This window comes from Dermacentor albipictus, chromosome 1 (genome assembly GCF_038994185.2).
Source record: "Dermacentor albipictus isolate Rhodes 1998 colony chromosome 1, USDA_Dalb.pri_finalv2, whole genome shotgun sequence".
In the NCBI taxonomy this organism is placed as follows: domain Eukaryota; kingdom Metazoa; phylum Arthropoda; class Arachnida; order Ixodida; family Ixodidae; genus Dermacentor; species Dermacentor albipictus.
Genome location: NC_091821.1, coordinates 324056920 through 324201098, shown reverse-complemented (window position 1 = coordinate 324201098; position 144179 = coordinate 324056920). Strand labels below are relative to the sequence as shown.

General features: G+C 48.9%; 2 protein-coding genes and 1 pseudogene across 2 annotated transcripts in view; 1 reads left to right on the top strand and 2 right to left on the bottom strand.

Annotated features, from left to right (window-relative positions):
• Window positions 1-31530, bottom strand: part of Ndae1 (Na[+]-driven anion exchanger 1) — a 248863-nt gene extending 217333 nt beyond the window's left edge. The window contains exon 1 of the mRNA XM_065453181.1: window positions 30895-31530. The gene's annotated coding sequence lies outside the window, so the exon portion shown is untranslated. The remainder of the gene's footprint in view (window positions 1-30894) is intronic.
• Window positions 31531-50365: 18835 nt separating this feature from the next.
• Window positions 50366-51452, bottom strand: LOC135919430 (uncharacterized; annotated as a pseudogene).
• A 2043-nt stretch (window positions 51453-53495) lies between these two features.
• LOC135919408 (arrestin domain-containing protein 3-like) lies at window positions 53496-143709 on the top strand. The gene is made up of 8 exons (XM_065453228.2): window positions 53496-54397; window positions 133535-133607; window positions 134356-134503; window positions 135535-135637; window positions 137177-137433; window positions 140025-140214; window positions 140800-140945; window positions 142993-143709. The coding sequence occupies exons 1-8, from the start codon at window positions 54139-54141 to the stop codon at window positions 143044-143046; spliced, it is 1230 nt and encodes a 409-aa protein (XP_065309300.1). The 5' UTR covers window positions 53496-54138; the 3' UTR covers window positions 143047-143709.
• The last annotated feature ends 470 nt before the right edge of the window (window positions 143710-144179 follow it).

Below are 144179 nucleotides of genomic sequence, written 5' to 3'. Positions count from 1 at the left end.
AATAAAAAAAATAAAATAAAACGAACAGGCCACGAGCTCGAAGTGCAGTCAGCGCTACGCAGCAGGCAGATTAACATTCACACTAACACCGTAAACTACAGGTTGGATGCGGTGGATCCTTTCCCGCCTGCACACTTTCGCTGCAGCGTGTCGGACATTTCTTTAGTCATCGGGCGACAAGTCATAGACCCCACTTAAAGGAAGACATCGCATACGGATTCGTCACAGTGAACCACAGCATGTATCAGGTTCGGGCAAATGAAAAAAATTAGTACAAATGGTGCACACGGAAGTGACATACGAAACACAACAGAGCAATACGCGAACGCCCGACGTGTATGCGCTCACACGGCCAGTGACCTCGTAATGGCGTTCAGATCGGCGGCGCGGACAGCGCGACCTCGGAGACGTATGCCGGCCAATTGCGCTTATCACAAACCAGTCCCTCTGAATGGTGTGTGCAACGGGGAAAACGAGAGACTCCTCCAACTGGTACACGATCTGCATGCCGCCGCTGTGTGAGCTCTTGACGAATTCCACGAGTATAGCTGCACTGCGGTAAATCACCGCAACGTCCGCACGCGCATTTGCATATCTGCATCACACGGCAACGAGCCGCCCGGTGCTTTCTGGGTGGCATATACCTTGGGACCACCGCGGCACGAAAACAATGCACGATTCTGCAGCGGCGGTCACCTAGGGCCCGCAGCTGCTATACTATTTGATGCATCGTTATAACGTGCCGACTCGCGCGCTCTCTCGTGGAGCTCGCAAATTTTGCGCGCAGAGTTCGTTGATTGCGACGCACTGCGGCCGAGCTCACGTCGTGTTTCGCCTCATCACCCAAGCTTTTCTCGCGCACAGTTTTCTATTTTACACGGGCGGGGGAAGGCGTCTCGGCAACGAAAAGTAAGTAAGAAAGGAGAGGGACGGCACCGTTTGGGGTTCTGCAAAGCGCTAGCAGATGCGGCAACGCTTTCGCGTATAAGGCGAGCAGCCGTGCGCATGAAGCGGGCGCGTGTGACGACAGCAGCGAGACGGTGACGGCGGCGACGACGAAGCGAAGAACCGTTACACCCAGTTCCGTTAGCCGGACCGATCCTGAAGCCGGTACGATACCACAGAGTGTTTACATAGGCCACGTAAAGCGCTAGAGGTTATATAGGTGTATATTGCGCTATAGCGCCATAAAAAATACTCTAAAGAGCGCCACATGAGGGCAGAACATAAGTCATCGGTTTCATTCAGCTACGGTTAACCTCTTATTTTTTTAATCCTTGGTTCAAGTTACGTGAAACACCCCGTATGCATCTGCAGCTAACAGGAGAACAGAAATGAATGCGAATGCCAATAGATACTGAGAAGACCGAAACAAACCAGCGTGGGAAGGTCGACACGCTCACAACAAAACATGGCTTTAGAGTGACCACAGGAACCGCACACGATCCGGAAAAAAAAAAATGTTGGCTCTTGTTATGCTATTTCACGTGCGTATACATATTGGCCATGCACGTCTGGAAGAGGTCCGAGCGGGACAAGCTAAATGCCATGATAAGGAGGGGGATCAAGAGCGCGCTCGAACTACCAAACTACACACGCACCGGCCGACTCCCGCAGTTGGGTATTCATAATACCCTGGAAGAAATTGTAGAAGCACAAGAAAGGGCACATATTCTCAGACTCTCCGGCACCAGGGCGGGCAGATGACTCCTAACACAGATGGGCATACCTCCCCGGCCACTGTCGAAGACGCCTACCAGGGCCTCCCGAAAGAGCAGAGAGATAACATCATCATATCGCCCGCCCCGCGCAATATGCATCTCCAGCGCAACGCAGAAAGAAGGAAGGCCAGGGCGGTGGCGCTCCTACGCCGCGCGACAGAACTCCTTGGCGGCAGGTGCTTCTTTGACACGGCCCCGTATGGCAATATCAACAATTTCACGGTAGTGTCGATCAACCACAGGGGTTCGACCATTAACGCCGCTTCGGTACGAAGCACGTCGTCGCGTGCGGCCGAGCCAGTGGCCATTGCCTTGGCCCTCGTGGACGACAAACATGCCAATATCTTCAGCGACTCCAGGGCAGCCATCCGCGCCTTCAGCGTTGACGCCGTGTGTAAGGAAGCCTGCCGCATCCTCGACGGCAGAAGCATTGCCACACACACTCTCACGTGGTTCCCCGCTCACATAGGATCCATCATGGGAGGCCCCACAAACCTCAACGAGCTGGCCCACTCCAAGGCGCGAGGTCTCGCTTTCCGCGACCATGGAGAACTCCAACGCCGGCCAGCAGTGGTGGAGAACAGAGATCAACCGACCACATACAATGGAATTACGCAGCACTTTAGTTCTGCAGGAGAGACTTTTCCCTTCCACACAAGGAGTTAAATAGAGCGCCAGCATTGACCCTCAGATTATTGCAAACAGGCTCGTATCCCAGCCCGGCTTTATTACACAAGCTTTATCCCGACACCTATGCCACTAGTTCTTGCAGGCATTGCAATGACTTCGCTAGCCTAGACCATATGCTCTGGCGTCGCCCCTCGCTACGTGGCCCAGAACAAATCAATGAGGACAACTGACTCTCCGCTATCAAGAGCCCCGATGCCGGGACACAACTATGGGCTGTCCAGAGGGCCCACGATGCGGCGGTCGGGCATGGCCCGACTGTCCCAACGTGGGAGCGGCCCGCAGAGCGCTGAGTCGCGTACCTCAGGACCTTCATTAAAGTGTTCATTAAAAGCTGCGCGGGACAGCCTTTCCGCTGGTAAGCTGGAAATACAGCACTGATTGCTCTCCTGCGAAATGGCTTCACCGCGTCGCGCAGGTCCGGTCCTTACACGAAGTCATACAGCACGCGGCCGAACCACACGCGGTCGTCGTACCCGGAGGCTGACTGCGCGCGCGGAGTCGTCCTGCGGTCGTCCGCACGCACGCTTGGACGGCGGCCAGCCGACGGGCACCAACGAGCTGCTGTCAGTCGATTTGATTGGGCGGACGCGTGGCTCTCTCTCGATGCAGCCCCCGACTGGAATACAATAATAACAGTAATATCGACGGCGGCAGTCAACGAGCGCACCAATTGACCATCGCGACGTCGCCGCCCGCTCAATAGGCGACGTCAAGGCGTCCGTGTCCCGCACGTCAGGCGCCGCTTCGCGCGTCCTCCTCTCGCGCGACGCCGGCGCCCCATCGTCGGGGCGCGCGCGACGCGGCCGGACACTGCGAGCAATGGCGTCATGCAAATGAAGCAGCGGCCGCGTATACGCCACGCGCCACTCGGCTCCGAAGGAAGAACTGTCATTTTGTGGGCCAACGGCATTGAAACGACGCCGCGCGCTTCTGTACCCGTGCATTCTCTAAAGTGGCGGTTATTTCTGCTTTCTTTTCCCAGGCGCCCGTAAAACTTTTTTTTTTCGTATCATATAGTATGTAACTGTGTTAAGGACAATCAGTTAATGCGCGGACGTCTGAAATGGCCTCATGCTTTGTGACGTTTTATTGCTCGACATTTCTCGACACGTCGACATCCACTTACAACCTGTTCGGTATAAAGGCAGTCGTCCGCCAAGAGAAGCGAGCACGTTCCGTGAATCGATCGCCTTAAGCGCGTGACGTCTTCGGCAGCGCTGCAGATGATCATTTTGCGCAGGAGCTTCCCAGAGTTGACAGATAGCCCCAAAAATACACAGCTATGTAGCGAGCGGTGTAAGCGAAATGGCAGGAACGAGAAAGATCGACATTTGCCCTCACGCACAACTTCATAGCCCATGACGAGGAAAAGTCACCGAGATGTGAAAACGTCGCAGTATGCATGCTCATGAAGCATGCCTCCATCGTGACTCTTCCAGTTAGCCCATGGCCCGCAGGCCCTATAGCGGCTATACGGAGCAGCTGACCAAGGCGGCGGTTAGACCTGCAACGCGGCAGTGTGCCGAAAATCTCTCGATCCGGACAAGCCGCCACTGGAAGCTGAAACTGGCAACGTGCAACACCCGAATCCTCTCGAGTGAGGCTAGCTTAGCGGGACTCTTAGAGGAACTATCGGATATTGTTTGGGATATTATCGGCCTTAGTGAGGTTAGAAGAACTGGTGAGGCTTATGCAGTGCTGACTAACGGCGACGTCCTCTGCGACAGAGCTCTTCCAGATAAGAGAGAATACGGGGTGGGATTTCTAATCCCTAAGGAGATAGAGGGCTGCATTGATGAATGAAAGGGTAGCAGTCGTATATTATATATATATATATATATATATATATATATATATATATATATATATATATATATATATATATATATATATATATATATATATCAGAGGGAAACAGAAAGAAGACATAAGCCACGGCGACTACAAGGTCGGACAAAACGAACCGGAGACGAGTTGTCGAACGTTTATCCGCGGACACTGCGGCGCTCATATCAATGTGGGTATCGCACGGTCACCTACAGGCGCGCAGAGAAATAGGAACTGCAGCTGAACGGATGCTGATTGCTGATTTATACGTGATAAATGCCGCGAAGGAACAGACGCACTGTATTGAACTCGTACAGTATACACCTTAGCTGTTTGTGGCGAAAAGGAGAGAGGGGGGGAGAGGAAATGAGAGATAGAGGGAGTCGGTGAACCACCTTCACTCGCCGTGACCTTCCATGTTACTTTGAAATCTTCTTTTTCGCTGCCGCATTTCCCCCATTTTTTTCCGTCCTTTCTTTTTCTTTGTATTTTTTCCCACTGCCGCTTTTGGTGACCCGTCGAGGCGTCGCCATTCCCCCGCTGTCATCAAGAACGCCATCATCGCCCACAGGCGACCTCCCAATGCGCTCCAGCAAATGTATTATTTACAGAGCATTCACCGGCCGCGCGTCTAGTTGTATACACGTATAGCTTAATGCTGCGTCGATAAGGCTATTGCCCGTATTACGAAGTAAATGGAGTCCCTGCGCGAAGTAAAGCGACGGTGGCCACATAAAAAGGCTGGTGCAGATACACACCGTCGCAGACGAGCCAACGACCGTGCAACACCGTCCGGGCACACATGACGCCTTCGAGTCGAAAGCCTTTGCGCGCTGCTGCGAACGACAACGATCGCTGCAGGCGACCGCGTCGCAGAGGTGTACACACTTGGCGCGCAACGGCGTCTTTCGACACTACGCCGCTTTCGCAATGAAGCGAATCGCCCGACAAACGACCACGAGCGCGTTGTTGTGCCATTACCACAAGCCCGGATTCCGAATCTGCAAGATGCGGAATCTATCCTGCGAGCGCCATAATTCTCCCTTCACAAGACAAGATGCTGCGCCTTCGTCCGGGAGAAGCCTCGGCGAAGCAGCGTGTTTAAACGTGTCCGCGTGTGGCCGACAGCCCGGCGCCGCACCTCCCTTGCCTGGAGGTCACCGCGCGCGCGAACTTTGAACCGGGTGGCCAGCGCGGTCGCTGGTTGGACCCCTCGGACGACCGTCGTGTGCTGACTTTGTATTGGGCCGTTTGAGTGACAATGGGCCTCGGGGATTATAAAAGCAGTGACACGCCGCTCGAAAATAGGATCCGCCGACCCCACCTGGAGAGAGGGTCGCTCCCGACTGGGGTGAGATGTGTCACGCGTTTTCGCCGGACGCCGTCGTGCGAGAACAGTCGCGTTTGTGTGAGCTCTCGGCCCCAGTGCCGATCCGTTTATGTCCTGTATGATAACCTGTATATAATGTATAAAGTCCCTTTTGTTATTCTCATCGACGCCAGGCTCGGAGTCTTCGCTACCAACGCTCTGTCACGAAACGGGTGAAGAGCGCTACGGGACCACAAAGCCGTAATCGTGGTGCAGCGGTGCAAGTTCGTAACACTGGTGGCACCGGTTGGAGTTCATAACACTGGATGGCAGCTACGGGATTGACCGGCATCAGCTACCTCGGCGCGGTGAGTGCCTGAAGTTTACCTCAAACACCAGACTTTCTCTGACACAGGTTATAGTAGCTTAGGGAAGGATTTGGTGTTGCATTGTGACAACCTTGTGTGTTTCAAGCCTAGTAAGAGGGTTTTGAAAACCAGGGGATGCTGAGGGGGTAAACAGGGCAGTGTGTGATATACTTGCATAGGTGTTACTAGTAGTGTTATAGTAGCGTACGGCAGGTATTTTCAAAAAGGGCAAACAGCAGGAGGACAGTGTGAACGATGGAGAAGTACAAGGTGAAGGAACTTCTCGAAATTTGTGAGGAGTTGGGCATTGAGTTGGGCTCAACCAAAAGAAAGAATGCGATCCTTGAGGTCATGAGGACCGGGGACGTAACGGCTGAGGAAGCCGCTGAGGCCTGGGCGGGTATCAATGAACGTCGGGAAAGGGAGGAGAAGGAACGTTGCGAGCAGGAGAGGAAGGAAAATGAACGACGGGAAAAGGAGGAAAGGAGAGAACAGGAACGTCGCGAAGAGGAAAAGGAGGAAAGGAAAGAACAGCAACGTCGCGAGGAGGAAAAGGAGGAAAGGAGAGAGAGGGAGCGACGTGAGCACGAGCTTAAAATGAAAGAGTTGGAGATCCGAAATAACTCGCCGGCGCCTAGTCTCACTTCTAATGTTCCCAGAATACGCGATCAACTTCCACCCTTTGTCGTCGGAGAGGATATGGCCAAATACCTCGTGAAATTTGAGCACGTGTGCGAACGGAATAGCATTGAGCGATCCCTTTGGGCACAGAATCTGTTAGCCTTGCTTCCTGGGGAGGCATCAGACGTAATAACTTGCTTATCGAAAGAGGCGTTTGAGAGCTACAGTGATGTGAAGGAAGCGCTACTGCGGAAGTACAAATTGTCGCCCGAAGCTTTCCGGCAGAGGTTCCGGTATGCAAAAAAGGGTAAGGAGTCGAATGTTGACTTCGCGTTTCGTCTAAAAGCCGACTTGGTGGAATGGCTGAAGGGCGAAGAGGTTTACGACGACCGCGACAAAATTGTCGAATGCATCGCGTTGGAGCAGTTCTACCGTTGCATTGATGAGGATGTCCGGCTCTGGCTGCAAGATAGGCTAAAGGAGGTTAAGCTAAACAAGGCAGCAGAGTTAGCGGAAGAGTATTACACCCGCCGCAGCTTGCACAGCAAGGCAGTGCGTGTAGAAAAAGCAGATAGAAGAGATGTGTTTTACGGGAAGCCCGACGAACGGAAGGAAATCACGCGTCGCGAGTTTCAGGACGACGAGTCCCTTCCCAAAGAAACTGTAAGGGATGGACAGAATGCATCTCAGAATGATGACGATGGTCCGAAACAGCGAAACGAAATGACGCGTTCTTTTGAAAAACGGAGACCGTTAACCTGCTACAATTGCAAAAAGCAAGGGCACATCGCTGCAAGCTGCCCAGAGAGAATTGCTTTTGCAACGATACGGGAAACTCACAAGAACATACGTCTATTGGAGCCCTATGTGCAGGAAATTAAGGTAAACGGCAAGAAGTGCCGAGCACTGCGGGACTCTGCAGCAACTATGGACGTTGTTCACCCGTCTTTCGTCTCCTCGAGTGATTTTACGGGAGAGTGCGTTAGGATACGGCAAGTGGCCGAGAAGGAGAGTGTCTGTTTACCGATCGCAACGGTTAGCATTGAAGGAGAATTTGGGAAACTTAACACCGAAGCCGCTGTGTCAGCCGCCCTCCCGGAGCAATTTTCCTACCTCTTCTCAAATAGCTCGGAGCAGCTGCTGAGGGATCAGGGCAAATCATTCTTTGCCGACGTGGCGTACATGGCCCCCACGCGATCCAAAGCGCGCCCGCTGTCGAGGGAACTTGACTTAGCGTCGGGAAGCGAAAGGCGGTGCGGCACACGGACCGATCACGGTAACTTGAGTGGCGAGCAGTCACGGGAGAGGCAGAGCTCGGAGGCTGGCCTAGACGAGCGGGTCCTGGAAGTGAGTGGGAGTGACGCGTGCAGTGCTAGCCGCGATATAGACTCGACGCCGCAATTAGGCGACGCGGGCTCCGCACTCGCTCCGGTTTCCGCCAGCCGGCAGGAGCAGGCTGCAGTTGAAAGAAAAAGTCTGATTCGCGAGCAACAGGAAGATTGTTCATTAGCCGATCTGAGGAAGAGCGTCAAACGGGGAGTGGAAAAAAAGGGGGTTTCATTTGGCAAGGAACCTGGCTTATTGTACCGCCGCTACACGGATAAGCAGGGTCGCAAATATAAGCAGCTTCAGATTCCGCGAAAATATCGCCGGGAAAAATGAATGACCTCATTTGCTTCCTCAGAAGTATGTTTTCGGTCCAAAGCGATTTCAAGGGGACCATTCTATTTGTAATTATTATTGCTGATTAATAATTGTTTCTAGTTTGGTGTGTTGTTGATTTGAAAACTGATTGTTTGAGCCTTGTGTGCTAGATCGTACACCTGCCTCTTGTTGCAGCGGGAGCACAAGGGGATAGCGATTAATTAGGTTGATTTGAATTATGGCTTTGTCTGGTGTTTGACGGGAGACAGAGGGCACTTGTTTGTGTTGGGTGTTGCCTTTTGCCGGTCGATTTTGCAAGCTGCAGAACGACCAAGCGGGACCAGTGGCGAGAAGCAAGGTCTTAGGAACGACCCGAGCGGAGCTGGTCAAGGTGCCTTGGCGACGACGTGGTGAGCAGAGCTCCTGTCCTGGCGAGTCGGACCTGGGCACGTGATGTTACCTGGCGTCCCGACACTGGACGTGAACCTGGACGAGCCGGACGAACGTGCGCGCCTGGCATCCGAGCCACGTGGAGGCAGCTCGTCTTCCCGGCGCCTTATCTGAGGGCGGGGATGCTGTTGTGCCATTACCACAAGCCCGGATTCCGAATCTGCAAGATGCGGAATCTATCCTGCGAGCGCCATAATTCTCCCTTCACAAGACAAGATGCTGCGCCTTCGTCCGGGAGAAGCCTCGGCGAAGCAGCGTGTTTAAACGTGTCCGCGTGTGGCCGACAGCCCGGCGCCGCACCTCCCTTGCCTGGAGGTCACCGCGCGCGCGAACTTTGAACCGGGTGGCCAGCGCGGTCGCTGGTTGGACCCCTCGGACGACCGTCGTGTGCTGACTTTGTATTGGGCCGTTTGAGTGACAATGGGCCTCGGGGATTATAAAAGCAGTGACACGCCGCTCGAAAATAGGATCCGCCGACCCCACCTGGAGAGAGGGTCGCTCCCGACTGGGGTGAGATGTGTCACGCGTTTTCGCCGGACGCCGTCGTGCGAGAACAGTCGCGTTTGTGTGAGCTCTCGGCCCCAGTGCCGATCCGTTTATGTCCTGTATGATAACCTGTATATAATGTATAAAGTCCCTTTTGTTATTCTCATCGACGCCAGGCTCGGAGTCTTCGCTACCAACGCTCTGTCACGAAACGGGTGAAGAGCGCTACGGGACCACAAAGCCGTAATCGTGGTGCAGCGGTGCAAGTTCGTAACACTGGTGGCACCGGTTGGAGTTCATAACAGCGTATGGCAACAGCGGCAGCAGGTCAACGCGTGAGCTGATCGCGCTGACTGAGGACCGAACGTAAATTATGGCGTGGGAGGAGTCCGAGCACGAATGGCCGGCAGCAGCCACACGCGATGTCGAAAGAGCGTGTCCTTTAATTACAACGTTTACTTTTCTGCAACTTTGATTTCGCGCGGCGACGAAGTAGAATGCTCGCCAGAGCGTCGTAGTAGCGGTACGCCAGCTCAAGAAAACCGCGGCGCAAATAACGGTCTGCTAAATACATTGGGCTCAAATGTGGTGCGCAAGACGTCCGTTGCACTCTGTGGGAGCGTTCCACGCGTTTCGTCCGGTTTCAAGATCAAAATGAAACAATAACGCGATGCAAAGCTTGTTGAACAGCGTTGAGGGTTTTCAGGTTGAAAATCAAGACTGAAACGAGTCTCTAGACTTAATTCGTTAAAGGAAACGAATCACATGGCCAGAATCGTCTGTGCTTCTGCCATTGTGAGGAGGAGGAGGAGGAGGAGGAGGAAATAAACTTTATTGAAGATGATAGGAGGGGTAGCTGGAAGCCGATATTCAGCCGGACTGGGCTATAGGTGGCGTCCAGCTGGCCGCGACCTTCGCCCGCCAGTCCGCCAGCCCGGCTTAGGTTTGAGGGTTAGCAGATTTTAGTACGCACTCCCACGCCTCCTGTGATGGAGCTTGCCGCAGATTTCTTGGGGGAAGATTATTCCTGCAACCCCGTAGAATACGACGCTGATCAGCTGGATCTGTGTCGCAATATTTACATTTTGAATTCTTTGGATATATAAGATAGAATTTTGGGGGACATAACAGTTCCTGTTTGCGCCCGACAGAGGGCCGTGGCTTGTCTTCTACTAAGCTGGTGTATATGTCCGCCGGTCCTCCCTGTAGGCGGTGACGATTTCATTGTAGATGATGTTTGTTGTCGGCGTATGGTGGTGCCCCCCTCCTCACCCATACAAAGTCTTTCCTAACACCGATCTAGTTAAGGTGCCGTCACACTACAGCAGGATACGGCCTATTTGATGAGCCAAAATTTCATATGCGAGCTGTCTTCGCAAGAGTCACGCAGCCACGCAAGACAGCCGGCAGAACTATAATGCGGAGAATCGCTGGTTGGCAGAATGAATTTGTCCGCAAATCAGACTCGAAAGTTTATCCCTCTGCGAGGAGGAGATTACCATTATTATATATTGCTCGTCGTGTCGGACAAGTCAGTATAAGCCTGTCTGTCACCGCGGTCATCGTCAGGACCGTCTGCCCACTTAAACGACAGACTTCTGCACGACCACGACAATACACAGCGATCGCCACCGACGTCGCGTCTGCATCGGCGTCGTGTCTCGTGTGACGGTGCCCCTAGCTGCCCGTGTGTCCGCGCTGGCGGCGAGCCCGTGGAGTGGTTCAGACCTTTAATTGTATCATGACATCAGGCATCAGCGCGGAGATGCAGTATCCGCGACATGTTTAACTCCGCCTGGCCTCGAACCAATGACTTGAAAACTCGGCGCGTTCCTTTGTAGAGACAGCAGCAACTGAACACCGCGTAACTTTGGCATTCAGGAATCAGCACACGGCCGCAAACGTATGCTTTCTAGCAAGCACGAGTAGTTTGTACGTTGGATGGCAACAAGTAACAAAGAGAAGGACTGCTGCCAAAACTGCTTGTAGTAAGCCGCCTTCTCCTTTTGATTTCTTTTCCTCTTTCTTTCACCATGCACGCAGAGATAATTCTGTGACGTGTTTCGATTTACTCCTTCTTGATTTTTCTGGCCGTCTCTCTTCGTTTATTTTTCTTTCTAAACCGCTTTCTCTAATCTGGAAAAGACCCGCTACGAGAATTCGACAGACGCGGGGGCTCGGTCTGTGCACTTCGCAACAGTGCATACATCGCACGACAAAAGAGCGAGTCAACAGGCGAGCGCAGACCCATGTATATGACTCGTCCTTTTGTGCCCGCCCATATCTATCGCGCAGTTCCCGCATAGCGGAGGAATTCCGGCGGGCCGACGTAGGGACCCGCTATCCGCTGCACGAAATCGTCGCGCTTTTTCTTTCCTTTATTTGCTGATTTCCTTCTTTCCGCGCTCTGTTTTGCTTTCTGCTCGCGAGTTACTGTTTCTGTCCTCGTTGTACACCTGCTCCTTCTGTTTGCTACTTTCCTTTTTCCTGACAGGCTTGGGCGTTTTGACTCCTTTTGTTTTCTTGCTTTCACTGCCCCGGGGCGGCTTCTACGCGCCATGCACGGTGGTTATGAAAAAAAAAAAAGAAATTAAAGGTAGGGAGAAAGGAAAAGCGCTCTCGACCTTGAACGGGCAGGGAGGAGAAGCCCCGCCGGCCGTCGCCGACGTTGAGCCGCGCAGAAGAAAGAAGCGTACAACGTGCAACACTGCAGCGTTGGTGCCCCGGCCCCGCGCAGCAGTCTGGGCGCAGCGCAGTCGGGGCCCAAGGGCGCCTCGTTACCGGAACGTGCCCGTCTCCAGGTCACTGCGGCCATCCCCGGGGCCGTGCTCTCGTTGGGCCGAAGCGCGGAGACGCCCAATGTAAAGGACGTGTAGGCGGCGCACGCCAAACAGGTCGTTCGAACCGTGCTTTTTCTTTTTTTGTATATCTAATACCGCGCAGCATCGCAGGTGTAATAGCGGCAGCCACCAAATCAGGGGGCCGAACTGCTTCAGCGTTCGGCGGTGACTTGCTGACTATACAGTCGCAGCGGCTGGGGGCATTCAGCCGTATACTCAGATAGATACGTGCAGACTCGTGAATGCAGTCCCGGCGAAGTGTGAGCGCTTTTGCTCGGATGCGGTTGCGATCCCAGCGACTGTCGAAAAAGAGACGGCCCAACGCCGAGTACGACTGCGCATTTACGGACAACGCGCGAGCGGACGAGCTCAGGCGTAACTTCAGCGGTTCGGTTTACAAAAGCAATGTCGCTGCTTCGCGGAGCCAACCCGACGTCACTTCCCATCGGGCCTCTGTAGAAAACAGTCCGAAAACCTCCCAGACGGCCCAAGGGGCGTGTAATTGTTTTCCGTCGGAGACTGCGTTTGGCGAGGTGATGAAACCAGAGGCTCCTACGCAGCGAGAATTTATTATGATAGTCTCGGAATTGTGCAACTCAGGGTCGTCCCTTCGAAGCCCCGTTATTAATTAAATTAAATTATGGGGTTTTACGTGCCAAAACCACTTTCTGATTATGAGGCACGCCGTAGTGGAGGACTCCGGAAATTTCGACCACCTGGGGTTCTTTAACGTGCACCTAAATCTAAGTACACGGGTGTTTTCGCATTTCGCCCCCATCGAAATGCGGCCGCCGTGGCCGGGATTCGATCCCGCGACCTCGTGCTCAGCAGCCTAACACCATAGCCACTGAGCAACCACGGCGGGTGAAGCCCCGTTATGTATATACGCTGCTTGTGCAGCTTTGTGACCGGGCGACTGACGTAGAGAGATCCATATGACTGGGATCTCTCTAACGACCTACCATGGGATGGTAGATTCGGATTAGATACTAAAAAAAAAAAAGGAACACGATTGGATCTACACTGCTCGTAGACATCGGACATTTCTGTAAGAGGTTTTTCTTTCCATCGCTTGCAAATCAGTCTTCATATTAAGCAGGTGGTGGTGGAGACAACAGACAGGTGGTGGTGGAGACAACAGACGAGCGCTGTAGTCGCCCCTTCTTCTGTGTCTCCGCACTACAGCTTGTCACGATGTCGCACCGACAAGCCTAAGTATAGTTACAACTGCAAGAAAACAGAAAAAGCGTTTACTGTTTACGCAGTATCTTTAGTGAACTGCAAATCTTGAAGCGCGTCATTTCGAGCCGACATTTTCGAAGCTGCAGAGGTTTCGAAAACAGGCCCTATCGGTCAGCTCGCGTGGAACAAGGACAGCGGCGGCATATATAGTAGTGACAGCGAGCCATGCGGCAGCTTTCCGCAAACCGACCCACATGGCCGCGTGCGGCGCACGCGACTGTCATCCGGGCGCTTCGGTGCTGCGTCGCTCAACGTGCGTTGGCGTCGCTGGCGGACCGCGCATTCATGCACAGGCGAGAAGAGCGCGATTGTGGCGGCACTGGACAGCAGCCGCCCAGCCACGCGCGTTCTGCATGCGCAAGCGCGCGTGACTGCTGGCCGCGCCGACAAAAGCGTTACGGCGATCGGACTATAGGCCGGACACGGTCGCTGCTCCTCTGTGCGCTGCGTATATTAACAGACGGGTTCCAATCTCTTCCGAGCGAACCGTTTGTTGTCCAGATAAGCCGCACTTATGTACTGAGAACCGGGAGGGGATAAAAGGGACCTCCAAGTCGGCGACGAGATAAGCGACGTGAATGAGACGCTGTGAGTGGTGTGTACGCCAGCGCCGCCGCACGCTATCGCCGTTACAACTGGCCAAGGACGTAACGGTCTGTCAATATCACAAGGAGGAAGGGGGGGGGGGGGGTGCAAAGGTAATCAATGAATAACATTTCGCTCCAAACTGGCTCTTCGTTCGTGCCGTCAGTCGCGTCGGTACCGCGTTGTCACATATATAGCTTCCGGCATGGGAAGTTTTGTGGCACCTCGGACATATCCTGCACTGTCCGTGGGTACGCGAATATATACAAACAAATCTACATATCTCCACCCGGCGCTTGCGTGCTGGATGGAGTTAAGCAGTGCATACATAGAGAAAGAAACGGTGCATATGTCACCGGATCGCCACAGCACAGGCATTCGATACACTTACCATCCACTTTCAACGGTAAATCCATTATCGAAAGCGAGCGCAGCGGGAGCGCACAAAAAGCAGCCCCGTTATCACATCAGACCGAAACGCCCCGCGACGACAAGCGCGAGAAAGTAGTTCGAAACCGCGAAAGTCTCGCCCAGTCGCGGCAGCTACTGATGCGGCACGCTTTGCGTTCCAAGCGTCGGACGCCCCGGTGCTGGAGCCCCTGGTCACCTACCACGACATTACCCAGCACTATCGCCTCGAACGGTACGCCTACCCACCCCCACAAGGCAGTCTTCCCAAGCGGTCTGAGATCGCCTGGCGTCGCCTCCAGACCCGCACCTTTCCGTGCCCCCTAGTGAATTCGCACATCCACCCTGGTGTCATTGATCCACGCTGCTGCCTGTGCGGCGACGTTACCTCCTTGAACCACATCCTCTGGGGCTGCCCGGGAGACTCCCCGCCCGCCGACCTCGTCTCGCCACCCCCACCGACGAACAATGGGAGGCCCTTCTCTCTCCAGCACTTCTGGTGCACTTTCTCTCCCCCTATACTTTCATTCCCTACCCCCTGTGCAGCGCGGTTGAGGTGTCCTCTGCGACAGTTACTTCGCTGCACTTTACCCCAACCTTTCCTTCCCATCATCAAGAATCTCCTTCTCTCTCTCTCCAGCACCGACCGAGACATCCAAACACGGGTCCTGGCACGAGCTGAAGACGCCATCGTGAAGCACAACCTGGAAGCCTACGTAGCTTAGCCTCCCGTATCCCTTACCCCTTCTAATAATAAAGTTGACACTCACTCACTCGCATGCTCACTCACTGTGCATGTATAGAGTCGGGATTTGCAGCGGCATGCCGTTATTCAAGCTTGACCACCCACTTCTTTAGTGGACGTTGCCGTGTGACGCGCAGTGGGACGCGCTCCGTCTCGACATTGCCTCGATTGACCTTTGGAATTCGATGATGAATATCTCGAATTAGGTGCGACTTACAATATCTTTTTTTAATGACTGTGCATTAAAATGTTACTGCCTCCAAGTTCTCCATTTAGACAACTGCTCCCAAATCATTAATAAAAAACTTAATTAACTTTCATTAGACGTCTTCTGAAGCTCACGCTCTTAGCGGCAAAGTACGTTTGCCTCGCCTAGCAACTCGTATGCAAGAATGCCATGTACGGTGCGCTCATTACTAATTAATAAAAAATCTGTGTCGTCAAAAAAAAATAATAATGAAGAAAAATATCCTGTATATTATATAAACCGGGTAATTCTACTAAGCCGAAGTGCTATTTAAAAATAGCCGCCTTGAAATTGTGGGAGTCCTTCGGTCTACCGGGGCGCAGTCGCTGCTGTGCCTAAGGCTCCGGACTTATTCGCCATTGCGAGGAAAACCTCTCCCAAATGCCTACCCCTCGACCGCGCGCCGTTTTCCCCGGGCGCCGCGGCCGCGTCCCGTGACGTCATGCTACGCGGCCCTGCGATTGGGTCGTGGGGCGTGACGTAGGGAAGAAGCCCCGACTGGGTACGATCGCCGTGCGCGGGGGAGTCGGGCTGCGACAGGGGCGAGCGCCGGTCACGAGAGGCAAGCTGCAAGGTACGTGAGCGACCAGCTATTTGCGTCCCCCAACGCCCCGGCCTGGGGACGTTCACGTGCTTTGTCAGCTTGCGTAAGTGTGGCTTGCTGAGTGGCTTTGCGTTCCGCCCTTGCGGTAGTCGCAGGTGCTCAGTGCGTCACATTTTGCGTGTCCGAACCGTCGCAGACCATTGTCGGTGACGGGAAGCGCTAGGTAGCGTTTGCGAACGCATTTCGGCCCGCGCGCGTAAACCATTGTTCGACGCGGCGTGTACCCCGCCTTCCTCGCCATCGGGAACCGCGGGCGCCGAGTGTACTCCGTGTGTTTGGGTGCAGTCTGGCACATGTTGGCCATTGGGGATCAATAAACGCCTTAACTGTCCTGGACGCCGTGTGTTCCTGGGAGAGCGCCCATGCGTACGGCCAGAGCCGTCCAGGTCTTTCGGCTCGGTGCTCGAACCTGCGGTGGGTCTATCGCCGTGCGCCGTCGTGCCGCGTCGTGAGGCTTCACTTCTCGGGGGCCACTTGGCGACGCCGTGCGCGGAGACGTACTGTGAGCCCACAAAATAAAAGGACGGTTCTTTCTGAGACATGCCGTCAGTGGTGGCGACCACATGGTGAGGGGTCATAAATGGCAATTAGTCCCAAATTAACAAAAATACTTTAATTAACACTTATGATTTTAGTTTCGGCGGGCTCATCGTAATTGGAAATCGAAGGCAACTCCCCGTAGAGGCCGCATCAACTGTTGGATCCGGGAAAAAAATGCGATTACCCGCGGAACTGTGTCACGACGAATTTCTGCCACGAGAGCGTGCCAAACCGAAACTGGGAAGCTGCAGCGAGCGCATCGGCCCCTCAAGGCGCGACTGCGGTTTCGTGCTCCTCGCTGTCGCAGCGTGCTGGCTGCCCGCGGCGGATTGACATGTGAGGTTCTCGTTATACGTGCGTCCACCTGAACATCAACAGTATCGCGCTGCTTGTACGCAGATTAAAAAAGATTATGGGGTTTCACGTGCCAAAAACACTTTCTGATTATGAGGCACGCCGTAGTGGAGGACTCCGGAAATTTCGACCACCTGGGGTTCTTTAACGTGCACCTAAATCTAAGTACACGGGTGTTTTCGCCCCCATCGAAATGCGGCCGCCGTGGCCAGGATTCGATCCCGCGACCTCGTGCTCAGCAGCCTAACACCATAGCCACTGAGCAACCACGGCTGGTGTGCTGCTTGTACGCAGCCTACGCGTCCCAAGATCGCCCCTGCACCGCTGCAGAGCACACCAAGTCGCCGGTTCGACTCCCGGCAGCACCGGCGGCCGCATTCTATAGCGGGGGCGGAATGCGAAGACACTCGCTCACCATGCATGCTTCGGCTGCCCGCTGTTCAAAAAAGAAAAAAGAAAAAAAAAACAAGTGGTAAAAACGGTGGCGTCTCTCGTACAGACCGTGGGTTTTTTAGGACGCTCGAGCCAATAATTTATTTATTCATTGCATTTCTAAAATAATAATTCTGCTTTTGGTGAAATCAAACACAATGTACGTGATTTCGCGAGGGCGAACGTACTCCGGGCCGGCGCAAAATCAAATATCACACAAAGAGGAACGGTGGGAGGGGCAACACGATACAGACTTTCCTAAAGAATGCGCGCGCAACCCAGGCGACGTCGATCTAGATGATGGAATTCCTTCGTTCTTCGCGGGTGACACCGGCTCCTACATTTACGGCCACCGAACAGGGAAAGTAAATTGCAGCGAACGCATCGTCCAGCGCCGAAGATCGCGCAATGCCTGCGAAACGCTTCGGCCACACTCGGCCAAAGAACCTGCAGCTTTTCCGCGTTCCGAGCGGCGAGATGAACATAAACGCCCCCCGTACTCGTGGAGGCGCGCGTGCCAGTGGATTTTTTTTTTTTATTATTGGCTTTGTGGTCAAAGCGTGGCACCTTTCATACCATACCGCGTCCGAGGCAAATGACTCGTATACTTTATTTTGTGCTAGTGTTACTTGTTACACACGTGCCGGTATCGATCCCTTCTATGAAGCGAATTACTTCATTCCCCGCGAAGGAATGATGACAATAAAGAAATGGGTCAGAGTTATAAACTGCTGTAATACCTTTGTGGCAATGCCCACAATTCGCGCCTAAAAATTAAGGCCCATGACGTAAACACGTTCTCGCTACACCACAGCGGCGTATACAGCCAGGAATTTATTGTGAAACAACGGGCCTTGGTGTTTTTATACAATATTTTACATTATACCCCACGTTGCAACGCTTGGAAAAAAAGAAAGAAAAGATAGCATCAAGAGCATGAACAATGCAGTTATTGCAGGTATTTTTTTAGAGGTCATTGTTTAAGAACAATGTCGCATAGCACTGCCACCGGCGGTGTGTTGCTCCCGTCTACAGGCCTCCCGGGATAACCCAAGCACAAAACACGTTCACGGCAGCACGCCTCCGCCATGCTAAAACTGTAGAGGAGCGAGCGCGCGTGCTAGGTTTGGCAACCGCACGGGGTGGTACATACGACGTAGTCGGCACGCGGATTCTGGCAACGACTTTTTCATTTCTTTTTCTTTCCCATCTCCTTAAACACACCTGAACAGCTTCACTTTTTCAATAGCGCGTTGAATACGAACAACCAGGCAATTGTGCAAGTCCATATACGCAACAACGTGCCGCATCCAGTAATCAAAGGGGCTTGAAACGCTTCAAGGACACTGCTTTCTTTTTTTTTCTGTTGCGTTGTACTCGCTATGACTATAATACGCGCGCCCACGGTCTGTCACCGTATAGCACCGCCAGCGCATCACGGACAGCTAGCTATATGGCAACAAGGCGGCTTCCGGTGACCGTGAGATCGCGCAGCCAAGTCGTTGTTATTATAACTCTTTATACGACATCGCAAAACAACGCCTAGCGCTTTCACAAGCACACCGACAAAAGCGAAGGACTCGACAGCAGACTCAGATTGAGCAGATATTTTTTTCTTTATTTAAGTCGTAAGAAACGGAAACGTGCCAGTCGCAAGAAGGACAACCGCGGCTTACTGGCTGCACTTCTGCGTGTCAACACTACATACCGCTTAGTACGCCAGTCGTCACTTCTATGGCTAAAGTCCTCGCTTTCTCGCTTTGCTTTGTTTCCTTCTGCGCCCAGTGCAATTCTTCCAAGGTCTCAAGCGCAGCAGGAAGGGGCCGCTTAGCATTCTCGGCGCCAAAGCCGGCCTGGACGCATTGCCCGCCCTGGCGCCTCGTCCAAGACGAAATAACCTAACTTGGCCCTCTAACTGCAGTTAGCTGAGCTTGAAGCAACTTCCCGTTTTTCCTTGTTGTTTTTTTTTTTCCGCGCGCAATCCAATTTCGCAGCGGAATGCGGAACTCGCCGTGGTGTAGGACGCGCCTATATATGCAGCGACACGCGAGCGTCAGCTAATGTACGCATAGGATTAGTTTTCGCGCTCCCAACTTCAGTGGAGCGATTGGCATATAAGATGCTTAAATATGGATGCTCGACTCACGCCCATACTGAACTCTCCGCAGTTCAATTAGAGTTAACGAATATTATTTCCTCTTCCGTTTTCTACTCCTCTTTATTATTATTATTATTATTATTATTATTATTATTATTATTATTATTATTATTATTATTATTATTATTATTATTATTAAGCGTATTTTCGCTTTTTTCTCATGCACAGGCCGGTTGTTATGCCCGAACATCTTGAAAATATGGGTCATGCAACGCGAGTAAAACCATTCAGAGTTCAGTTGAGAAACCGCCAGCTATTTATTTGGTCCTTGACATTCACTTGGTTAATTAAAAGCAATGCGCTAACTTTGGTTTTTTGTACATTTTTCAATGTGTAGATTAGGGAATCTTATAGAGCATCGTAAAAGACGCCAAAACTAGATGTTCCTCGCAAGGTTGTTAACAGCGCTGTTGTTAATTAACACTGTTAACAGTGTTAATGATTTTACGCTCACGGGATGTGCAGCGCCGGACGCCGACACCGTATTTTTTGGAACGCGGGGCCGTTGACGCTATTGCGTTAATATTTACAACATATCTTCTTTGACGCCATAGCGGCGCAGCAAGCACACGACGCTGTCCGCAAACGCAAAGCCACAGCGAATCCCTACTCTAAAACTCTTCACTCCAACAAATCCGAGAGCTCCTTCATCGCCTCGTCGAGGAAGAACACGACGTCTCATTTCAGTGGATACCTAGCCACTGTGGCATAATGGGTGATGAACAGGCCGATGAAGCTGCTCGATCTGCTCATAAACACGGCGTGCAGGAGTCAATCCCGCTGTCAAGAACAGATGCAGCAGCGCAACTTCTAGTGCTTGCGTGCGATGCCTCACAATAATTGTGGAACACACCTAGTTTCCAGCACACACGTCTACATAGACTGGACCCCTGTCTGCAACTTCAGCCTGCACCTGCAGACTACCCCGACCCGAGAAAACAGTACTTTACCGATCGTGGCTTGGCGCCGCCTTTGCGAAGTCGTTTGCTTTCCGCGTCGGATGGGAGGATGGTGCTGCGCACGACCAGTACGGCGACGAGGAAACTATCGAGAACGTTCTTTGTCATTGTGCCCGATACAGCGCACACAGGCACTCACTCGCGACCACGCTGGCGCGTCTTGACGACCGGCCGTTTTCGGAGCAGACAGTCCTGTAACGTCAACCTATACGGTCGTCACACCACAAGACGGTGAAGGCGCTTTTGAAATTTTTACGTTCGAGTGGCCTATTGGAGACACTGTAATTCTCATGGACGTTAACAACTTTCCTTACATCTCTTTTTTGCCGTTTCTTTGCTTTTTTCTCTCCGCTGCTCCTTCCGTCTTTCATTTCCCCTTACCCTTCCCCCAGTGCAGGGTAGCAAACCATAATCTCATCCGGTTAACCTCCCTGCCTTCCCCCACATCCCGCTTCTCTCCCTCTCTCCCCTGCATGCTCCAACGCTATAACACCCTCAAAACTTATTTAGGCCCCTATTATAAAACTCTCAATTAATTCAGCTTTATTTTTGGCGTATTAGGCGTGCGTCGCTTGCTCAGGCGCACATTTCGTTGTCGCGCCGAACGCTGCGTTGCTCGACGCTCACCGCGTCCGATGCGGGGCGCGTAGTCGCTGCGCCGTAGCCCATTGTCTTACACCCCTTGGCGGGTCGACGGGAATGCTGTCGCGTTCCACTCTTGAAGGCGAAGCAGAGTAACGCATGAGTTGTTTCTTCGTCTAGCCGAACCAAATATAGCCAAGCAACAGCAGTTCCAGGCTAAACAGTGGTTCAACAACTAAAATAAAGGCTAGTATGCTTCGCATCCTGGGCTTAACCTTAGCTAAGCCACAGCCATTTTTTGAAATGGCATTGTCGTACGGTTAGGGGCAGACAGCTGGGCCAGCGTATTACCGTATCGTCCGAGCGCGGCTGTTACGGCTACACCCTTCGGGGCAGAAATACACCCCTAATATAGCAGTCAGAAAGGCCGCGGTGTTTTGTGGAGACACCCGAACGATGGCCGCCCACGTTATGTATAGTACTGAGCGGGCTGCAGCAGCTGCCAAATAAGAGATGAGCGGCGGGGCCCGATGGAGAGTGCGCGTCCCACACCCACGAGAAAGGAAGCGAAATGCACACGTCTCCGCGCAAAAGTGCGCAGTTCGGAAACAGCGAAGAAGATACAACGAGGCGCGTGCGTATAGGCGCCCGTTGCGGAACAAACCGAGTGTCATGTGACGTATGCACGACGCTGGCAAACACGCACGCCAACCATAAGCACCTACATACCTACACTTGGTAAACACATCGCATGGCGAGTGTTTGCGCCCGCCACACACATCGTCTGTCTGTACAGCTCGCAGAAATGGCGCGAAGATTAGGAAACGAGAAGTGCATGTTTATGCGACACACGCGGCGGACCGGCAGTGTTTGACAAGCGACTGCGTATATCTATCTCTCCGCATCTCGCAGCCAATTTAAACGAACCGATCAGACACCGATCGAATCCCGAGACACGTGCTTGCTGCCCCGTGCTCCCGTCAACAGTGTAAACGCCACAGCGTCCATCGCTGCAAGGCTCCATCATCGTCACCTCTCCCTCACTCCAGCCTACCGTTCTCTCCACGGACCGACAGCGAAGGTCACAAAGCGTGAAGGCTGCTGGCACGCGAGAGCGATGCACACAGCACGATTCCAGGAAAGAACGTGGCCGCCGTTTCTTTATGTAAGCGTTTACTCGCTAACGAACGAAGCCATACACACGCTGCATGAACACGCACAAGGTCGCCGAAGTGCAGCTCACGTGGGGCGCCCCTGTCTTGGCGCGTACGACGACAACCTTTCACCCCATCCGAGTTGGCGCTTATGATTATAACGATTATAACTTTTTTCTTTCTTTATTTCTTCTTTTCTTTATTTATTTATCTTTTATTTCCTGTATACAACTATTTTTGTACTAATTTACTTACCAATGAAATTATATTGAATATTCGGCAGGCGTTCCGGCGTATAAAACAAATGCCAAGTTTCGCGTTGTTTCATGTGTACGCATCCAGGCCAAATTGCGCATCCCCCTTGATAGTATCGTCCGTGGGCGTACAGGGTAAAATAAAGGACGATATAAGTATAAATTCCTGAACTTCAAAAGAAATGAATTTCAACACCACTATCTGATAATGAGGCAATGTCGCAATGGGGGACTCCAGGATCATTTTGACCACCGGGGCTTCATTATAACGTGCACCCAATGCTTGGCACCCGGGAGTTTTCTTTCTTTTTTTTTTTTCCGCGCCCATCGAAATGCGGCGTCCGCGTCCCGAGAATCGTCCCCGCGACTTGGCCTTAAGATCGGCCAAGTAAAGCTAAAAACACACGACGGCATCATTTAAAAGGCAAGTGAAAAGGCAAATCGCGTTCTGCAGACTCCCAGGTTAATTTGTTATTTCCATAGGCACAAAGCCGCCTGCACACAGCGCAGTCCACGTCTTTTCTCTACATTGCTCTTGTTTCCGCTGCAGCACAATCCGACCACTTCAGCAAGGCTGTAGCAATAGCCCAGCACTTTATAGCCCATCATGGGTTATGAGTTTGGGTATCTCTGAAAGCAGAAGCGCAGGCAGCAGTGAAAGTAGCGGGTGAAGTGGGGTGTGAGAGGGACAAGTATAACAATGAGGCGCAATATGAACACGCATCTATCTGCACTAGCACTGAGCGGTAGACACGACGAACATGCACAGGGGAAAGATAAAGAGAGGCCGCTTCGGAGATCAACGGTCTACAGAATTTACGACCATTTCGAGCAGACGACGAGAGCGCCAGAAGACGGGACAATTCTCGAACAGAGAAAGCATTTTCTCTTGCCAAAAATGCATAATGTATATGGAAGGCGAAGGTTAAGCAACACTGGAGCACTCCTATGGAACAGCTTACCAACAGAAGTAAAACAAGCAAAATGTTTTTCACTATCAGTGAAATTCCATTATCACTCATTACTATTATCTGCATAGTTTTCATCTGGATTGTATACACATGTTTACCCTTTTCACTTGCACTGTATAATTTACTAAATACAAATTCCTTTCTGTCGGTTTCTCGTAGCTAATAGACGTACCCTGCCTTGTGTTCTAATTGAATGTTTATGTATATATGACTTACTTATACTTCTTCGTATTGATGTTAAGAATGTGAATTAATAACTAGCATGGATCCCAACTAGCCTTGAGCTAGGGATCCAGATGTCCTGTACAACATTTCCTGTGTACTTTCCTATTTTGAATAAAATTCAATTCAATTCAATTCAATTACGCCCAGCTCGGTATCAACGGAACACTGAATTTGAACGTCTGTGCATCGAGAACTTTCTCTTTCTTTTTTTCTTTCTTTCTTTCTTTCTTTCTTTCTTTCTTTCTTTCTTTCTTTCTTTCCTTACTTTTTTTTTTTCGAGTTCTCGAGAAAGTCTCTCCGCTGCCATCTTCCGGACAATTGCGTCGAGAGAGCGGAAGGCCTTCGGAGAGCGATAATATCACTTCCGGAATCACAACGCGTATATACCGGCGCCAGGCCTTGGCCCTGTCATCCGGCATCACGAGGGAATGACACGACGCCGTTCGTGAAGAACTAGCAGTCGTCAGCGTCTACGTCAGAAACAACAAGGCACGTGTACATGGGAGTCATGTATATCACGCCAATTGCTGGCGAACACGGGGAAGGACTCGTTTAAGCACTGTTCTAGCTCTTGCACACAACCACACACGTGCGCATGCAAGCACGACACCTACTGGCACATCGCTCACAAGCAGCTGGGCTCGATATACGTTCTTCCTTCGTTCAGCACCACGTCGAACGAAAGAACATAACACATATTTTCGAAAACTCATGGGCTCTTAGGCGTTAGTACCGCTATTCACTTCTGATTTGATAACGCGCGATGAACAGTATAGTCGGCATCGCATCAAAGCGCTCAAAGACTTCTCTTTTGTGCGATAAGAAAGAATTACGACATGTAAACAAAAGGCACGATGCGGGCAGCCACGCGTCGTATGCCTCACAACCTTGAGTGCTTGAAGTCAACGCGATCCACGTTTCTCGCTGATGGCACCTGAAAAAAGTACTACATATACCGATGGAGCTACCGGGTTAGCATGCGACAAAGACAATGCGTTTAATAAGAACCACTGGTGAGGTTTACTTAACTTATACCCACAAGCTTGGCGCGCACATGATGCTTCAGACGAACACGGAGAAGGATGAAAAAAATACACAGCGAAAACGCATGCGTGCGAGCATGCACGCAAGCACAAAGATATTGAGACAAACAGAGCCTCGCGAGGCAATTTACGGGTCCTGCATGATTGAGGCCTGCGTACCTCGTGTTGCACAAAGACAAAGTAAGTGTTGCTAAATGCGGCGCCGGTTGTACTTGTTTGGCCAGCTCCTGGCACTATCCGCGCTAAACAGCGATAAGTGCAATCTATACGGTCGTATCGAGGCATTCGGGAGTGTCCTACGGAGCGGCGGGCATTGACAATGGCACGCAGCACGCTGACTCCGCCAGCTCTCAGACGACTCGAATTAGTTGAGTACCATGCATCTTTTACTTTACGAATCACCTTAAACTCGCCTGCAGGACGAAGGTCCGTTCCAGCGATCTGCAATTGCATACTCCGGTCTAGCGCTATAGATGATTCCAAGTCATGTCTGCCGGTTCACTAATTTCATCATATCACCAACTTCTGTACCGTCCTAGACTGCACTTCCATTTTCTTCCCTTGCAGCGATCCTGTAACTCAAATAGACCACCGGTTATCTGCATGCCCTATGCCTTACATGGCCTGCCGAGCTCCATTACGAATATTGCGACCCAAAGCATTTCTAATTACGACGGCCACCATAAGCGGCCATCGCATATCAGTCGTGTTTAAAGGTTAATCTCGCCGTACAGCGAAAACACTGCCTAAAATATATCTGAACAAAAGCAACCTGACCTAGTTTCATCTTTTTACTTGCGACAGCGGTGGAAAGCGCGAGACACTGCGCATTTGCTGTGTATGTCCGTCCTTTCCGTTACGCCACCGCCGACGTCGCCGGAAATAGATGTCGTCATTAGCATGTATGCTGTCAAGTAACCTCCTCAACCTTACCTACGCTCTCGCCATAGGGCGAAGACAAAAAAGAAAAAGAACTATGCCACTATCACTGTGCTTGCGCTGCAGACGACAATCAGGCCGTAGAAAAGTGGCTTATCGTTGCATATTGAGCCACACTGTGAAACCAGTGAGCGTGTTGCTTCTCTCCGTAATAAAATTTAATGTCTGCAGTGAGTGGTGGCGTCTGTGCATGTATTTCGGATTACCCGACCTGTAGTATAGCGGACGAGGACGACGTGCATGAGCATCGCAAAGGAGTTGTACTTCAGAAGAAGGCGGTTCAGCATTGAGGGCGTGCTACTGCTGCCGTAGCAAATTAACTCAGCACCAGAGGACCCGCTGAAGTCTGCTGATATTTAATGCGAATACAATCCTTGGCATTGTCGGACCAGTTTTCTTTCCGCCTATCTAACTATCCAACCAGAAATGTGACCGATTCTGAAGGTATAGTGCAATCAGAAAATGTGCGCCGAACCTTGTTCACAGCACTCGCGTGATAACGGGTTACACCGGGAACCCGCGACACACCGGTTCCTCAAGCACAGCATCGCGACGCCTTGACACGCTCCACCGAGGGCAGGGAGGGATTAATTCGCATGCACTAGCGCGCCGCGCATTTCGGAGGCAACGCCGGACTTCGCTGAAACAACACTAGATGGCGCAGCGTGTCCAGGGAGAAGCGCGAGAGGAACCCGGCTGCAGCACACGCCTCACACATGACGCGTTTCGGCTATTAGCATACTTTTCATGGTAGATGAGATCTGCCCGATTTTTGCTTTGTTCTGTTTTTTCACGTCGCATTAAACTTGTTTGCGCTAAGAGATTGTTGACTTGAGATTAATGGCGCTTCCATGGTTTGTGGCCGGTCAAGGGACGTTCCCGTATGAGAACCAGGCGTATTAGGTCGTAAAACGCTTCGAAAGTTTAGTGCTTAGTTTCAGATCCTCCCCCTTTCCATATGGCGAACCGTTCGAATTTCGCTTTACTACAATGAGGCGCTCTCGGATAACTTCGGAAACTGCAGCAGAACGAGCCATCACGACAAACGATTTAGTTTCATTTTCTTCCCTGACTGCTGTTGCCTGGCACACAGAAAAGCAGGCACTCAGAGAGGCCACAAATAAACCTCGCAGCAGTGAAACACAGGCATTATAGCAGCGAGTATACTAATGGTTCCAACGCCGCACTCGGGAAGCTGTGATGGACGAAAATCTCCTCCCATAACTGTTCCTGGAGTACAAATCGAGTGAAAGGCGCCGTAGCGAAGAACTTGCAAAAGATCCGCAAGTACAGGCGACTTTGCCGTCGACAGTGTAAGCGGTACATAATGGCGCCGCAAGCCGGTTACGAATATGTCCGTGAGCGTATAGCACAAAGCGCGACACGAATGCGGCACTCGGCAACAGACACTCTGGAGTGCGCATACAATGTACTCGACGTATCCCGGATACCGCTGCTGCGTCGCGGTCATTGTGAAGAGTACAAAAATGAGCCCGCGCCGGTCATCCCGAAGGAGTAAGGTCGCCACGTGGAGAGTACGTGATCCTCCGCCCACGCTCGGAGGCGAAGACGACGTGATGGATCACGTATACGCCTCTGTGCTGCAACCGCGCTCTCACGGTCGCTGCAGGATGACGGGGAACACGCGAGGGGGGGGACACTGTGACGACGTCGCGCGCAAGGCCGCGCGCTAGAAGGGGTGCGCACATACTGCATGTTGCGTCTTGCAGGAGCGAACACAGGCGGCGGCATTTCGCTTACACTGCGAGCGCATGTGTGAGGGCATCAGGACAGTGCAAATGTGGTTACAGCGGATAATTTAATCGCCCTTAATTAATGAGCAAGAATAATAAGGAAAATCGAGGGACTATGTATTTTCTGTTGTAGGTATACAACCACATGAAACCAACGGCCACTGAATCCAAGGAAACTGCAGGGGAAATTCGCTGTTGCTTTTACTCGAAACGTGGAAATAATAAGGACAAACGGACGAAAAGACAACTTGTCGCATGGTGGGAGTTGAACCCACATCTTCTGCATTGCGGTGCTCTATCAAGTAAGCTACACAGCGGTTTCTGGGCAACAGGAACAAAGAAAGTGTACAAAACCTCTTTCTCCTTGCTTCTCTTTTTATTAAGATCGTTTACATTTATGTTATTTACCAAAGTCCTTCACTCCCTGTTACCTTCTCAGTAATTAGGCATTGGACCATCCTCTCGAACTACCCGCCGTGGTTGCTCAGTGGCTATGGTGTTGGGCTGCTGAGCACGAGGTCGCGGGATCGAATCCCGGCCACGGCGGCCGCATTTCGATGGGGGCGAAATGCGAAAACACCCCTGTGCTTAGATTTAGGTGCAGGTTAAAGAACCCCAGGTGGTCGAAATTTCCGGAGTCCTCCACTACGGCGTGCCTCATAATCAGAAAGTGGTTTTGGCACGTAAAACCCCAAATATTATTATTATTATTATCCTCTCGAACTGACGACCATTCATTCATTCATTCATTCATTCATTCATTCATTCATTCATTCATTCATTCATTCATTCATTCATTCATTCATTAAACTGTGTTTTAGACTGCGCTTACAGCGAAAATTTAGACGCATGCTGCTTCTGCGGCTCGTATTTCTCCAAGGTCTGAATCGGAGATAGTTAATGGAAAGGCAACAACTTTCAACTAAACAGCGCGAAAGACGGGACAAGGCGAGCGATTCTTGATCAACAGAGAGTTTTACGTTACCGCGAGGTATATATAGCAGACCTCTCGCTGTCTCGAATAATGCATGTAAAGCCCGAACGTAAACGTTTACTGGGCTTATCAGAGCGTTGATCAATTAGAGGCTGTCTTGCAGTGAAGATAGTTTGAAGGCATACGACCAAGTAACAACATATTTTATGTTGCTTACGTAAGTATGCAGAACAGGTATATTTATCTATTATAGAAAATAATGGTTCACACCAGGCCGACACTGCCTCTTGATTTTTTTCAGTCCATGCGACGGCGTCAACACGCAGGATTATAACGTTGTTCTTTAAGCAGACCCATCGCGCGTGCGCAGTCGAAGCCATTTTTTTGCGAACAAATATCATGATGACAGCAAAAGAGAAGTAAAAAAAAACGTGAAGCGAGGACAACTAGGCATTCAGTTTCTCTGACTGCTGCGATTCTCCTTTTTACTTCAGGGTTTCGTGCATGTAGAGAGTTATTTCTTTCTTTCTTCCTTTCTCTTATAGATCGGCTATGACGAAGGGGCATTTTCCAATGTCAGATCGAAAGAGCATTACTCATTCCCTCATCGTGTTCGCTTACTACAATCATACTTTTTCTCGCTCTCTCTCTTTCTTCAATCTCCTCGTGTGTCAGGCTGATCGATGACCTCAGGCAATTGTAGAGAGAAAGGTCGTCGGTCGAAGAGAGCCTGCCATTGAGCCTCACACATGAAGTAAGAGGCTGGTACTGTCCTCAAGACACGAAAGATTGTGAGGACACTGACGAAGTGCACAGCAGGAGAACAATATTAGGATATATGCTCATACCGTCTCCGACATTGCAGGTGCTCGCCGTGAAGCTGCGGTCGACAGCTAGTCTGCAGCCACTCCTCTTTTAAGGCATGGTAGGGAAATATCGAGTTTATTGGCTCAGTCGACGCAGGAGAGTCAAGAGTCAATAACTTTTCTGAGGATCCGTTGCGCCTGAACGGCTACCCTACTTCTGGGCACAAGGTTGCGCTTTCGAATCACTGCTATGGCAAAGGAATGCAATGCCAATTAGAATGACCTGTAGGGACGAAGCGGGAGAGAGATCAGAATAACCATACACTGAAAGGCAGGGAATTAACATCAACGAGAAGCTCATCAAAAACAGGGATCTCTTTCACAAAAAATGGGAGAACAGATAAGAGTGTATCTGCACAAATAGAAACGTCGGGTCGTGGTTTCGATGTGTTGAACGTACAGACTCGTGTTCGCTGCAGCATGTGCTAACGGTGTACGCCTAATTACCGCGAGGACGTGGGGAAGTTACGCAGGTGATGCTCATGCACGATGTCAGTTTAGGTTGCGGCACAAAATACAGGCTGTTCAGATTTATTTTCGGCCTGCCCACATGTGGCACTGATACAAAATGTTATCGTGGTACGTGTCTTTGCACTTGTGTACAGCGTGTCGCTAGCAAATAAGAGCGCGTAAAATGAACGTGACGACAACACATATCGCATGTCGCTTTTCCCCATGGTCCTTGCTATACGCGGTTATTTGTAGATCATGCATAACCGAGTGAACCCAATTTACGCTCTGGCGACGAGGCCTCGCCGATCTCAAGAACAGAAATGATAACGATTTCATTCATACGCGTGTGTGTCAGTGGCACCTTGTTGCAGCGACTGGGGATATATCAGCAGAAGTGTCCGTCGATCACCCGGCTTTACAGCAGCACTTCCCCACACAAAGTTGTATCCGGGCATTCACAGACCTAATTTACACATCACTACAGCGTCACAAAGTACTCACGCTGATACAAGGCTGCGGCTCGTCGATGAACCGCGCAGGATAATTCATTTGTGACTCATAGCTCATACGCCGTTATACTAGAGGCAAATATCAGTTCGTACAAGGAGGTCATTAGTCACATGTTACGCGCATATGAAGAATCAAACCGGGTGATTCAAACAAGTGAGCAGCTCCTGACGCAGCGGCCAAAGTCGCGCGTACCGACACATCTGGCCGAAGTTACGCACAGGCGTAGTGTCATCCTATGGTGTCAGCGACGTAACGCGCATGCACGTGACTGACGCTTGCTGCACCTTGTGACGCTGGCTGAACTTCAAGCACTCCAGACCGATAGTTACGCAGAGAAAACGCTTCCCTGTCGAAACTCTGGCGCGCCCGTCTCCCGAGACGGACGGCGGGAAGGAAGAGGAAGACGAAAAGAAGCGGCGCCAGTCAAGAGGAGAGGAAAAAGAAAAAAAGAAAGAACCGTTGCACCACAGCTAGCTTCTCGCAGCCGCCTGAGCCACAGGAGGCTGCGGCCGCCGGAGCTATAAATGACCAGACCCGAAAAACGCCCGCGCCCAAGGTTTTGGCGGCTCCTCAAGAGCACTTGACATTTCTGACGCGGCCGCCGTAGAAAAAACGATGCCGGGAGGCGCGATTCATTTCGCCGTCACGACGTGGCATGGCACTTTACGCGCGCGCGAAGGAGCTGGTCATAGGGCACCGAACCGAGTAAGGAGGTATTGCTTGTTGCTGGGTTCCAAAGTATGGCCAGCATACTCCACCAGCACGCACACGGTTGAATGAACCTAGACCGGCGCCCGAGTACGCCGTTTCGCACCGTCCGTCACCGCGATGGTTTGCTGTGGATCGATTGAAAATGTCGCCGAAAACGTTTTCTAAGGCGCCGAGCAAACACTTTAGGTCGGCTATGCGTGGGTGCACCATCAATTAGCGTCGGGAGGGACAGGGAATTAGGGCGATAAAGTCTGCGCTCTGTACTCACAGCTTCTAAAGACAGCAACGAGCGCAACGGTGTCTGGGAAGTGCTGGCGGCGGCGGCAACGGCAAGCGTCACTCAGCTTCCACTGGGCCGAGGATCGCCAAGGTACCGGTGATTTCCGAACTTCATTCGCGTCCGCACCGTTCACCAAGTCACATTAACAGCAGCACACGGAGTCGCGGAAACGACAACGATGCCGCCAGAAAGTCGTCCGATCTGTGACGATGCGGGACCGACTGCAACACACACGTGAACCGCAGTTTGCGAAGCGCAGCGCACTACACACTACACCACTGTCGCAGCAGCACCACTCGGTCCGCGGCTGTCGACCGGACAGCCAACAACGGCACAATCAAAGCGCCGTGCAGACAGTCCGGCCGAGTGTGACCAGTCGAAAGGTTGGTTGCCTGTTTCCAAGGGAGGAAAAGCGTCCTTTTCGTCTTTCTTTTGTGGGGAGGTTATCCTCGTTTGAAACCCTACAACGGCCTCCCCAGCAGAAGGTGCTGGCTGGTTTCGCCGCAGTGCAGAAGGCGGTCGGATGGCAGGCGATCGACGCTTGTTCCGCTCCGGCCAATGGCGGCGCTGCTTTCCGCTGACGTTCTGCCGGGCGCCGGGACCGAGGCTAGGTTCTGCGGTGACGTCGCTAGGCACGTGATCCTTCCCGCCACAAGGCTCCCGCGTCGTCTGCTACCGGATGCTTCCGGTTGCCGGGCCGGCGCGGTTCCGTGGGAATAGAAGAAACGCGAAAAAGAAGCGAAGACCTTGGCTATCTCGGCGACTCGAGTAAGCTGCGCGCCAGTTGAGATAGAGGCGGCTTCGCATAAAGCGAACGCTCTCGCCACTGCGGCAGCTCTCGCTCTGGGCCAGGGTTTTCCGCCGGGCGCGATAAGCCCAGGTCCTATTACGTCGACCCGAATTATCCGCGAAAGAAAGCAGGTCAGCGAATGGGCATGCGATATCTTGAAAGCACGAGTGCCTCGAGACTTGAAGAGTGTCCAGAAGCTAATCATTCGAAGTTCTTTCTTTTGTCTATTTGTGTTGGACGTCTTTTAAACCAGTTGCATATATTCGTTAATGACACCAAGAAGCTTTGAAGTTTAAGTATTTATTTTTAATTATCAGATTTTGTTGAGTTTCAGAACAGGCAATCTCATGCGAAGTGTACGGCGAAAGGAGAAAGTACGTTTCGACGAGGTGGCTATGTATACTTGCACTGAACTCGTGGCTAGTTTGATGATAGGAATATTATAGTTTATTCGTGTCTTATGAACTTCTGCTAAGCGCGGAGATAAATGTGCAGCATTTGTGTCAGGTGTTATCCCCGTCATGATTAACAAAAAAAAAAGTTCTTTGATACAGTCAGCATCGATTTTTTTTTTCTGCTGACTATTTTGTTTGGCATGTTGTTAAGAAGGTCAGTGTCGCAATGCCAAATTCGGCACAACAATATGCGTGAACTTATCGAAGCTCTAACCATATTGGTTGCTTACTGCAGAAAGTATTTCTTCCTATTTCAAGTATTGCTGCGTACATCACACAGCTTTGTAAATCGTAGCGAAAGTTAACCCCACCAAACAAAACTACATTGCAGATAGAAAAAAATGTATCTGAATAAAATATCGTTTATGAAACGGCAGTTGGTTGCTTCGCGTATGTGAAGTTAAGTCAAATTCTTGATTTCATCTTTCTTTTTTCTCTCAACCACCCGTAAGGTTAATATTTGCGCTGTAGAGTTCAGCAAACTAGATTAAGTGGTGTCACCTGATATCTATTGCTTTCTCTTCGCAGAGAATCCTCAGGAATCTTGGCAACTTGTGATAATAAAATATTACTCCACACCGTTCCCGCTGCCACGGTTATAGAGTGATATACCGTGGCAAAAGTAAATACGTAAATAAATTATTCGGGTAAAGTTTCTTTACTTCTTAACATTTCAAACGACGACATGTATGTTGAATGCTGGCGATGGCAAGCAAGCAAGTGTGCGTGCGCGCGTTGTTTACCTTGACCAGACCGTTTTCGTTAAGACTCTTGATTATATCGTCTTCCACAGCTGCATTGCAGCTGGTACCATGCACACACACAAAAAAGCTCCAGGTGGTCGAAATTCATCCGGAGTCCCACTCCGCCGTATCTCATAATCAGATCGTGGTTCTGGCTCTTAGAAATCCGGAATTTATTATTATTATTTTAAACTGTAACGTTACTTAAGATGGATGCCTTTAGCTTAGCTATTTTGCCGTACGTCTACATACGGCGAGTATTGGAACACAGCCTGTAAATAGTTACAAGCAGTCTGGTAATCGAGGCCAGCAATTGCTCCGCCTGAGCGTCTCTCGAACGTTACCACATGTACAGCGTATCGATGTCTTTTAGGAACGCAAGAAAAAGAACGAGAAGCTATCTCGTGGGTTGTAACAAACCCTTCCGGAAGCACGAGGTGCTGCAGGCACGCACGTGGAACGCTTTTCTTCTGCACGTTTTAGAGATCAGCGTCCCTTTCTTTCATCGCGGTATATCTTGGGCTCGCGACCACAGAAAGTGTTCCGTGTCTCCGAGTGAAACACACGTAACCTGCCGAGGGCGTACCAAGAACCGGTACGTGCCCTTTTGAATAGCATGCTGACGAATAGACAGAACTTCCTCCTTGGCGAGAGCGCCTGGTTAATTCAACGCTTTGTGACCGTTTTCTGTTTCTTTATTTACTACAGTGCTGCTGATCACACGTCAATAGTAAGTGATACTGAAGTGCCCCTCAGAGGGGCAATAGAGCGGCATAAGTGTGATCGAGGGTTCGCGTCGACACATGTCATAAAACTGGCGCAGTGAAATCCCACGCCAAGGCAAGTTGGTTGCGGAGCAAGACTAGCCGGCACTGTCGATGTTGACAGGCGTTCTCTGATTGTTTACAGCTGAATCGTTTTATTGCCGTCGAAGGGATCGTGCGGCCGTTTTATGTACTTTCTCATCTAAAGCACGAGAGAGAGAGAGAGAGAGACAAAACTGACTTTCTTTTTATTTATTTTTTTCACATTTAGGTTGCAGTCAATGCTTATGTCAATGATTCAACTTTAGTGCGTCATTTATTGCAGCTTAATGAACTCTTGACATGGTCTACGATTCTTAATTTTCTGTGTGTCACTTTCTTTTTATGTTCAGGCTTATTTTTTTCGCAATGACTTCGTACAATGAAATTGTGAAATGGTACCGACTATTATAGAGCGAAGGACTATGCCGCCACCTCATCCGGGCTTGACCCGTAAGGAGGCGGTTTTATACCGACAACTTCAAACGGAGTCGTTATTCACCCCGGTGCTGATGAGGCACGTGTGTCCAAGTGTTTATGAAAGTGATCTGTGTTGTGTGTGCCGAAAAGAAAGAGCCACTGCAGCTCACATCCTTTGGGACTGTGCTAAGAATCCGCATGAAGCTGCAACACTAACAACGATCCCGCCGCGGCTCGAGGCCGCAACGAGATGCTATGACCAAGTTGTCCAAACCCAGGCCGTCCAGCAGATCTCGGCGGCCCTCGAAAGGCAACGACTGAGCGAAACCGGAGGGAGGCTGCCACCCCAAAGGAGGGGCAGGCGCGGTCGACCAAAGGGAATAGTGCGGCCGCGGCCGAAGTAGAGGCGCCACACGCCGCGAAGACGTCGTGGCCGCGTCACGGTAACGCCTCCCTAAACAGGGGAAGGCTAACCGTTCTGCAGGCGTTCACAACAAAGTTTCGTCACTCACTCACTCACTCACTCACTCACGCGGGAGCCGAAGAAAAGTCGGCGCTTTCTGCGGGCGTCGATCTCTCCTTCGACAAACAGCATCAGCAAACAAAACTACGACAACGAGGGCGACGGCGACGAGAACAACGTGACGATGATGTTTACATAAAAATAATAATCAAATTTATTAATGCATGTGCCCAAAAAGAAACTGTCGGTCTTGGTACTGGTATTCGGTTGGCTGCATCAAATTGAAGACAATTTTGAAACAATACGCCAGCTTGGTAACTGTTGCACGAAAGAAGACAGATATGTAAATATCGAGGAACAAAAACAGCACATTTATAATAATGATAATTTTGTTGTGATAGTAAATAGCATTGTTCGGTGTTTCGGGAATTAGAGCTGTGACATGAACCGGAACGCTGCTATAAATATGGGCAGTTGTGAAAGATGTGAATTTCGTGTGAGAGTACATTGCGATCACGCAGAATCCTTGCTGAAGGCTTCTTGAGTCGTCTCAAGGGGGTATACGCGGACAAATACAGTGATATTTTTCGCGACCTGCCATGCATGGGTTAAAATTACAAACACAATCCGAGCCACGAAGACCTTGCTGTTATACTTACGCCAATCAGGTCCTATAAATATTGTTTTATATTTTCTTAGTCATATGAAATTTATTTATTTATTTATTCTTATTTCCATTGAAAATGTATCTCTCGTTCTCTTGTTCTCAAGTGCGTATATGAAAATGTCTAGACTCCTTGGTTATTGCTCGCGTAATTCCTAAATTTATATCCTTTAATATTTCTGCACAATCAGAGAGACCCTTTAGAAGCTTGAGTAAGTAATAAGATTAAGTCAGATGTGGTTCATCTGCCTTTAAAAAGTATTCTAAACAAAGCCAGGAGTGAGAGCGAGACATTTGTTCACCGTTGACCTACCCAGAGTACCGGTATCGAAGTATGTAGACGCAAGTTTCATCTGATCACTCGATGCTTATTACTCCGGCAAGTACTGTTTCTAACGACAGCGTCGACAGCGACTACATATGTACAGTCGCGTTCACCATGAGCTGCGGCACGGCACCCGTGGTCGGAACGACCTAAACGCTGCACGACATGCGAGAAATTGTATAGGAATAAACGCCATGGCAAGCGCTGGTATTTACTAAACCAGTCTTTCGTATGTCGTCGCAGCAGTGCTGTCTCGGAGTCCCTTAGACCACGGGCACAGTGTGGCGACGCGACTTGGGGATTGTCATTTGGAAGTAATGCTGGAAGACCCATAGCCAGTCAAAGAGAGCCGAAGAACAAGTCGCCACCGACGACAACCTAAGACCGCGAGGCTTGCGCCCCGAGCTAGAGTGCCCTACTATTGCACCCCGAGCCTTGAGAGACCCGGTTCGGTCATGGGGTTTCCTGCATACAAAATTACTGGAGGCTATTTTGGCGCTGCGATCGCCCGGCTTCCATGTGAATGGTAAGTGTAGTACATAAATTTACCGTAACCTCGTACCATTATGGCTTGGGACGTTCTTGTGGCTGTATTTATTGCGCTTCATTTGTCTAAACTTCCAAGCAATAGTATATTTTAATGCATCAAGGCGATAAGTTTCTTCCGCGCACAAGTATATCCATCTCGAATAATTGCGTTTATATTGCAATGTTTTGTTCGGACTCGATAGTTTGCACAGTCACAAACCCGTGTGAATACAGAAGGGCGGAGGTCAAAAAAAAAGAAAAAGAAAAAAAAGAAAAAAAGAAAATACACGTGTCATACCAATCATTTCCACGCTGACTGAACCAGCATATTGGCAATCTCCCCTAAATACTAGCGCCAGAGTGATTCCCCTAAGCCAGTGCATTGCCGAAAGCTCGACGTTCGGATCCTGATGAAGCCCGTACCTTTGTCTGGCCGACCTTCGGCCTTCGGCTTCCCTCCCTTGCCGCACGCCCTACGATGTCATTCTAGCGCTAACAGATAGTATTGCAGCAAGCGTATTGATCCTGCGGAAACACCGGATTCAGAGAGTTTTGGGAGCAACGGGGCACGGCTGGCAGCATCAAATGCCTTGCTTAGGTCACAGCAAACAGTGTCCCGCTGGCTCATGTTCTAGACCGCTTCCAGTGCGTGGGCCATAAGGCTGACGAGGCTGATTGCCATTGAACCATCCGCGATGTTGATTAGAGATTAGGTTTGTACGTGAGCGCTGTACACATGTGATTAATAGTTTCAGGACAGACTGAACAATTTTCGAAGAAAAGTAGAGGGGAGATATTGGTGTGTAGTTTTTCGCGTCTGTTTTCGAACCATAATTGTGAGCAGGAACGACACTAGTATAGAAATTAGGCACGTATTTATTGCGATAGCAATGATATGGACACTCCAAGCAAATTTGTACCGTCGGCGTTGCCGTGCTGATATTTAGGGGTGTGCTATATGACATGTCATGTTATATGCCATGTTGCATACGCGGGTTATATTGCTACACTATTCTATCGCTAAAGTTGCTCATACCAGGTCTTACATTATGAACTAAATTGTTCCTCAGAATCTTGAGAATGGCAGCGCACAAACAAATGTCATGAAACTGAACACTCACAGAGCATACCTTTTAACTTAAATCTTCTCAGACTATTAAACATTACAAGTGCAAAACAATAACAGAGCTCAAACCTGAAAGCGATAAAAATGTTAGTGACGCGGCTCTTTACAGGCAGCTTAGTGAGCCATGTCATTACAGGGCTTATACAGAGCGTGGTAAAGCTTTCAAAGGTGCGAGAAATGTTGGCGCACCGCGGCGCGGATATCGCGTCTCGGACCCGAACGATGGCCAGAACAACGTCCGAGAGGTTCGAGCACAACGTTAAACCTTGGTATCGCAGGCAGTGCTTCGCCCTTCTGGCGATCGCTACAATTTTTTTTTTTTTGGAGCTGTTGTATATGCAAGACAGTAAGCTTAGCACTGAAACACTTAAAGAGATGTGAATGCCGTCATGACCAGATTACATTGACGGATTTGCATTGCTAATACTCTTGACGGCCGGCGCTTTATTAGTTGACGCAGCTTGGCGCATCACCACTGCGTAACGGAAGGTAGGACGTAATGGGGCCACCTTCTGTGCTGAAAACTGATCGAAAGCGTTTTGCAAACATATTTGAGTCGGCATCGTCATAGTTTCAAGATTGCTAGCTAACAGAGATATATAGCGGTCTGCTCTACATGATGTTGACATGACTTGCAAATATTTCCAGAAAGTTCTGGGTTTTCTAGAAAGATAATTTTCGTTTGAGGTAACGAATGTAATTAGTGTGATCGCTGCAGGTCATAACGTTTCTCAGTGACATCGGAACTCCTCGAATTCAGCCTTCCATTTCTCCGATCCGCTCTTCACTATTCCGTGGGCGCGCCCTTTTACATCTTAGTGATCTGCAGAGTGCGGTCGAAAACTAAATTGGTATCGTTCGGGCCGATTTCGCTTCTAGGATTACGCGCACACGCATCCCCCCTTGCAGGACGCCAGCGAATTCTCCGGCTTATGGAGAATGCATACGGCCACGCTATTAAGTCGAAGTTCAGCTCCGTATTACGTGTACGTAGTACATCCACCACGACGACTCCCGTGCCAACGATAACGACACTCCAAGCGATCGCCGTATTATCTGCTCGACAGCGTGCTCGAGCAAGATTGTCTCTTCGATTCCCAGCTGCCGTTCGTTCGCTTCGCGCAACCTTCTCCGCTGCGGTGAATTTCCGATGAAAGTGCGCAGCTCACGTCCAGCTCTTTTTTTTTTTGGCACTCCATCTCCCTATCTGTCAAGCGAAGCCGCGTAAATCAAATAGCCGATGATCAGCGCTTGGCACCGCGTAACCGACGTGCGGGACGTGCTCGCGGCATGCGAAGCTGGAAAGCATATGCAGCACGCGCGATAGGGTTGGGAATCGCCGACATCTCTCCCCCTCTCTTACGCGACGGAAAGAGGCACCCAGCGGGAGGCCTTGCCCATCGCGAAAACTAGTTGCCCGCTGTATATTCAATAGACTATACGTGCTGTCAAATCGCTGTGAAGACAACGATCAGCAGATATGCGTGTGGTGTGTGCAGAAGCTTTATCAGTTCACCTTTCGGCTTGTGTAGGGCTTAAACAAGGGCACGGTACCTGGCATGCTGTCTCGTGCGTTTGAGGATCTTTGCGAACGGAAGATTCTCGGCAGCCGGCGGCAGCTTTCCATGTAGATATATATATATATATTGCTGAGCGCGAGATCGCGGCTTCGATTACCGCGGCCGCGGCGAACTAACAAGAGCCGAATACGAAAACTGTCGTGTACTTAGATATACATACAGGTGTGCATAAAAAACAGTAATAATTAAGTGCTCAAAATTAATTTGTACCTGTTCACATGGATTGCCACTTATCCTACCGTGCAGCTTTGGGCCGTTGAACCATTGTGATTATTACTACAATATCGAATTCTACTATAACGCATTCTGACGCAGCAAATTATGCCTTGTGTTGAACAACTCTGCGCGAACGTTGTTAATATACGGGTGAAAATTAAGAAATCGCCTGTGGAAGATAGCTTAATTCTTTTTCTTGAGCGGGATTATTCAAAGAGGCGGGCATTGCTAGCATGACTAATGGAAACACATACTCATGCAATGAATTAAAAAATTGGCAGTGGCTTAGCTCGGCTATGCCAGGACATACGTAGCGAAAGCTGAGGCATAGCATGGTTAGCCTTGGTTAATCTTGATTGCAAGTCCAGGCTAGTCTGGTTGTCTAGCTATGTTGCGGCGTTTAGCCAGTCGTTCGGCGCGCTGTTCGTCTGTTTCCTGGGCGATTCGTTTCCTCTTCATCTCGTTCCGATGTCGATTCCAGACCTCCTCCTGCTTATCAGAATTGTCGCCGGCCATACCGCCGCCTCAACTGTGGTTGCGGCGCACGCGAGCTCTCCTTTTCAATCCTCCTACATTTTATCAGGCATGCGACGCAGCTGGCGAAGCGAGCGGAGGCGAGCGCAACGACGAGGAACTCGATGCGATGTCATGTGCCTCCTCGGAGCACGGCCACGGCGAAATCGCAAGTTCGCGGCCGGTAAGGCTTTCGCTTTAAAAGAAAACCGCCCAAGCGCTCCGCATAGATGATTAACCAGCGAAGCTGAAAACTGCGGCGCCGGTGTTTATCACTGGGCCCGCACGTCAGTGATGGTACCCCCGCAGTTCGCCGTTGTCGCTTGCGTTCGATGTCTCGAGTACGCGCGGCGGCGTGGTTAGCAGCATCCGCCCGCCATTGACGCTTGCGATTCTTCAAAATTACATAGCTTCAAAATTAAACCTGGCCGTCACGTAAGACGATGAGTGGCTCATACCCCCTTAAGCAAAGGCTCATAACCCCATAAACACGGCCTCCCCATTACGACGACAGAAGAGGAGTGAGATCGTTGTTGTTGTTGTTGTAGCCTGTGGCACGTGTGGCTCCTACCCACGATGGGGGATTAGCCAAGAAACGGGTGGATTATTCCAATATAATATAGAGCATAAATTTCCTATAATGTCTATGGGAACAGCATTTAATAGGGTTGAATTACCACCTAAAATAAAATCAGGAAGGTGCTGTTGAGATTCTGCTCTGGAATGATGAGCGGCAACGGAGCTAGCAGTGGGAGAAGACGACGGCGCTCGAGTTATTGCTGATGGTGATAGTTTTTTACACACAGGCGCGGACAGAGGCATTTTCGTTTCGCCTAGCCATGTAAAGCTTCACGTTAGAAAATAATTAGTTAACGTCTTGACTAATTACACCAAATATTGGAATTCACATATTGTAGCCAGTGAGTTTGCGAGGCATACCCACTGGAAATCAATTTCCAGGATGACACTAGCCTCGATCATCAATTATCAATGTCGGTCAGGTATGTCATCTGCAACAGCCGATATTTAATTCTTTTTAAATTTAAAAACCATCTCGTATACTGAGTGCTCGAATCTTAATTACATTCGTGTACGGAACGATTCACTCCAGCTATAATACTGGTTATGGGGCCGCCGTAAGGCTAAAGACTGAACCGCACAGGGCCAACAGACAATGAAGCCAAGGCGAGCATCGGGAATATTGAAGGAAGGAAAACTTTATTTGGTCCTGCAAGTAGTGATAATTAACCACTAAGCGGGCCGCTCCCACGTCGGGACCGGAAGGCCAAGCCTCACGGCCACGTCGTGAGCCTGCTGGACAGCCCAGAATTGTTCATCCAGGTCCGGGCTGCGAAGTGCAGCCTCCCACCTGGACGCATCCTTGATCGCCGAGTCTTCAATTCTTTCGCAAGACCAGAGCATGTGTTCGAACGTGGCTAAAGCACCGGAATCTTGGCAATAAGGCTCTGTATACGTCTCCGGATAAAACATGTTCAGTCTCCGTGGGCAAGGATAAGTACCAGTCTGTAGTAAGCGTAATGTAACTGCCTGAGATAGTTTAGGATGCGGCAAACTGTAAACCCTGCGATTAAGAAGGTGATACTTCGTGATTTCATTGTATGTGGAAGGGGAGTCTCTGATCTCGGGGAGTACCGCCGCGCCGTTGTGCGAGGCAGAGCCGAGGTCTCGCGCTGCCTCACGAGCGGACTCATTGAGATTCGGAGGGGCTCCCTCGATCATACCAAGGTGAGCAGGGAACCAACATAAGTAGTGTTGAGAGATCTCACATATCTGCATAATTTTAAAAGCAACCTTAGCCACCGAGCCCTTCTCAAAAGCCCTAACGGCCGACTTTGAATCGCTATAAACAAAAGGCCTGCGCCTGTCAACCAGGGCGAGCGCAATAGCCGCTTGCTCCGCGACCTCTGGCCTATCAGTCCGAAAGGTAGCAGCGTTAACGACACTGCCCTCATTGTCCACGACATCTATGGTAAACACCTTTCTCTCCTCGTTAAAAGAAGCATCGACGAAGCCAACCTTCTGATTCTCGTCACGAATAAGTCTCAGCAGGCAAGCTCCCCTGGCCTTTCTTCTTCCAACATTTCGCTCCGGATGCATGTTCCTGGGAACAGGCTTGACGTGATACCGATTACGGACCTTCAAGGGAATACCGACATGAAGCTGCGATATCTTCTCCTGAGGAACACTTAACTCTCTCAGGAGAGGACGCAGATGGTGCGTCTCTCTACGACTAGCACGGGAATATTGAGTGCGGTTTAAATTGGAATGTAGAAAATAATGAAGAAAAAGGAAATGAAATTGGACAAAAAGATAATGTGTCGCCGCTGGGAACCGAACCCACAACCTCCGCATTGCGCGTGCGTTGCACTACCAATTGTGCTACGGCGACGGCTGTCAATTGGTCCTTGGCTTCATCGCCTGTTGGCTTTATGTGGTCACGTTTAACAACATCGAGCCCCTCAGTTGCCTTTTGTATCTCATTCATTCGTTGTGAGGATTTTAAATCTGGCAGCCTTGATGTCATTAGGTAGAATGCGAGGGTTTATTAGTTACATGCCTGCTCTCCTAAGATCAGGTGCTATGTGACGCCATCGGGCAAAAAAGGATGTTCCACATCCGCCCTCCTTGGCTCTGAGTGACGCTGGGTATAACACTCCTGGGACTAGAACTGGTAAACATAAGTATACCCAAGTTACTGGACGAATTGATAGCCGTCGCGGTAGCACAATTTGCAGTGCAAAGCGAGCGTTATGCGGAGGTTGTGGGTTCGGCTCTCACCGGCGACAAGTGATCTTTTTGTCCACTTTCATTTCCCTTTTCTTCATTATTTTGTGCATTCCAATTTAAGCCACAGTTAATTTCCCCGATGCCTTCCTTGGCTTCATCGTCTGTTGGCTTTATGTGGTCATGTTTAACAAGATCGAGCCCCTCAATTCCCTTTCTTCTCTCGTTTATATATATATGGGCCACGCATCGATCGTACCTGGCACCCTCACTCTTATGGTCGAAGGCTTGGTCGAAGGTCGAAGCCATAGTTTCACAAGACCCAGAAAACGCACCGGCCTCGGGGACAAGTTTCGTCAGACACTGAATGATCACGCTGCTCACGATATGTTGACCAGGTTCGGCAGACAGGGCCGGGTCACCTGACGTCTCGTCCCCGACATGGTATTCTTATCTCCCGATCGTATAAACGTGGCGTATAGGTTCTCGATGTGGCGCGGCAGCTTTCAGACAGTGACGCACACACTCTCGATCTTCTCTCTCATGCGTTCACGCATACGCTCAAAGCCATCAGCACAAATAGCGCAGGCACACATACAACATATGCGCACACTCTTGCGTGCACACACACACATATACACACATCCGTGTGCACGCACACATGGGTGTGCAAAATGGCGAACTGGGCGAGTTGGTGCGGATTCATGGGTCGTCCTGTTTTCTCTTGCTTTCGTTGCTCCTTCGCACTTTTCCTAACTACGAACACACACGTGCACACAAAACACGCGCACGCCCTTATGCACACGTGCACATATACACTGACCAATGTGCACTCGTACACACACATGTACGCAGAATACACAAGCACTCACAACGCACCCACGCATACAGACGCACGCACGTGCACTCTGTTACGAGCACACCCTTACGTGCGCACTCATCCATGAGCACACACACAGATACAGACGCACCCATGTAAACTTCGACACACACACGCGCGCGCATTGCCTGGTTCGTATACGCACGCAGCCTTATACGCGCACGTGCTAACACGCATTCGCGGACTCCTTCTCGCGTGCTCACATGCGCGCACATGCACGAAATGAGTGCGCACCGGCGAGCAGAGCAATAAAGAATTGAGACAGCATCCTCCGCGCATCACGTCCGCTGCATGCGCGCGAGTCGGAGATGGTATCGCGAGCGCGGTGGATGCCATCCGGTAGCGGACGATGGAAATCGCGAGTCTCGTGTACTTCCGTGTCCCGCAGTCACCCAACGCTTCTCCATTGCGAAAGTTGTCAAGTGTCCAGAGAAAAAAAACGAAAAAAAAAACGCGCGAGAACACACGGCGCGCTTCGCGTCAGACATGTCTATGCACGTGCTCAAAAGTGAAAAACACGTTTTATTTCTCTTTCAAGTGGTTTGAGAATATTGATTCCCCTGCATTAGTGAAATGCCCTTAAGAAACGATCGAATTAAGTCAGACTACATTTTTATGGCTCCTCGCTGAACAAACGGAAAGATAACACGAGGCACTTGCCGACGGATGAGGACATAGGTCCGTCGACAATACGTGATAAGACTTTAGATTTCAATATCAAAATAAGTTGTGATGGCGAGCATTCTTGCGTAGCGATCGCCTAGCGAGAGAAATGAAGCGCGCAATAGGAAGTTTGCTGATTGATAAACTAGTCAAGACCACGTGAAGATGCCGTCAAGGCAAGACGGGAGACGGGACGGGGAGATAGAAAAAGTAATGCGAAGACGCTAACCAGTGCGTTTGTAATAGTTGACAATCCTACACGCAGGCACATAGGTAATATAGAGATACATTCAAGGGTATGGAAATATTCAACTTGCAGCCCCAATATTTGAGAAAATGTGAAATCAGAACACTAAAAGTCCTTTTTATCTAAGATGGTTCGACAAGCACGACAGAAAGAAATAGAAATTTTCTTGAATTGAGCATGCACAAATACTAAAAGTGAAAGAGAAAAAGCGCAAAAGGAAACATAAGAAGGTTATCTAGAGAAATAATTGTGTGTTTGCTATTCGTTTATTCATAGTGCGGGCGTCCTTTTCTTTATTTTTTTGTCATGGGTTCATGTAGGAGCGAACAAATAAAACGTGTTTATTTGATGCAGAGTACTATATAGGTTTTGGAGTACAGGCACCACGGAAAGAAAACCCCTAAAGGAAACAAAACATTGATCACGCATTCGCTGTAGTCCACGCAACAATGCATACAGCATACTGTCTACCGGTCCTGAGGTAACTAGACAGACTTCTGTATTTTATCCAGTAATTCTAACATTCTCAATATTAATATATCACCTGATAGCCTATTCCAGCTCCCCACAGATATTGGGGAAACAATTAATATTTTGAAATGTACCAGCGAGCAAAGGAAAATATTCATCAGCCCTTCCACTCTGTGAATAAGATCGACGAGCGGCGAAGCTGTGGTGTGTTTTACCTCAGTCGACGCATCTATGTACGCATAGGTATTACGCTCAACACGAGTCCGGCCCATACCAGGGGACGTATTCTGAAACGTTCGCCGCGGCGAACTTTTCGCACTGGCCACGCCTCCGCCGTAGCGGCGCGCGCTGAATGGCTGCTTTGACAAAACCGGAAATTCAGCTGGCGCAAGTGAATTTCCGGTTTTGTCAAAGCAGCCATTCAGCGCGCGCCGCTACGGCGGAGGCGTGGCCAGTGCGAAAAGTTCGCCGCGGCGAACGTTTCAGAATACGTCCCCAGAACTCCGCGGGAACTGGGGATAACGTCGCTTGGGCGACTGTGACGTAACCACAACACACAACGCCCACTGGTGGTAACAGTGTGTACTACAGGACGCAGGTGGCCGTTAAGCCGAGCCTCGATGCGAGCGACGATGTGCGTCGACCGGGGGCGCAGTCAAAGGAGTGCGCGAAACAAAGCACGCTTGTTTGTAATTTGCGATTGAGCGTACTTCCTAATTAATTGGCTGAATTAAACTTGGAAGGACTAAGAGTTTTGTTGTAGCGGACAAACATTGGTGCTGTCCGTTTCCCTCCCCTACGCCCATGTGATTGCACAATACATACAACTTCACTGTGAACTACGTAATTATGAAAAGTAGATGATACTAGGCGTAGTGTTAGAGTCGTCTTAGCGGCTATTTGTCAAATAATTTCTTTCGAAATGGTTTCGATAAAACAAGCGTTACAGCCGTTTTCTGTAACCATACTCCTTCCGCAGACGGCATGCATCGACAGCAGACGGGAATTCTGTAACGTTTACAACTTCAATGTGCACCAACTAATTATGGCAAGTAAATGAAACTCGGTGTAATGATAGAGTCGTCTTAGCGGCCAATTTCAGTATGATATTTTTGCAAGATACCTACATTAGATCGGGAGTTGCAGAGCATTCGCGAGAATCTGGAGACAAACATTTTGTCGCGTCGACGCAACGCGTAGACGGACGGGCATCGACCACCGTCGGAGAGTAGCTATACTATAGAGCTTCGTTGAAAAACAAAACAAAACAAAAAGTTTGGTTAATTTTGCAGTGGAATTTGCCATAAGACGAAAGTTAAAGGTATGGATTCAGAACCAGTTGCACCTTTGTTTGCACATTCGCGAATAGAAGTAAATGACTGCATGTGCGCAATAGTTTCACTCGGAAGATATTTTTCTCCGCACACCCCTTACCCCGTGCAGTGCTGTTGAGGTGTCCTCCTGTGAGAGACAGTTACGGCACTGCACTTATTTCTTCCATTTCTCTTTAAAAATCACTTCACACACACACACACGAAGCAATGACGGCGATAACAAGCACGCGAAGCCTGTGCTGCTGTGCAGCGTAAACAGCGCCTCGGAGTTTACCAGGCGTCACGTTTTTGCAAACAGTTTATTGCAACAAAAGAGGATACGAACGCTGCGAGCCACAGTGACAGCGGACTTAAATTAGTACGCTAACATACACAAACAACGAAGCATTGTATACACGAAAGAAAAGTCCTAGTCATTCCAACAAGGGGAATTTTATTGAACAAGCTCTTATTTGTGCGCGTAATTACATAGCAAGATAAAGCGAACACAAAACTTATACAGATGATAGCTGGTTTCTTGCACACTAAGAATTTGACTTCTAACGGTGAACATGGCGATGGTTTCATACGAAAGACATGTATCAAGAATCACAAGTAAAATTAAGAGTGCGTAAATGTAATTGTTATAGAAAATAAGACAAACAGCTTTAACATGTAACACTGGAGCTACGGTTATACAATGTTTAGTGGAACGAAGTACTCACTAAGAAAAGGATGGTAGAGGATCAATGTGGCACTGTAACATATTGTATTATGTGTATAGTATTAACTAGGAACTATTAGTTAGTGAAGGGTGCCGTAGTATGCCATCTCCGAAGAAAGGCCTCTTCACCACTGGCCTCTAGATCCTCGGAAAGGTGTTTCCAAGCTAGAAGCCTTATTCGCTGCATTGCAGGATAGGCCACATTTACCGGGTGCCTACGGAACTCTGCGAGGCTTCTTCTTTTCCAAATAAAGAACATAGCGCAAGTTATAATGAAGCATTCAAATAATCCGCGTCTTTTTATCGGTCTTTGATGCCCATGTATTTTGAAGGTGTGTTTGGCAAGTCTCCATATGGCTTTTGCAGGCGGGAACTGAAAGAGGGCATGTTGAGGAGTCTCAATATCGCTACAGTTGCGACTGCATTGGGCACTGTGCCGAATTTACGAAGACGATCTCTTGTTGGAAGAACTTCCCAACGACGCTTCCAGCCGAAGTCTTGCAGCTCTTTGGGTAACCAGAAATTGGGCCAGTACTTCCAAATTTCCCCTGAGGTATGCGATTTCTCCTCAGGGCTTAACTGTTTTTGCGTGATATCTTCAATAATGCTGCATACTTGACCATTTTCAATGTTTGAGCCAGGGCGTTCTGTGAGGATCATTTTCTGGATAATAAGAGCAGTGTGATAAAATGATGACGGGGTTTCAGCAGGAGGGTCAGGGCATCGTTTACCTGTAAGTCACTTGATTTATGATGGGTACTACCTAAGTACGTTAGGAGGTTCTTGCCAATATACTCTGGAAGCTTGGAGAGTGAAACAACGTTTTTTAATACCAGAATTTTACCTGTATTTACTATGTGAGTTAAACCTAGACCACCAAGTTTTGGCGGGAGTTGTAGTAGCTGCCTCTCTTACCAGCGGGGGCTTGTCGATCCATAGAAAAGATGACGTCAATTTGTTGAGTTGTATCCCAATTTTTCGAGGCATTATTGCAATTCTGGATGCATACTTGGCATATGCACAAACTTTAGTTTTGATTGCAAAAGCCAATTGCCAAGAGAATCTGAGACGCCGTTGCAAGTAAAGAACGCACCTAGTACTTGAACAGGATTGACATAGGTACGTTGTTCAAGGTGCTACTAGGAAATGATCTAAAGAGGAGAGCCTTCTGCTCATTTATGAGAGCACCTGGGAGTGCAGAGTAGTCTACAAAAATGCATTTAAAGACCCCATAGCTTCGGTTATCTCTGAGCTATAATAAGATGTCGTCAGCGTATGCACTAACTCGTACTTCGTCCAGTCCGGTCATTGGGAAACCTCGAATATGTTGATTGCTTATTATTTTTCTCAATAGGGGTTCTAGTGACATAATAAAGAGGGCTCGGCCTAACGGCATCCTTGTCGAACACCTCTGTGAATGGAGAAGCTGGGTGTGATTTCTCCGTTCACAATTACATCCCTAGTCATGTTAGAGTAAAGGATTAGAACGACAGAAAGCTTAGCTAGTCGGTAAGGATTAATAATGGAAAAGGGGGGTAAGGCGTGGAGACACGGATACAAGAGAAGTGGACAACAAAACATTGTTGTCCACCTCTCTTCTCTTGTGTCCGTGCCTGCATGCCTTACCCCCCCCCCCCCTCCCTTTTTTTTGCATTAGAGTAAAGGAGTTGAATAGAACGAATGAAACATCGTGGGAACTTAAGAATTTCGAGGATTTAGAAGAGGCAGTAGTGTCTAACTCTGTTGAAAGCCTTCGCTTGATATACCCATACAAAAGCACCACTAATTCGCTTCTTCTGGACAAATTCAAAGACATCTCGGGTTAGCATAAGGCTGGCATATATCGACCTCCCATGGCCTGAGTAGGCTTGGCAGAGGAAGATAATGAAATGCAGTAGTGGTTTAAGTCGTGATTGATGGTTGAAACTATTTTCTAATCCGAGTTCAGTGGAGTTATAGATCGCCAGGACGTTGGATTGGTCGGAGCCCCCTCCTTTAGAATTACCGCTATGCGGCCTCTGCCAAAAGAGGCAGGTTTCCTTCCTCCCTCGAAAAACATTTTAATCATTAAAAAGAAGGCATCTCCTATAGTATTAAAAAAGGTCTTGTAGAAGTTCGTTGTTAGACCATCACAGCCGGGGGCTGTCCTTGAACTCATTTCTCTCAGGGCTTGTTTTACACTGTCTAATCTGTCTAATGATGGTTCTTCATCAAAGATCGCAAGAAAATCTTCCTCTGGCCGTGAGATGACCTTACACAGCTAAGAGAGTTTTGTTGTGAAATCGGGGTGCTCGTTCAGCTCATCAGGTCCCAATTGCTGCGTGAAGTGCTCATGAATAGCTGCTGCAATTTCGTGAGGATCAGTTGTCGAGCTTCCATCTGCAACTTCAATTTCCGCAATTCTCATTTTTGCATTTCCAACAAAAGAGGCACAGTCTTCCATTGAGCTCAGAGATTGAAAGTCGCTTGATTGTCTGTGAGATTTTTCCTGAACAAGTCTGTTATATATTCTTCCTAAAACCTCAAGTTATTCCTGCGTGTAGGCCGTCATCGTGTCCGCCCGTCTAATTATCTGGATTCGTCGGGGCGACTCATTAACCTTTTCAGAAATCCTCCTATGCCTCGATCTCCCTTCTTCTTGCAAAATCATGTTCACCCACAAGAGAGAGAGAGAGAGAGAGGGGTGGGGGGCGTTTCTTCTCTGTGGTGGAATCTTTGTTCGTGTAATTGTCTCACACTTTGCTATCACTAATGGTTATGTATATATATATATATATATATATATATATATATATATATATATATATATATATATATATATATATATATATATATATATATATATATATATATATATATATATCATAAGAAGCCAACAAACAAAGGCACCAAGGACAGCATCGCACGCGTAAGCGAAGACGTGTGTTGGTGCTTCACCCGCGGCCAGTTGCATCCACTTTCATTTCCATTAATTTATCCTGTTTCTTCAACTCAATTAATAAATTCATGCAATTTCCCCTATGCTGTCCTTGATGTGTTTGTCGGCATCTTATGATATGTCTAATACAAATCGGGTCCTCGGTTTCCTTTCTCCTCGTTCACACACACACACACACACACACACACACACACACACACACACACACACACACACACACACACATATATATATATATATATATATATATATATATATATATATATATATATATATATATATATATATATATATATGGGGGAGGTCAGGAAAGCTGGTCACACCCCCTTCCCCCAGAAAAATGAAAACATCTCGCGTATGGCTGCAACAACAACACTAATAAATTCTATTAATGATGTGTAACATTTTTTAAATGAGAAACCTTAAGTTTTAGTCTTAAAGATAATGCCCTAGATTTTTTTCCCAATATTCTGTAAAATATAAAACCGCACCATTAAAGGCCCCATCTTGAATCAAAGTCGAATCAAAGCTGTCATGCAGGAAGAGATACTACCATGGCTGCCTCATATCATTACTCATCGCTGTATTTCATCCGTAGAAGAGAGGCCAACTCCATGCGGTAATCAAACAGACTCATAAGAAGGAAGAGGCTCCTAATGGTCCCTATTGGTTGTATTACGTAGTTTACCGCCAAAATCTTGACCTGGAGCCTATAGAATAAAGAACCGTGAGCCCGATGGATGGATGGGTGGATGGATGAAGGAGGCTCAACCCTTTGAATCGGGCGGCGGCTGCGCGCGCCACCTAGCCTTGAGTGGTACTATATGCATGCATACCTATGTATTCACTTCTTTACTTTTGCGTTGATATTATCCACCAGTCAGATCGCCTCCGTTTAGTTATTTCTACCTGTTCAAAGTCTATTTTTCAGCTGTCTTTAAAACCCAAGGTTTTGAATAGTTCCCCGTTACATTCAACTGCAAGGTGAAGTTGTTTACAAGCAAGCATCAAGTGTTCAGCCGCTTCGTCCTCCTCTCCAAACGCCCCGCACAACAAGTCTCTATCCTGGTATCTGGCTCGGTACGTTTTAGTCTGCAGTACATCTGTCCTGGCCTCAAACAACAATGAGCTTCCCTTCGGGTAATCGTAAATATTTTCTTTGGCTATTTCTTGCCTAAACGTCATGTATGTCTCTAATGCTGATTTGGTTTGCATCTCTATTTTCCACATACGCCTCTCTGTCTCCTTAACCTTTTTCTTGACGGATATGATTCCCTACCTGTCCCCTCACTGCCGCCCAAGTATTTTCTTGACAATTTTCTGGTTCGCTTCCTCCACCTTGTGTCAACATTAACCTTCCTAGCCCACCGCATTCCCCCCATTTTTCTCAATCGCTCCTCAAATGCTATCTTGCTACTAGCCTCTCTGCCCTCGAAAGAAGACCATCCCATATCCTCCTGCACCCCAAGATTTGGTGTTTTGCCATGTGCTCCCGGAGCGAGCCTACCCACACCACGTTGCCTAATTTCCAACTGTGCCCGGGTCTCTGCTCTCATACATAGAACTGCATTAGCAAAAGTCAGGCCCGGAGCCATCACCCCCTTCCATATCCCTCGTGCTACCTCGTACCTATTGTAGTTCCACAGTGCCCTACTCTTCGTAATCGCTGCACTTCTGTTACCTTTAGTCGTTACATACTTTTCGTACTCTCATTACAATGCTCATTACATTAGTCAATTACATTATTTATCCACACCCCAAGATACTTGTACTTATCGACTATCTCAAGCGTGGCCTCCTGCATCTTATGCTCGCCGCTAATGTTATCCTTAAAAATCATGACTGCCGATTTTTCTTTGCTGAACTTCAAGCCTAACCTGTCTCCTTCTGTACCACATGTTTCCATCAATTGCTGCCGATCTTCTGTATTGTCAGCCATTAATACAATATCATCCGCATACATCAGCCTTGATAATGACTGTTCAATCAATTTTCCTTGTTTGAAAAATGATAGGTTGAAGCCGAGTTCGCTTTGCTGTATTTTGGCCTCCAATCCTTGTAGGTACAGCATAAACAACAGGTGACAATGGACACCCCTGCCTAAGCCCCCGCCGAATCATTACAGGCTCCGAAACCTGCTTTTCCCATTGTATAATCACCCGGTTACATTTATAGATATCTTTTAATTTAATTTAATTTTTTAAATTTAATTTTAATCTCCCTTTCCCCAGTGTAGGGTAGCCAACCGGGCTCAGTCCTGGTTAACCTCCCTACCTTTCATTTATCATTTGCTCTCTCTCTCTCTCTCTCTTTTAAGAAATTTGCTACTCCATCTTGCACTCCTTAAGTTTCCAGAATGCCCCACAAGCCCTGTTGAAGTACACTGCCATAGGCTCCCTTGATATCCAAAAAAGCCAGCCAAAGGGGTCTGTGTTCCTTTTCAGCTATTTCAATGCACTGCGTCAGTGAGAACAGATTGTCTTCTAGCCTCCTATGCTTCCGGAACCCATTTTGTAGCTCTCCAAGCACCTCCTCGTTCTCTACCCATGCCTGCAGTCTGTCCTTTAAAATTTGCATAACCACCCTGTAAACCACTGACGTCACTGTTACAGGCAGGTAGTTATTTATGTCAGCTTTGTCCCCCTTTCCCTTATATATCTTTATCATCCTACTTAGCCTCCATTCGTCAGGTACTTTACCATCCACTAGCATTTTTCTAACCACCTCCTTTAATGCTTTCTTAGATTTCGGGCCCAATTTCTTTATTAACATAATTGGAATACCATCCAGGCCTGCCGATGTGCTACTTGGTACCCTCTTCCCGGCCCTTTCCCACTCTCTTTGTCCAAGCGAAAGCAGTGAATTGACCGGGCTATCCCTCTCCGACATACTGCATGTACCATTTCTCTGTTCTGTAAATTTTTCCCTCATCCTGGTTCCTATATGCTCCATTGCCTCCTCTTCTTCGAACCGAGTACCTTGAGCTGTTACTACCTCTGCTCTATACTTGTCCTATTACTCAAGGAGTTCAGATGTTTCCAGAATTTCCTAGCTGCCTGTTTATCTTTTTTATTGTTTACTTCTGGCAGCCATTGGGACCCTTTTGTGTTGATTTTCTCGTTGATTAAATAAGATGCTTCCCTTCTGCATTTTATGTAGTTTACCTATTTTCTCTCTACTTCTGCTTCAGGTTCTTCCTTACTTTTGCAATACCTGTGTTTCCTGGAGGCTTCGTGACGTTTCTCTATGGCCTTCTTAACCTCATCCTACCAGCTCTTGAGTTTTCGCATCCCTTGCCTTGTTCTCCTGACTAGCACCTTACCTAGCTCACGCTCAAATAGTCTCATTAACTTTGGGTAAGTCTAATCAGTTTCAGTATCCTCCGATATTTCCTCTTCAATTTGTTTGGCCGCTATTTCCACTTTTCTTCTGAGTAAAAAATCCCATCTGGCTGTTCCTCATTCTTCGTACGTGTTTTAGCTTCCCTCTTAAAACTCGATCAACTTGATAAGTTTGTGGTCGCTACCTATACTTCTGGAGCCCTGTTCATCTATAATCATGGCTCCTAATCTATCGTACATCCTATGTGGCATTAACGCATAGTCTATTGTCGAGTGTCAATCCCCTACCTCCCATGTATGATTCCGTCACACATATCAGTAGAGTTACAGACAACTAGGTTATGCCTCTCACACATATGCAGTATGATGTTACCTGTGGAGTCTGTGTACCCATTCATATCTTCAACATGCGCCATTCTCCTAAAACAATTATCTCACATCATTTTCATAGCTCATTAATGTCCGCTGCTATACAGCTCATATTGCACGCCTAGCGCCATCTGGCGCTTAATAATCAATTCTCTAGCAAGTTTAGCGTGACGCATGTCGGGAAGTGTGCAGACTCTCCGCTTTGTCTCTGGATGGCAGCACCATCTTGGCTCCTAATCGAACTTGCCCATCCAAGCTGTCATGCAAAGCGTCGCCTACGCGCTGCGGGGGGCCCGAAAAGTGCATACCTCGCGTGCCTGGCTCCTTAGATCATCTACAGATGTTTGCGAGGCACGAGTGTCCATTCAGCAGCATAGCGCCGACGTATTTCTTGCGCTGTTAACGGTCCGTCCAGCCGCCGACGTTGGCCGGCGCGCGTGTGGCGTCTGTTGTTCCGTCTGCTACTAGTTAGTTTCGGTTCTCTGCTTGGGTCTCGCTCTGACTCTCACTTAAACGGGACAGCGCGAGAGCGCGAGCGCATTCCCGAGGGGCCTGCTGCTGCCCTGCTAGAAGGCCTGCCTCCTGCTGCCTGTGCTCTCTCCTCCGGCGGCGATACCTCCTCTGCCTCCTCCGAGTGGCTTCGATCGGAGAAGCAACGTTGTCGACGCCGCGCAAAAGCGAGCAGCGGAGCCAGCAGGGGTGTCATATCGGCGTCGACCACCGAGCAGTGTGCGCGATGCGTTCGGTGACCGTCGCGGGCCGCCGGCGTCCGCGGGCGTCGCAGCACGCGCTTGGCGAGCGAAGCGGCCGCGAGCCCGGCGCGGGCTGACTCCTCCGGCGGCGGTGAGCTCTCTCCGATGGTCCGCGAGAGGCGACGACGCGACGACGTAAAGTCCACGAGGCTGCCGAGCCACCATGGGCAAGCTGAAAGCGTTCGACATCGTGCTGGACGGATACCGCAGCGTGTACCACCCCGGACAGGCGGTGCGCGGCAAGTGCGTGCTCGAACTCAAGGGTGACATGCGGCTGAAGGCGGTGCGCGTGTTCATGCGCGGACTAGCAAAGGTGCATTGGACCGAGTCGCGTAGCACGGGCAACCGGCTGGGTGCCTACACCGAGCACTACAACGCCGAGATGGAGTACTTTTTCCAGGGGCAGACACTTTTTGGCTCTGGTAAGTGCGCTCTATATATGCGTCATTTCTAGGATGCCACACGCGTCCGTGCGTCATACTTTCAGCGATGTATCGAGTGTCGAATGCCTACGTTGTTTGTGACATGCCGGTGTTGTCCGGTGTACGGTCGTCAGCAATCTGCGACGTATTGCCCGCCACATGACGCGGCTTTCGATTGGAACCTCGATTTGCGCACGGAGGATGGTTAAACCTTCTGCCGTGTGCTGTATCGAAATTTAAACCTCGCGCTCCGCGATCCTCCTCCTGGGCGTCCTTTCCCTTCTTTAGCTTGGTTTCATTTTCCAGCGCGCATTGCGAAGTTGCTCGAACTGCATGAACGCGCCAGCTGAAATAAGATTCCCCAAAAGATGCTGCACTGCTTCACCACTTCTCGAGACGGATTACCGATAGCTCGGTATTTATATAGACGTGTCTCGCACATATGTTATCTCTTCAACTGTCAATACTTAGCTTTCGGCCCAGGCATCGATGAATACGCGACAAACGCATACATGTGTTGCTGTCACCTTAATCGTGTCGAATACGGTGCAGCAGCTATCCCCGGTCACCGCGCAGGGTAGCCACTTCTCTGGCGGCCGATATCTTCGCCGTTTCTATAGGGAACGTGCCAGTCGACTGACTTGCCTTTCGTCGGCAGGTTGTTTGTTTTTGTTGGCCGGAGACCAGACCAAGGCAGCGGGTTTTCACTGCCACTTGAAAAAGAGAGAGAGGAAAAGAGATAAAAGAACGAAAAAGAAAGAAAAACAACACAAGTGGGGTGGTGTGGAGTCGAGAAGTCCAGAGCGAGCACAAACAAACAGCTTCTCTAGAATTTACGGCGCGGAGTAACTTCGCAAACAGCGTTCACCGAAGAATGCGACCGCTGATGCACGATGGACACCGTCGGCGCCGTTCCGTGTGGCGTTTGGCTTTTTTTCGAATTGATCCCGGCGTCTCCCGTTTACAATGCGTGCTCTCCAGTAGAAGCTCGCATGACGGCCGGCGCGAACGTGCAGCCTAAGTTTAGCTTCACTCCGAAATGCCTCGCGGAATCATTTGTCATTTCACCAACCTCCTGCTCTCAATTTGAAAAGCTTGAAGCTTCCCACGCGCCTCCCATCTAACAGACGGCGGAGGAATGTTTGGTAACTGGCGCACGCTGTGACAGTATACAGCTGTCTAGTGGCGTCTTACTAAAGTTCGATCTCAAGAAAGAAAGAAAAGCGAAAGACAGACAGACATAAAGATTGTGTTGGGCAATAAAATTTAACGAAAAATAAAAATAATTAAAATAAAAACTAAGCAGACAGACAGACAGACAGACAGACAGGCAGACGAACAGACACAACGAAACGCCCTCCAGAATTTTTTTTCTAGAAATAACATTACAAGAAAGACAATCTTTCCATTGAGAATAGTGGTCGCACAGAATTTCGTAACCAGCTGCGGACAGGCCAGTGTTATGTGTGCCGATTGACTACTGCAGGGTCTTTGAAAACAGAATGTGCAGACTTGATTCTCTTGGACGATGCGCGATACATCATTCTGCACAGCTGTCGTTATACAGGTGGCAAAACGGGTTCGCATTACGCAATTGAAAACGACCGTCGGATTCTGAGACAATTGTTACGTCGAAGCACGAACGGTTTCACGGGCAAGCATGCAAGGGCGAATTTTGTGACGAGAAGGCGATATTAACCCGCATTGTTCTTCAGCCTCGTGATCGTCAGTGGTATTACTATTACTTCTGCCTGAACGGTCAGAAAAAAAAAAGGGGGGGGGGAAACATTTCAAGGAAAGAAACAGAGAGAGAGAGAGAGAGAGAGAGAGAGAGAGAGTAGTGCTACTGCCAAGGCACGGGAATTACCTCCCCGAGCTATGAAAACACGCGTTTCGACGAGGAAAATGAGAAGACCAGCGCGATCTTATCACACCGCTTCTTCAAGGACGTGAAAAGAACCCGGCAAAAGAAGACAGGTCACGTGTTGTTATTGTCGTCGTTGTCTGTTGGTGTTGTTGACTAGGAAATACCCTTATCCTTTTCGCTGAAGCTGCAAAGTGTCGAACTTAAATTACACCAACCCGTAAACATGTGTTTACAGGAGCGCAACATTGTATCGATGTTCTTAGTCTTGTAGTGTGCATGCGTCAGCCATGCAGTTTTGAATGCCTGCAGTCTCGCGTATGTGAGCTTTTATACTGCTGCTGTTTATATTATGTATTCCTTGTTTTCTTTTGTTTTCTTGTGCATTACGTGTCACATGGGCCATGATAATTTTTCATGCGCGCTACCGGAGAGTTACGATAGTGTGTCAGAACGAAGGCCTCACGACTGTTCCCGTCTTAAACATTTTATTATTATTATTATTATTATTATTATTATTATTATTATTATTATTATTATTATTATTATTTAATGACGAAGATAGCACAAACGTTACTGTGGCCGCATGGCTCCTGAAGTGAAGACGACAAAGACCAAAGGGTCGGTGTCGTTGCTTTCGCTCGCGCTTTCGTTTCGCTGGAACTGCTGGGCTGCTGTCTGCGCCCTGGACCCGCTGACCGTCAATAAACCACCTAGCATTCTCGTTGATTCTCGTAGCATTTTCGTAGCAGGTCTCGTTGACGAACGGCCCCGCAGCTCCAGTTGAAGTGGGTCGCTCGCCGGCGTCGTCTGGCGCGGTCTCGGCGGGCCGAGTGCGGCTCCGGAGTTCCAGGGCGAGGCGTTAGGGCACCCCGCACCTCCACCGAATGCTGCGAGGTTTATTGACGCTTAGTGGCTCCAGCGCGGAGGAGAGCAGCCCAGCAGTTCCAGCCAAACGAGAGCGCGAGCAAATTTAGCAGCGGCACCGGCCCTTTGGTCTTTGTCGTCCTCACGTCTGGAACCATGCGGCCGCAGTAACGTTTGCGCTATCTTCGTCATTATTATTATTATTATTATTATTATTATTATTATTATTGTTATTATTATTATTATTATTATTATTTCTTTCAAAGAAAACAACGGTTTATTTCCGTGCCCATAAACGTGGTGGTCGCCGATGGGCACCGGGCAACGGAATGGCCAAGAGAGAGAGAGAGAGAGAGAGAGAGAGTCGGCCGCGGTTAAGCCGCTCTGGCAGCCTTGGCTCAAGATGACGACGCGCCGCCTGTGCAGGGGGTCTCACCATCTATGGTCTCACTCTGGCGCGACGGGATGGCGCCCGTCGAATCGCCCTTCTTGGCAGTTGACGACGTCGCGGAAACGCGGCGGTTTTGCTCGCTTCCAAACTCACAACTTTCTTTAACGTGCGTAATATATCCTCGTAGGTACAGTATACGTACCAATTAATGACGTGATTGGCATTCTTGGGATACTTCACGCACTTTCCTCTGTCTATATATGTGGCTGCCTGCCTGTCTGCCTGTGTCTCTAACTGTTCTGCCCGTCAACTTGGGTCGCTGGGTATTCCGTTGTCTTAATGGGCGGGACGCTGGGTTGCCGTGCTGAGGGAACCGGGGTTGAAACCAAGCGCCGGATCAACTTGGATCCAGTGGGATCAACTAAACATATACAAACAGCTAGTCAAGACCCCCCAAAAAAACTAAAACCCGCGATACGAGCACCGAAAATACGCTGAAAGCTCGCTAAATTCGGACAACAATCAGAATCACGTTCAAAATGTTTTATTGCGTATACGTAAGATACCGTTAAAAAAGAAAGAAACGATGCACCGCACAAAAGAATATGTTTGTTTTTGTCCATAATGGATGAAAATATATGAATTAGCAATATTATATGAAGTGTGTAAATGTATTGCGAAACGAAACTAAATAAAAATTCTACCGTGAGCTACAATCACTGGCCAGAAAGCAAGTTAAACTATCCGGTAGCGAATAAAATTACAGAAAATAAAAAAAAGGTCTCTTTCATCTTGACGTGGTCGCGCGTCCTGTGTGTATTTGTTCGCTGGCGTGGCTGGGTGGTCTGTGCCATCGCTAACACCGTATACCGTACTGCTTCAGTTAAACGATACCATTTAACTGAAGCAGCATTTAATCGTTACCTCGGAGACCGGCCCGCACAGTAAAGATGGGAGAAATGCGAAGTACACTGTCTGTGGATGGTGATGATATTCCCACTCACTTGCAAAAGGACCTGAATAAGCTGCATGATTGGGACACGTGAAGCACGAATTTGTAAAGAAAGATTGCTTGCTTTTGTCCATCAAACAAAAAGAAAAAAGAATAACACAATTACAAGAAAAGCGCTAAAATCCCGACGCCCACAGGAGAACAAATTTTCCCATTAGACCGAAAAGATAAAGAAAGGAAAAAGCGCTAAATTTAGCTGGATTACCGTTAAATTGGCAACTATGCTTGGTCTATTACGTGGCACTCGTTTGGTGCCGCTCTTCAATGAACCATTGCACGCGGATTTGGGACACTCGGCATGCGGGGCTGTTCATTGTGAGCATATTTAGCGCCAGCAAACAAGGACGGAAGGGAGACGACAACACAATAGCGCATTGTGTTGTCGTGTCCCATCCGTCCTTGTTTGCTGGCGCTAAATATGGTTTCAATTTACCAACACGCCCAACAAATGGCAATGTTCATTGTGAACACCTGTGGCGTCCACTCGGTTCACTGGATGTGCTATCGTGGATTACGCGGATAATAACAACAGTTACGTGCGCATTACCAAAAAGCCAGAGGACACAAGACTTCTGCGATTGGACAGGAACACGAAGAGTTCCTTGCGCTATTGTTGGAAATAAAATAAACCTGCACGCATCGTGTGGCACCTTACATATCAATTACTTCAGAATTTTCAAGAGAGATTCGCTTAACATCGATTCCAACCAGCGCGATGGATGTGCCGTCTTTATTAATTTGAAATGCAGTGTATTTTCCCGGCAAGCGTCCTGTATCCGATCAAGGACTCTGTCCTGCAAGGACGCGATTAACACGCAGCAGATCGCAATCGAGCAAGTTGCGCTAGTGGTTCCGGAGAGCAGCGCTGGTCAGGAGGCGCTGCAGCAGTTTGGGTGTCCAAGGGGAACATGCTCACAACTTCCGATAGAGAGGCCATCGCGACATCTTGAATGATGACGCCTGCTTATATCGTGGTTCGTCCGGTTCGTCCAACCACGCTCTGCTCGTGGCAGTGGCGGGCCAACTATCTCTAGAGTGCGGGGCGCATACCGCAGACCATCTGCTCTCTCTCTCTCTCTCTCTCTCTCTCTCTCTCTCTCTCTCTCTCTCTCTATATATATATATATATATATATATATATATATATATATATATATATATATATATATATATATATATATATATATATATATATATATATATATATATATATATATATATATATGTGAAATAGCGAAATATGAAATAAGTGAAATATAGCCTGGAAATGCTTCTGTTATATTTATGTTTCACAGACCGGGACTTCTTTATCAGTCACCCATCTGGGCCCAAAAAATGATCTGCATTTTCTGAACTTCCATTTATCTCTTGCAACTATATAAAACCTCAAGATGATACAGGGTCAAAGGGCAATGATTGCCCCACAGTGGCCCTGGATCCCGCGCAGTAGCAGCAGAACGGCACACACAAAGAATACACATTTGTTACAAAGAATCTGAATGATTCCACCACTACTTTTGACAGTGTGTGCGTGTTGGGGGGGGGGAAGGAGGGAGGGGGGTTCAAAGTGCTTCATTTCTTATTCTGCCGGGTGCGGCAGCGCGCTAGCGACGTCTTAGGTTCCCTGTTTACAAACGCGAAACTTGTCTACACGAATACATAATGTAATTTTCTGCTTCAGTGCCTCCTGCCAGGTACAAGGCTCGTCCAAGCGCTTGTCCATGGTCTCCCTGTTTTCGTTTGCGCTTGCTCTCTTGCTGTAGCTAACCCATAACTGCCACCCTTCCAGGTACAACGTGGCGATCGCACTGCACCCAAATATCGATCGGGTCGCCGACGCTTCGCTCACTTTGGCCTGTGACCTCTGAGCGTTCTGTCCCGCCATAGACAGCGCGGGCTCTGCTTATCCTCGAGGAGGAGGGGTCCTTCGCGGACCGGTGCCGAGCGCGAGGGCTGGCGGATGTCAATCCAAACAGAATTAGCCCGACGGCGCGGCGCGTATGTGCAACTCGCCCGCGTGACGGGCACCAGGCGCAGAGGCGCGCGCCTCACTAATTGGATCCTCTTTGGCCGCATTACGGGAATGGCGGCGGCAGACGCTACAGCGTTCGTCGCACGATGCAATTAGGGGGGTCGCACAGACATGCGAGCTCAGGTTGCGCACCGGGCTTCACTGGCACCGCGGGCTCGACTGTGCAGGCTCGCCTATACTAATAGAGCGGCTAGCCGATTTACCTGCGCCCGCGCTTCACTTAACTCGATGTACTTATTAAGTGCAGAGCAACGGAAGAGTGTTCAGAGGTTACTCTGTTTATTCTTACCGCGGGGACGTTCAGTTACATCGTGCATATGTGCACGTGTGAGCGACTGTGACCATTGAATAACGTCGCCGAAGGGCAGGGGAGGTTGATCCGAGCGTTTCTTATGCAAGTGGCAAAAGTCGCCTTTGTTTGATATCATAATGATAATGATAATCATAATAATGGTGTTAAAAATAAGTTAGAGGTGTTCGAATACTGAAATTTCTGAAACGATTACCAATATTTGTGAAGAAAGACCACGGAATATCGAATCAAATATAGAATATTTTTCGCATTTGTGAAGCTACCTGAAATATAAAATTAGCGAGGTGCTTGTTTCGTCAAAATAAAATAAAATAAAATTAGGCATTGACGTATACAGCTAGATAACGCCGTTCACAGTTCGGTTTCCGGGCAATTGAGGAGACTGCAAACGAGTAGCAACTACTTTCTGTTACCTAGGTCGCCACGAGAATGACTCTATTGATACGAGGGAATTGACAGCATATGTCACCACATGCGATGCATTGTTGCGTTCTCTGAAATAAGAAGAAAAGTGAGATACGTTCTACAATGACACTGCACATTGTTTCACGTTTGGAAAGTCTCACCATAGCGAAATTGGCTAAATAATAAATCGGGAAAATTCGTATAGAGGCTGCCTAAAAGCGAGTCATTCTTATTAAATGACTGAAAATTATTGGGAAGAAGTTAGCTGCCCCGTGCGTTCGTTCTGCAACCGTTGCCCCTGCAGCAGAATCATTCGGAACAGCCCTCTTCACACCCATCGTCATCGAGACTCCAGTACGCATTACAAAGAAACGGCTATTCAGCATCTTCGAATTGTGGATTCCCGAATGAAATACGAATTAAATAGAAGTAACCATTTGATTTCTTTTCGTAATTTCGAACGTCCCCCAAATAAATAAATAAATAAATAAATAAATAAATAAATAAATAAATAAATAAATAAATAAATAAATAAATAAATACAGACGAACAAATAAACAAATATTCCAAGAGGTGCACACGGGGGAATTTTAAGCCGAGCAGCTTTATGGTCTGCAGCTGAGAGTTGCATTATGCAATGTACGTGCACGCCGTCGGCACAGCGCGTGCGAAGCGAATCTCCGCCAACGCATTCTTTGAAAAGCATATGCACGTGTAGCGGAGACGGAGGCGCCCAAAAGCCGTGCAGCCCACGCCGTGCCCGTTCTTTGTTCTCTTGAATTTTTGGCCGCTACTCGAGGCTGATCCCTTCTCCTGCTCCGAGATCCACTGTCGCCGTTCCGAGATCCGGAACGGCGACAGTGGCACGCTCCAAGCGGTGGTGGCGGCGTCGGTGAGAAGATTAGCATCTGTGAGAAAAAAAAGGAACGCGAAATCACGTCCGCGCGTCGCATCGCATAGGACGACAGCAGCCGAGAGAAGAGTGCCGAGCTGTCACGCGGCCTGCCGTCGATAAGCGTGGTCAGAGGCAGCGAGTGCGCGCCACGGAGGAGCCGTTTGCTGAACGCCGCCTTGGCCACCGCGATTCTCTGCTTCGATCACGATGACGATTTACTGTTTAGGCTGTGCACTTTGCATAGTTCACCAGGGACGTTACGTATACGAGTTAAATTCCTGTTCTGGCGATAGCAAACTTGTTCGCGCCGGGCTGCACACGGGTACAATAGCCCCACTGGCCCCTGCGGGACAGGTATTGTGACGGAACCGGTTGCCGCTCTGGCTAGCTTGAAAGATGCAATGCCTCAGACAACGCTTCGAGGCGAGGACACCGAGCACGGGAACCCGGCGCTGTAATTGTGCTCCACGCGAGCACACGTTACGCAACTATAGTGTCGCGCTCGGTGTGAGCTACAAAGCTCGGTATGTGAGCTACAAAGCGCGACCGCTTTGCCGCGCACTTTCGCGTTGTGGCTGATACTGAGTGCGATAGTACATGTAAATGGATCAAAGCATACGGAAACGACGCTATTTACAATTAGCGAAGTGAAAATGGGGCGATTACGATATTGATAACGATAAGCCCTTCGTGAGAATCGGAAGCAACTAGCCGGAAAATGAAGAACACAGAAAGACAGGCAGGAGACACAAAGAAACGGAGCAAGCATGCACGCAACGAAATACAATCGCATTTCTCGGAAGATTTTCCTTGGGTGATGGACCCCTGGCAGCCTAGCCCCGGGCACCAACAGCAATAACCGTTGGACAAATAAAGTTTATTCCTATCCTCTCCTTCCAGCTAGTAGTTTTCCCAAAGCGTCCGTCTGGCAGACCGGGATTATATTCACCGGAATGCATTCTTTAGAACATACTGTCACGTGGTAGTGACGGTCAAGAACACAGTAGCAAAAGGTGAACGGCGAAACTAACTCCTTTATTGGGCGAACATGTGCCCATATGGCCTCGAGATCGAACACAGTCGGCTCCTAGCGGCGAGGTGACGAAGCTCCTAAGTGTGGATACCGGTGGCCCGTCGCCGCTCCAGCCGCAGTGTGCAGCGATCGTAGTTCGCGAAATAACGATGGATGTTGACGAGCACGGTTTGTTCGATGGTTAGTAACGTCTCAACCTGTTATTCTTTCATTTTTGTAACGGAAATTCGTAAAGTAAATCGCTGTACGTTTTTAGTGTATTGATGCGAAAAGCATTTGCTTAACGCGACCACACCATGTGCGCTCGCCTCCTGTCAACGTGTTGTGAGGTTAACATGCGTTCTTTTTCCGTTTTACAGCGCCCTTGCCTCTAAGCACAATTCTCAACCATGTTAGGGACGGTGTCAGGTGTCTCGTCGAAGGCGACCAAGTCGTTGCGGCGGGCCACATCATTGAGTGCAGTGCCGTCGCTTCCGCCTGCTGCTGTGGCGGTCCTGTGCACGTTATCGCATTCGTGCTGCAGTCGTCCGCGCTTAGTAAAGACCCACACCGAGTCGATTTGAATTTTACCTACGAGACAAAAATAGCAGAATTGAACTGCACATGCCCTGCAGGGTAAAGTATTGCCTCAAGTTGTTCGGATGTAGTTGGTCGCGGCGCGTATCGCGATTTGTTTACATTACATCACACTAAGCTGACTCGCTGATTTGCGATGTGTTTACGTTATGCGATAAATTTAGAGAACTTATGTAGCTTTATCAATTTTTGTTTTTAGCCAGACCTACGAAATCGCGAGTTAGTTTCAGAGTGTTACTACCATTGTAAAATGTTTTCGAGTCGCTTTATAACCAGTTGCAACCGTTACAAGAAGCTCAAATAAAGCATGCAACATATAATTTATGTTGTATCATAATCATTAGATCCCTTTAATTACTTTCGCATGCAGGCACTTGAATTTGCAGTGGTGCTTGAATGCAGTGCATCGGGCTTCAATTTTTTCCGCCCCCCTATAAAAGACAGAAAAAAATATATCAATATGAGCAGTAGCAATAAATTCGCTCGCGCATGTTCGTTCATCGCTTAATGGACCATCCGCTGTTGGCTCGCGAAACGACACTGTTTAATCTGTACGAGATCATGCGTACACACTTGCCGTGTTTCGGTGCTCGTATTTACACTTCTGAACACAGAGAACAGTTCCCGTGGCTGAGGAAAGACAACGAAAAACGTGACAACTAGTCACGCTCGGTGACGGTCGTTTAAACGGACTCCCAGCTGAGCGCGAACCTTGAATTCACTGCCCAGGCGGCGCATGAAGTTTATTAAATAAATTGCATGCGTGGACACACGGTTAATTTACTTGCGGAAGTATATAAAAGCACAGGCAACTCATTACTGGCATCCCAGGCCACGCCGATACGAACTTTCGCGGACTGCAACGATCTTCACACGCACAGCAACCACACAGCAACTACGCATGCAGCAAACATTAATGCCCAGATTGCCGATTAGGATTCCCAAACGTGATATCATATTGGACTACTCGCCATCCTTTTTCGTCAGCGAACGCTTGAACGCACCATCGTCGAAGTGCTTACTGCACACCATCGCATACTTGGAAGGCGCCTTGCCGTTCCGAAGCCTGACGAGCCATTCTCGGCGACGTGCCGCGTCAACGGGATAGTAGTGAAAGCTTATCCCTGGCTCTGAGCAATATGTGCTGCATTGCCGAACCGAATAAAATCTCACGATGGTAAATGAAGCGTTTTCTGCGGGCACGGAGCACAGAATCGCGAAATGAAAACAGTAGCTCCCTACACTTCCACACGCCGCACGGGCGACGCATCCACACTAACGGGGCGACGGTGCTGCCACCTATAGGTCGATCTCGCGGCCAATACACTCAAAGCGCAACGATAGCGGCGAACACGGTGGGCGAACGTGGAAAATCTGATCTGCCGGTCAAGCGCGTCGGCTTTTACACGTGGGTCATCTAAGGTTCTAGAATACATCGCTGGTGCCCGCGTGTCATCCAGAAAGCTCTACGCAATTCGCGTCGCGCATGCATTCAATCAGTTTACACAAGGTTCGATGACAACGGACCGAACCCGCCGTGGTTGCTCAGTGGCTATGGTGTTAGGCTGCTGAGCACGAGGTAGCGGGATCGAATCCCGGCCACGGCGGCCGCATTTCGATGGGGGTGAAATGCGAAAACACCCGTGTACTTAGATTTAGGTGCACGTTAAAGAACCCCAGGTGGTCAAAATTTCCGGAGTCCCCCACTACGGCGTGCCTAATAATCAGAAAGTGGTTTTGGCACGTAAAGCCCCATAATTAAAAAAAAGAAAAACGGACAGCGGATAGAACACTCGAGGATCTTCCGGTACATGCAGGTGCGTTCTACGCTTAGCAATAACATTTGTTAGACGATGAAACGCGGTCAACCAAGAAACATGAACAAGTACACGTGTTAATATTGGGAGCGGCCTTCTCGAAAGTGGGGCTGTAGTCTTTGGGTTTCTGCTAGGCAAACGTGACTTCACTGCTTTTCGGCATCAGCTTCGCAATTACGTAGGCCTTAATGTGAATAAATTCATAAAGTTCAATAGGGAGTATGTTTAATTAGGCACCCGGACATTGCCATTTGTCGTGCAATTAGCGTCTTTGGGCAATCCCGTTGAACAGGCCGAAGTGTGATATGACATATGCTCCAAGCGATTCTTTAAGTACATCAGCTCAAACATAAAAAAAGAAGTGCAAATATTGATGTATATAGTTCCTTCCAGCAATGCATCTTCGTGTGTTGGTTCACCGTGCGTGCTTGCACAAGATACACGTCTTCGGCCACGGCGGCCGCATTTCGGTGGGGGCGAAATGTGAGAACACCCGTGCACTTAGATTTGGGTGCGCGTTAAAGAACCCCAAGTGGTCCAAATACCGGAATCTCCCACTGTACGGCGTGCCCCATAATAAAGGTCGTGGTTCTTGCACGTAAAACCCCGTAATTGATTTGTTAAGCGCATACGTCTTATACGGAATGCAGTCAAATGTGGAGGAGGAATCCGGTGCCGGCACGACTTGGTCACGTTACCCGCAAAGAGAAGCTCGGAGTAAATAATTGGGCACGCCGCTCTTTTCGGCCGTGTAACTCTGGCCGCGGCGGGTCTGGGTCAGACACTTTCACGGCTGACCCAAAAAGCAGCTTCCCGCTGGCCTGCATTGGCTGCGTGCGCGTCACTGGGAGCGAGCGAAAGGCGCGCGCCCGACGTCGCCGTGTACGCGTGCACTCGCCGCCCTTCCTTCCCGCACGGGGCACGCATGCACTGTTTTAGGCGGACCGTCGCGTACGCACTGCGTCGGCATGCGGCGCCAGAATCCAGGCTTTACGTTTCTCTTTCCGCCTCCAGCACGAACAACCTCATTCCCTGTTTTGGTTGTGTTTATCGCGCTACGCTATATGCCGTTACCGGCCTGTGTCCAGGCTGTGTTTTTTTGCGCCCGTGTTCAAGCCGGTGTCCCATTCAGGACGTTTCGCTGCTTTCCCATGTTCTTTCATGCTTTCCATGAACCATGTTTTCTTCTCTTACCAGATGTAGTGTGACGGGCTTGAAACCCTACGGAACTTGCAGTGATTGCCGGTGACTTTTGCACGGCTGTAGGTCCGCCTGCACCATGCATGCAACACTCCTACACTCTTCTGAGCCAATAACTGGAGCCAATAAGAAATTTCGCCATCCTGCCGTATATATGTGACTGGCTGCGACGGTCATGAAGCCATATCTAGGATTGACTCAAAGAAAAGTAACGTGATGTTATTCGAAACCGCCGAGATTCTCCGCAGTGGGCGGACCGGCCGTGAAGCCAATTTTGACTTACCGTTTTATATATCTGCGCAAACTAACGACCACAGAGAGCGCACACAAGGACAGGCGCAGCATTGGGTGCTCACTGCGCCGGTCCCTGTGTGCTCTCTCTCTGTGGTCGTTTGTTCGCGCAGTTGTAAAACTGTTTGATGATACTCACCAACTCGCCCAACAATAAGTTTTTCTAAGCGAATTTTGACTTCTCGGTGGACGGAGCCGTCAGGTGACCTCGTAACTCGATAACGCAGGTGTCTCGATCGTGCACGCGAGAATCGTGGTCACACACTATACGGCCGCTTGGAATGTTGCCGCGAGCGGTAATGCTCTAAAGTCACACATTTATGCACCTTCGGCAGTGTCAGTCCGTTCTAATAAATTGCACAAATGCATAAACATGCAATCAAAGCGGGTGTATTCGATCGTGTTTACAACAGTGAAAGCGTTAGTAGTAGTTTTTCGTCGCGTCTATATATAGAATCGCCATACATGCCAGAGGTACGGATGTTGTTTGCGAGGGGCGCTTGCGACAGATTCATTAGCCCCTTATTACCCCGAGATATATCTCGTGCACTTCCCGGCTATATATATATACATATATATATATATATATATATATATATATATATATATATATATATATATATATATATATATATATATATATATATATATATATATATATATATATATATATATATATATATAAATTATAGTGCGAGCGCTATCAGCACGAGGTCCTACTATCAGCCAGTCGAGGACGTTGCTCCCTGCTCACTGCACGCTTACGTAGCTGTTCTCTGGCACCGCCGACGGGACGCCACGGTTCCCGACGAGGTGACGCGTTAACGGGCTTCCTTTTTTTCTCCGACACGCGACAGCTGCGCTCTCGCCGCGTGCCGTCGACGACGACGCGCGCACGTACTGCACTCGCGGAAGTTGCACGTGCGTCCCTCCTTGTCTGCGAGTCGAGCCTCTCTCTCTCTCCTCGCCTGTTTCCTGGTGCACAAACTAAAAATCTCCGGGCGCGCTCAAATAAGCGAAGAAACAGTGGCAAAGTAATAAGCGCAGTCGGAGAAGCGGCAACGCACAGCGTCTCCCATACGGCCCGCTCTTTGCCAGCGCGCTCCTCGCAAGGAAGAGCGCGCGCGTATACCGGTTGTTTATTATCTCGTTTCGAAGGGCCTGGCAGGCGTTTATATACCGTGGCGGCATCATCGCCTTCGCGCCTCGGCCCACCTTGAGGCGGCTGCGGATGGCGACGTTTTAAATATTCCCGTGTCGCGCGCGCGCGCGTACCGAAGACGTCCTTCATCTCCGACCTTCACGTGTGGCCCCTACGCGACGCCGCAGATCGTTCCCCACCCGTCGGCGAACGTGGCGGCGCTTCCGGGTCGGTGCTTGTTTCTGTTGATTTAGTGCGCCGGCCATCTTAATCCGGCCACCACCACCGCCATCCGCGTTGCTTTCGCTTCCAACTCTGCACGCTTTGAAGGCAGATATACGAAAATAAAGTATCCGGTATCTCTCTTGGGCATCCGCCCGGAACTTCTTCCGTCTTGGGAGGCCCGAAGCAGCGCGTATTTGGTCTCGGAGCGAAGCGGTGCTGTTTTGCATGAGCGAAAAGAAGGCTGCAGCGTCTTCGCGGGTATATGCGCAGAACGCTGGCGCGGAGCTTGCGGAATGGCCTTGTATTTTCCGTCTCGTTTTCTTCGTCTGAAATCGGCAGCAGCGGTATGAAAGTTTATGAGAGCCGGGTGTCCTTCACGATTCGCTTCCTCTCTCTTTTCGGTGCGCGATCGTCTGTGCGACTGGATCGAGGACGTTACCGGAGTTTCTGTATTCTCCTCAGATCAGAAGACTGCGACTCAACCATGCAATCGGCTTTTCAGATTGGTTTTTATCACCAACTGATATGTTACGAACGCGAAAGACCTTAGAAAATGAATGCCACGGTTACATGATTAAGGTAAACACTTCCGTGTACGCATATAGAGAAGTGACCGCCTGTTCGTGTTTCTTAACGTAAGAACTGCTTTTCCAAAGCACAAACATAGAAAGGAATTCGTTATAGCATTGTGTGCTACGTTGGCACATTGATACTATACGTCCTATGTTTTCATGTCAACTTGCGGTACTCAAAACGCGTTTCCTGGCTGCTTTTCGTCGTCGTGTGGCACGACACAATGGCCCAGATGAAATTAGTGTCGATTTTCACGAAACCTGACGGCAGTTACGCGTGCATCCGACTTCATGCCTTGGCTGATCGATTATTTTACGTAATCGCTTCCGTGTTAATTTTCAAAAGGACTGAAGGCAATGCGCATTGTAATTTACGAGGGGTCGAACGGGGATGTCTGTCCCGCAAAGTTCGTACTCGGCTGCCGTCCGCACTATGCACTGCCTTGTTTACTTCCGCGAATGTCGCCAGTACCGTTGATACTAAGGAAGGGAGAGAAAGTTTAATGATATCTGGGGAGGCTGTAGCTATAGCAACAGGCTTGGCATGCCACACCAGCATACCAAAGGAGGACGCAAGCTACGCTTGAGGTGTAAGCGCTCTTGCCCTTCTGTTCGACATCGTGGTGATAACGTGGCCTACCCGGAAGCATGCGCGCACATCGATACCGCGACAGGCTTTTCCTGGAAGGCCCTTCTATGCGTCAGTTGAGGTGTATCGCGGGGGTCGGGTCAATGCTTTATCTCTGAGAATAGATAATGATAAATCAGCTATCATGTGTCCGCCATCAGGCGTACCAGGCCTTGCGAGACGTTATATGGTCGCCGATAGCAGCGCTAAATTAGCTTAGTTTGGCGAAACAGTCTTTCGCGACTGTGGTTTCGTTTATTTGGCGGGAAAAGAGTGGGCTGATGCCGGAGAAATTGAAAGGACATTTTTCCCTTCTTTAAATTTCGTGCCCAAATAACATCCCCAGTGCTATAGTGTAACGTCATGAATTGCAAAGTATATTCGCAAGATTGAGCTGCTGTTTATTCGAAAGTAGCTCTCGAAATTCACTGCGTGCTCTGTTCGTTGCGAGTACGGTGTAATGCTTGTCGTAATCGATAAAATGCTAACCACGCCCCGAGCAGACACTGTCAGAATACGTGACGCCACGAACAGCTAGTGCGGGAATGTAACGCTGGCGTCGCCACCCGTCCTTTTAGGATATATTTCGCTAGGGGATCAACTGCGGAGAGGTTGGAAGCACGAGCTCCCTTGCTACTCCATTTACGAACTGAGGCAAATCACCTTATCTTTGCTGTTGCATATTTTCTTGCTTGCCAAGGTTCCACCAACATTACGACTGACGTTTGTGGTGTAATTTGCCGATCCAGCGTACGCTTCATCTTCCTTGGAATTTTTAAGATTTTCGTTAACTGTTGCAGGAGCAGTCCTACCCGGCCGTTTCGGTTGTTCAGTGGCTATGACGTCGTTCTAGCTGAGCGCGAGGTCACGGGCACAGGTAGTGGCTCAAGTTAGATGAAGAGGTACCCGCCGCGGTTGCTTAGCGGCTGTGGTGTTGCGCTGCTACGAAGGAGGTCGCGGTAACGAATCCCGGCCGAGGCGGCCGCATTTCGACGGGGGGCGAAATGCAAGAACGCCGGTGTCCCGAGCACTGGGGGAACGTCAAAGATTCCCTGGTGGTCAAGATTAATGCAGAGTCCCCCACTACGGCATGCCTCATAATCCAATCGCGGTTTGGCACGTAAAACCTCAGAATTCAATTCAATTCAGACAGACAAGTCTTGAGGAACACAAAAAAAAGCTTAATAAGATGTATACAAAAATGATAGAATGAAAAGCGTGTGTAACATACCAGATTAAAGAAACACAGAAACACTAAAGAGAAAAAATTATTTCTTCTGCATCAGTAAATTACGTTTCTGCAACACCAAAAACACCACTCTTACCACAATAAGGCTTTCGGTAAGCCAGAAAAATCGCAAGAATACAAGACGGGTGGCGACGTCTCCTTGAAGTTTCCGCAGCTGGTCGCTGTGGCGTCATGGATTTTGATGACATCTTCTATGGCCTACTTAATTAGATCGCGGTACAGATCGACTACATTGTGTTCTAAAGAAACCGAACAATAAACATGGCAAGTGTCGGGAACCTTTACTCAGCCAACGCGGTCCAAATGCGAAAACATACTTAGGAATCCCTGACGTCACACTTACGTACCGGTGTCGGGGTTTCGGTGCGATTTTCAAATACTGATACTTCGACCTTCATTTTCTCATTTATTAATCAAACAATTATCTTGAAATGACTGCCTGAATGGTTCTCAAATAATGCTTTATTAACCGAAACTGATTTATCGTTTCGCTTTAGTGTCCATTTAACTCAGACAAGCTAGGCGACTGTTTGTCACATGGCCTCTTTCAAAGGGCATGCCGATAAATCATTATCGTCATCGGAATGCAAGAAAGATCCTCTGATGGTGAACATCAATCCGGAGGCGTTCGCTACGGCGGTGCCGCTCGGGGAGGCTAAACCCCATAATTACGGGGCGCGCTTTCTTCATCGGGCTTCATTTTCGGGCTTTCTTCATCGAGAGTTATGAGTGTGTTGTTGCTGTTTCAAGGTCGCTGAGTGTGGTGGCGACCTCTCTCGCCGTGCTGCTGACCTGACGTCAGCGCGGGAAAAAAACAACAATTGAAAAAGGACATTCAGCGCGCTTTCCGCGCGCGTTGCCCGTCCGACCGACCGACGGGCGCGCGCACTTCGCTGCCTCGACCGTTGTTTACAAGAGCGGATCCGCTGCAGGCGCCTGCGGGAAGTATACCGGAAGACGCGTAGGGGTGCGAGAGTATTAGAAAATTTCGAATAACGAATCGAATATTGTCCAGTTGTATTCGGTGTTCGAATTCGAGTAATCGCCATCTGTACATATGAATATCTCTTCGAATAGCTTCCCAATGTGTTGAATCGTCAACCGTGCGCGATCAAGCGGAAAAATTGGAGCAAGACTTGCATAGATGTAAAACACGTGAAGTATACGTAAGCCGGAGCACGCCGTATACGCCGCTCGTGGAGTCACATTTTTTCTCTTTACATTTCTACCATTCGCACTCGGTGAATAGCCCCAAGTACGCAAATTAACTGGTTATTGCTTGTTCCCAAAGCTCCATTTGTGTTTCTGTTACACAATACTAATATGTGCAATGTAATGATAGAAGCTTGCTAACATTGGGAATGTACTTGGAAGCGAACATCGTTTCATATTAATAGTGAAAATAGCTGTTCGTTATTCGATAAGTATTCGATATTCGATTCAATTCGCTTCTGACACTATTTGATTTGTACTTGATTTGGTCTAAAAAATTACTGATATTCGCACATAGTACGAATGGTTAGCTCCTCGCCTTTGCACGTAACTCGAAGACGCGTATTTTGGCGCTACCGCAGTGGTGGCCTAGCGGTAGAGCATCCGCCTCGTGTGCGGGAGTTCAAATTTCGGTGCCACCAGAAACCCACTGCTTTTTTTTCTTCTTCTAATGGGTATAGATGTTCCCAGGCCTGGTGCTTGCCTTCTTCTGAGGTTCACATGTCGAAAAGGGGCCCAACAGAGATTTGCCGAGTTGTCCCTGGGCGCCTCTCGTCCAACCACAGACGGTCATGTTGAAGAACATCCGCCGCGGCTGTGGGAGGCGAGGAGGAAAAAACTTCATTCTCGTCCTGTACAAGGTGTTGCCACCTGCCTGGCTAGTCCCATGTTGGGAACGAGAGGTCAAGCCTCCTAGCCCTATCACGGGCGTACTGGACAGCCAGGACTTGAGGGATATGATCTGGAGATCTGATCATTCCTAAAAACCGATTCCGGGAACTGCCAGGGCCGAGCGACCCACACTCCCAGAGCAGATGTTCAAGTGTGCATATCTCCTTTTTGCATGCTTTGCAATAGTTCTGCCGCCGGGCACATATACCGGCAAAATAGCTGCAAGCGCGCTCCAGGCCTGGTGCTCGGCCATTACGGGACCTCAACGCTTGGAAATGAGTGCTTGTATCCAACCCCAAGGCGTGTCTCCACCTCAGTAGTTGCATTTGGGGCGCCACGTGGTAAATTGTCGCCGTGCGAGCGGCCCAAACCTCCTTCACCAGGCTATCACCGCCAGTGCCCACGGGGTTCGACGGGATTCGCATGGCGCGCGGACTCCTTTCGCGGAGCGATTCATCGCTGAAAAAAAGCCGAGCGTCGAGCTGGGGGACGTCTGTGCCCATCCGTACAACCGGTGGGTAACCGGCGGCCGCGTGCTTTTTAGCCCACGACCTCCCGCAGCCGAGGCTCAACGACGAGGCCACCACGGCTGCGGTTTGCGGCTGCGGCAAATTTGTCTCTACGCCGCGACCGTGCACGCGCATTCTCTATTTCATGCATGGTCCAACTGCGCGGCTCTCACCGACAGCTTTGCGAGCATGTGGTCTGTGAATGTACGCTGTCGAATTCTTTCTTTTTTTTCTTTTTTTTACTTTGTTATTTTTTTCGGCGCACGTATCCGCCATCAGATGATTACGTCACTGTTAATTACTTGGCCTGCGATCCTGTCATTACTTTTATTCGTTCTGGTGCTTTCTGCTCGGACTGCAGTATTACGTTCTACAGTGATGCCCACTGTACTTAAGTGTACGGAAATTAACCAAATTATAAGCAATAATTGTCAATATACCTTCATGTGTATTTTTATAGAGTTCTTACAGAGGCTGTTAGGTTATGTGAAACAAGAAACATCGGCGCATGACCTTTGGGAAGAGCGCCGCACAGATGGATGCAGAAGTTATGACATACTGCTATTTGATCCGTAAGTATGCATGAGATTCTGCTGCTGCACTGTGCTATTAACGTACACACACGCTTCGAGAATTCTTCGATCGACGAGCTGTAGAAGGTACATGTGACAAGTGATTTGGTTGGGTCACCATCCGAGCAAGCTGATTGATTGGATTCTTCAACAAAGGCTAGAATTTGCAGCAACGGGGGCAGCAGCTCGATGCGTCAGCCACCCAGACATCAATCGTACTTGCAGATTTTTTGCGCTGCGCTGAGGTCCCGTCACCCCCATTGATCCAGCGAAATGCCCTCTGCACACAGATATACGGCAATATAAAGTTACGTTACCATCAAACGACTTCATTGTTACATCATGGTATGGCTTCGCGACGCTCATGTAACAGCGGGATAGGATAGAGTAAAGAAAATGATTCTGTGGAAAATTAATAACATCGTTAACCAACGATTTGACTTCACAAACAAAGTCGTTAGAGAGATAGAATCACGACCGTATGAAGCCAACAGATAATGAAACCCAAGGATGCAGGGGACGTTATTCGCAGTTTTTTAATTGAAGTGTAGAGATGATAAATTAAAGGGAAATGAAAGTAGAAAAAAAAAACCCTAAGGTCTCGGTCCTAGAGGTCTCGAATCTCATAGCGAGGTTCTCGAATCCGGCGGGTAGCATACGAGGGTTTCTTGGTCAACTGCCTGCTCCTTAAGTTCATGCATTACACACAAACACACACACACACACACACACACACACACACACACACACACACACACACACACACACACACACACACACACACACACACACACACACACACACACACACACACACACGCAGGAATAAATAAATAAATAAATAAATAAATAAATACCCGCCTCCCACGCGTAATGCAAAGGTTGTGGGTGTTCGGCTTCCACCGGCGGAAAGTTGTTTCTTCGTCCACTTTAATTTCCGCTGAATTTATAATTTATACACTTGAACTAAAAAGAAAAAAGAACTGCATATAACATCCTCTGTGTTTTTCTTGGTCTCATTATCTGCTGGGTTCATGTGTTTATTCCCTACCGTCATTCTATGAGATGCTCCACGAACCTCCTCTGTGGTTCTCGGTGACCATCGCCGGGAGCCCATCTACCCTATATAGAGAGGCGCCTGCACGTACCACTGGCACTGGTCGCATTATTCTGCGCGGACAAAATGATAACGGCAAATAAAGAGCGAGGGAGCAGCACGCACGGCCAGAAGTCAAGGCTGCTGCGCTCGAAGCGGCACCGGGTGCCGTGATCGAGGACAGTGGACCACCGCTGCAACCACTGGCGGCGGAAACGCGTAAGAGGTGAAAAATGAGCACGAAAAGAACTCAAGGCAAGCGAGAGGCCCGAAAACTTGTTGCTGATTGAAGCGCCGACATCGCGATAAGGGCGCCTATATCGACTCGTGTAAGCCGAAAGAAGAAGAACAAATTGCCGTCAGGGAGCCCTCCCTCCTTGGCTGACTAAAAACGCGGTCCCGGCATCGCGGAACGTTCCTCCTGCGAGACAAAATCGAGGCTGACCCCGACTACGTCAGTGCGCTTATCAGGGCTTTATTTTCTTCTTTATCTCAATTTTTTTTCCTTCTTGTTTTGTTTCGTGCGCTTTTGTCCTCACTCCTCCGTGAAATGGTGCACCTGCCTGTTCGAGCTTCGTCTAATTCGGGCCGACCGGCCTCTCCCTGTTTTCGCCGCGCAAAATAAATTACCTCGGTCTCTCTACAATGTCTCGCAATCTTCTTCCTTAAGGAACTGTGGCATTGCGAACGGCCTTTGGTTATTCGGCCAACGGCCATACCGCAACGTAAATGCAAACGCGGTGCGAGAAATACGAAGCGTGCAGATAGCTAACTGCCGCACAATGAGCCCCCAGGGTAGCGTTATTAAAGCCGGCATGAAACGCAAGCGAGTACGAGGAGCAGCTTTGATGTTCAAGGTGCGAACCATATTTTCCCATCGAACATGCGTCAACAAACCTTTTTTTACGAGAGTGCGTAATTCGGTATTCGGTATAACGTCGTCCTGGTATTTAACTCCCGGAGGGCCTCCTCTCCCATTACATCGCACACTTAAAAGCATCTGTTGCTCCGATCTCGTTCACGAATATGGCTCGCGGTTCTGTGCCCTGCGCAACCGCGCCTGTCGGCGGCGTTTCGTAACAGCCGCCGTCGTCATTACGTGCCTTAGGAACACCTTCGCACATCGAATGTGGCACACCCGCCTCGCGCGCGTACGTGTAGTGATGTGACGGCAGGTTAGGTATGAGAGCGTCCAGTAACGAGAAGAGGAGTTTAGTGAGTGAGTGAGTGAGTGAGTGAGTGAGTGAGTGAGTGAGTGAGTGAGTGAGTGAGTGAGTGAGTGAGTGAGTGAGTGAGTGAGTGAGTGAGTGAGTGAGTGAGTGAGTGAGTGAGTGAGTGAGTGAGCGATCTGTTCGCTCACTGCAAGGGGTTGTTCAGTGTGTGTTAAGAGGAAATTTAGAATGTTTCTTAGTTGACCTTTTAGATAAAATGATTTAACGGTAGCAGCGTTAACTGTAGTAGCAAGACAAAATGGCTGGAATGAAATTGTGTTTCACTGTGTACAGCGACTCTATGGACAGGTGAGGCGGACAAACAGCAACTCAAGCAATTACTGCCCCGTCAAATCCACTGCGTCACCAGTGGCTCGTCTATGCATGCGCAATCCAGGGATCGCGAACCGCGTAAATAAATAAATAAATAAATAAATAAATAAATAAATAAATAAATAAATAAATAAATAAATAAATAAATAAATAAATATCATTGAAAGTGAGCCGAGCTTGGCTACCTCTCTCCTGAACTAATACCAGGCGAACACCAGAACATCCATTTGTGTAGCTTGAAGTGCCGCCTTACGATCTAGCCGTTTTGAAGGAAAGCCTCCTGCTCGTTCCTTGTACCAGTACCACCTTCTATTAAGACTTTAAGCTTTCTTAATATAAGCCTGTTTGCAAATAAGGTAGGCATAGAAATATTCTCTATAAAAACAAATTCATGAGGAATTGCAGCTGAAAGAATCCCTCCCCCCCTTCTTTTTATTTGGTTTTAAGAAATCCGCAGGCAGAAGCAGACAGCAAAAAAGGAAATAAGACCAGCGTGGTTCTCGAGGTGTAAATGGGTACGGAGTGGGAAAACCGAAGAAGAGAAGAAGGTTTTCGAAAAGCCGGTCGAGGTAGGAGCGCGCACCGGAGGCGTGGAACCCGAGTGGCCGTGCTTTTCGTCAGCAGCAGCGGAGGGAAGGGGGCGAGTTGTTTTGCACGGCGTGAGTGCTCGATTGCCCCTCGGAGCGGCCGAGCGCTACGTCATTCGCGGTTGCTTGGACCACTGCGAACTTTTACGACGCTCGGAGAGAAACGGCACCCGTGACCTGCTCCCCTACTCTCCTCGGCGAAGTTGGTATACCTCCATGGGAGGAGGCGAGGGAGGTATACGCAGAGGGTAAACTTTAGGAGGGAGATTTATTTTTCTTTCTTTTTTTTATTTTTGCCGGCGCTGAACTCGTGAGGGAAATATTTCGGGCCCCCACAAGTCTCCTACGGCGTGGCGGGCGGGATGGCTGAAGAAGGAGGGAGGAGAAAATGCCGGACGTTGTGGGCAGCATCGCTCACGCGTTACCGACGAGAGTAGTAGTTGTTGACCGAGGACGAAGATGAAGAGTTTGTTATTATTATTATTATTATTATTATTATTGTTTGTTGTTGTTGTTGTTGTTGTTGTTGTTGTTGTTGTATTGGAAGCTGGGAAGCTTCGGGTTGGCGATCACTTGCCAGAACAGGCGAGCGCGTACTGAAATTTGATTTCAACATGTCTTATCAAGTTCCCTGGCTTTCGGCAACGTCAGAAGTGTCTATTCGTCGCGCCCAACGCAGTGTTTGCACAACGAGCGTCTCTCCTCTATATTTTAAAGCGCTATATTAACGCGGCCCGATTTTATGACACTCTGCGGATCTGCGGGCAGGCACGATTGAGGAACGCTCGTCACGTAGCCGGACAAGAGCCGTTTCGGGGACGTCGGTGACCCTCGCCTGTTTAATTTCGTGCTCTGCCGCTTGTTTGCCACACTAGCCGAGGCCACGTGGCTCGCGTCTTGGGCCAGACTGACGGTACGGACGAATGCGGGTCTGTGAGCGCCGTTGCGCTAAAGCACGAAGGTGTTGTGGTGGGCTCGCATAGCGATGCTCCGTCGTTCGAGTGAGTTGGTGGGACGAAACGTCGGCTTGAGTCGGTGCTGCGGACTTCGCAGTGGTGGAGAGAGAGAGAGGTGGAGGGTAAGCAAGGAGGAGGAAGCGTCGTTTCGCACTATATATACCTATACGTTTCTCGTTTTTTCCGCGCGCCGTCTCTAAGATACGCGGCTGTTGATTCTGCGGTTCTTTCATCGCAGTTCTGTGTTTCCATTCACGAAAGCCTGGCTGCAGCGCGGCTTGCGTTCCGCGCTGCTATTTCCGAGGGGCGCCGGTGCGGGCAGCGCTTCCCTGTGTGCAAATCGAGAGCGCGCGCACGCGCCTTTCACGCACCACGGCGGAGAGGGCACGACTCCCCTCACCCCTTTTCGGACAATCCGCGAGTGGTTTACGAACGGGGGCCGGCGGTACTTTTCCTCGGTGCAGTCGTATGTATGTTTGTACGCGCCTTTAAGTTTTCTTTAGCGAGATGCTGGAGTCCACGTGCGTCATTTCCTTGCTCGTGCACTCTAGTCTTGCGTGTTTCTCCGCCAGCACACGCATCCTCGACAATTAGCCGTTCGTATTCATGCTTGCGCGCAGCGTCTGCCGACGTGTCGCCATCCCGAACTCGAAACTCCCGACAGACTTGTACGTGCGCCCATTATACTTATACAGGCTGGTCGTTTCTTTTCGCGTCGGAAGGCCCCGGGTAACGGCGCAGTTCCAAGTTCATTCGTGTGGCGGCTAACCGCGTTTCCGAAAGACATTTACGCGGTCCATTTCCCCCTGACGGCCGACGGGGCATCGCGCGGCAGCTATATATGTATCGATTCCCTTACACGCGTAATGGGGCGGCTGTCAGACTTTATTCTCGTATATGTGCGCGGCGTGCCCGCGACCGTTAAGTATACTGTGTTTAGTATATATATAAGCCTCAAATTGAAGAGACACGTAAGAGTAAAACAACTAATCTAATCTATCGATTTGCGTCTGGCGCAGTGTATATGTTATATGGCTCACTGGCTGCGACGTTCTTCTGCTCAACACAGTGATCGCGTGTTCCGCATTTCTTTCTTTTTTTTCTTCCTTTGCTATACCGGCCGCATTCCGGTGGGAGCCGAGTCCAAAACGTCGTTTTTTTTTAAATTTTATTTAGGTGCAAGTTAGAGAGCCCCATGGCGCAGAAATCGATCCGTCGCACAACACACTATATGACACACATAATCTATAGCTTCGATCCAGACGTTAATCCCCAATCTTTGATATGCGTAGCTTTGAGCACGGCACTACATCTCACCGCCTGAAAACGAAAGTTGCGGCCATCCACTATATGCGTATGTGCGTGTCAATCAATACTGTCTACTATCCCACAACTCCTTTCAAAGAACGAATACCCAAACACAGTTCCACATCAAGGAAAATTACTTTATCCCCGTTATTTCTAGCCATGGAGAATAGTACATCTGTAACGAAAAAATAATTAAATGTCACTTGGCTTAGAGTCGAATTAGTGTAATAATTTTTTTTATTAATAACTGGCTTGTTGACTACCACAGCCGACAGCTCGCTCCAGAATTATTGAAAACGAAACTACGGGCTTCGAAAAGGTTCCCGCGCCGAATTTGCGTTTAGAGGTATCAATATATATATATATATATATATATATATATATATATATATATATATATATATATATATATATATATATATATATATATATATATATATATATATATATATATATATATATATATATATATATATATATATCACGGCCGCTTGATACTCTGACGAAGTAATGTTGCTCTATTCGTGCGAAATGCCACTTCTTCCATTCCAAGTTAACTGCGGTTCGGAGAACGCAAAGGAGAGAAGCCCGCTGGCTCTCGTCTGTATGCGTCATTATGCGAACGGTATATATATGCGCGGACGTGTACTTACTTACACGTCATGCGGTCGCCTGGTTCCGACGTGCGCGCACTTTCCAGGACTCGTCAATTGATGGTGTCGCGCGGCCAGCATGGATGGCTCACATAGCGCGTATAGGCCCCGCGGTACAGCGCATGCGCAGAGAGCGAGAGGGTCCCCCGATTAACGGAAGCGTCGGCGTTGTGCCATGTATAGCCCGGAGGGTGGAGTGCGGATGACAGCTTGAAAGAGTGCACGGCCACGCGGGCACCGCGGCGTTAAGAAAAAAGCGCTGCCGCGCGATCGTTTGCGCTGGCTTTGCCGACGAAGCCGTCGAAGCCCGGCGCGACCTGCTATCCGTAATGGGCGCAGGCGGTGCTTCAAGTTGTGGAGGGCGGCCGGCCGTGAGGCGATGTTCGCTGCCGGATGTCGTTGTACGTTTAGGGGTTTTTGCCGACGCCGCTTCCCGCGCTCTCGTGAGCGGCGCCAGCACTCGTTCGTTTCTTCTTGCTGTCTTCCCTCCTGCACTTGCGAGACACTCTGCGTTTAAGTTATGACATTTTACGTCCCAAAGCAAGAATCTGGCTATGAAAGGCGCCGCGTAGGGGAACTTATTTTTACTGTATACCTGGAGTACGCTGAATTAGTTTCGCGCGAAATCCGCAAAACGGGTGAAACTTCATGAAAGGAAATAATGTCATCCGGCCGAGACGAGCGTGAAGCTATACTCTTGGGTGAACGACAATCGGGTTCAATGGCTTGCACCGAAACCGTTCTCACTAATGGCTTGCGCAGTTCTCACAGATCTTCATCTCGTGGCCGTGTTAAAAGTCGTCGTGGCCGAAAAAAGAACGGAGTGTCCTACAGCTAGGGCATATATGAGATTCCGCGATAAGATGCAAACTTCATTTTATGTTCGCGTAAATGTTAAAGCAAACGTTATGCAAGCGTAGCGCCATTGACGCAAAATTGTGTGCGATGTAATTCGGACGCAATGATGGTTTAAGCACATGTAACGCTTGTAACGCAAGTGCGGTGCAATGTTTGGGCAAATGTAACACAATGGCGCAAATGTTTCTATGTAAGGAGCGAGTAAAGGAAAGAGGCTGAGAAAGCTTCGCTCTACAAGATGTATCACTGAGTCTGCATGCATTCGAGACAAGTTAATGAAGAAGTTGCCGATCGGCCTTTTCAGTACCCCTCGAAGTAAGGACGTGCTGAGATAAAGGAGAGGGGTGACTTATACGACGTCATGTGGGTGACGTCAGTTCCGTTACATGTATTTTAGAGAAAATTTGCGGAGACGAAGTGTGACATCATGAAGGAAGAAACGGCAAAGATGCAGAAGTGAAGAGACGTATGTGCGAGGAAGAGGAGGAGGAGTAGACGAGTTGAGAGTATCGAGCTGAGAATCGAGGATAAGTTTTGCCATATGCGCTGTCCCTGCGCTTCGAGTTGTCGATTAGTACGACCTCGTGCCACTTCGTATGGGTAACGATATTTCTCTTTCATGAAACTTCCTCTGCTTTGCGGATTTCCGCAGAACTAATTTTCTATGCAGAGAAAAAAAGAAAACTGAACAAAGCGAGCGTATATAGGTAAAGCCAGCGCGTATAGGTTTCACGGCTGAATTCCGCTCTTGCCAAGTCCTTACAACTTCGAAAGTGCGCTCACGTATACGAGGACAGCAGCCGCATTCCTCTCACTGGATGCGATTGGCAACGAGCCGTGACAGATATAAAGGCTAAGGTTAAAAGCAGGAACAGTCATAAGCTGCAGGACGTGAACCTGGACACGATGCGGACCGCTGACTTGCCCGTTTTCGTCGCTTGAAGGTTTACAGCTATACGGCTGCTTGCACTCGGCTATCGCTCGGCTGTCGAGTTGCTCCTCGCTTCTGGCCGTGCAGTGCGCCGCGAGTCGAATTCAAAACAATCACGTTTTTTTTTCTTTCGTCTTCTTTTCGTTTTTCTCCCTTCTTCGCGTTACTCGGCTCCTCTTCCCAGTCATTTGTAATATCCGGTGTCTCCCACACTCGCTCGTCTTCCTCGGCAGCACACCAGCGCACACGACGGACGCGAGCGTCGAGCTAAGCCTCTCAGGGCGAGCACCAAAATCACGCGTGTGTGCGTGTGGACATAAGACGCCTTAGCTTGTAGTCGAGCGGCGTGCTAGCTCTTGCGTGAGCACATTATTAAATCACACCGCCGCGTACGCAAACAACACAGCCGCACGCATAATGAACACGAGAGGCGCAGAACAACAAGTATACATGTGTAGCAAAGCAGTAACCAACAAAGTGTGCGCGTGCACGTGTGTGTGTGTGTGTGTGTGTGTGTGTGTGTGTGTGTGTGTGTGTGTGTGTGTGCGCGTGCACGTGTGTGTGTGTGTGTGTGTGTGCGTGTGTGTGCGTGTGTGTGTGTGTGTGTGTGTGTGTGCGTGCGTGCGTGCGTGCGTGCGTGCGTGTGTGCGGGCGCTTCCTGTGCCAAAACGACCCAGATACTACAAAATACCTCGAAATTCGCGGCGTCGCACTACAACGCACAGGCGCCGAGGTGTCCGCACGAGGCTCAAGAAAGGAAACTTCGCCCGCCATCTTATTCCGCTATTGTAACGTTTTTGGGCGCATGAACGAAAATATAGTTTTTATACCTTGCCCGTCTCGATTTGTTAAGTATTGCGTTATACCGTTCCTTAACAACCTTCTCTCTCTGTCTCGCTTGAGTGCCGCAAAATTGGGAACATTGAGGAACAGCGCGCATTCTTGGCTGCTGCGGAGTTCTGCGGAGCGAAAGCCCCTGGCCGAGGAACTCGGGGGAAAGAGCCCGATGCCGAGGCCGGGGCCGAGCTGCCGGCGGCGAGCTGTGCTTTCAGGGGGCTCGTAAAACTCGCCAGGCGACGCAAGTCACGACATGTGCACATAACCAACGAACCGAACCTCAACTATGGAGGCGGCACAGGGCGGGTATGCGTTATCGCGGCAGCTCCGCGCCATACACGCCTCAGTGAGACTGGAAGCCCGCACCGCGCCGAGAGAAGTCGTGTCGACTTTGCTTTTGCGCTCGGCGTCTTCGTTGGGCCACTGAGAGAAACTTCCGGAAACCGGCGCATGTTCTCCCTCATTGTTGCGTTCGCAAGAGTTTCGCAGCAGTGTGTGGACTGAGTCGGCGGCTTGTTATTTGTTTCATCTCTAGTGTTGGCTTGCCGTACAGTGGAACTGTGTAGCGGCAGAGGAAGAGTGTGCTCCGGGCTATGTGCGTTCACGCAGCGGACCTGCCAGCGCAGAACGCTAAAGGTGTTCTTATTAGTTCAGGACGAAAACCTTTTCCATGGACAGGAAGATTGAACGCCTCAATCGAGTATTTATTTATTTTTTATCAATACTGCAATCCCCATTGGGGATTTTAGCAGGGTGGGAAACAATACATATGTAATGAACACTATAGCATAGGCAACGAAAACAATACAAATCAAGTCAACAGAGCTTGAACATAGCAGTGGCACAGCAAGATAACAAATTGTTACTCAATACTTGAAACAAATGCCGAAAGTGATGATATTAAAACTTGATCATTGGTTAGATGATTACATTCAACCACTGTTCGGGGAAAGAAGGAATACTTAAAACAATTATTACGTGTACTAAATGGGGTTATCGTTATGTTGCTGCCTAGTAGCATAACCAGATGAAGAAGTAATTATTCCCGTGAGATCTGTCTTATAATGATCGTTAATAAGTTGAAAAAGCAATTTTAGTCGTGATACACGATTTCTTTGCATTAATGGTGGCAGGTTTGCTTTTGTCAAGAGGTCTGTCACTGAAGTGCGTCCGAAGCTGTTATAAATGAAACGCGCTGCTTTTCCTTGCACCATTTATATCTTGTCAGTGCCAGTTTTAGTAAAAGGGTCTCAAATTACACATGCATAGTCTAGCATCGGCAGAATTACAGCTTTATATGCGAGTAGGCGTACAGTGGGAGTAGAAAGTTTCAAAGTCTTACTTAAAAAATAAAGCTTGCGGTTAGCATTAGCTACTGCATATTAAAGGTGCTTAGCCCAAGTCAGTATTTATTTATTTATTTATTTATTTATTTATTTAGGGTGAGGTCTTTAATGCAAGGGCGAAAAGTAAGTGTACAAGGCCAAATGGCACGTGTTTAATTAATGGATTAAACATTTACTTTCAGAAGGGATGACTCTATAGCTTGAATAGTATAGGTTTTGTTGGGCAGGGTTATGGCGCAGGCTGCGCGACTCGCAGCGCAGGCATTGGTTGCACCGGCGGCCTGCCACAGTACCGCCACCAACACCGGGTGGACAGTCGCTAAACACCGTACCTCGAACCCAGATACAAGTTAGAAGCCGCACGTGAGGCGGTAGACGCGATCGGCAGCTTTCAAAACCACGGCTTCGATTTTGCGGTCTACACGGACGACCGGAAAGCCCTGGTGACGCTGAGGGCTAAATCATAATAGCATGCGTCATAACAGCATGAAACACGTCATCCTTTCATTAGTCATGGCTCATCACGAATTATCGAGTGTTAATGGAACAGGAGATGACGCGATCCACTTGTTCGCGGTTTCGCACACGTACTGACCGGCAGATAGGCGCCGTTCGTGCTAGCTTTAGTTGCTCGGCTCGTTCTCAACGACACGTACACTTCGTACTGAGATTAGCCCTCGCAGCCTTGTCCTTCACGTAGTTCTCGTTGACTTCCACGCCCTTCTCCGTTAATTTATCATTCTCTTCTCGTCGCGGATACCAGTTACGTGAATTTGGGGCAATGTTTAATCAACGCTTTCAGAGAAAGCTCATCATGAAGTATCTCATACACAGAGCGGGGTCTGCTTTATCAACGGAGCAACCGGGTGCGGCCGAGTTATGGGCTGCACATATACATATACAAACAACGTACACGCAATGCTTGCGCAACAAGCGCACGCGTTATGACCGAGCCGTCGCTGGCGCGCGCATCTCGCTGACCCGGCGAGTGTTTATTGATGACGCGGCGGGCCGCGCCGCGCAGCCGCAACGTCCACTTCGGCGATGCGGCCAGGCTGGACCGGTTTATTTATCGCTGTCTCGTGTATCTTGTTGAAAAGACGAAGAACAAGAAAGAAAAATAGAAACGCCGCCCACGTATAGCGCGCACGCGCGCCTCCGTATCCGGCGCTGCTGGTCGGTCTCCATCCCCCCGCCGCCCGCGGTCATCCATCTCGCCTGCAGCGTCCCAACGGCCGCATCCTCGAAATTGGACCGAACGGCCGGCGTTGCCGCGCTGACGGCATCGGTCAAATTGATGGCGCGCGTGTCACCGAACGGGGGCCCCATTGGCGTTGAGAAAGTGAGGAGAGGAGAACCGCCGCTAATGAATCGCCCGGCTGCGCGTGTTACAATACGCGGGCGTACGCGCGCGCGCGTGCGGCGGACGGGGAAGTTTAGGAGCTGTTGAGCTAAAGTCAGCGGACGCTAGTTGGCCTGGGTACTTAAAAAAAAAAGAAAACTGAGAAAAGTTTAGGTTTTGCGCATGCGCAGAACGAAGGGAGGTGGGTTGAGTATACGAGTAAGCCGCTTGCGTCCGCTGTTTCTAAAGCTCTCCTAATGAATTGCTAGGCACAGATCAGAAACGCATTTGAATAGGGAATACAGGGAGAAAAGCGTGGGGAGAAAAAAATGGCAGCGAGCCTTTGGCGCAGCAGTGTTCGCGGCGTATGAGAAATGAATTAGCGCATACGTGAGGAGGCGAACTGAACAGGAAAGAAAGGCGAACAGACGAAAGAGCAAAATGGCGGAATGACTTCTTACAGGATTATAGTAAGTGCACGATTGCTTTAAGGGCAAAATATCAACGTTGTTTTGCTTCCTTCTCCGTGGCTTATACATCAAATTAGTTAGAGTGTGTGCGGGAAGATAATTCCGGTGGGGAAAAAATGAGAGGCGGATATGCATAGGAAAGTGCGTGGAACTATTGAAGGAGAGCGAGAAATTATATATTATTAACAAGAAAAATATCGCGATTGTGTAGCAAATGAATATATGCATGGACGTGAGAAGAAAACTTAATAATGAGCGTCGTGGAGGACGGTGTACGAAGGAAGAGATATTCATGCAATTAAGCTTGCATCGTGCACTGTTGAGAGAGCGAGGGGGAGGGGGGGGGTAATGACAAGGCTTTGAATGGGATAACGACAGTGACAATGCCTGGGCAGTGATTAAGGCGCGGACAACACAAGAAAGCGTTGCGATCTGCATGCACGAGACTTAACGTCACAGACACCGCGCAGAGCGTTGTTCGTATACACAGTAGTAAAGAACTGCTGGAGATGCTCGAGCGATAAGAAATACATTTATGCGGCGCGTACATACAAGGCGAGATAGCCTTGTTTACGATTATATCTTACGATTACGATTATACATCTCTGTTCAATCCTGTACGTATATAGCCTTTATTAATTTCCGCACGTCTTGAAGAAATACCATTGGCGGTTCAGTTACTTTTGTACTTCAATGCATAAGACGGCGTTTTGTTATAGAAGTAACTGGAACGACAGTGCAATCATACCGCAAGTTTGATGGAGCGTATTTCGAAAATTGTCATCCACAGAATTATTCTCGAGTGGATATGTCTTGCAGTCTCACCGGCTACAATTTGTAAATTGCAACGTGTGTCGTAAGGTAATTAGTTAAAAGCTTCATTGGCAGCCGTTATAGTATAATCATCGGCGAAACCTCACCATAAATAATTTCGCCACACCTTTTATATGTAACCAGCACAATTGAATAACTAGTTCCACAGCTCAGCCCAACGTAAGGCCTACGTTTGCCCGGCTGCCCGTGCTTCTAAAGAAGCTTTAAACAAAAAGAGAGAGAAAGAAAGAAAAAAACACTCTGACTTGCAGATTTGAATGTCCAGCCTCCAAGTTTCGTTACCTACGGTTAATGTAAGTTCACCGGTCAGACTATATGATCGCTCTGACGTCCAAAAGCGGCGACGCGCAGAGTGGGGCTCCCGAATAATTTGGACTCTCTGAGGTTCCGGATTTTCGATGTGCACCGACACCTCGATAAACAAACGTTATCGCCTTGCGTCTGGCCTCAGTCGGTAATGGAACTCGCGACCTCGCGCTGAACAGTATAGGCTATACTGCTGCTCGAACGGCATTCGTGATGTGCTGAGGTGTCAGTGTATGCAGGGCGCTATCTGACGACGTGTTTACAGTCATCCGGCTCGTTTATCTATAGTCACGCCGTTAGCGACGAAAGACTTAGTCGTGAGAATACATACATACATACATACATACATACATACATACATACATACATACATACATACATACATACATACATACATACATACATACATACATACATACATACATACATACATACATACATACATACATACATACATACATACATACATACATACATACATTCGCATAGCAGGAACAAAGTATAAGAAAATATTAGAACGCGATAAATGATGCTGCTGCAGGCAGGTCGTTCCCCTGTGTAAACCCATGCGGGCTATCTCGAAAATCAAACCTACATGCGAAAAAATAGTCGTCTTCCCGCGGTCATCGCCAGGACAGGAACAGTCCCTGGAACAACTCCGTTCGCAAAGGATCCTCAACTCTGCTCATTTCCGCAGAATTCTGTTTTTATCCAGTTTATATAGACTAAACTCTCGCGTCAAAGACAACGGCACACCGGTGGCGCGCCCAACGCCAAGCGTTGGTCCGGGGCCAAGTCAGCGTTTCAACAGGCCGAGTTCACTGACCGTACACACACACACACACACACACACACACACACACACACACACACACACACACACACACACACACACACATATATATATATATATATATATATATATATATATATATATATATATATATATATATATATATTAGTCATATAATGAGAAGCCAACAAACACTGACACCAAGTACAACATAGGGGAAATTACTTGTGCTTAATAAATGAAATAAAGTAATGATAAATTAATGGAAATTAAAGTGGATGAAAAAACAACTTGCCGCAGGTGGGAACCGAACCCACAACCTTCGCATGTCGCGTGCGATGCTCTTGGGTATTTATGTGTACTAGTAGAACCCTGGGAGTGTTATATATATATATATATATATATATATATATATATATATATATATATATATATATATATATATATATATATATATATATATATATATATATACTGGCACCAAGGACAACAGAGAGGAAATTACTTGTGCTTAATAAATACGATCAAGCATGCATAAAACGCGAGTGGTGGCGCTAGCTAACACTCCCAGTCCCAGGGTTCTACTAGGAACATAAATACCCAAGAAAGTGGATGGGCAAACGGCGCTGCGGTAGCTCAATCGGTAAAGCATCGCACGCGAAATGCGAAGGTTGTGGGATCGTTCCCCACCTGCGGCCAGTTGTTTTTTCATCCACTTTCATTTCCATTAGTTTGTCGTTTCCTTATTTCATTTATTAAGCACAAGTAATTTCCCCTATGTTGTCCTTGGTGTCAGTGTTTGTTGGCTTCTTATGATATGAGAAATAAAAATCGGGTCCATGACCGAGTGTATAGTTTCGCAACATCGCATACGGCCGTCTTGCCCGTGTGTTTTCGTAATCATCTGAAGTCGTATAAATGGAGAGAAGGGGAGAGACAGTGAAAAAGAGAGATTTGTAACCGGATTTTCCTGCAGCACCCACCGATTCGCTGTAAATAGACACTGGAAACGGGCGTCGACGCCGATGAAGTGAAGTGCACATTGAAACAAATGTATACGGCAGCAAAGGATCCTCTTGGTTCTGCTTCATATCTTTTTTTTTTAAATCTCTGCCTTCAAGATTATTGCACTGGTCCCGCAACAATACGCTATACACTGACATAGCTGGTCATCGTAGCTTGGCAAAAAAGAACAAAAAAATAAGCAGAACAGAGACAGATCTTGCCCAGATATTGTTATATCTCGCATCTATAACTTTACGACAGGAACGTTGACATTGACTGCTGCACTGAAAGCTGCGCTGCGCGAATGACTGCCGAGGAGGTATTCTGTACAGGAGTCCACCTATAGTGGACGTGTCCATTACGTCTGCTGCTGCAGTGCTGATTGACTGTAGCGCCTCGTTGTTGCGGACGCGCAGCCCAGCTCAGCCAATCAGAACTTCAACAGCAGACGAAATCAACACGTCCACTATACGCGGACTCTTACAGTATACCTCCCCTGCACAACGGGCACTGTATAGCGACTCCGATTCTAGAAGTTGTACAAGTCACTCTACGAGTCGTAGTGTGGTAGACGGAGCCGAAACTTGGAATAACAGAGAGAGAGCGAGAGAGAGAGAGATCGGCTTTGTTACCAGAAAAGCCCGTTGTCCGACTCCGTCAAGACAAAAGAGAAACTTGAAGCTAAGGACAGCACGCTATGAGTGACGGGAATGAAAATGACAAGTGCAGCACTAGGATACAGCAATACTGCAGCATCGATTATAGATGAGAAAACGCGGGTAGCTGGCATTATCGTTGAAGTTTAGCTGTTATTCTTAGATTAGGAAATGCGCTCGCACAGGAAGGAGTCGGCTAGTCAGTGCAAGAGGTGGGTTATTGAGGATCGCTGGGAAAGGCCTTCCTCTTGCAGTGGACATGAAAGATGATGGTGATGTTTGCGTTCATGTAATATATTGACTTCTATATTATATTTGTTATATAATGCACGCGTACATTATATCGACTTTCGAAGGGCTGTCGTGCCTTAATTACTTCCCCTTCTATCAATCAAGCGTACGAGGAGGTTCTGCAAGGCCACCTTAGTTATCGTATCTTTCCTGCTCTTTTCGTATGTTTCCTAGTACACGTAAACAAGTCTTCTGACGTATGTTGCACGTGTTTTGCATGGTGCTTCTTTCTTTCGCAGCAGCTTTTCTTTTTTGCCTTTCTGACCGTTTATATTCGCCGGAGGCAGTACGTTATGCACAGCGGATGCAAGTGCGTTTGTAGAGAAAGGGCTTTTGTTCGGCGTGTTGTGTTTTTGAACATTGAGCACCCATGAGATAATGTGTAATTTGTTTTTCATACGTGATAGCCGCGGCGGCGCTGTGACGCCCTTTGACTCTGCGTATTCAAGTGTTATCGCGCGTCTTTTTACGCCGCTTCCTGGATAATTGTCTGATTTCATTGTGAACGCGCATGTTCTGACGTCTGTCACCAAAGAGCGCGGACAGTATTTGCAGTCTTTCTGCGAGACAGCAATTTATGTCCGATTAGAGCCGAGCGGATGCTGGCTCAAATTAAACTCTCTCTCTCGCACACACACACGCACGCGCGCGCGCATATATATATATATATATATATATATATATATATATATATATATATATATATATATATATATATATATATATATATATATATATATATATATATATATATATATATATATATATATATATATATATGTGTGTGTGTGTGTGTGTGTGTGTGTGTGTGTGTGTGTGTGTGTGTGTGTGTCCCTCTCCCAGTCGCACACGCACACATACACACACAAAAAATAGAAAGCTTAAGAAAGAAATTGTAGGAAACGGGGATATGAGCTAACTCTGATGTTTCTGGTTCGCGTACCATTACCTGGATTTCGAACACGAACCGAACCCGACCAAAATCGGGTACCTCGAGACAGATGCTATATGTTGCAGTTTAAGGACGTGTTGAAAAAAACAGGCACCTGTCCTGTGTCTCTCTCTCTCTCTCCGTACAAAGTGTGCGCTTACTTAAACCGGCAAGTATGCTGTATCGTTTGTTTTCCCCATTTGGCAGTCTAAAACACAGGGCCCCATGGTCGATGAGGCAGCATACGGCTGCCCATAGCACATCATGGTAAACTTGCGCAAACTTTCTTTCTGTTCGCCGTTGTGTGGCTTTTGTCTACGTGTTCCTTGAGTTCTACTGGGAGGCTACCCAGAGCGAACAATTGGCCGGCTACCCTGTACACTATATTCCAACGCATGCGATGCAACGCGTGGCGGCAGTTGCGAACTATCGATCTGTGCACTCGAATATACAGACATGGGAATTCTAAGGTGTGAGGTTAACAAGGGTCGAACAGCGAAGGCTGCTTTTGCCTATGCAACAGATAATGGATGGACGGTTTGCATGCGTTACGCTCACATGACCTGCCCCGACTGCACGCCTTCTTTTAAATCTCAACCGTAATATCGTTTACCCACATTTGCTCTCTTATCCACAGTGCTGCCTTTCTGTATCTCGTGATAAGCTTGTCGGTTCCATCGTTCGCCGCGCCATTCGCAGTTTAGATGGCTTTTTTTTTTGTTCCGAGTTTTGTTCCCGTAGGTAGTGTTCCCCAGGGTATAACAATACTCCTCCAATCGTGGTCGCCATCCCGGCTTCTTCATTCTGCTCTACTAATGTTTCTTTCTTCTTCCCATTATATTTTATAGATTGCGCGTACATAGATATTGGCGTCCGTCGAAGGCGCCGGCTATTGGCACTGCTCCGATGCGTGTAGCTGAAAGAAGGCACGTAAGATATTTGCGTCGGACAGTCCGAGAATTGTCGTTCTGCGTCTTCGTGACGAGTACCCCACGATGCGGGAAATGCAGCTACTTGTACGCATTGCCATTTGTTGGGCGTGTTGGTAAATTGAAAGCATATTTAGCGCCAGCAAACAAGGACGTTTGATTGTGTAGTCGTAGGATTGTGTTGTCGTCTCCCTTACGTCCTTGTTTGCTGGCGCTAAATATGCTTACTTGTACGCACATGGGGGAGGGGGGGAGGATGCGTTTGTCCCAGAGGCGGTGGCCGTATTTTGCATTCCATCCAGCCGCCGCGTCGCCATGTTGCTGTCACGACCGCCGCGCGGCCGTCCGTCGCTCGCGCAACGCGCCACGTAATAATATGCGCCCCGCTCTCTCGCCCGCAGGCCCAGAAGGGCTCGGCGGGCCACGAAGCGACAGCGCAGAAACAAACGCGCAAGTGCTGGGCAGGGAAACACGCAAATATACCTCGGGCGTGCCGACCGTGTGCCGGGAATAGCATTTTGCACAGTGACCCTCTCTCCGGGGCACGTTCTGGTGACGCTCGCGACCCACGTGCTGCGACCGCGGAAGGGTGGGGAGGCAGGCCGGCGGGTGCGCAAGGGTCGCTCGCGTGCCAATGCGCGCGGTGCAATCGTCGGCGGTGCGTCCAGTGGAAGCGCGTGCGACCATTCGGGGCATGTAAACAACGGCGCCTTTCGCTGCTTGTGGCCAGAGTGGGCGGCGAACTTTCCGCCGGCTGTCGGGGGGGTCGTCCTTCGTTCGGCTTTCGGCCCGTGGTGGACACACGTCGCTTGGCACTGCCCCTCTGAGTCATATTCGTGAGATAAACCAAGGTGACGTCATCACCTCCAGTGGATGACTGGCTTCTTTTGCTTCCACTTTCTATACAGGGGCAGCCGTATTTTGCGTTCTTCAGCCAGGGAGTTAGTTGCCTTCACGAAAGCTTATTCAGCAGTGATTGGAATGGCTGACAGTCCTGCATGTGATCTCTGCGGCTTCGAGGAGAACATTGACCACATATTGTGCCACTGTCGTCAGTTTGAAGAAAAAAGAGAATCTATGACCAATGCATTCAAGAAACTAGATGATCGTCTTCTGAGTGAACAGACAATACTAGAACACTGTCCCCACCGATAATCGGCTCAGAAGGCACTAAAGGCACTTTTGTGCTCTCTGAAAACGTCTGGCTTGTGCGAGCGCCTTTGACTGCAGCGCTGTTCGTGCACGTCCCTCTACCCCTATCTCTCTCTTTCTCTTTCTATTCCCCTCTTCCCCTTCCCCCAGCGCAGGGTAGCCAACCGGACTCTTGACTGGCTAACATCCCTGCCTTTCGTAGCGTCTGTTCGCAGCTATCATCTTCTTTGTAATAATCGTGTTTCTGTTGTAAAAGTCGCCAGAGATAGAGAGAGAAAGAGGTCGTAGTGTTGTCCACCCGCGATTATATCCCTAGACCTCGTAGTCTCAGCCGTCGTGCCGTTGTTGTGCCGTTGTCCCTGCTTTTGTCGCCACGCTAGCGACGGCGTTCTTGGTGACAATTTAGGCTTCTCTTTCACTGCCCCTCCGTTAGTCTGTATTATTTTGCCGTTATTGTTTTGTGTTCGAGGTCAAGGATACTCATTAAATAAATATTTACTTGCCCCCCACGTTTTATCTATTGCTGATTTTTTTTTCTCGCCGCGAAGGACGCGAATTGAATTAATGTTTTAGCATGTTAAGGTACAGAAGGAGAAAACAGGGCAGTTATCTAAGCGAGAGAACAACGAACGCTGCAAAGGAAGAAGAGGAAAACTTCGCAAAGCTGAGGATGTGAAAACACGCGACTAAGAAGTCGAGAGGAGAAGACCTGGCAGTTTGCAAGCAGCTCAGCGGCTCGGAATCTCGTTTCGTCGTCACCGGCACTGACCTTCTTTCTCCCGCGCTTTCTCTTTCCCGCAGCGCAGGGTCGTTAGCCAGAGAAAACAGCCTAGGGGCTACCATCTGCGAGTCACTCTTCCTTTCTTTTTTTTTTTTTGTAAATGAACGTTCTCCTTTATTTATTTCTTGTTCTCAAACGTGTTCCCATCAGCTGCCTCAAATGCAGCACGTTTTTTTTTGTGTGTGTATGTTGTCGCCGCTTTGTCGATGGCTGTCGCTACACGGCAGCTGCGCAAGCGGGGACAGTCGGTGGCGACCAAGCACGTTCCATGTCTTTTCGGCTTCGAGACGATTTGCTGTGCGTTCCTCGCGCAAAATAGTCTCTTTTGCCGTGTAATCCGTACAGAATACAAGCAAGAATCTTCTCTACGTGAAACGTAGACTACGTCAGTCGTATCGGGATTGGAGGCACGAGCAAGAGGTGAAAATAACGTTCAGGGCTAACCAACTGCGTGCATTTAGCGATGCGTAACGTAGATAACTCGACTTACGTGCGACGGGCCTTACCACTTTTTTTTTCTTTGGAAGCATAAATTTTCTGGATCGTATTCAGCCACACGCACTCACATACGGAAGTCATGATCTACCATAATTACTGAGTTTTGCCATGATTACGCGAGACATGAGTGCGACGTATACGTTGACTGCGGTAGTAAAACACGGATGGTCCCCGTGGTTCCTCGGTAGTTGATGTAGTATTTGTTGTTGATGATGCCTGTTCTGTGTTACTCTTTCTCTCTCGTTATCTGTCATGTCTCTTATATTAGTTGATACGGGGGGCCTCATCTCACGGCTTTGCGATTTTGTCTCTCCCACGGGAAAATTAAGAATAATAGGGAGTTTTAGATTTTGCGCATCCAGACGGCTTTGGGTACCCAAAGGAACCTTCGCGCACCCAAGCTATACACGCTCTGCTTGCGCTCTTTTGTACACGTTTTCGCATTCTCTTGTAAAAGCGGTTGTTTGCTCGCCAAAGACTTTGGGTGCGTAAAACCTAAAACTCCTTAATAAGTAAAGTAAAAGAAAAGGAGGTGTGCAGCCAGCCGCGAAATGACGGCTTCGTTGAAGAATGCATTTTCCTTCAAAAATATATATATTTTTCAATCTTTCGCGAATGTCTTATCCTATACGGGAGGCAGCAAAAAGTATTTCAATTCCGTTACCCCTCCCCCCTCTCCTGCCCTTCCCCGCCTCGCGCACAAGCACGCACGTATTCTCTTGCGTACTTTTCTTCTTATTTGCCGGCCGTCCGCAGGTTCTTGAGCAGCAGCAGCAGCAGCAGAGCAGCGTATTCCAGTTCCACCTTCATCCGCTAAGATATAGTATGTAGCGACGTCGTCGAAAGAAGCCGCGCTGTAGCGGTCGTCGAGGCGACTCTCGAACAGCGCGGTCTCGCGGAGCTGCGCTTTTCCCTGGGCTCACGCCAGGACGAGCACGCCTGCTCCTCGTGGCTGTCTCACGCCCACCCAACAGAAGGAAAGAAGAGAGGAAAGCAGTAATGCAATGGCCGCCCGCGAATTTCGGGGCCGGAGCTTCGCGGGCTCTCTTCTGCGTGCCGCCGCCCATGCCGCGGTTTGCCCTGCGTGCCGCCTACGACGCTTTCGCCAAAGATTGCGTCCTTCTGCGGGAATCGCCGTCGTAACAGGCGCAGCGCAACAAGCTGTAAAACCTTCGACGGTTCCCCTCGCTTCCAAAAATGCGGTGGTCCCGTTGTCGCCGGGACGCGTGTGTACACATTTCGTCGTCGCAGGCGAGACGACTCCGCGGATTCCTTGTGTAACCGAAGGGGTCCTCTCGGGTTCTTTGTTTGTTTGCTTATTTTTGACGTTTTTCTCCCCGTCCTTATTATTGTTATTTTTTTTTTTCGAGGGCTACTGGCGGTGCGGCTGTTGTCGGGTGTCGTGGAGGGCGTAAATCACTTCCTCTGGGCCCGCTAGCTGCGTCCAGCTCTGCACAGAGAAAGCGCGCACGTTGTTCAGCTCAGCAATGCGTCATCTTGTCTGCGGTATCTTCGAAAACCCTTCGCTTTCTCTCTATTCTTTTTTAAATATTTTATTGCAGAGTCGATGCACATCGGTGGAATGTCTGCCACATACATCGAATCCCTGTCCTGAGAGCTGTTGCGTTTTTCTCCTCTCTCAACTTATTCTTTTTTTTCGGACTCTGAGGGTGCGGGAGAGGTAGACATAGAATGATCTTGCACTTTGTACAACCGTGCCTTTCTGTCTTTTGCTCTCATTTGCTTTATCGGTGTCTAGAACGCAAATAGAAGCTAAGATAAAACGATGTGCACTAGCGAGGTGCGTGTGTGTGTGTTGTTTTTTTCCTTCTTTCTTTGCATTGTCATTCCACAGAAGATTTGCACACAGCCTCTCTAATGCCATTGTGAATAGCTGAGAGCAATGTTTCATCCTCTGTGCAAAGCGTGTTGAAATTCTATTCATGTCCTTCAGATGGAAGCAGGGCGAATGTTGCTACAAGCTTCTTGCTGCTGCTTTTGTAAAGAATGAGAAGAAAGAGTAACGTTCTCTTTCGGGAGTGTCGCTTTTCTTTTTTTTGCAAAAGAAAGAAAGTCTCTAGTGCGTCAGCAAATCGATTTCGTGTTTAGTCTCCCTCTGATTTTCGATTTTTTATTGAAAAGAAGAGAGACTGCCGTGTAGCGGACAGGCGAATTTATGGGCAACACCCAGCAGCGGGCTGAACGCTGGTGCAGCTTACATAAACAATTTATTCGTAAAGAGGAGAAATAGGAAGGAAATAAATATCCGTCTGGGTATTCCCTTTCTCCTCTCTCTTATTAAATTATCGCGCTACACTGGATCTACGTTGATATAGTCAGCGTCGTTGCCGATCGAATTCCCGTTCTTTATGTGGAAATAAAGCTTAATGCTACAAACGAACCCACGCGGCTGAACCTGTTACGGTAAACGCGAGCAGCCTCGACGGTGTTATTAGACAAAGCGGCTTGTAGCGTGTCGAAGACTGTGGGGTAAGAGACACTGCGCATGCGCAGAACTGTGCAGAAGTTGCGTTCCCGCCGGAGCGCGTGACATTTAAAAGGCAGGTGTTTCGACTCCTCCTGGAGGTGTTGTGCGATACTGATTCTCAGTGTGTCGTCTCGTTGGCGCGGTTGTCTTGCCCGCACGTCTCGTGCTGCGCTTCTGAACAACGCCGCCTATATGTGGCCAACGCGTTTTGAGCCGTGGCGTCATGCGAGGATTAAGGCCAAAACGTTTCAAAGGATGACGTGAGCAAGCCGGTTTATACAGTAACCGGACGAAGAGCCGCGGATGTCGCAATATGCTGTACGTTGTGCTGTCGAAGCGTACGGTGTATATGTTTAAAAGGACTGTTTCTGGCACGTAGTACTGTACATCTGGATGGGTGGAGAACTGCATATTTTGTCACGTTGGCCGATAAAGCGAACAGCCTCTTGGTGGATGAATTTGCACTCTTGCAGAGGCAAAAAACTGACAACAGTAATTGAGTTGCGCGCAGCGGCGTTTCAGCTAAGACCGATCTCATGCGTTGATTCCGTAAGCATTAGCTCGGTCTTGTGACTGGGGTTGGTAGGTCATGCGAAGGCATGCAGGGCACTGGAGCGAGAAGCAGTCAATGACTCAAATTTGCAGAGTCTGCGATCTTTTTCCTTTTTTTTTTTTCTCCCGAGGCGTGGCTGTCAGTGGGAGCTTCGACCTTACTATTAGCGCGGCAGTCAGTACGCGCAGTTTTTTTTTTTTCATTAGGGGGCGTTCTCCTGAATGACGGCGCCCTGAACGACCCGCCTAATTGCTACAACTTTTGGTAAGGTGGCTCGACGCGAGGCAGGCAACCTTGAGATTTCCGGCCAGCCTCGCTGCGCTAGATCGGCTTGCAGCCAACAGACTAGTTCCTCCTTCTCCTGTGCCTCGGTCTATAAAGGGGTTTACAACGGCGATCTATTGTAGCTCAAGGAATGGCCACTCCTTTCATTCTCCTAAATCTGCCAACGGTTGTCTGTCTGCGCTCGGCTGCTACTACTGCTACTACTCGGCAGCATGTTAGAATATTACGCGAAGTGTAAAAGACTCGTAACTGTAGCGGCAGTATGAACTGAAGCAAACGTAAGCTGACTAAGTAGAAACGAGCTGCTGTCCTAGGGGTCCTCTGTTTGAATCATGCCATCGGACAATTTGATTTATGTTTATTAATAGAAGCCAACGTCTTTCTTAGCGAATTTCTCACCACTTTTCCGTATCGGGTATGTTTCAAACCTCTTTCGTGGGCCGATCCCGGAGGTTGTGCACAGCCGCGTCAATGAACTTACATCATTTTAAGGTTTGAGCTCAGTTATTGTTTCGCACTTTTAACATTAAAGTCTGGGAAGATGAAAGACATGTGCTGTCAGTATTTTGTTTCATGGCGTCTGTTTGTTGGCTGCCATTCTCAATATTTAGAGGAATCATCATGTCAAGAACGTAAGGCCTGGTAAGAGCATCTTTAGTGATAGAATAGTGTGGCAATATAATCCGCATATATACCGCGCGTATAATATAGCAGGGCATGGCATACAGCATACATATACCTAAATATATGCGAAACCTCACGGCGACGACGACGGCACAAATTCGCTTGGAGTGTCCATATAATTGGTATCGCAATCCAAAGCAAATAAGAGAAGCCAGCGAACATCAGGAAAAAAATGTATGTCCATACGTGCGTGCGTGCGTGCACGCGCGCCGAGGAAATCACATTTACGCTATGACGATAATGTGCTCCAAAGGCGCCCCTATAAATCCCACACAACTCAAGTTACCTGCCAGCATATGCACGGTATAGCACAGGGATATATATATAGAAGGCATATATGGCACTGCGTATACACATACTCGCCTATACCTAGGTTACAAACCGCTCGTGAGGCCCAGGAGCGGTGGCGTATAAGCAACGCACGCAGAAGGCGACGTCTCCTAGCGACGCGATGAGAGCGCAGTCATGCTCGTAAATTCGGAGCGATCAAGAGAAAACGAGGCGGCGCCAAAGGAGGAGGCGGCCGCTGCAGCTACACTGCAGCGGCCCCCGGTTCCGGCCGCAAGACTCCGGCGCACCCGGTGCCGCGTATAATGTCCCCGTATAGCGCTCACCTTCTGCTTTACGGCCCGCTTCTGCCAAATCGCTGCCGCCAAGCACTCCAACCATCCCCGCTCATCTCCCGCCTAAATAGTTTACCATTTACATGCTCTTTCTACCTCTCGCCCGAGATTTTCTGCGTTTACGCCGTTCTTCAGGCCTTGGCTCTTCTGCCTGTACCAACTTTTCTTCGGCCTGCCGTTCGCTGCACGCTTTTCTTTCGGCCCTTGGTATAGCACGGCTGGTCATCCAGGGAGGACGGGGTGGGGAGCGGGATCACCATTTTTCATCTCGTGACGTCGCGTAGATGACGGGGTGCGTTTCCGCGCACCTTGCAGCTGGTACGCTCGGCGGATTCCTGCCGGCCTGAGCTCTCTCTCTCGTGCGCTTGCACTCCGCTGGGGATATTCGATGGCTGCGTGCGTGTGTTTGCACTATATACGGGCGAATGTGGGCTCTGCCGCGGGCGCCACCGGCTAGTCTCCGAGTGGCCGCCGCTAGTGAGTCGCTGGGTCTTGCTGCTCGCCTCAGGTGGCGCTTCTCGAAGCCCCGCCGAAAGAAGTCGACCGAGCTTCGCGCGGGCGGGGAAGGAGGCAGCAGGGGGCGAGACGAGCTCTTTGCCTCCCAAATCAGGGCACCTTCCGCTGGCAGCGCAGCGCTGATGTGTATGTCCGGGCGCGGCCCCATTTTCATATAAATGCAGACGCACACGCGCGCAGTAACGCGCCAGAACTTGTATAAAAATACACCTCTTGGTTTGTGGACGCGGCCCCCGCCTCGCCATGACTGAGCGGCGCTTGTCACTGTAACGACTCAGACGTACTGTGTTGATTTATTACATTACGCGCAAGAGCTATATAGGTAAGTACACGTGGAGAGAGATTTGACAGTAAATAAACCAACGCCAACGACTGCTGGTGAACTCAGCCCGCATGCATGCGTCTCGGGCTCGTGCGCGTCGTCCTTGAATTGTTTTTATGTCACGCCGCGTTATACGCTGGGGAGCACAGCGTCGAGGCTCCGAAATTCAACTCGCCGGGTGGGAATCGCCACTTTTTTCGCCGACCATGCCACTGTCCGGATCACGACGCGCTTTGTTCTGCGCGGAGAAATATTTACCCGAGATGTCCCTGTCTACACATCGCGTTTATGTTAGACTGGTTTAGGTTGGCTCAGGTAATTAGGTAGTCAAGTCTAAAGGTGCTTTGGGACGCTAAGGCAGATTTTAGCTCTGCGTTTGTCTGGTAGAGCTCTACAACACCAGGCGGCTTCACCGCTCACGTTTACGCCCCGACCATCCGGTAATCCGCCCAAACCGCTCCCGTTTACCGGAATAGCGTATACAAGCTAAACGTCTCTATTGACACAGAATCCGGTAGAGTGTCGTTTTGTAGCTCCAGCCTCGGTTAGCGTTGTATGAGTGCGTTTCATCAAAGACGGGAACCCCCCAATGCAGACGACATACGTGCTTCTATCGTTCTCCACCTTTTCAGCTCTACTCTTGTGTGAGAGAGAAAGGCAACCAAATACGAGTCTCGGCGAAGGAATTTGCTCCATTGTTTGCCGCCAATCCTTCCGTAGCCCTTCAATCCAACCAGCGTGGGCCATCGTATAATTAGAAGCGGAAACACTTGGGGAAGACATCGAATAGCGCTGATTCGACGAGAGCAAACTGCGGTATAGGGGCTAGCGTGGGCGCTGTCCCGTCTTCTGCTCTTTGAGCGCTTTGTCGCCTGCCGATCTCATACGGGTCTTCGTTAGCGGCCTGTCTGACCAGCCCGATTCACAACAGCGCGGAGCCGCCACCAACCTTTGTGAAAGAAGATGCGCCTGAGCGGAGGCGCGGGGCTAAAAGGAGAACCCGAGCGGGTTCGCAGCGCGTGGACTCGTGGGCTTATAACCGGAGACGCACTCAGCGCGCACAACCACTCCCCGGCTGCTTGCACGGAGACGGGAAGGGCCGCCGAGCGGGACGCAACAAAGCACGCGGAGAGCAGCTGCCGAGTGCGCGTCCGACCCGGACAGCTGCTGCGAGCTCCCGGGGTTGTAATGCGGGGCTCGCGGCTGTGCCTGTATGTATTGATCTGATCTTCGCGTGTGCTTTGGCGAAGAGCGCAGCTCGCCCCCGCCCCGCTTGGAGCCGGTGTCCCTTTTCATGGGAACTCTCGCACGCTGTGCCGGACCGATGGTCGCTCATCGCTCTCGCTCTGGGTCTGCGCTTGAAACCGTGACGCTGCTCTATTTGCGTATGCGTTTATGTATAGAGGGTGTCCCAGCTAGCTTTAGTATAAAAGTATGCAAATGCCTGACGCCGGACGTTGTTTGCCGTCGCTTGGAGACGGCAAACAACTACTTTAACGCGAAAGCGTTAAGGACCCCGTGTCGCAGAAAATCCGGCGTCGGCAAAAATAGTTTCGAACCACGCATACCCAACCACGCAGGCCCTCCACGGGGCGCAAGGAAATTACTGAACTAGCTGAATTTCTCAAGGTAAGGTACGTAGAAAACTCGTAAAATACGACCTACACACAACCTACAGACATGATATCGTCGGACTATAATTTGAATATACGAGAGAACAATTCGGTTACGCGGCAACTCAAACACAAACCTTTTAACCGGATTACGTTTTCCAGCTGCGTTTGAGTTCTTCTCGGTTCCTTGCACGTCATCAAAAGAAGAACCACAAAGCTCGCCTGCGTGCATATATAGCGTTCGCCGCCAGCGCTTCCCTGTGAAGATTATGTGGTCACATAAGCTGCAGTTGCCGGGAAGCGTGAGAAACACTCAGGGATCTTTGAATGCTATCGCGTTCCACTCTTAAAGGCGAAGCTTAAGCCTCCTCCATTTTTTTTTCATTCCGCCTAATTACACAATTAGTCTTAATCAACTAATCAACTTCTGAAATGTAATTAAATGAAAAGTGTCAATGATAACATTGTAGAGTGACATGAAAAGCTCCCGATACAGCTTTCTGTTGCTGAATACGTGCTACATAAAGGTTTTCCTGAGCGTGAAAGAAGCCGGCAAATGCACGCGAAATCGCCGCGCGACTGGCCGCTCGAGGCACCTTTAACGTAATCGCAAGGCTCAGACCACGCCTGCATGTATCGGAGGTTTCTCAAAGGTTACGATACTAGTTCTATCCGCTGTTTGATGTCACGGAACCTTATGCAACCTGATTGCATGCGCAACGCGAACTGTTCAGTACTTCCTGAAGGCACGCGGGCATCAGCAATAACGCTGGAACCTTCGACGAGTCATGTACGAAAGCAACGCGCTTGACCCGCTGATCAGATTTTCGACGATCTCCGAGTGTGCTCGCCTCTATTGTCATACTTTCAATGTAGCCTATACTTTTGTGTGCACCGGTTCGCCCGCTAAAGAGTTTAGTGATTCACAGTTTTAGAGCGAATGCAGCAAGCGCCCATTCCTGCGGCGAGTGTCGGCGTCGCGTTGTCCCTCGTAACCGAGCGAACGAGCGCAGCGAAGGATGAAAGCGAACGCGGAGCGCAGCGGGAGATGAAAGTCTGCGATAGCGAGGAGAGCGCGAGGAGGAAAGCGGAGGAGGAGTGTACTGCGAAAGCGTGAGAAGAAAAGCGCAGTGCCGCGCTAGACGGGCTTTGCGGCGGCGATGGCTACGACATGGCGCCAGAGGAGTGCGCGTGTCTGTATGGAAACAAGGAGCTGTACGAGGTCTGTCTGCGGCGGCTGCTCTAAATCGCGCCCACGCGTCATCCACGCACTGCCTCTCGCGATTTCCCGATTAGCGACGCAGTTGCGTCACACTTCGCTCTGTTTGCAACGTGTCGCACGAGACAGATTGTCCGCGCCAGCGGACAATCTGTCTCGGTTGGCGCCCTATTGTGGCGTTTTCAGTTCCTTTGAAAACGAGATGCGCGCAAGTTGCGGAACTGTGTCGTCGCTAGTTACGAGTCAAGTCAGTTAACCAGGGAGAAAAGGAGCCGGCGGCGCGTTTCTGCTGAAAAGAAATTCCTGCGGGGCATGCTGGTACGTTGGTGCTTGAGGAACGCGTCGTAGAACACAAAAGAGCAGAAGACGGGACAGCGCCCACGCTAGCCCCTATTCCGCAGTTTGCTTTCGTCGAATCAGCGCTATACGATGTCTTCTTCAAGTGCTTCCCCTTCTAATTCTACGATGGTCCACACCGATTGGATTGAAGGGTCACGGAAGGATTGGCGGCAAACAACGGGCCAACTTTTTCTTCCTTCACCGAGACTCGTGTTTGGTTGCCTTTCTCTCTCACACAAGAGTAGAGCCGAAAAGGGGGAGAACGATAAAAGCACGTCTGTCGTCTGCATTGCGGGGGTTGCGCAAAATGAAAACAGGTATAAAGCTGTGGTCAAATTGTGCGTTAGGAAGTATCGAAATCGCCCGTGAATTTTTTTTCCTAAGGTGTTTACTTAACCCTCACTGCAACGTTACAATACCATTTATAGGCCACAGTGCAACCGGGCCGCATATGTGCTAATCGCTCCCTGCCTATTTTTATCTTTCCTTGTTCATATATTCCTGTTCCCCAGTGTAGAGTGTCACATGTTTCACACGTCCGTTTGACCTCCCCGACTTCTGATTTTTGTAGTTGGGGGCTCGCAACAAGGCGCAAATATGCGACCTCCATGAAGTTTACTGTGATCGTTGCTGGTACACGTTAGTTGAATATACTCTCTGTCTTTATTTACGCCGAATTCTTTTTCGCTCACGTGACAGAAGAAAAAGAAGAGATAGATAGATAGATAGATAGATAGATAGATAGATAGATAGATAGATAGATAGATAGATAGATAGATAGATAGATAGATAGATAGATAGAGAGAGAGAGAGAGAGAGAGAGAGAGAGAGAGAGAGAGAGAGAGAGAGAGAGAGAGAGAGAGAGAGAGAGACCATCTTGCTGTCCTTAGTTTGAAGCACAAAGACAATCTATATCCAACGCATTTAGGAAACTAGATGATTGTCTTCTGTGTGAACAGACAATACTAGAACACCGTCCCCACCGATCATCGGCTCAGAAGGCATTAAAGGCACTTCTCTGCTTTCTGAGAACGCCTGGCTTGTGCGAGCGCCTTTGACTCTGTATAGTGCTGTTCGTGCACATCTCTCTGCACTCATCTCTTTCTTTCTCTCTCTTCTTTCTATTCCCATTCTTCCTTCCTACGGCGCAGGACCGGTAGCCAACCGGACTCTTGACTGGTTAACATCCCTGCCTTCCATTTATCTCTCTCTCTCTCTCTTTACAACTCCGTTAACACCAGTAGTCCTGCGGGCAGCTAACCATAAACTGGCAGTTCGTACCCGCAAGTTTTCTTCCCCCTCAACTACCGAAGCGTGTAGGTTTTCGCAGACACGATGGCTTCGCTCTGTTCTACAACGTCCCTCCCCCCCCCCCCCTTCATATATTTCACTCGACGAAATACTTCCGAGGCCGGGGGAGTTCACAGCGCGTCGAGGGCGGGCGCAAAACGCGTATACATATGAACGCGAGCAGGCATCTTCGCGCGACGCGTCAATATCGCTGGCAGAAGAGAAAACACGCCCCGCAATTCGCACTTGTGAAGATACGCTTGGCTGCGCCGCACTTTCTCGCGCCGGGATCCTCCTTATCTGCGCGCCGTCTCCTCGGTCGACCTCCGACTGCGCTGTTCGGCGTCGCGAGCGCAGACGGGGTCGATGCCAACTATGCATGCGTATACATCTACTACTCAGCCTCGCAGTCTAGACGTCCTCTCCGGGACGACAGACCGTCCTTTTCAGCGAAGCGCGGGTGTCGGGCTTGAAACGGCAGCGGACATATATTTCCGCGAACTGCTCGCCTATATATCCCGCCTCCGCCACCACCAAAACTCGGTTGGCGCCCTATTGTGGCGTCTTCAGTTCCTTTGAAAACGAGATGCCCGCAAGTTGCGGAACTGTGTCTGTATGTGCGGTAGATGCGTCTGTATAGGCGGTGACCGCAACGCATGCTGCAGCACGCACACCCACACACGCACGGACACCACTGCTTCAACCACGCACCAGCGCGCGCGTTCGCTGGCGTGTTTATAAACACGCGCGCGCGCGCGACTCCATTTAGGTGCCCCGCGGCACACGCCCGCACGCTCGAGCGCACGCCACTTGCGCGTCGGGCCGGATCTCGTGAGACGAAAGCGACCGTGCTCTCTCCGTACGTACTAACCACTGCGTCCCGTTAAACTCCGTGCGGTGCGGCGTTGCGTGAATTGAAGTTTGTAGTGTTCAGTTAAGCCAGTCAGGGGCCGAGTTCGCGCGGCGTATGCGACAAATGAGTTTGCGCCAGTACGACAACACGCAGCAGTGCGTGCCTGCTCGGAGTCGCGACGTTACAGAAGCGGAACGTGTTTTTTTTTTCTTCTTTCTTCTCCCTCCCATTGCCAATATGGCACGACGGAAGCGAAAGCGCCTCTAATCCCGCGTTATAGCTCCTGTTTAATCGTGCTGGGCTGAACGGTCGACTTGCGTGATGTCACAGCTCACCGCGCGAAAGGCCTTGCGTTATCCGAGTGGTGCACGGTGCATGCAGCGCATCTTGGGGAAATTCTCCGGCGAAAAATCTGCGCGTACTCGGTGTCACCGATTGGTTGACGGTGTTCCGGCTTTATTAGGCACGTTGCACGGTTTTATAGCGAAAAAGGCACCGCTCCGCGTGAAAAGAGGAGGCCGATGTGTCGGAATTAAACCGTCTACGGGAGTACACCGTGCGTGGCGTTCTCGCTGCGCATATCGCGCTCGCCTCTTCCCGCTGGCTCTGCGCCACCGCGCGCCGCACGAGCTGCAGCTGTCGCTGGCCGTGTGGGCGCGGCTGCTCTTTGCGCTGCGCTAAAGCGAAACGCTGGCGTTTAGAAAGGAGCAACGAGTGAAAAGCGCCATGCTGTATACGGCTTTGAAAGTTTCGTTCACGGGCGAGAAGCAGCAATGACGTCGGCTGAGCACGAAACTTTGAGCCCTAGATTTCTTTTTTTTTTCGTTTGTATGTGTGCGGGGGGGGGGATGAAAACTTAAAAAGGAAAATAACTAAGAATGCCGAGACAAAGATGGAGAAGGCGTCTCTGGAGTTTGAAAGCTGTGCGTCGTAACTTTTCCCCCTCAGTGAAGAGTGCATGGGCACGCTGTCTTTCGAGCGCCAGTAAGCGCTAGCGTGCACTCCGATCCAACGGAATGTGCGCGCTGTAAAGACTCCCGATTGCGTGATTGCAAGTGATCGGTCGCGTCACGTGGTGTAAGCTTCTTCTTTCCCTTCGTCTTAGAGGAGCGTGTTGATGCCATGAGCACGGGCGTCTTAAATTTATCGAAACCGCGCCGGTTTGACGCGACTTCTTTACTGGAGAGCGGCGGCAAGGAAGCGTGAAAGAACATGCCAGGAGAGACTCGTTACGGTCCGTGGAACGTTACGATTCTTGCGACCTGCGTGAGAGGGCGGGTTTCGCGCAACTTGTCAATTCGATTCGCCGCCGAGGACGTCAAAGGAGAGCGCAGCTTCAGGGCGTCGAGTAGCAGATGCTGTCTCGGAGATGTTATAAATCGCATAACGGGGCGCCTTCGTATTCGGCGCGCGCCGCATCGTCGTAAATACATTTGCGCTTGCTCCCGAATTTCTAGCCCATCGAAATGCAGCACCACCCACCGCAACGCTGGGATTCCGAGCCCTGACGGGCAGCGCCCGAGCGCGCGGCTTTCGCAGAAGCTCCGACTTTCTTCGCGCCCCCCTTTCGAGCAAACGAAAAACACGTTTCGCGGCGCCCGCGAAAGACGGCCAACGAAAGTTTGCGCACTCCTCCCGAAGAATTCGCGTGCGGCCGGCTTCGGCGCCGTGACAGGAATGAGGGCCGTCGTTTTCTTGCGTCCTCCGCTGGGCGCGTGCTTGTGGCCTCGTCTTTGGGCGAGGCCCAAAGGCGCCTGCGTGACGTCTCTATTATTTATGACCACGAAGCGCCGGCGAGGGTCGTGCGGGCACTCGGAAGCATTCCTGTCGTTGAGGCGCGCCGTGTGGCCGACGGCGAATCACGCCATGTGTCTGCGCGGGCGGGAACAGGGCTACAAACCTTACGGTTCACGGATGCTGCGAAGAAAATAGAAGGAAAGAAAGGCCTTTACTTCATCTCGAGCTGGCTGCATGCAATAGTCGGCGAAATCAGAGGCGCTGATTTTTCGAAAGAGCTGCTTCTCGGCCTGGTTGGTATATCTGCTGAAAGACATATCCGCCGCTAAAGGGACACACACCAAAAGGAAGACACGTTAGAGAGTTTTAGAATAGGGGCCCCAATATTTTGGGGCTTCAAAGAGCTTTGCGGGTGCTAGCGTTGGAGCACGCAGGAGTGAAGAGTTTTACTTTGCGTTTGCGGATAGCGTCTTGCGCTGACAGCGCCACTACGGCGTCTAAGAAAAACGATTAAAAATAATTAAATAAAAGATTCCATTTTATGATATGAATAGTAATTTTGACTTGCGTGTATTCACGTTTAATTACAATTTAGAGGTTATTCTTCAAGCAGCAAACAATTAGTTGTGCTTAGTTTTGAGCAACAAAACCAACTTTACGTGCCTTCACCAGCCAAGCTTAGCCGTGTTAGGCCTACGAGCCATAACATCCACACTCGAATTCGGTATCAGCGGCGTCTAATGAATCAGTCTTCATAACACACGCTAGTTGAGAGGAAGCGATAACCGCAGTCACTTCTCCTAGCTTGCGAACTTCACGCGTTACCGCGAATCGAACCCAGTTTGGTGCTAGGTTAGAGCCGTCGCTTCGATGGGTGCCGCCATGTTTGTTGACGCAAAGCTTTTGGGAACGCTATTTGAGCTCCCGCTAACGCAAAACCCAAACGCAGTTTGCGTCTCGCGCATGCGCAGTGGCTTCGACGCTATTTCTTTGAAGCCCCAAAACGTTTGGGGCCCCTATTCTAAAACTCTCTATTGACGACTTCTTTTGGTGCGTCTGACTGATGTTGATCAATCAATCAATCAATCAATCAATCAATCAATCAATCAATCAATCAATCAATCAATCAATCAATCAATCAATCAATCAATCAATCAATCAATCAATCTTTATTAACGGTAAAAATAAGAGTATACAATACAGGTAAATATACAGAAGGAGGTCCCAGGTGTGTGTGTGTGTGTGTGTGTGTGTGTGTGTGTGTGTGTGTGTGTGTGTGTGTGTGTGTGTGTGTGTGTGTGTGTGTGTGTGTGTGTGTGTGTGCGTCCTTTTAGCGGAAGATATTACTGTATAAATCGTTCAGTTGCATCTGTCATGGCATGCAGTTCGTAGATCATGGAAATCGCAATGGCAGTTTGAGTCTTGACTCGGACTTTTGCATGCATAGACTATGCGTGCTATCACAGACATCTCATAGTAGACTTGGTTGAATGGGTAAAGTCACGAATTCGATAGCCTTGCGTAAACATTTTCTTCAGAGACCGAACGTAGAGAGTCGACGCGTATACCATAGACGATCACAGAGATGGCATAATGATGGTTTATGGGAAAGTAAATGAGCAAATGCGCATTATATACGAGGGCGAATCAAAGTATTTGCCCCTACTTCTTTTTTTAGCCAAATATACGGCTGTAAATGCGAAGTCAACATATCCATTCCCAGCGGTGGAGCTTTCTTGGATCGGCCCGGTTGTATCTGCCGGTAGCTCCGCGGCACGGCGCTGCTGTCAGTTGCGGAAGATGGCGGTCGTGCTTCACACGTTCACGGCGTACGAGCAACGAAGAGTGATTCGTTTTCTATGGAGCAAGGGGCCAACGCTCGTTGAAATGGGGTGAGGTGTCTTGCTCTGAGAACTGTGCGTTCGCAAAAGGTTGCGAAGACTGGCATGGCAATGAGCGCTCGGGGAGGCCGCGTGCGTTGCATTCTACCACAGGGGCCTCTCAAATTTAGTGCTGCGTTGGGACGAACGTCTGAACCGGTGTGGGGACTATGTGGAAAAATAGTGTAAGGTGCGTAGAATAGTACGCATATTTGTAATGATCTGTGTTTGCCTTATTTTGGCTAATAAAGAATAGGGGCAAGTACCTTCTGATTCGCCGTCGTACTTCCTGGAGACTGACGAAGTAATCTCGTTTAATCGTTTCGTAACAAATTGTTTTCTTTCGCGGCTACTTTGCTGAGTTTTCATTTTCTCATTTTTCTTCTTTGTTTTCCTTTTTTTGTTTTATCTATTTGCTTGTTCGTTTTGTTACTTCATGGAGAACGCCGCTGCCTCTGCCCCAACCCCGGCGCTGAATCCCATGAGGTCAAACATGTCCACGAAACGTTATTGCCGAAAGATTGTGTTGGCTGATCTAACTGGTGCGTCAGGAATATACAAAGGCGGTGAAAGAGAAGCGAAGGCACAGCAACCGAGCTGAGTTGTTAGGCCACGGCATTCTGCCGCTGAGCGCGAGTTAGCAGGTTAGAATCCCGGCCGCAGTAGGGGCGTGATGTATCGAGTTTTTGGAATGCATGTTAAAGTGTCCCCTAGTAGGTCAAAATTGTGTGAAGTGATTTTTGAAGGGAGGCGGAAGAGATAAGTGCGGCGCCGTAACTGTCTCTCACAGGAGGACACCTCAACAGCGCTGTACTTGGAAAGGGGCGTGGGGAGAAAAAGATGAAGGAGAGTAAGACAGGAAGAAGGTGGCAAGGAAAAAAAAAGAAAGGTCGAAATTCGGAGCACTCCCCTTCTCTACGGCGTTGTAGTTTCTACGTTGCTCTGGTAAATTAAACTCAATCCGGTGCTTACTTTTTCCTGTCTATTAATTACGATTAAGGACAAAAGCGTGGCAGTTTGGGCGAGTTGGTATGTTATGACTGTTTTAGGCTTGTAGCGCAGTTCAGAAAGAGCACAAAAGTAACCTTTTCATGTCACATGGTTTGCCGAGTGTATAAGTGGTCTTGTGTCACGATATAAACCATCAGTTGGAAGTTAGCGCTCACCCTGTTTTCCGTTCCCTTTGATTACCCCTACCTCCTTCCTTTTTTGCTCTTTCTGAGCTGCGCTACAAGCCTAAAACAGTTACGATTAAGGAAAACGTTGATCCCGTCTATAGGCGATGGCCGGGGCTCTCAAGTTCGAGATGCTGCCAATTCCTGCCCTTTCCACTTGGAAAAATAGAAGGAAAAAAGTAGAACATGTTGCAGTTATGGTTTCAAAAACAAGCGCTGAGAAATTACGTAGACCCCAGGCTGATGGCTGTTACAGGCGAGGCTAAAATGCGGCCCCGTAAGAAGGAAGAATCATTGTCTGAAAAAACAAACAGCGTTTTTGGGACTTGTAGTATGGTGACAAAATTACCACGATATGAAACGAATGGTCCTTACGAAGAATAAACGCGTGTTTCCATCAACGCATCTTGTGTGCGGCAACAACAAGAACCAAGCCCGCGGCGCACTCCGCACTTCGGGGCAGCGTCCTCCGGTGCACGCAACGGGAACACGTGGCGGCTATTTTCGTACAGCCGTCGTCACTCCTAACAGGAGCGAGAGCGCCGCTTCGCGAGGAGGGCAGAGGGAACGAGCGACTATTTAATGATCGCCGGAAACACGAGCCCGCGGTCGCAATCCGGGCCTTGCCCATTGCTCGCAACACGCTGTACTCGTCACACATGGCCCGCAGTGGTGACGTTAGCTTGGTCACCGCGTACCGACTGCTTCACTACGCGACACACTGCTAGGCGAACATTGTGGCGTAGTGAAGGCTAGTCTGGCGCCGGTAAAACGCGTACCACGGCACTTGTAAGCATAGCGAACGTGTTTTGGCGCTGACAGACGCAGACGCGAGAGAGGGCACAGGGAGACGCGCGTTTGTAGCCTTTCTTCTTGTGTGGGTTTCTCTCAGCGCCAGAAACAGGTTCACTGTGAACAACGAACTCGCCCAAGTCACCACCATGACTTGTAACCAATAACCGAGGCCAGCTTGCTGGACTGCTGGCCATCACTTGTAACCTACCATGCTAATCTCGTCCTGGTTGGTTCAACAGCGGAGCAGAGTCGTAATTTTGTTGGCTTGAGATACGAACGAATCTATTGAGAGTTAATAGTTATCTGGATACTGTAGTCGTTAGAAAAACATGTTAATCAAAGGGCGCCGCAATATATATATATATATATATATATATATATATATATATATATATATATATATATATATATATATATATATATATATATATATATATATATATATATATATATATATATATATATATATATACCCCTGGCCTCATGTCCACTGGTTTGATATAGTCATGCTACTTTCCGTACAAATGGACACAAACTTCAGAGTGTGCAAGCACAAGCACTGAGAACTTGTCTCGGTCTCCCCAAAACTACGTCATCGATTGCGACAGTGGCCATTGCCGGAGACACTCCTTTGACAGTCTATATAGATACAGATGTCCTGAGAGCCTACATCCGACACCTGACTCGGATTCCCGCACACCATCTTGCTTGCTTGCCAGCAAGGAGGCCACATTCAACTTTTGCCAAAAGTGTTGTAGGACATCAGGCGTACTTGCCATCAGAATTTATGCCTGCTACACGATTATCAGACCCATTGTGGTGTCTGCACCGGCCGCAAGTGCAATTAAAAATTCCAGGAATCAGAAAGAAAGTTGGAGCGCTGTTGCAAGCTTTGAAACAAGCAACTTGGAACACATTGTACACAGATTCCGGCAACATATCTACACAGATGCCATGGTTCGGTAAAACTCAACAGCTCATCTGCTGCAGTCATCATCCCGGCAAAATCTGAAGAAATCAAATTAAGAACTTCATGTGTGACCACATCGACGGCTGCTGAACTTGTGGCACTCGGTGCTGCACTCGATTTCATTAATCAGGAACCACCGCAACATTGGACAGTCTTTAGTGACTCCAAGGCAGGAGGAGGAGGATGATGGAACTTTATTATTGCAGAAACCGTTGCGTGGTTTATTCCTGTGTGGTTCCCCCTGACAGTGCTCCACTGGCGATCGCGGCTCGCCGGGCCTAGTCGAGGGTCGCCAGTTGGCTTTCCCAGGTCCAGTTCGGAGAGTCTCGCCTCCCAAGACCACGTAGTGGGCGTGTGTGCTGTGGCGAAATTGCGTCGCCCGGACGGTCGATGCATTCGTATGTTATGTGCGCGAATGTCACTGTGTGGTTGCTACACCAGGGACATGTCTGGGACTAGTCTGGGGAGATTGCGTGTAGACAAGACAAGTGTGGATATGTATTCGTTTGCAGGCGGCGCCAGTCCCTGGCCTGGAGTTTATTGCGAGCTTTGTGTGGGGTAGCGTATTATGTTCTTTCGGGACGTTGGTCCTGTAGTATTTGTCGACTTAGGGTTAATGACTTGTGGATCGCTCGTCAGTCTGTCGGGGGCTGAAGAACGGTGTGGTCTGCCGCTCGGCTAGTGAGACGTCGAGCTGTGCAGTCCGCTTCTCCGTTGCCCCGCAGGCCTTCCTGCCAGGGGCACCAGACGATACCGTGGGTCCATTCTAGTGAGCGGACCAGGATTTGAATGGCTTGTATAGGAGTGTTCCATTCATGTATCAACGACACGCCGCTTGTGAGTCCGTAAGGATGCGGGCGGACCATCGCTTGCTCTCGGCGTCGCGAAATGCGAGAGCGATCGCTGCTGCTTCTGCTGCTGCGCTGCATGTGGCGCGGATGGAGGCAGAGGCTACCAGGTTCCCCTGATTGACGACGGCGATTGTGTATTTGGGCCCACGACGTGGCGACGAAGGATACGGGCTAGCGTCCGTGTAATATGCATCTTGGTCTCTGAAACAGCGTTTGTGCAACATGCGGGCACGCGCTGCTCTTCTCTCTTGATTGTGGGTGGGGTGCGTGTTCTTGGGGATAGGGTCTACTACATACAATGCTTTCTCTAATGTACTTAGGCAGGAGTTGTGTTTCTTCTTTGCAGTACTGGGGTGTCAGCGGGTACCCTAGCCGTTGAAGAAGGTGCCTTCTCTGTTAAGTCTTGCTGAGGCGCTCCCTCTGCGCTATGAGCGTGGCACTTGCTAGCTCCTCAAAGGTGTTGTATGCGCGGGGCTTCACGATAGACTGTAAGAACGCCGCCCCTACCGCTCTGTAGTGCACGCGGTTTGTTCGTGCTCGTCTCTATTTCTCTCTATGTTCCCCTTCCGCTCTCTTTCTCTCTCTATCCCCCTTAACCCTTCCCCATATATATATATATATATATATATATATATATATATATATATATATATATATATATATATATATATATATATATATATATATATATATATATATATATATATATATATATATATATATATATATATATATATATATATATATATATATATATATATATATATATATATATATATATATATATATATATATATATATATATATATATTATATAATCTAAACCTTGGCCTCGATTGCCCGAAGAGCCGGAGATTACTTGGATGGGAAACCGAACTGTATAATAACTTACTAGTTAACATTTTAATAACTTCATTACATCAGATATTTCAATTTAAGAATTGTAGCCGGTGAGGTTGCAATGCATATCGCCCTGAAACGGATTCTGAGGATGGCACCAGTTTAGAGATATGCGCCATCAAACATGTAAAACTGTACCATTCTTCCGCTTACTTTCCTTTTCTTTTTTCACAAAACGCCATCTTATGCAGCGAAGCACAACACAATGGGAACGCCAGCGTATTTCGTCGCACGCATTGGGAATGAATATATCTCGAAACTGGTGCCGTCTTGAAAATTTGACCCAAGTTTTTATCCTTGCGACCTCGCCGGCTACAATTCGTGAATTGCAATATGTACCGTACAGTGATTCTTCCGAAAGAACCTAATTTCTGAAATTTTGCTAATTAGTCAATTATACAATTTGGTTTCTTGTTCAAATAGTGTCCGCATTTTAGAGTAGACCAGTCGGATGACTAGAATTGTGCTATCTGCCACAGGCGACTTTCAAAAAGTTTTGTATGGTCAACGCACGCACGCACATACGTGCACGCGGGATATATATTTATTTTATTTATTTATTTTCAGTAAGCTACTGCTGCTCTCAACCGAGGGCATAGCGGGAGGGCAATACGATATGCGAGACGTTTACCAAACAATCAAATATGTAAACAAATGTAGGAAATAAGAGGTTACAGTAACGCATTACAACAACACATACTGGTTACATGAATACAGAATGTGAACGTCACTCTAGTGTTACAAAAGTTTAACAATATTGATATCATAAAGTACCAATTCAAAAAAATAGTTTTTGTTGCTTTCAATTTTATTAGTGAATTCCGAGAACGAGTTGGTGTTTGTGATATATGGGTGCAGTTGGTTACATTCTCTTGTGGCAAGCGGAAAGAAAGAATGCTTAAATGTTTCATTACTGTAGGAATATTCAATTAGTTTGTTTGCATGGCTTTGACGTGCAGGTCGAGTGTCGGAAAACGATGTGTATTTGGACGCGTCTATCTTGAGATTGTTCTAAGTATCTGGAATAAAAATTTGAGGCGGGCTTCTTTCGCTCTATCTGCTAGCGTTTGTACATTAGATGCGGTAAGAAGGTTAAAGGGTGTTACGACTTTGTACCGCTGCACCACGATTACGACTTTGTGGTCCCGTAGCGCTCTTCACCCGTTTCGTGACAGAGCGTTGGTAGCGAAGACTCCGAGCCTGGCGTCGATGAGAATAACAAAAGGGACTTTATACATTATATACAGGTTATCATACAGGACATAAACGGATCGGCACTGGGGCCGAGAGCTCACACAAACGCGACTGTTCTCGCACGACGGCGTCCGGCGAAAACGCGTGACACATCTCACCCCAGTCGGGAGCGACCCTCTCTCCAGGTGGGGTCGGCGGATCCTGTTTTCGAGCGGCGTGTCGCTGCTTTTATAATCCCCGAGGCCCATTGTCACTCAAACGGCCCAATACAAAGTCAGCACACGACGGTCGTCCGAGGGGTCCAACCAGCGACCGCGCTGGCCACTCGGTTCAAAGTTCGCGCGCGCGGTGACCTCCCGGCAAGGGAGGTGCGGCGCCGGGCCGTCGGGCACACGCGGACACGTCAAAACACGCTGCTCCGCCGAGGCTTCTCCCGCACGAAGGCGCAGCATCTTGACTTGTGAAGGGAGAATTATGGCGCTCGCAGGATAGATTCTGCATCTTGCAGATTCGGGATCCGGGCTTGTGGTAATGGCACAACAGCATCCCCGCCCTCAGATAAGGCGCCGGGAAGACGAGCTGCCTCCACGTGGCTCGGATGCCAGGCGCGCACGTTCGTCAGGCTCGTCCAAGTTCACGTCCAGTGTCGGGACGCCAGGTAACCTCACGTGCCCAGGTCCGACTCGCCAGGACAGGAGCTCTGCTCACCACGTCGTCGCCAAGGCACCTTGACCAGCTCCGCTCGGGTCGTTCCTAAGACCTTGCTTCTCGCCACTGGTCCCGCTTGGTCGTTCTGCAGCTTGCAAAACCGACCGGCAAAAGGCAACACCCAACACGAACAAGTGCCCTCTGTCTCCCGTCAAACACCAGACAAGGCCATAATTCAAATCAACCTAACTAAATTGTTTTCCCCTTTTTTTCTCCCGCTGCAACAAGAGGCAGGTGTACGATCTAGCACACAAGGCTTAAACAATCAGTTTTCAAATCATCAACATAACAAAATAGAAACAATTAATAATCAGCAATAATAATGACAAATAGAATGGTCCCCTTGAAATCACTTGGACCGAAAACATACTACTGAGGAAGCAAATGAGGTCATTCATTTTTGCCCCGATCTTCCGGTGAACAGGACAGGTCGTCGCGAAGTAAAAGAAGGTAAGCAACGAGCAGGAACGAGTAGGCCACTGAAAGAAGCGAGGCCTAGAATGCACGACTTAGAGCATCAGCGTTCGCGTTCAACCTTCCCTTCTTATAACGGACAACGAGGCTGTGCTGCTGTAGGGTCATGCTCCATCTCAGCAAACGGCCGCTTTTAGAGGACATGCTACTTAACCAAGTTAGAGGGCAATGGTCTGTTTCCACAACAAACTTAGAACCGGAGACATAACAAGCCAGCTTCTGAACGGCCCACACAACGCAGGCGCACTCTTTCTCAGAGGTGCTGTATGCCTCTTCTCTACAACTTAGTTTGCGACTTAAATACAAAATTGGTCGTTCATGACCACTAGCATCTTCCTGGCATAGTACCGCTCCCATGCCGCGATCACTCGCGTCGCATTGAATGACGAAACCTTTCGAAAAGTCTGGTGCCGTCAGAACGGGCTTATGGCTTAATGCTCGCTTCAGCATTTGGAACGCATTTTCTTTCTTTGAGTCCCACGTCACCTTGACGGGCTCCGACTTCCGAAGTGCGTCGGTTAGCGGGCTGGCAAGGTCAGAGTAGTCTCTCACATAGTGTTGGTAATATCCAGCTAAACCTAAAAAGGCCCGTATATCCGTCTTCGTGGTTGGCCGGGGATAGTTCAAAATAGCAGCTACTTTGATGTCGGACGGTCTACGCCGGCCGCGCCCCACCACATGGCCCAAATAAGTCACTTCACCGCAACCTAGGTGACATTTAGCTGGTTTCACAGTAAGACCTGTCTCTTTCAACCGGCTCAACACGACTCGCAAGTGCTCCAGATGTGATTCCCAAGTGTCCGAAAATATGGCAACATCATCGAGGTACGGCAATGCGAACTCGCCTAAACCATGCAGCACTCTGTCCATCAGGCTAGAGAAACAATACGGCGCGTTTTTGAGGCCGAAGCTCAACATGAGTGGCCGGAATGTTCCAAGCGGGGAAACGAAGGCGGCATAGCGGCTAGCCCGTTCCGTAAGGGGTACTTGCCAATAGCCTCTCACGAGATCCAGGGTAGAGATATAATTTGCCTTCGACACTGTCTCTACCCTTTCTTCCAGGTTCGGTATAGGATATGTCTGATCTCGGGTTATCGCGTTCAGACGCCGATAATCGACACATGGCCTCGGATCTTTTCCTGGAGCCTGGACTAGTATCAAGGGCGACGTGTAGTCGCTCTCACTTGGTACTATAACCCCCAAGTCACGCATGCGCTGAATCTCCTCAGCCATGATTTTTTTCTGCACGGGCGAACACCGGTACGGTTTACTGCGGATCGGTTGATCAGAGGTTAACTCGATGTCATGCTCTAGGACCGTCGTTCTTCCGGGACGGCTCGAAAAAACCTCCCTAAACTCTGAAACGATTCCCTTTAAATCCTCCTTTTGGGCGGCACTTAGACGCGCTTCCAACGTCAGCTGTTCCACCATTAGCTCTATACCACATCCCTTCATATCAGCCGTCGTCAGGATTTCGGCCCCTTCCTCATCGTCAGCATTTATCGTCATGCTTATAATCGCGCGACGCTGAATGTAGGGTTTCATCAAGTTACTGTGGTAAATTTTGTTGGACCGTTTCCCTAATTTAACTTCGTAGTTGGTATCGGAAAGCTTAGTTACAACCTTTGCGGGCCCCTCCCAATGAACCTCGAGCTTGTTTTTTTTCGACGGTCGCAGCAACATCACTTGGCTACCTTCTTCGAAGGTGCGTTTTTTTGCTGACTTGTCGTAGTATTCCTTTGACAAGGTTTTCGCCGCCTTCATGTGGCTCTCTACAAGATCTTTGGTTTTCCCGAGCCTCTGGAGGAGGTCGAGGACGTACGAGACTACATTTGGGTCGTCGTCACTGCCTTCCCAAGACTCTCGCAGCATGCGCAACGGAGTTCTTAGGCTCCGGCCATATACAAGCTCCGCGGGGCTAAAGCCGGTGCTCTCATGGGGAGCCGATCTCAAGGCGAACATAGCGGCGGGAATGCAGGCCTCCCAGTCACAGTGACGCTCAAAGCACAGGGCTCTCAATATTCGCTTCAGCACCGAGTGCATCCGCTCTACTGGGTTAGATTGCGGGTGATAGATGGAACTGTGCACTATTTTAATGCCGCATCTTTCCAAAAAAGTAGAAGTCAGGCAGCTGGTAAAAACGCTGCCATTGTCGCACTGAATCTCGGAAGGGAACCCGACGCGTGCGAACATTGAGAGCAGAGCGTCCACGACCTGGGAGGAATTTAGCTCCTTAAGAGGTACTGCCTCGGGGAACTTGGTCGCGACACACAGGGCGGTCAGAACATACCTACAACCGTTCGTTGATTCTGGCAGAGGGCCTACGATATCGATTACTAGTCGCCGAAAAGGTTCGGATATGACTGGCACCAACTTCATCGGTGCCTTCCACTTGTCAGTGGATTTGCCGATTCTCTGGCAGGTGTCGCAAGAGCGCACGAATTGTTCGACATCCTTCCAACAATACGGCCAATAAAACTCCTGAGCCATTCTAGCCTTGGTCTTTTTCAAGCCAAGATGCCCTGCCCACGCATTTTCGTGCGCGAGTTCCAGTAACTGTCGGCGATATTTCCGAGGAATCAGAAGCTGTTCATATTTGCGACCCTGCTTATCTGTGTAGCGGCGGTACAATAAGCCAGATTCCTCGTAAAATGAAACCCTCTTTTTTTTCACTCCCAGTTTGACGCTCTTCATCAGATCGGCTATTGAACAATCTTCCTTTTGCTCGCGAATCAGAGTTTCTCTTTCAACTGCAGCCAGCTCCTGCCAGCTGGCGGAAACCGGAGCGAGTAGGGATCCTGCGTCGCCTAACTGCGGCGTCGTGTCCTTATCGCGGCTAGCACGGGACGCGTCACTCCCAGTCACTTCCAGGACACGCTCGACCAGGCCAGCCTCCGAGCTCTGCCTCTCCCGTGCCTGCTCGCCACTCAAGTTACCCTGATCAGTCCGTGTGCCGCACCGCTGTTCGCTCACCGACTCAAAGTCAAGTTCCCTCGACAGCTGGCGCGCTTTGGATCGCGTGAGGGCCATGTACGCCACGTCGGCAAAGAATGATTTGCCCTGATCCTTCAGCAGCTGCTCCGAGCTATTTGAGAAGAGGTAGGGAAAATGCTCCGGGAGGGCGGCAGACACAGCGGCTTCTGTGTTAAGTTTCCCAAACTCTCCTTCAATGGTAACCGTTGCGATCGGTAAACAGACACTCTCCTCCTCGGCCACTTGCCGTATCCAAGCGCATTCTCCCGTAAAATCACTCGAGGAGACGAAAGACGGGTGAACAACGTCCATAGTTGCTGCCGAGTCTCGAAGTGCTCGGCACTTCTTGCCGTTTACCTTAATTTCCCGCATATATGGCTCCAATAGTCGTATGTTTTTGTTAGTTTCCCGTATTGTCGCAAAAGCAATTTTCTCCGGGCAGCTCACTGCGATGTGCCCTTGCTTTTTGCAATTGTAGCAAGTTAACGGCTTCCGTTTTTCAAAAGAACGCGTCGTATCGTTTCGCTGCTTGGGACCATCGTTAGCATTCTGAGATGCATTCTGTCCTTCCCTTACAGTTTCTTTGGTAAGAGACTCATCTTTCCGAAACTCGCGACGCGTGATTTGCTTCCGTTCGTCGGACTTCCCGGAAAACACATCTCTTCTATCAGCTTTTTCTACGCGCACCGCCTTGCTGTGCAAGCTGCGGCGGGTGTAATACTCTTCCGCTAACTCTGCTGCCTTGTTTAGCTTAACCTCCTTTAGCCTATCTTGCAGCCAGAGCCGGACATCCTCATCAATGCAACGGTAGAACCGCTCCAACGCGATGCATTCGACAATTTTGTCGCGGTCGTCGTAAACCTCTTCGCCCTTCAGCCATTCCACCAAGTCGGCTTTTAGACGAAACGCGAAGTCAACATTCGACTCCTTACCCTTTTTTGCATACCGGAACCTCTGCCGGAAAGCTTCGGGCGACAATTTGTACTTCCGCAGTAGCGCTTCCTTCACATCACTGTAGCTCTCAAACGCCTCTTTCGATAAGCAAGTTATTACGTCTGATGCCTCCCCAGGAAGCAACGCTAACAGATTCTGTGCCCAGAGGGATCGTTCAATGCTATTCCGTTCGCACACGTGCTCAAATTTCACGAGGTATTTGGCCATATCCTCTCCGACGACAAAGGGTGGAAGTTGATCGCGTATTCTTGGAACGTTAGAAGTGAGACTAGGCGCTGGCGAGCTATTTCGGGTCTCCAACTCTTTCATTTTAAGCTCGTGCTCACGAATCTCTCTCCTTTCCTCCTTTTCCTCCTCGCGACGTTGCTGTTCTCTCCTTTCCTCCTTTTCCTCCTCGCGACGTTGCTGTTCTCTCCTTTCCTGCTCGCAACGTTCCTTCTCCTCCCTTTCCCGACGTTCATTGATACCCGCCAAGGCCTCAGCGGCTTCCTCAGCCGTTACGTCCCCAGTCCTCATGACCTCAAGGATCGCATTCTTTCTTTTGGTTGAGCCCAACTCAATGCCCAACTCCTCACAAATTTCGAGAAGTTCCTTCACCTTGTACTTCTCCATCGTTCACACTGTCCTCCTGCTGTTTACCCTTTTTGAATATACCTGCCGTACGCTACTATAACACTACTAGTAAGACATATGCAAGTATTTCACACACTGCCCTGTTTACCCTCTCAGCATCCCCTGGTTTTCAAAACACTCTTACTAGGCTTGAAACACACAAGGTTAAACACAATGCAACACCAAGTCAATCCCTGAGCTACTATAACCTGTGTCAGAGAAAGTCTGGTGTTTGAGGTAAACTTCAGGCACTCACCGCGCCGAGGTAGCTGATGCCGGTCAATCCCGTAGCTGCCATCCAGTGTTACGGATTTCCAACCGGTGCCACCAGTATTACGACATCCAACCGGTGCCACCAGTGTTACGACTTTGTACCGCTGCACCACGATTACGACTTTGTGGTCCCGTAGCGCTCTTCACCCGTTTCGTGACAGAGCGTTGGTAGCGAAGACTCCGAGCCTGGCGTCGATGAGAATAACAAAAGGGACTTTATACATTATATACAGGTTATCATACAGGACATAAACGGATCGGCACTGGGGCCGAGAGCTCACACAAACGCGACTGTTCTCGCACGACGGCGTCCGGCGAAAACGCGTGACACATCTCACCCCAGTCGGGAGCGACCCTCTCTCCAGGTGGGGTCGGCGGATCCTGTTTTCGAGCGGCGTGTCGCTGCTTTTATAATCCCCGAGGCCCATTGTCACTCAAACGGCCCAATACAAAGTCAGCACACGACGGTCGTCCGAGGGGTCCAACCAGCGACCGCGCTGGCCACTCGGTTCAAAGTTCGCGCACGCGGTGACCTCCCGGCAAGGGAGGTGCGGCGCCGGGCCGTCGGGCACACGCGGACACGTCAAAACACGCTGCTCCGCCGAGGCTTCTCCCGCACGAAGGCGCAGCATCTTGACTTGTGAAGGGAGAACTATGGCGCTCGCAGGATAGATTCTGCATCTTGCAGATTCGGGATCCGGGCTTGTGGTAATGGCACAACAAGGGTGAATCTGTGCGCCTGTATATGGTATGCACAAATCTTATGGCTTTTCTTTGCACTGCTTTCAGTTTTCTTAATTTAGTCATTGTATGCGGAAATCAAACCACGTTGGCATATTCTAAAATCGGCCTTATGAATGTCTTATAGGCAAGCAGTTTAATTGGAGTTGGCGCTAGTTTTAGGCGCCTTTTAAGAAAAAAATAACTTAGGTAGTGATGCTGCGGTAATGTTTTCGATGTGCGGGGTCCACTTAAAGTCTGTGGTAAGTTTCACCTAAATATTTGTTTGTTAACTTTAGTCAGCACTACTGACTAAGTAGTTGCAGTAGTTGTCAGCACTACTGCTGACCACTACTGACTTGTCATTTAGTTATAATACTTGATAAGGTGATTGATGAATTAAAACTAATAATCTAATTAAGCTGAATGAAACAAATTATTGGAGCGTCTCCAAGCGACGGCAAACGACATTACCTTGGTACTGTCCAGTCTTTCTCTCTCTCACACACATATATGTTGCAATGGGAGTTAATTGGATCGAGAAAGCCCCATTCGCCACTTTCCTCACGCCAGCCGCCCTGCGTTTCAATCCTTCCTGACTATTCGTCGAATCTGTGGAGTCTTCTCCCGATTCACTGAACACGAAAGGGAGCGTCTCGGCAGCTTTCCCAGTGCTGTACAGAGAATAGGGAGGCGAGTCGCACGAGAGACAGCGCGTGAACAAAAGGGGGCGAAAGAGGCGGCCGCGAACGCACTGCACGACGAGCACTGCACGCCGAGCACTGCACGCCGACGAGTAGTGCGTTTGGCGACAGGGGAGCCGCGGTTTCGGCGAGAGCGGCATAGTCGAAGGAAGCTCGAGAGGCTGCAGTGCGCAGGGCTACGATTATGCAATGCGCACTCTCGAGAGTTTCCTTTAGATTTCCACCGGGAACCAGTCTGTCGCCGAGTCGGGGCGAAGATGCAGATGGGGTCGGATTGAATGCATTGCCGGCTTGCGCCGGGCGCAACGTCGTGGCAGGAGTTGAATAGGACGTTAATGACTCCTTCGGGACAAGTGCGTAGATTTGCTTGCGCGAGGTGTTTCCTTCGTTTCAGACCGGCTCGAGGTCCCCGTTCTGCGTGCCGCCAGGCGTTTGCAAGCGTGCTCCCGCAGACAAATGGATCGGTAACGAGCAGCGCTGGTGAAGGAAAGGGAGGCGAACTCGGCGAGGTATTCCTTTCTCCGCTTTTCCGTCGCTTGACCGTGGTGCGTCGTCATCGGCGGGCGGCACAAAGAGCCGGAGACAATCCTCCGACACGGCCTCTATATATCGTCGCCGACAGCGGTATAACGGACGCGTATACGCTGCGGTTGTTGCGGCGCCTGCTGCGCCTTCGCGCGCGTACGCGTAGTGCGCGCGGAGGGGGCGCAACGGCCTCGAGAGACGACAGTTCGTGCTACACGCGGAGAGCCCACGCATGCGTTGCCCGCCGCAGCCGAGCTGAAACGTTAGTTTCTAGCGCAGTGGAGAAAGACAACCGCTCACGTTGATTCATTGCGGAGCACGAAATACTTCGTGCTCCGCGCGACGGAGAAGAGAGGTAGACGCCATTCGCATGTTTGTCCGTTCCTTGTCCCGGATCGCGTGCCCCCTGCCGCCAACCTGGAAAACGCCGTTTAGGAGGAGAGAGCGCAGGCGTGCCCCTCGCGGTCACCAGAGTCGGGAGGCGCTCCGGCAGATCGCGCTATCCCTGGAGGAAAGGCCCGCGCGCGCGGTGCGGTCGTCTACTTTGCGGCACTCCGCAGAAAAATTTTCCCCTCGAGACGCTCGCGAGGCTTTCTAGGGCCAGACCCTCACCACTGTCTTCCTTTTTTGGTAAGCGGCCGTTTCTCTGAGTTCCTCATAGCTCAGCAGCGCGACGCTCCGAGAGCAATCGTCTCCCGGGAACCACTCTTTCGAGCTGCCTGCAGGCTCCATCCTCCGTCCCGGTCCGCCCGACGGAGGTCGCGAAAATGCTGGCCAAGCGCTTCTGTTATCGCGGCATTTTCATTTCGCCGCACTGTGGGCGGGATCCAGACGGGCGGCCCCGCCACACTTCTCTGTCCGTTCTATACACACTTGCGGAGATGCTGACGGAGACAACTATATCCTCCGCTTAGCTGGTTGGCCGAGTCCCCAGGGAACGCCGCTCGCTGTGGCTTGCGTAGAACCGAACATTGTTCGAGGCGCTTCGACGTGTCCGGAAGAGGTAATGGAGGGGCACATCCCGCACTGCGGTTCCATCAAAAAGTTGGCGGTGTTCGTGACGCCAAGTTTAAACGTTGGTTCCTTCACGTCCTGTCTCTTGTGTGAGCTTCATGTTCACATTTTCCAGTTAGAGTATACTCTAACTAGATAGACTTTTAAATAGATAGACTTTTGCTTATCTCCGTGCCGCCTTCGAGCTCCTGCATGGTCAGCCACATCATTTTCGCAGCATAGCGCTGCTTTCTCTCTGCATCTTTCTTGTGTCGTCCTAATCACCAGACTGAAATTTCTGACTGACTAAGACTCTATTGTTTTGTGCATTTCAGTATTCCATACGATATTTTCATAATCTGCGGGATGTTTCTTCTTTTTTCCTTTTCTTTTTGAGATTATACATTTTTTTAATCGCCTGTGACAGATATCACATAATTGTAGTCCTTGAGCTGGATCACTAAAACCGGCGGACATCGAATTACATAATCGATTAATTAACAAAGATGTACTAATTATCTCCTTAAATAATTATGTACGGCACATATTGCAACTTACGGGATTGTAGCCGATGAGTTCCCGAAGCATATTTACATAGAACGACTACTAAGGATCGCACGGGTTTCTAGATGCGCGCTGTGTGGTAAAAACGCACTATCCTTCCACTTACATTTTCCTTAGCAAACCGCCGTTTTATACATTGAAGCACAAGAGTAGATGGAACGCCCACGTCTTTCGTCGCACACTGGGAATTAATATCTAGAAATTGGTGTCATCCTGTAAATTCGTTCCAAGTAGGTACGCCTGCGAACTCACCGGATATAATTCGGGAATTGCGATATGTGCCGTAAGGTAATCAATGAGAAAGTTTACTGGGGATTTTTTAATTAGTCGATTATGCGTTTCGATTTCTCGTGCGAAGTAATGTCCGCCTCTTTGAGTAATTCAGTTCAATGACTGGAATTATGCTTTCTGCCACAGGCCATTTAAGAATTTTGTGCGGTCTAAAACAGAAAAACCACCCGGTATATATATACAGCCCTATGAGTGAAAAACACGTCAAGTGATACATCATTGCCCATCTGCCAACCACATATTATATTTAAATCAAAACTCTTTCTGCGAACCTCTGTGGAGATCATCCCCGAATGAAATGAAATCTTTACAGTTAATAAAACAGTGTTCGGTAAAGACTGGCGCCTCTGAACTACTGTGCAACATTCGCTGTTGGAAGTTTGCGCTGTAAGTGATGTGCGCCACACAGACTCCGAGAGCGTCTTAGTCCTTGCGTGTCTTTCGGAGGCCACGAAAAGCAATGCTCGATGTTGTGCACAAGTGAGAAGAAAGCGACATTATTTGCGGAGCAAGCAAGCTGTGAGACAGTGAGAGCGTGGTGCTGTCTCTTTTTTAGTTTTTAGATGGCTGGAAGCTGTAAAAGTAATTGAAGCGTGGCGGTGCGCCGCTGTTTGTAGAGTGTAATAGATCGTAACTATATACGCACCAAACAATGCCCAACTTCAAGTGACTCCGACGCGGGGGCAATCATGTTCCCAATGCGAAAAAAAAAGAAAAAAAAAGAGAAACAGACGGTTACGTCACTCCGCGAAACTTCTTTGTTTCATAAGCCCATGGCGAAATGTCTGGCTCAAAAGAGACTGCGGAGCAGCACTTTCATTGTAATTCGGCGCATGCAAAGTGTCCTTTATGGGTGTCGCTTCAGCCGTACCCGACGTCCAAGCTGAGGCAAAGAATGCGTTTTGTTCTGCGGACAGTCCTGTCGATTAGCTTGCTCAAGATAACGCGGAGAAAAAGAAATTACTGCAGATCCTTCGCACTTCTTGGTATCTGCGCTATAGCTTTCTTGAATCGCTTCAGTTAAATGCCGTGCAAGGAGCCGCATTGTGCGTGCGATTATATTTGATTTCCAACTCACGTGATCGTTTACACATTCAGCTTCAATGCAAACACGAGTTCATCCTCACAAGATCATGGTATGTGACGTCTGTGCAGCGATTACTTGCAGAATGATGCGCCGTTCTGGATGTGGTGAAAGAAGCATTGTTAGCGGACGTGTATTAATGTACCGACAAGTATTGAACGTAGCGATACTTGTTTAATGTTTCAACACCTCTGACAAACGCGTGGTAATCAATCATCCCCATCACGCACCCGCGGAGATCTCTCGCTGAGTCTATCCGGCCAGATGTCATATTGTCATTTGCTAATGTTCTTAGTCCTGTAAATGATCTTCGCGCTTTTCCTCTCGACACCTCAGCTGTGCGAAAAAGCCCCCACTACGTTTACTCGCTGAGATACCAAACGCGGAAGAAAATGCAGGTAAGCCAGGTCCACATGCCACACACAGCTAAGCTAAGCGACCGTAACGCGATAGCATGACCGAGATGATAAGGACTGCACACTCTGCAGGATGGACTGGCGCTACAAACTATACCTTTAAAACCCTGCAAGGACACATGTGCATTAATGTAAGGATCAACCCACCAAGTCACCACCTTCACTCAATCTCCGGGTTGGGCAGCTTTGATTACACCATCTCCACGGGTTCAGTCCATTTTACTATGGCACTTTCGGGCCGAATAGGCCCAGTTTTGATTGCACTATCTCTGGGATTGGCTGAGTTTGGTTACACCATTCCGGTGATTGGCCCGAATTGGCCCACTTTGCTCGACAAGAAACCCACCGAAGGAAGCAACGCGCTGGAGGCTTACGGAAAGAAATCTTCGCCTCGAAAGTAGCTGGTTCCAGTGGAAGGGCATTTGCGAAACGTTTTGTAGCTGTTGTTTTGATCAGTTCCGTCGATGATTGTTTCACAGAGAGACAGGCGTGTCAACCGCAAAAGCAGGGCGCTCAGCGCCGCCCGACGCGCCTTTTATAAACCTACTGTACGATATCAGCAATGGAGATGCTGAAACAGCTTCACGTGCACGTACCCGGATGTTTACGACAGAGCCTACGTAGGGTAAACGAGCCAAGCCTGCCGCAGGCGAAAGTCCTCTCGGAAGTTTATGACTTGCTCATGCCAGGCATGGGCGTCGGTATGTAGGTGCGTCAGAGATCTCTGTCGAACTTATATTGTTATCCGTGGCCTCTGTCCTGAGCCATAATCCGCTGTAAAAGTTACACGCTGGACTTACGAGTCACGATCAAACGCCGGGAGGAACGTTTCATCGTCGCCCAGCGTGCGACCGAATGGCGATCTTGTATACGGAATCCCTGGTACCCTCTTCCCCTTCCCCCAATGCCGAGTAGCTGGCTAGAAGAATATACCTCAGGCCGACCTCTCGGCATTTCGTGTCATTAAACTTCTTTCTCTCTCTCTCTCCCCCCCTGGTACATACCCCTGGAGCTCCCTTTGGACGCTTTGCGCTGGCCTGTCCTTCACAAGTTTGCCGGAAGCAAATTGACTGTTATTGATTGAAATTGATTGTCGTTTGATGTATTTAAGGGGCTAGACTTACAGCTCGAGAACTGAAATGTCAAATGATTAAAAAAAAAGTAAATGTACAAAATTGGCGACTATGGTTAACCAGGCGGGGTACACATATACGGGAGCGTTCAAGCTCGCAGCCGTTTCGTCTTCGCTCTCCTTGGAGGCACCAGAATGTACGTACACACCGCTGTCTCGTACATCGGCGAAGGGAATGGAACGCGTCGCGCTCTTGCCAAGTCGTGGACCGCGCGGACCCCCACGGTTGTTTGGAAAGTGACGTCACGAAGCCGCGTGCGGCTGGGGGAGGGGAGAGCAAATTGTCGGGATGGGCGAGGCACGCGAGAGGAGCAGACGGCGACAAGCGTGGCGACGTCTGCGCGCCGTTGACGACAGGCGTGCTTTGTCCACCGCCACCATTGGAAGGGGTATTTATCGCAACGCCGTCGACCGTCGCGCTGCACGCGGTTTCTTCAACACAGATGCTGGGTGTTCCCGATCGTTCGACGGTCGAGTCCCCGCCGCGGGCTTCCAATATAGCACCGCGGTGCGCAGCTGCGCATGCGCCCGAAAAAGAAGGGCAGGACGCGGCTCCAGTCCCCGTGAAACCACCAGTGTGGGTTGGGGAGGAATGTGAGGAGGCTGAGGGGGTTACCTCTACGCAGCAATGTCTCCCCTCTGCCACTCAGCCGCAGTTCTAACCGAGCTACCCGCTACTACCATCTCTTCTCCCTCGCGCACCTTCTTTCCTGGGCGAAGTTCCATTCACCGGCCGACGTCCCGGTTGATCGACGACGTGACGACGTGCCCTACGTCGCGCCGATTGTAAGCATTGCTCCCTTCGCCACGAACCTCCTCCGCCGGCCTCGGCGCGCCCCCGTTGTCATCTGTTTCGTACAAATATAGACGGCAGGCCAAGTACCAGCTGTGCGTCATTTCCGTCGGGAACGGCCCGGCAACTACATCTGACAAAAGTCACCGCGTGATGGTGAGCTCACGATATAGCGAATTAGAAGGAGATACTCGATTGCTAACGGCGAACTGCATTGATGACCGCCGTCTGCATAGCGACTTCTGTATTCTTTTGTAGATGTTTGGATGAGCCGTCATATCAACCTCTTTCTTCGATAAAATTGAAAGAATTCTGTTTCTACTGGCTCAGTCATATCTGTTCATTGGCGGATCCATTTTTGACTTCCATGAACATCTAAAAAGAAGGTGCACATACAATGTATCGTCTTTTTTTTTTCAGTTTTTCTCTCTTTCTTTTTTAGAGCCCGCACAGCTTCGCCATATTGCAACATCACCTCTGCAGGATTACAATAGTATGACATTGTTGTGGAACTTGCGGGGCTTATGTTCCAGTTCCCGAGACTGTGCTTGAAGATTGTGTGACGTTCTGAAATCTATGTCGCGGAGGGTCGCACACTACAGGGACACCAGGAATACGGCTCACGTTCATTTGCACGATCGCGTTCCTGATTGGCTGAAGCCAGCTATAGCTTCAGCCACACCAATGGCGCATAATGCGGGTTGACAGTTGCCATTTTAATTGTACCGATTTCCGCTGTTCACTGAATATTTATCAGGGAGGATTCGACCAAGGTTGTCAGGTATACGCTCTTTCACTAATACCGGTATCACACGTACACTGCTCATCGCGATCAGCGCCAGTCCGGATCAAATTTCTTGATCGCGATCAACAGCGTTCGCTACTATAATACACGTCCAACGATTCGGATCGAGTTATTATCGTCTGCTGATCGTCAGCAACTCTCAGAACTGCATAATGCATAGGCTACAAATTCAAATTTGCAAAATGTGGTAAATTTGGCCAATAGTTCAATTTCACAGCTCATTATTGTGGGTAAAAAAATTAACGTTCTTTATTGAGCTGCCTTCAGTTGTTTTCAGAATACTGCACTAGAGGGCGCAGACGTCAGCCTGCGATTGTGATCTAGGGGCCTGATCGCGATTCTCGGATCGCGATCGCCCAGATCTGGAACCTGCAGGGTCGCGATCACAAATGACCGTGTAGCAACCGTGTAGAAGTATGTCGAAAATATAATCCATAGTGAGCTGCCGCAGCAGATTTTGATGTCAATTTCCAACGGGAACGTAACGAGGAGAAGTAAGGAGCGAGACGTTAGACAAAAAAATTCGCAGTTCGCCCCAAAAGGCGAAGCACCGATTGCGATAACACATCAGTAGATAGCTTTACGAAGTAAGGATAGTAGATTTATCGGCCGTATAAACTTGTAAACATTCCCTTACTAACTAAATTAACTGTGGTAGAATGTGTAAGCCTGACTCAACGAAGACGTAGAAAGAAACAGACACACGGAGACAGCGCCGTCTTTGTGTGTCTGCTTCTTTCTACGTCCTTGTTCAGTCGCGCTTACACATTCTATCATGGATTCAAACTGGCCCGTCAACGTGTTTTAGCTAAATTAACGAGCACGGTGGCACGCGTGCACTGGTAAACATGAACACATCTCGCTCGATGAGCGCGAAAACTCGCTGTGAAAATTCTGGAGAGAGGAATCGCGGCAGCAGCAAGCGAATTGACCTTCACGCATGTCTCGCTTCAGCGCGAACGAAACGTCGAAATCACAGCGCATACGAAGCTACCGGCACTACGCACACTCTGTAAACATCGCAGATCGTTTTGAAGATGAGGCCCTTGCGGGCGCGCACTTTAGCCACATTGCAGATCGCTTTCAAGACACACGAGCGTCGGCAACGCGTCCCTACAGCGTCCGCCAGAGGCATCTATACTACGGCGTTCGTGATTCGCGTGGCCAACGCCGTTGTAGACGCCGCAGTTGCCTCCACTCGAGGGGCAGGCGAGGAGGACATCGAGGCACCGTAGCAGCCGCCGGAGGAAAACGCCCCTCCTTACTCGCATCACCCCCTTCCTCGCGCGCCTCAGGAGAGGGCACGGATCCGGGCCACGTTCCTCGCTCACGCACGCGGGATTGAACCGCGTTCGCCTGCTCACCCTCACACGCTCTCACTCATACGGAACCTCACGGCGACGCCGACGCCGACAACAGAAATGCGCCTGCAGTGTCCATATAAATGCTATCGCAATAAACGACAAAGAAGCAGACCGTGACGAGCTGGTGCTCACTTACAACTTGTTATCTGCGAAAAGCACATCGATGCGTACATCATACCAGCCACCTTAGACATTTAGTATATGCACTTCTGAGAAAACGCACGCGGTTTAAAGAAATTCTGCTGAAGAAATCAGTCCATATTTCATTCGGTTGACGCTTGCGTCAGTGTATCGCGAACAGTACCGTCAAACATGAAACGCCTTCGAGCAACCCACGAGCTTCAGCACCCCTACACTTTCATTTCTCGAGAAATTTAATACAACTCTCGCGAAAAAGGGCGGCAAAGGGCATGTGTACGAGATGATGGAGAAATGAGACTGACAGCCGAACCCGGAAACGAGGAAATTGCCGTAATCGCACTATATATGCACATACACCGAAAGACAAAGAAAAATCTTAGCGCACAACATGACGGAAGGAAGTGCTGTTTACCGCAGACGCCAGGTTTTTAATTCCTTGTCCTTTTTCATTTGTTTCTCTCTCCTTCGCATCGCTTTTGTCGTTTCGTTGTGGGCTTCCCAAGGACAGATCCAGACGTCTTGCCGAGCGGGCGGGGACGAACACTCGGCTCGCGCGCTTTGCAGCGCTCTGTTTCCCGACGCGATATATATATATATATATATATATATATATATATATATATATATATATATATATATATATGCGTTCTTGTACTGGCCTGAAGCACTCAACGTTTAACCTCGCAATAAAGAAAAAAGAACGAACGCAGAGCAGTCGCATGCCCTGCCCTCGTCGCAGCGGAGCCATATTTTCTTTCCCCTCATTGCAGCTTCTCGCTTTCTCTGCCAAAGCTCTCTTCTTTTGGTCTCGGTTCCATTTAAGGAGGGACTGCTTTTACGCACTTCTTTTCTTTCGGAAGGAAATAAATAAAGAAAGAAGAAGATGAAAGAGCTGGGCGAAAGGGACGCGCTTTGCGACGAAGCGCGGATCTCTTTAAGGGATGCTCGAGACTCGGAAGAAGAGCACGTTCGTGCGCGCGGACTCGAGCGATCGTTCGATCGGATACATGACCGGAAGGACTGCGACAAAAGGAAAAGAAACCTGCAGCAACGACGATAAGCGGCCGCTCGAGTGGAAAGGTGGGCGCCCGTGTATAAGAACGTGCAAGGCGAAAGCTGCTCGCATAAAGGTCGGGTGGGGGAACAACGGCATTGTGCTGGCGAGGGAAGAAGAAAAAAAAAAGGGGGAGGCGGGAGCTGGTGGGCGGAGGGGAGGCGAGGAGTGGGCAAGCACGCTAGAAAGTATAGGCACGTGGAAGCTGGGCGCGCCCACCGCGCGCGCTGTAATGACGAGAGAGCGCAGGCCCCGAACGAACGAGATCGATCGACCCATCTGGGCGAACACTGTACTATTCCGCTATCCGCGAACTTCAAGTAAAAGAAAGGGCGGAAGTGCACACACAAGCGAGAAGAAAACGCTGCCAGAGCTCCCTTGCAGCGAGGAGCAATCGCATTCAAGCCGCTGCCGCGCGCGGCCGATTTTCGATCGAGCCGAGGCAATCGAGAGCGTCCGCGCGGTCGGTGCCTTTCGATCGCCGGGCACGCAAACTTCGAGCCGGCCGGGCCTCCGAGATTTTTCGTTCGGGGGCGTTCGTTAATGAGCGGGTCCCAGGTGCCGCGGTCCCCTCGATTAGTTTGGAGGACCCGGCGAGCCCCTGCGTGCATGCACTTCGGCCTCCCATTATCTCCCCGAGCCCGCAACGCGCCCTTATCCCGTAGCTGTTACTCGCCCTCCGTAGGCGTTGCTCAGCTTCTTTTTTGTTTGGTTAGCTTCCCAGCGCTAACTTTCGAGCCCGCGTGATCACACTGGCGCGGTCAATTGGAAGCGTGTTCTCTGGACTCGACGCCGCCCTCACCCGCAATCTCGATCGGGCTTTCTCCTCTCTTGAGTTCAAGCGGAAGTCTGTTGTTGTGGGTGTTCCCGATGACCGTAAACCACTCGCCCAACGATTCGCGTTGACTCGCGCGGAGATGCGCTGCGGCTGGAACGTTCGGGAGGCGTTGGATGATCAACGAACGCACGCTGCCAACTTGAAAGGCCGACCGCGGTTCACACCGAGGAGGACTGTAGTTCATTATAATTTCGTACCCTTGTTTATTATTAATATAGTGGCGAAACACAAGAAAAGGCGTCGGCCCTATATATATATATATATATATATATATATATATATATATATATATATATATATATATATATATATATGCACGTAAGTGTTCCAATAATTCCACGTTTTTCGCATTCCTCTTTCAGAAATGAATAATTAATAAGGAAGTATATGCAGAACGTGTGTAGATATTGCAGTTCGTATGGAACCGTTATCGCATGAATGCCACGGCTAAAGTCGACATAGAACGAGGTAATGCTTGTTTACGATGAAATGCGGGCGATTATGGTACTGGAAGGTGTAGGTTAAATCAATTAATTAGTTAGTGTGTACGTTTGCCATATGAAGAGCGACATATGATGAGGGTTGCTGAGCCATAATATATCGACTCCTCGGGGATCTTTAGGGCGCCACGAAAGCTTACTATGACGGAATTTCCTCTCTTCTCATTCCGATCCTTATTGGAATTCAGCAGCCGCCACCAGGTTGATGATCATACGAAGTGAGTGTGGGGATCGAAATATAACGACAAAGTCTGTGGGCACAGATTACCGATATGGCGCTGTGCCTTACTGTCGCGCTGCGCTGTTCACAAAACGAAGTCGAGCCCACAACTTTTCGGAAGCTCTACTTAACCGAGGTTTCGCTGTCCTAGCCGCCAATTAGAAACCAGACTCTTGGGTGATCTACTGCAGTTTCTTCCCGGCATTATTGAGCGACACGCTGGCACGGCGCTGTAAGGAAAGACGCCAGCGTTTTATTCACAGATCCGTTTAATTCTACGGCAGCCATCTAGTCATCACTCTTAGAATCAGAGCCAGGAACGAACGTTTATTCTTATTTCTCGCACTTAGTAATTTACGGCTTTACCGCAAAGCGTAGACCGCACTTGCCAACTATACAAACGATGATTACACAATCCATTGCTAGAACTTGAAAGTGTACGTATTAAGTATAAACCCCATGCAAGCGATCTTGCGCGCGACAGCGACGAGCGATGCGACGGAGATGGCTGTCGCGTTCGCTCGTCGCCTACAAGTCGTACCCCATGCTAGCGACAATTTTGAGCGACGTCTCCCCGGTGTTGCACCTCCCCGTCTTCCCAAAAAAAGATTTCTGGTACGCCACTGTTTTCCTTTCAAAACTTACCTACTGTTTTTTCTTGCCTTTGCCGCACTACAACTCTGTTGACAGGAGAAGACAGCTTTGAAGAGCAAGAGCTTGCCCAGGAAGAAACCATTTGCTCCGCGTTATCACTAGGCCCAATGTAAAATAATATATTGCAGTTGTAATCAGTCAGCAACAGACTTCAATGACCTAACAACTTGTTGTGCATGCTTGTTGCATTTATTGGTATTGTACGAGTGAATTTTTATCGAGGCTATAAATGTGCGCACAGTTACTCATAAGCTGGTTCTATAGGTGCAGACTTGTTCCTTTCGTATTTTTGCTCTGGTTTGATTTTGTGTCAAGCAGGAACAGCGCAAAAGAACAGGACTCAGGGAAGAGACAGAGAACGGCGCAGACTTTGCCTGTTTCTTTTTTTTTTTTGAACAGCCTGCTTTTTTATTATTATTATTTTCTTTCTGTGTTGTTGAGTGTGGTAATGGAATATGTGTGTTTTTATTCTCTGGCAGAGTCGGGAGACGGCAGGGACGTACTTACCGAGGGCCACCACGAATTCAACTTCACTTTCCTTCTGCCGTCAACGTGAGTAGCACCAAGGGATTCTCAGTGCGACGAACAGCTCCACCAGCACCAAGTGAACACAAACTGGAGCACATAATTCGAGCACGAGACCATTTAGACATTTTAATTAATATACCAGTGGGAAAAGACATAAATGGGAAAAGGCACTAAAAGTCGTCTGTGATAGTACAGTTTTCCTGCGTCAGCCGGATCGCTTGGAGGTGTGGACCTTACTGCACGGCAAATCGCAGTGTGATGGTAGCTAATTAATAAATTTTCGCGAATTAGTCTTGTTTACCTTAGAGTACATGTCACAACTTCGAAATTGAAGCCCAGGAGTGATAAAGTCCATCATTATGCAAAATAGAAGTGAGGCGTGCAGACAGGACACAAGAGTAGAGAAGTAGACAACACGTACGCCATGGCGTTCGTGTTGTCTACTTCTCTGCTCTTGTGTCCTGTCTGCACGCCTCAATTCTATTTTGCATAATGAATCCTTACCAACTAGCTCAGCTTTCTGTCGTGATAAAGTCACATTCATTAAGCAGAAATCCCGCGCTTAGTACCTAGTTTTCAGAAACACGTCCACAAGCTTCGTAGCGAAATTAATTTAACTCCAGTTAACGCTGTATACGAATGCATCGATGATAAGTGTTAAGTGAAACATCTTTTGGGATACGATGAGCGCCCTCTTCTTAACGCCGTGGGAGAAAATGTGATCGACCTTCGGCTGACTGCAACGCCAAGCATGTTTCTTCCATTTGCGCAGCGGCGTGACCACCTCTTTCGAAGGCAAGTACGGCAGCGTGCGCTACTGGCTCAAGGCCGAGGTGGAGAAGCCGTGGTCCTTCAACCACAAGACCAAGAAAGCCTTCACAGTCATCAGTCCCATCGACATCAATCGCAACGAATACCTGGTACGCCGAAACGACATGACAGACCATTTTCTTTCCTCCAGGCTGTTATGATAGTCATATTGAGGGAAGCTATTCTTGTTTGTATACTGGCACATTGCAGCTTAACCTTCTGTCGGCCGTGCTTGCATCATTTCGTTCGCATCAAGCACCTTGAAGTGGCATCAACGGTTGTGCATGAATACAGTAATATGTCAATATATGTGACATGTGTTAATATTAATATCGACATTGGGCGAGCATCGCGTCTATTTATATCATTATAGAAAGGAAAGCGCGCCATTTGTGTAGCCTAGAGTAGGACCACGTGATATGATGCCTGCATGTGCCATCGCTTGTAGACAGGCAGCCATACCAAGATGAAATCTACAGAACGAAGTTGCTGCACGGTCGCCGAGTAATAAAATTAGAAGAATCGATTCGTATGTACTTGCTGTACTAATAACAATTTAATCGCTTAGAATAGACTAAACTGTTGTCACTTCTTTTTCGGTGATCATGGAATATGCAAAACAGAACGTTTTAACCTGGAGGGTGTCTAATTCCAAAGTAAGAACCATCGGTTCATGCATTATCTGCACAATGTGGTTTCATTGTGAGCTATTTATGAGCTGAAAATAAAACTTTTGCGGGCTATAACTTTTCATGGAGTGAGCGCCTTGACAAATATCTGAATTTATTTCATGGTGGATCCAAAACAAGCATGGACACCGTCAGAACAATGTGGCCAGAAAATACTACTTCTCTGGCATTGTTCATAAATATATTAGTACATGGGACCGTGAAAAAATGAAGAAAGGCAACGAAGAAAGGCATCATTATGAGCCTACTTTTATGGCCTCTCCCAGCGACCTCCAAGTACACCTATAGACACAGTTGTCTGTGCGTACAAATACATGGATGTAACTGTTGGCTGATAAATGTTATAAGTTGTCCCTCTTTTACCGAACTTTCCTCTCGGGATGATTTTAGACTGGCTTGGCTTCAAACCCTGATATGCGCTCTGTGTCTCATGTTATAATTATTTTTTTTAGACGGCAGTGGAGAGCAGTGTGGAGAAGACGTTGTGCTGCTGGTGCTGCACTTCAGGCCCCATCTCACTGTATGCTAGGACAGACCGCAAGGGGTACTGCCCTGGTGAGTAGTGGGGGAACGCTCACTCTATGAGCTATATATAAACTATGTATGTATGTATGTATGTATGTATGTATGTATGTATGTATGTATGTATGTATGTATGTATGTATGTATGTATGTATGTATGTATGTATGTATGTATGTATGTATGTATGTATGTATGTATGTATGTATGTATGTATGTATGTATGTATGTATGTATGTATGTATGTATGTATGTATGTATGTATGTATGTATGTATGTATGTATGTATGTATGTATGTACACACACACACACACACGCACACACAGTAGACACGCTTGTATGAGCGTTTTGATGCCATTGAACGGGCTGTAATGCCTTGCATGGGCGTTGCAGCTAAGCGAAGCAAAGAGTCTCACAACGCATCTTTCTAATGCAAGTCGTGACATGATTACACTGAATTTCTTCTCATATTATTCAGTGATGGTTCATCGCAATTTGTTCAGTTAAAGGGCAACTCAATGCAGTAAACCTTCGTTAACCCGAACTCTGATATCTCGAGACGTTTTCGTGCCGGACTCCGGATATATATATATATATATATATATATATATATATATATATATATATATATATATATATATATATATATATATATATATATATAAGAAGTCAACAAAGCCACCAAGGACAATTAACATAAGGCAAATTACTCGTACTTACTAATTATATTAAAGAAACGATAGATATAATGAAAATGGACATGTATGAAAAAACAACTGGCCGCAGTTTAAATCATGAATCCAGGACCTCAAAGTGGTGCGATGTAATGCTAACGCATTTCCGTCGTATTTGACGCTAAATCGCCACCGATTTTCCCCGTCTCATTTAGGACGCTGTTCGTAATGCATCAATGCAATCACCGTGCATTACTCGTGGCTTTGGCAAGATTAATGGCACTTTTGAGCAGGCGCAATCAGCCCACGCGCTGGGCCCAAAAGAAGCCAGTGTGCGAGCCCACAGTGTTCCAGAAAGACGGCGCCTTGATAAGGATTCTCGCTTCATGGTCGCGCGACGACGAGGCGTAATAGCCGCGTCACTCGTGGGCGCCCGCTTAAAGGCGTGGCAATTGCGCTAGTCTGTATAGTTTCGGTTTTCGAAGTTAGCCTGTCCGGAATCCATTACGATGCAGAAAGTAGCAGCGTCGGCCTTTTGGACATCTGAAAATCGTCGTGGTCGGGTGACCGGCTTCAAACGCATTAGCATCAACCGTCTAATCGACTCTGTGCGAAACACGCTGCCGTGGCACAGCGCCAGTAGCGCCGTTACACGTAGACGTCGATGTCGCCGATGCACGCGAACGTGACCGAAAATTCAACTAGCGGTATTTTGGAAATGCTCCGTGTGGTATAAGCGTAGCCAGAGGTCTTCTGTTTTCGTGATTTCGTTTATCTAGGAACTCCACTTATCTCAAAAGTTTTTTTTCCCCCCCGGTTTTTACAGGTTCGCGTTAGCGGAGGTTTACTGTATTTTATTTTAGAAAAGCACGTGCACTCACTCGACGCATAACGTGCAGGTGAGTCCATCGCCATCACGGCTGACTTTGAGAACCTGTCTGGGCGCACGGTGGTTCCACATGCAACGCTGCATCAGACACAGACTTTCCTGGCTGGCGGAAAGTCACGCTCACGGCACTGTAAGTTCACCACAGTCACTGGCGTGGCCCTGCAACCTGGTCGCTCAGCCAACTGGGACGCCCAGCTGCTCAAGATTCCTGCAGTGTCGCCCTCCATCACCAACTGCTGCCTGATTCACGTGGAGTACACTGTACGGGTAAGCAAACAGAGCCCACTTTTGTCCTCTCATCAAAGAATGTCTTAGTTGCGCCAAATTATCAAGTTTTGCCTGTGGTCTATGGTACATTTCAAACCCTTGAGCTAAATTGCTCGATGAGGTGGCCATTGCTTCTATGAGAAATTTAAATTATTGATTGAATGATGAACATAATTACGCTACTTAACTTCTTGATTAATTTCTTTTGGTCACATATTTAAATCTACTAATCGTAGCCAGTGAGCTAGGCATATAGACTAACTTATTCTAAGGATGGCACTGGTTCCAAGATATGCGCCGTCAAACTTGTGATTACGTCAAACTTGCCACTTACTTTTTAAATAAAAATGTTGTTTTATGCATTAAAGCACGAAAGTTGCCGGAACGCCAATGCATTTCACCACACACATTGAAAATTAATATCTCGAAACTGGTGCAGTCCTGAGAATTCGTTCCAAGTAGATACCTATTGCGAACTTGCCAGGTATAATTTGTAGATTGAAATATGTGCCGTAATGTAAATCACGAACAAGTTAGTGTTCTTGTGTTAATAATTCAATAAAGCATTTTGATTTCTCATAGAAGTAATGGCCACCTTATTGTGTAATGTAGCTCAAGGGTTGGAATTGTGCCTTTAAAAATTTTTACAAATGTGGTGCAGAAAAAAAAAAAAAGCCCAAAAGAATCCTGGTATTTCAGATGCTGGGGCAGCCCTCTCACATCTGTTTTTTTTTTTATTTTTGTGTGTGTGTGTGTCTGGAACAAGGGGTGCCTTGTAACATCGCACATTATCCAAATAATTAACGATATTGCCAATATTTTTCTTTCCGAGATTTGTTCAGAGTTTCTCATGCCTTGAACGTTATTCAAAAGAACACATCTGTGATTTCTTTGCTACAGACACAGGTCCCCAGGAAGACATGCTCAAATGAAAGTAATGACTTGCGCACCAACATGCCATGAGACAAGAAGCTGATATGTGCTAGGCTACTTTTTTGCAGCGCAGTTCATGTTTTCACTTTTCTTCGATATAAGAAAAAGAGTACAACTGTGAGGAAGGGTAACAATTGGAAGAAACGCAAACTGAATGGCTTAGTCAGTGCACGCGCAAGGTATACTTAAGTGTATTGAGCAGCATAAGACAGGCCTTCACTTACAGATGCCTCTAATGGTTTCAAATATTTATTTCCCTAGAGTACCTTTAAAGCGCAATTCTGTTCACAAATGTACTCATTCCTTTGTGTCTTCTTTCAGTGCAAGATGTGCAGTATAATAATTGCCGAAATTCCTAGTTAGTTTTTTTATGTTAGTGTCATGCATCTTGAGTTTTATGCATGCTGTGATGCAACCTTTACTTCATTTACTATATTTCACAAGTGACATCTTTATCAGGTTTCTAGACTTAGTAGGTCTCAGTGTACTGTGTCATTATTGTTATAGAATCACAGAAAAGGTGATAACATAGAACTTACAGCAGCATACAGGTTGCTAGGGTCAATCCTTCTGCCCACATCTTTTCAAGGTATAGCACTATGCACTTCTCACCAATTCCTAGAAACATGCACCCGACCTTCCACATAGTACAGCGTCGCGTCTGAGCACAGGCGCTAGCGAGGAAGTATGAGAACCATCCCAATGTCTTATGTGTAGATGTGGCTAGCACATCAAGAAGCACTGCATTTATCACCAGCGTAGTCGACAGTCATGGGACCAAAATAAATGCGTCGTCGGTTTCCAGAGCGAGTGCTGCGGAGGCAGAGAAACTAGCCATAGCATTAGCCATCATGGCGAGACCACACTGGGAGTGTGTCATAGTTCTGACGGACTCTCCGACGGCATGCAGAAATTTCTCCAGGGCAAAGATTTCCAGGGCCGTACATCGCATTCTGATTGGTGTGCACCAGCTCCTGCCATACATACAAGTCGTGTGGACTCCGGGGCATGAGTTCTTACGTGGCAATCAGCAGGCACACGCCTACGCCCGCGCGCATGCACACCGGGAGCCACGAGAGGGTCACGCCGAGCAGTTCCACTCCGAGCCCATACTATTAACCTACACGCACATCCTACAACACTATCGCCTTTCAGGAAGAATGCTACCGCCACCTTATAATGCTCTGATTGCAATATGGCAAAAACTCCAAACAAACACGTATCCTCACTTGGGTCTCTACCATGCCATGCACCCTGCTCTGTATTCCTATAAATGCCCACACTGCGTTCAATGCACAGTGCTCTACCACATAGTATGGGCTTGCGCAAACACACCACAACTCACATTCATAACACACCCCACCACACGGCAATGGGAGGCAGCGCTGTCCAGCTCGGACTAAATGGACCAGCTCAACCTGGTCAACCCAGCGAGAAGGGCAGCCAAGGCCGCTAGATTCCAGGACTGAGGGGATCACCCACTGCAGAGCTACCTATGCTCATGTGCTCTTTTCCATAAAGTATACTCTCTCTCTCTCTCTTAGGTTGCATGTACCCTTAACGTAAATATTGGCTGTCACAAATTGTCACATGTGTTGTCCACGAAAGAATGCAAGACACGTGCGCACTCATAACAGCAAAGTGCTCTTCTTTTCCAGATCACCTTACAGATTCCAGGAGCATACAATTTGTTTGTGGACCTTCCCATTGTCATTGGAACGGTGCCCCTTAGGTCCCGACCTCCACACTATCGTGCACTGGGGCTCCCCAGCCAGCCACAGATCCATTTCTATCCAGCTGCTCCTCCATACTCAGAAGCAGACACGGATGACGCACTGCCTGTTGAACGTGAGAAATATGTGCTGCCTCCAGAAAGCGCCATGAATATGGCCATATTGCTGCAGAGAGTGCTCACATTTTTGTAATTACAACTTACTGTCACTACAATGTGCTATGGCACACAGCTGAGATCAGAAACAGCGAAGCATTTATTCATTTCTGGACATGTAGGGGGTGCACTTTTACCTTTCTCCAATAGCATGACACGAAGCCATTTAGCAACTTCAACAAGCATCATGCTTAACGAGATATATCCAAGTCAATTAAAGCACTTCAGTAATTAGACAGCTTGTGTAATATTAAGATGTTCCTTGGCCTCATTGCTATGTATATAAATAATTCTGCTGTGGCTATCAAAAGCGCTACATGCAAATTATTTGTCCAAAGTCACTATGTTCTTGTTTACAAAGCTTTTTCCCTTTCCTTTTTTATTCTTTTACAGAGGAAGTGCTTATATTGTTGTTCTATAACGTGTTGCTCCTTGCTGAAGCACCGTGCAAGGCATTTTTTTTTTTATATCTGCCAGTGCTTGAGCCCTTTCTGTTCGTCAAACAAGAATGGGCATTATGAACAAGCTCTTTCCATTTGTTGCAGCTCCGCCTACCTATGCCGAGTGCATAGAAGGCTCAGTGGACATTGGTGACGACGAAGATGGAGAGATACTTGGAGACACACGGTTTACGCCAATGTATGCTTATGTACATGACTACCTGTACCACCCACCTCCAGCATATTCTGAGGTATGACTATATTTGAAGGAATGCAACATGCCATCCTGTGAAACGATGATGACTAGTCTCCTTTGATTGAAATGTTACTGTTGCCTCATATATTTTATAATGCTGCATACCTGTTACTACAGCGAGCAGGTGGCTACATAGTAATGGAATTTATAGTGTTTACAATTAAGTAATGGCTTCTGCACCTAATACTTGCTCGTTTCCAAAACCTTTACCATACAGCCAAACAAACTATATGGTGAGATACCACTGGTAACATTTCTCTTTCATGACATACACCTCAGATTTAGCGTGAGCTGCTAAATTGAAAAACATGATAGGATGTAGTAGTCTTCACGGAAGCCAAGGTTGAAAAAGGCAAAGATTGACAACAAATTTTTGATGTATTGAGCAGAGGTTAAGTGCAAAAGCAAAACAAGGGTGACCAGGACAGACACAGATTATCTTTTGTGCCTTCTGCACATTCCCTAACCTATCTTGCTTTGTGCTTCATCATAATTCTCTTATGGCATGCCAACCAGCCTGCTCAGAAGCCTCTCTGGGCACCTTTCATACCTTTCTAGTGAAATGCAAACTTTGCTTACAGGTAACAACCATAATTTACAACCTCCTTCTTTCATTGTGCTTCCAGCTGATGTTTATTAATATGGCTGAACTTTCAGTTGTCATTTTTTGCTTTAACTGCTTTGAACCCAGGACATGACAATTACATATGAGCTTTGTGTGGTGTTAGTAAAAAGCGCACTGCTAATGTCTCACAGAAGGCACTTCATGCATGCTTTTCTTTCTTTAAGAGTTTGGGGTTGTGGTGCTTGCTCTTAATATTGCTATTACCTCACTCTGTGACCCTATACCCCATACCATATAGGTGAGGCAAGGAAACTAGTTATCCACTGTGTTGCGTATTGTGTGTCCACTTCGTGCACGACAGTACACTACTTGAAAAAAAAAAGGAAAGGTACTACACCATGCTTCTTGTTTTTGTTGCTTGCTTCTTACAGCTCTTTTCAGTAAGGCACCTCGCAGAGCCTTTCTTGCATGCACATGCTAAAAAGTGTCAGTTCCATGTGCATGGACAGATGCATGCCTTTCTTGTGCCACTTGATTCCTAAATGTGACTACAAGGATGTTTATCTCCAAGAAAAACTACTTTTGGAGATGGCTATGAGAACACAGTCTATTTCATTTCATTTGTATCCAGAGTATTGCAAATATGATTTGAAAATATTGCCAGGAATATGACGGTAAAATATTTCTCGTAGTAAGGCAGGAGCTTTTCACTCGGGATCACATTTTGTATACAGAAAAACAAAATTCACCTGAAACAGTTTTTTGGATCTGTGATGTTTCCTAGAGCAGAATATAAGCAACTGAATCTTGAGCGCTGTAGGTGTGAGGTTAAATCTATACTAACAACTAACATGCGTCTACCTACACACTACAACATGAAATAGCTGGCGCAATAATGTTCCAGGCATTGCGCAGGACATGCATTTTCAATGATGACATTTCCAATTTCTTGTATACCATTTCATTATTACCACTGCAAACAATCTAAAAGCAGCATCCATGCATTCCACTAGCCATACTTCAAGTGCAAACACTTGAAAGAATGAAAGTGCAACTCAGATTTTGCAGGAGCAACTGCGTTTCTTGCAACAGGGGGCATAAGCTTTAACACACCATGAAAAGCTTCATTTGCACATTTCCAACAAGTGACACAGTATATGTGTCTCTTGTTAAGAAACAGTTTGCATGCTTGAGTCATCTTCATTTCAATAGCCAAGTAGCATCAGCATCACTCGGGCCCACTTTTCATGACAACATGAGAACTTCTTTCTGCCTTGCTGATAACATAAATATGCAAAACGTACAGGAACATTTAGTGGAAACCTTGACAAGCATTTGCAGCATGCTTTGTTATCAAGTGCTTCCCAGCCTTCCTCCTTGCCCTCCCTTATGTGTTTTAATTGTAGTAGACTCTTAGGCTATGAAGTGTACTGCAAAGTTGTCAATCTGATGCTATCTTCCTTTGGCACATTTGCAGGTTGACCCCCACCCATCCCGCCAAACAGGGGGAGCAGCCTGTGCTTCCCATTGAAGATTTATCCAGTGCAAATATGTTTCCAGCGTGGACTGCGCAGGACACTTTTATGAAGTGCCGTGCTATAATGACCAAGGTGCAGCAATGAGGGACAGAGCAGTGGAGAGCATAGTGCCTCAAATCATCTGTGTTACAGCTATGTGTTCTTGTTTCGCATCTACATTGATCATCATCGTCTCGTTTTGCCACTTCTCTGTGAGCTCATGGGTCTTGAGTGCGTGTAACACCTATGGAATATGAGATGGACATTGCCAAAGATGTGCTCAGCCTCCAGCAAGGTGTCGCACTTCTGCGGCACTGCCAGTGTTGCCAAGCACCAACCTGTCAAGTCAGACCTGAAGTGCAACAGCACATCCTCAGACATGGACCCACAGGATGACAACTGTTTCTAGTTCGGGGCCTGTCACTTATAGCATGATGTCTAAAACTTTGTAGACAGTTTGCTGTGCTTTGACTGTGCCAACAGGGTGCTTGCAACAAAAGTAGAGCAGCTTATGAAGACAATAGATGCCAAAATCTCTTGACGATCAGGGTTACTGCACAGTGTGCCAAACACTGAGCATGCTTTCACAGGGCAAGGCTGCTGCTCATGAGACAGAAATGCTACAAGTGTTGTGCTATGTAGCTTGCACCTTTTCCAATAAACAAGAGGTGCATGGATTTTTCTGTTCCCCTGGCATGGATTATCTATATTGCTCTTGTTGCCAAAGCCTGTTGGCTTGTGTATAGTTGTAAAAAAAAAAAAGAACTTCAGCAAAAACGCATTGGTACAGCGTAAACTTCACCTTATGAAGCATGCTTGTATGTGGTGTAGTGGACCAGATGTTTTTTCTTTCTGCCATTGTTTTCATTGTATGTGATCAATAGCTGCATTGACAATGGGTGCTTTAACTTCGATTTTAAACAATAGTTTCAGCAAATGTACCTTTCTGGAAATTACGAAATGTGGTCCTGGTACATTTCGTATATATTTTTTTTTTTTCTGTTGTACTGATTTGCAATTGCTGGCAAAAACTGTGCACAATGCAAGCTGGGAGGCAAAAGAATGGACCAGGAAAAGAACTGTAACAGAATGTAGCCCCTGCAGTGGTGCTGGTAATGCTTTCTTTAAAATATTAACCACTGACCAC

Excerpts from the sequence above, each read along its gene's own strand:
- LOC135919408 (XM_065453228.2), top strand. The coding sequence starts at position 54,139 with ATGGGCAAGCTGAAAGCGTTCGACATCGTGCTGGACGGATACCGCAGC. Across the intron at positions 54,398-133,534 it reads GCAGACACTTTTTGGCTCTG|AGTCGGGAGACGGCAGGGAC; the intron begins GTAAGTGCGCTC and ends ATTCTCTGGCAG. Across the intron at positions 140,215-140,799 it reads TGACGCACTGCCTGTTGAAC|CTCCGCCTACCTATGCCGAG; the intron begins GTGAGAAATATG and ends CATTTGTTGCAG.